A 144,179-nucleotide genomic window follows, 5' to 3' on the forward strand; every position below is an offset into this window, starting at 1 on the left:
AAACAGATCGTAAAGTGAAGCAAACACCATAGAGACCCGCAGAGGCACACACACTCCCTAACCTCATCAGCCACTACACTTTCACCCTTTACACCTCCGCACACACACAAAATGTTCTATTGATGCTCTGATGCCTGTGTAAATGATGATAGGCAGTATACTCCCACTCTGAACAATCCCTGCCATGTTGTTAATTTAGTGCAGAGCTAAAAGAAAATTAAAAATCAGGCTGCTGGGAAGCTTGATTTGCTGAGTAACACAAAATCATGGAATGGTTAAGGGTAATATGAATGTAGGGACTTAGAGTTTGAATTGAAAGACGTCATTGAATAGCTTGTTGAGAGGGCCTAAAAGGAATATATAGTAATTAGTTAAAAAGAAGTTGGCTAACAATATGTAACACAGAAATGTGAAACATTTTAACAGGACAAAAGTTGCATGGTCAACAGGAAGACAATCTGCTGTTGTGTTGCGTTATGTCCGTAACTCTAACTAAAACAGTGCGCCCCTTAATGGACAAATTAGGGATAGATCCCAATTTTGTTGAACCATTGCACTCAGTGTCTTCTATGTAGTTTTCACACTTTGCAGATTCATTCCGCGTGCCAGATTGGACCATCTGGCAGCCCGGTTTTGGCCTGCGGGCCGTATGTGAAGAGAATGAATTGAAGAGAAATCAATAGTATCAATATTAATGCACTACATGCCAAGTTTTTATTTACCACATATGTCTGAAACCAAATTTTATCCCAGAGAGCTCTACAATAACAACATATCCTTAGATTCTCAGTTTCACAAGCAAAGGCAGCCTCTTCCAGGATCCAATCATGGAACATAACCTTCAAGTCAACCAAATCATGTGTCGTTCATTCATGAAGGATAATATTTTTTTTTTCCGACAGCTGGTGAAATAACTTGAGGAGAGGACACGGGTGGAGGCAGTGGGCACTGGCAAAACCAAGCATGTGTATGCTGCCTTCAAATGGGACTCACGATTACAACACGGGAAGCCATGCACACAAAATGCTTGTAAGTCGTGAGAAAACCCCTGCTTGGCCACTGCCGGTATCTAGAAGCCACAGGGGATAACAGTTTAGCAAGCTAACGAGCAGGTTAACTCAAAGGCATAATTAAAAGATGAGGCGGTTATGTATATCATATCACTGACCTTGGAAATATGTTAAAATTACAAATTCTCGAACATTCCTGACTGAGCAGTTTATTGGTTGACTGGTCCTGAGGGAAGTTGATAGAGGGATGAGAGGAGTGGTGGGGAAGGGTTAAGATGGGTCGATATGGAAGATGGAGTATGTCTGTGAAGGTTCTCAGTCATCCAGGTCATGGTATATCCAAAAAACTTTTAGGAAAGGCAACTGGACTTGGAGAGTCTCTTGGAGACATTTCGCCACTCATCTTTGTAGCTTATTCAGTTCTAAGGGACTGGTGGGAAGCTGAGGTTTAAATAGGAAACTCTGTGAGTGTAGCCCATTAGAAGTTTTTTGGGAGAAACCCTGGGAGTAATACTCGTGGTAGCACCCCCCAAGAGTCTTACTCCCAGGGTTGCCTGGTACTCCCAGGTATCTGAGGAGGCTTATCCTCCTTGTACCCCTGATTCCTGTTCTGAAATAGGGAAGAAAAAGTGAAAAAAGGGACAGATGATAAGGGTAGGGTTGAGTTCTGAAATGAATAGAGAGAGAGGTTAGACAAACCTTCATAGGTAAAGGCGTTGGTCTTGTTTCTGCTTGTGAGTGATATTTTAAGCAGCACTGTAAATTGCTTTGCTCTGAAGTGCAGGTGAGCAACTGTTCATGGCAACTTGAAGGAAGTACAAAAAACTACCAGGATTGGACATTCAATTCAAAATTTTGGTATTTTAATGTTCTGGTAGAGTTCATACCAGCAGTTTTTGTGCACTCAAGGTTTAACTTAGAGCCACTTTTTGTAGTTTATCCCAACTGATAGTGAAACACTTAATATAGTTCTGAGAGGCAAGCCCAGATGATATATCAGGACTTGAGTTTTCTGTTCGGAATTACAATTTTTAGAAACAGAAAAGCAATATGAAGTAAGTAAAAACACACAGGATGAGCCAATGAGCCAGTCGGTTAGAGGAAAAACAATGCACTATGATATACACCAATCCAGCATAACATTATGACCACCTTCCTAATATTGTGTAGGTCTCCACAATAGTTGTGACTCATCAGAGAATGGACATGGGCCTTCTGAGGGTGTCCTGTGGTGTCTGGTAACAGAATGTTGTTAGTGGGGGCCTTTGGGTCCTGTGGGTTGAGGGGAGGGGCCTCTGTGGATCAAGCTTGCTCCACAGGGGGATCCTGGACTGATCTAGGTGGGTGGTACATGTCTAAGTAACATCCACACAAAAACCAGGTCCAAAAGTTTCCCAGCAGAACATTACATTGTCACAAGATGGTGAATGTTATTCACCTCGTCTGTCAGTAGTTTTAATGTTGTGGCTGTAAGGTGTATGATTTTGTTTGTGCACCACAAACCTTAGGGACGAAAACATAATTTGCAACAGCCAAATCTTGTGAATCATTTATAACATTTTGTTTTCAACTTATGCGACAAAAGCATTACTCTAAAGCCAAACGCAGTAAACTTTGAACACAATTACTTGTTTGTAAAGTAAAAAAAAACAGCCCTGAGGTTTCCGGAGTAAATTTAACTAGTCACATTAAATGTCACCCCAAATTCTTCAAACCGACAATTATTAATAGAATGAGACCTTAATGTTACATAACCTCATAATCAAACATTAAACATGTGATATAAATAATTTCGTCAACCTCCCATTATACCCTTTACCCCCGAGGAGCTGAAACAATACATTTATTGGCGAGAAACAGTTGGACCAGATTAACTTTAGCAAAGTTCTTGCCTTAAGTCAGAAGCCATAGCTCATGCTGGCCCTCCAGTGTGACATGCTGGGTAACATATTGTGGAAACAAAGACCAGTAATGGGATGGAGAGGCAATTTGCTTCTGTTTTCCATTTTTCTCTGTGACCTTTTCTCAGGTGTGTGCAATGTATCTGTGAGCCTCCTGCTGTTCTAAATAATGCCACGGAGGTATCACGGGCCTGCCACTGTACCTGCGCTCAGTCTTCACCAAATGTCAGCTAGTCATCAAGCACGGGGACCCAGATTGATGAATGAATTTAGGGTGATCCGGCAACAAAGACATTGCCATGTCACTGTAAAATATTGTGCCCATTATGTTTCATGAAAAACAAATACCCAGTGGTCTCGTGTATTCACCAGACTACAAACTGAATACCAGCAAATGTGAGACTAATCCTACTATTGAAATCGGCCATGGTGGACATAATGCAAATGCTGCTTTTTCAAAATAAGGATCTTCATTTTAAATTAGAATAAATGTCATGTATTGAAGAAGCAGCCCTGTGTCTGTTCATTTTTCTTTTGCTTTTTTTCCCCCAGTCAAGCCCTGATACCATCCTCAATGCGTGTGATGAGTCATCACAATGCTGATAAATCATAGTAAATGACACACGGCAGCATTCAAACAAAACGGCACAACAGCAAAAATGGAAACCTGCTCTCAAAAGAAGATCTGCCCTAGAATGAAGAGCGCTTCTTGAGACTGCTTGCAGATTACAGATTTAATTTCCCTGGCTCAGCCCCGAAATCCGTTCCTAGTGTTTTCCACCTTTAAGAATATTAGATGAGGACCTTCAGCGACCCACGCGTTATGAACCTAGCTCTCTTGTGAGACCACATCTGTGATTAAAAGGTTTCTTTGTCTGCTGACAAAACCTTTCTCTCTCGGCTGCTCTCCCATCGCACACGAGTGCAGGCGACAGACGACAACAGAGCTCCCTGACACAAGCTTCCTCCTAGGAAGCAATACTGATAGGCTACTGAAAAATTGAGTGCGGCGCCGAGGTTGATCCGGGCAGGAAAAATTAAAAGGGCCCACTCACATAGAAGCCCCGAGTGTTGTTTTATTCACTGATTGTTTTGAGCTCATGCTAGCTGAACCTAGCTGAAAATGTATGTGTACTCACAGAGGGGATTACTTTGTCTCATTCAGTATTCAGATGCGACTCGCCTCTTAACAGTAATGCGTGGGGAACGTCTCTCGATGCTTTAAAATTTACATGCATGTTTTGATCCATCATGAAATACCACCCTTCTTCCCATTTAGATCCTTGCAAGCAATGGCATCTTTAAAAACGGAATCTGCGTGAATCTGCTTTCTGTTTGTTCGCGTGACGTTTAGTGAATGAATCACGGTGAATTGTCCTCCCTGACGTCAGAATGGTTTCGCACTTCTGCACATTTTAAAGCTCGTTATTTCCTTACTCTTCAGGCATTTGAAAATGTCTCGGCATGTTCAATTAAAGACCAGGTCATTAAATATGCAGTCACCTTTGTACTGTTCCATAGTGAGCTGCTTTGGATTCACCCGGTGTTTCGGGGTAGATAAATTAAAGTGCTCTAATTGTCGGGGCACTGAAAGAATATTTATTACAACAGGTAAACAGAATTATTCAGCCTTCGGCTATTTGAGCCTATGCTTATAAAATGGAGGGTAATTAAATCAGTCAAATTAACAACAACAAAAATAGAATGAATATGAGACTACACTATGGATGTAACACCATGCTATAGGAGGTTGTGTTCAGTGCTCTTGTTATTCAAACGTGGGGTAAAAAAACATATGATAAAGGTAGAGCACACTGTGAAGCGTTCCATAGATCACCCCGTGTAGAAGGTGAGAAAATCACCATGACTGTAAAGAACATCCATCTAACATCCAGCTTTATTTATAGCTCTACAGCACAGGGAACACTGTGATATCGGCAATTTAATACAACTGCAAATGATAGTTTTAACATCAAGCAGTTGCAGTAGTGGAATGTGGCAAAGTGATTTCTCATAAAAAATGGGTTCGCTTCCGTGGCTCTGTGGTCCAGGGTGCTGCAGCTGGGTGCTAATGACAAACTCCTCCAGGTCAGAGAACGCTTTACTACAAGAGTGCTTTGTGCTAAATATTCTCTTTGAACCTCTTACTCATGAGAAAACTCTGTCTACTTCCAAGCACTGATTTAATGACTTCATATACCGGGCCAATCTCAAATTAAAATCCTTTAAATTCTAGGAACCCCCTCCCCCACTGACATGTGTATTCCTTTGTTGATGTGTAGGCATGAGGGTTAACTGACCCCGGGACTAAACTGACAAAAATCTTAATGAAAAACTTCCTTGAGATCTTGCAAAAGTTCTTCAATAATTCAATGCCTCTCTGTTATTTCCATGTCCCTTCCAGGGCTCTGTACTAAGGTACATTAAGTCCTGTGTAAGTAAAATTTTGAGGTGCTTGCAATTTACTTGCTGATTTATACTTACATCCTACTAACTCTTACAGATGAATATTGTGCTTTCTTTTCCAGTTATTTACTTTCATCTTGACTTGTTAGTTGCTGTAGCACAGACTGTATATAAATATGGACAATGCGTCCCCACTTCCTTGCGTTGACCAAACTGATGCTATTTTCCCGGCGATACGGGCAGCGCCATCTTGTGACTTTGGAGCCAGAGTCTGCGCAGTACGGTCCGACAGTGGAGCCACACGGTGCCGCGATATCGATGACCTGGCCACACTTCCACCAGACTCACTTTGCGTTTAATTAATACTGCGCGCTGCTCTACGTCCAACAGTTACAAGAACATGTTGGATTATACACTGCACTTATTTGTAAAAATTGTTTTGACAACTCTCACAGTCTCATGGGACCACTTTATGGTGCGTTTGACATGGCAACTGGTGGTCGTCATCATATCACATCCTGTTTCTATAGCATCAAATAACTAACTAAAACAAAACTTATCCAAAACACTGCCTCTTGAACATGCATCAACATTATATTAACTACCTAAAATGACAGAAACCATCCTTGAAAAAAAAATAATAATTTGACGTGTATTTTAGTGTTTTAGTTCAACCCAAGTCCCATCCACTAACATGGAGGAGGTGGACCTTATGAGCTATACTGCAGCCAGTCACCAGGGGGAGCTCTACTTGCTTTGGCTTCACTTGTGATGAGCAGCGTCCATCTTTATACAGTCTATGTGCTGTAGCTGTTCACAGGATTTTTCAAGTTATTAAAAGTTACATCTATTAACCTAGAATAGAGAAAATATAAAGCAGTTAATCAGCATCACCCTGAAAGTGTACAAACATCTGTGGGTGGCATGGTTCCAATTAGAATATTATTGGACGAGTGGAATAACTATTTCATATAGTCACTGTTTACGCCTCCTATAATTATTATATGCCTTAGGGCCATATCACCAGGCAGTCCCATAAATACATTTTATTATATTTAGTCAGTATGTCCTTAAAACTATATTTCTAGTGGATGTATATGTTTTCCACCCATCATTTATGGCTCTTCCTGGTGGGAGCCCCTGGAGAATCTGAACATGTTTGCAACAGCAGATGTTATATGGAAGATACACTCCACTGTGTGCCCACGCCTACAGTTTTACCAGGAGGCTTTGAGTTTTCTGGTATCAATGGAGTTTGGAGGAGTGGGGCAATTTCTCCACGGGACTACTAAGCGACAGTGTAGAAAACTAATGGTTGCCGTTTGAGTCCAGATCCTGAGGCGCTGAGGAAAAAATAACTCTTCCCCATTACCATCTGGGAAAATACACGGGCTTATACTTTTTATTTTTTAATACTTTCTCCTCTGCAGTTTTTTCGGATGTCCTTCAGGATGGGTGGACTTCACTGCTTCAGCTGTGATGACGTGAAATTTCTCGGACGTTTCCGCTTGTTTCAGAGTGTGTTTAATAATTGTACATTTTAATTATGTTGCTGCACGTAATGCTTCTGAATATCAATATGAATAGTTTGAATATTTAATATCTCAGCCTGGCTTCTGTGAATGCCTTCTGGCCATTCAGAATCTAATGAGGTGCTGCATCACGGACCGGGCAGATAATCAGCGGCACAAATTAACAAAGTTATTTGAATTAATCAGGTGACATATTCGTGTGAAAATTTAAACAACACTGAAGGGCATGCTACGTATGTTTCAATTCGATGTCAAGAGACAGTTAAAACGGCTTACCATTAATGAACTCATCAACCAAATATGCTCAACAATTTAGATAGCCTTGCTGAAACCCATCAATATCTCCTGACTTTGGTGACATTAATTCCATCATGTAGCCACTATTATATTTTCATAATTGGCCAAGTCTTGCACCAAGCTCGCGCAGGAAAACGTGCGCAGACATAGATAAAGTAAATTAAGACCTAATGAAGGTCATTAGTAATGATTAATGATCACAAACACAAGATTGAAGAGCAAATACAGCAGCTTAATGCGGGAGAACAAAGAAAATGTGCAGCGCTTAATATGTTAAGTACCCCTGAGATGAGAGCAATTTGTTAAAAGTAAGTTGTCCTTGCTACTAATTACTCAAATATTCTGTCTCAAAAGGTGAGGATGAGATTGTTCCACTCTACGCGTAATAAAGACAAATTTACTAAATAATGGAGTGGATATTGAGAAGGCTGTTTGTTAGCGTAGTCTCCAAACAAGGACAGTCAAAGTATAGTCTTCTGACCTGGATGCTGAGGAATCTGATAGATGGATGGATGGATGGATGGATGGATGGATAGATAGATAGATAGATAGATAGATAGATAGATAGATAGATAGATAGATAGATAGATAGATAGATAGATAGATAGTTCTTTGACAGGGCTCACAAGGAACAATCACACAATTCCCATCAAGACACATTCAACATTAAAACCCATTCAACATTAAAACGCCTTGTGTCTTTTGACCAAAGGAGGCTTCCTTTCCAACATGACGGAAATATTAATAGAGCCCAGAGTCCCCTGCTGCTTCCTCAGTCTTTATTCCACTGTTATTTTCGGTATGGATATTTCCTAAACTGAAACGCTTTTGATCACACATTGAGTAAAGAATGTCAACATGCATGTCCTTTGATTTAAATATAGCATTAATTATAGCTCTCTTTTTATACTTCATAATATATGTTGTATAAATATTTTATTCGAGACATGCTCAAACACAATATATCACACAAACCATCCAGTAAATCATCTGCTGTCTGAAATCTGGGTATGTTTTATTTTACAGGTTCAACTGAAAATGTAATTTGGTGCTGAATGTATCTTGAGAAGATTTTTGTTAGTAGTAAATAGGTCAAGTAAACATGCAAGAATGTCAGATTTGTCAGTTATTTTAAGCTGCCTGCTCTACACATCAGTGTAATTATCTGATTGTAAATATAAATTATAGAACACCAGGGGGTTCCCCAATAGCTTACCTGGTTGGGTGGGCACTGTGTGTGATCCAATCTCTCGGCTTATTGCTTTCTGTCTCTCTCTACTGCCACTTATCAGAAAAGCATAAATACCCCAAAATATTAACAAAATGAAATAAATTAGTTGATACAGTGTTTACTGCTGCAAAGTATAAAACTATCAAAAGTCACATGAAATGGGGCCATTATTGTAATTGCATGCATGTGATCAAGGGATCCTACATATGTACTGTATATATACATATATACAATGCTATGAACTGGGTAATGTGTTAGGAACGAAAGGATGCCACATTGTTTGATGGAGATTAAAATGATCAACCTACAATGTTGGGGGATGCACCTAATGAGACAACGGATAGTGTCCTGCACCATCTCCTCCCAGATCTGGACCAGGGCATCACTGAGCTCCTGGACAGTCTGAGGTGCAACCAGGTCCCAGGTGTTCTACTGTATACCCCAGGACCCTACATCAGGTGAGCATGGGGGCCAATCAGTGGTATCAAATCCTTCATCCTCCAAGAACTGGCTGCGTACTCGCCACATGAGGCTGGGAATTGTCATGCACCAATAGGAAATCCTTGACAGTCCAAAGATTTCCTCCTGACACCTAATGACAGTCAGGGTGCCGTTATCTAGACTGTAGAGGTCTGTGCGTCCCTCCATGGATATGCCTTCCCTGACCATCACTGACCCACCACCAAACCGGTCATGGTGAACGATGTTACAGCCAGCATAACGTTCTCCACGGCCTCTCCAGACCCTGTCACGTCTGTCACATGTGCTCAGGGTGAGCCTGCTCTCACCTGTGAAAAGCACAGGGTGCCAGTGGAGAACCTACCAATTCTGGTGTTCTTGGGCAAATGCCAAGCAAGCTCTACAGCACAGGGCCGACTAGAGCAGTGGTTCTCAACCTTTTTGGGTCCTGGACCCCCTGCATATTTTTGATCGACCCTAAGGACACCCCCACCCCACCCGATCTGGGGGGTGGGGTGCAATTTGATAGAAACAGCACAAACTGCATTTTAAATTGCATCATGGCATTTATTCACTCTTTGAGGCAAATATGAGCTTTCAGTTGTAACTTCCAGAACAAAAAGTCATACTTATGCAGTAGCTTCTTGGCATAATATAACACAACAGCATAGAAATATGTAACAAAACAGGATATTTATGCAGCATCTTCTGAACATTATGGAGCAAAACAGATGCAGTAGCGGCATATAGTGTTGTTAGACAGCGGTACTAACCGGACTGCATCTGCGGCTTTTTTTATCCACCATGGGTTTAGCTAGGATAGCTGCCGCTGGTGCAATTAGCACCTCAGCTTTTGTATATGGCTTTTTAGCTTTGGAGACATGTAGGTTTGCCAACTACCAGGGGACACCTCATTGGCAGGGCTGGCCGACCCGATTGCCTTCACCCTTTCTGGCGTGGTGAATTTTTTTAACCCTTATTTGTGTGTGTGAAACGATTTTTTAACTATTTGACTCGAACCTCATTTGAATTAGATGCATATTTTTGAATGATATGAACACATGGAAAACAAATTATTGTTCAACAATTTATTTTTAAAATAAAATAAAATAAGTATCTTTCTTGAACGGAAACCTGTCCTGCTTAACTTAAAACTGTATAAATTAATATAAAACAACAGAAGGCAGAACATTCCTCTTGTAGTAGTGCAATAAGAAAAGTGCAAACAGAAAGTGTGAGGAAACATTGTTGCTTTGTTGTCTTGCGGTATCTTCTTCGCAAGCAACTGTACCTCGACCAATGAGATGAGCGGGATACCCGCTGTCATTGGTCAAAGAGCAGGAGACGGCCTGGGAATAAATTCATTAATTAATTTATTATTAATTAATTAATAATAAATGACACCATGGTGTATTATTGGAAGCATATAGTACAAACTGGGTGCAGTACATCATGGGAGTAGTAGGAGCTGTGTATATGTTTGGTTCTGCAGTTCATTTTGAAATAGCTGGCAACATGACCAGTGCTTGGGCAACACCGAATCTGCAGTGATGTAATGGACTAGTTTTACAATTTTGTTGAGCTTACTGTAAACACTCATAGTTCGTAGATGTTCGTAGTGCTTTAAATAAAATGTTTATAATCTGATCAGGGGTTTTATATTATATCAGGGGTGAATAATTATTCACATTAGAGTCAGTTATCTTGTTATTTGGCAAATTTATAGTATGACATTCTAGTCTGGGAGCTAGACCAACTTATGGGAAATTTGGTCCGCAGTCTCTTCACTGGGAAGTGATTATGCTCGGGCAAAGATCTGCTGAGCCAATCAAATTGTTTGTTTACGTGGTGATAGACAGTGTAAGAGCAACTCATCTGTGTGCCATGGAGTAGTATTTGTTTACAACAAAATGGCTCTGATTGGTTGAACGACTAATCAGAGCCATGACCTCAGCAGAATGTGACATCATGAGGTCATTACCTCAGCACAATGTGACATCATGAGGTCACCAGTCTAGAATCGCCAATGAACCTAAGGTGCATGTTTTTGGACAGTGGGGGGTGTCGGAGCACCCAGAGAAAACCCAGGCAGGCACAAGAACCTGCATATTATTATAGTATAACAATACTATATGGGCCACTAATGGCCTTCCACTGGATTGGCTGAGGGCTACACCATTAGCATTAGCTTGGTGTCTTGAGGAGGCTGAGACCTCCACCTGCAGCTGCAGTGGGCTGATCATCTGGCTGTTGGGTTTGACAGGCCAGAGTCAGCGGAGGAGGTTGGACCTTCCAGCCCAACCTCCAAACTATTAGTGAGTGTTAGAAATGACTCCTATTTAAAAACTCCTACTGGTAACGTGATGATGTCATCATGACATCATCAAGAACAAGTGGCCAATGTTCTCACAAGTATGTTTGCATTAGTCAGTGGATAAACTCAGATCTATGTGATCTGTGACAACACTACATTTTTTTATTTTTGAGGTTCATTTTAAACCAGCCAAAGTTATATAATAATTACACAACTGACATTTTACACAGTATTTTTGATTCTTACGGTAATATGGGACAAAGTGCGTCCCGTTTCAGCTCAATACGGGACGCGTACTTTTGGCAACCCTAGCGACAAGCAAAGCTACCTGGTAAGAAGCTTGAAGGGAAGTTGCTGAAGTCTGACTTGCGGCACGCATGTGATTTTGCGCCCCCCTGAACTCGGACAATTTTCACGTGAAAAAGTTAGCAGTCTTGCCCACTGACGATTGATGCCTGATGCTGCTGCGTGTGTGCCAGTTTCATGGCATGGTTTGAAAGTACCTCTCCACATAAAAAACACAGAGGCTGCTGAGGGTCCGAATCAGTTGCTGTAAATTGCTGTCTGTTTTCTTTTTCTTTTTCGGTGACCCAGAGCTCCGTCCGAAACAAGCGGTCTTTTTTTTTTTTTTTATTTCAGCCATCTCTCCATGTTGTCAAGCTGAAACGTTGTCATCTTCTTCTTCTTCTTCTCCTTCTTTGTGTAATTGTGCTTATCTTCTTCGTTTGCTTGTAACATTAGCTTAATTTCAAGCGGTCACCTGAACCTTCCAATCTAATCACTTTTACCACATCGGCTTCCTGCAAATATTTCACAATAAAAGCAATATTAAGAAATGAATGGTGTATGCCCACTGAAACACTAGGGAACTCATAATTTGAAAAGGGTGCAGATCCTGTTAAGTTTGTATTAACAGCGTCATGCAGTAACTTTAACAGATGAATTAGAGAAAAAAAAGTCATGTTACCCGCTGTAGTTTAGGTAGATAAAGGTCTCAGTCATATTTGAATAAAATAATGCCATTTCTATAAATGTCATAGGATATTTTTGAAAGATATTTTATTTTCACGGACTCCTTGCAATTACATCACGGAACACTAGGGGTCCACAGACCCCCGGTTGAGAATCTGTGCACTAGAGGATGTCGAGCCCTCAGGACACCCCCATGAAGTGTGTTTCTGATTGTTTGGTGAGAGACATTCACACCAGTGGCCTGCTGGAGCTCATTTTGTAGGGCTCTGGCAGTTCTCATCCTGTTCCTCCTTGCATAAAGGAGCAGATACCGGTCCTGCTGATGGGTTGAGGACCTTCCATGGCACTGTTCATCTCTCTGGAATCTCCTCCATGCTCTTCAGACTGTGCTGGGAACCACAGCAAACCTTCTGACAATAGCATGTATGGATGTGCCATCCTGGAGGAGTTGAACTGCCGGTGCAACCTCTGTAGGGTTCAGCTATCACTGCATGCTGCCAGTAGTGACACTGACCGTAGCCACATGCTAAACTAGTGACAGTCAGAAAAGATGAGGAGGAAGAAAATGGCAGGGGCCTCCACCTTTAAAACCATTCCCATCTAATTGTTGCCCCTCTAGTACACCTGTTGTTAATGTCATTAACACTAAAGCAGCTGAAACTGATCATAGTTTTCTATTTATTCTAATGATATGATAGATAGATAGATAGATAGATAGATAGATAGATACTTTATTGATCCTGAAGGAAATTCAAGCATCCAGTAGCAGTAACATACATTGAACATACAATACAAAAACTATATAAAAAATAGAAAGTAACTAGAAATAAAATATTTTATACAACTATAAACTATGTTAAAAATATAAAGTGACCAATAGAGGTAGAAGTTTGTTTTGGTTTTTTTGGTTTTTTTATAAATATGAGAACTACAAATGAGGAGGACTGTGTGCAATTAAATTAGGCTGTAAACAGATGAATGAAATGAATAAATGAATGAAAGTCACAGTCACCACATGTAGCAGAGGTAGACAGACATGGCAATGTGTGTCCAGTAAGTAGCGCAAAAAGATTTGTCCATTGTCTATTGTGCCTCCTGCCATCACTGAGAGCTGTTGTACAGTCTGATGGCCAGGGGGACGAAAGAGTTCTTCAGTCTGTTGGTGGAGCAGGATTGAGACAGCAGCCTGCCACTGAACACACTCCTCTGCCTGATGAAGGTGTTGTGCAGAGGGTGGTGGGCATTGTCCAGTATGGACAGCAGTTTGTCCAGGGTCCTTCTCTCTGCCACTGTCACCAGAGAGTCCAGCTCTGGGCCCACCACTGAGCCAGCCCTCCTCACCAGTCTGTCCAGTCGAGCAGCGTCTCTCTTCTTGCTGCTTCCTCCCCAGCAAACCATAGCATAGAAGAGGACGCTGGCCACCACAGACTGGTAAAACATCCGCAGCAGTTTTTTGCAGATGTTGAAGGACCCCAGCCTTCTCAGGAAGTACAGACAGATATGTAGACTTATGAGTCAGTAAAATCAATGCAGACTGGCCTATACATCTTCAGTGCACTGTTGTTTTAAGAAATGTGCTTAAGTGTCATCGGTTGCAGCAGGAGCTGGTATAGGATGTGGACAAATGAACTCTGAGTTAGTATCTTAGTCCTGTTTAGAGCTAGGTTTGTCTCCTCTGATGGAGGAATAAATGTCTCTATAACACTTGAAGAAAGATTTTTACCTCAGGTCAGGGTCCTCATTAGGCACGTCTCCCAAGTGGATTCTGTTCTCGGGGTCTGCAGCCTGAACCAAGATGACACTTGGTGGCAGAGCCTCATGTGTGCTGTTGAATGAAGGTATATGATTAATCACTTGCAGTAGAGGCATCTATCTAGATACGGGAGCATACAATGTTTTTTCTTATAGATGTAATGAATGATGTTGCATTAGGATGTGGACTAAACACACGAATGCACACTGAGTTTGTATGTTCGTCCTGTTTAGGGCTCAGTTTGTCTCCTCAGGTGGAGCCATAAGTTTCTCTAGAAGAAAGATTTTTACCTCAGGTCAGGGTCCTCATTAGGCACATCTCCCAAGTGGATCCTGTTCTCTGGGTCTGCAGGCTGAACCAAGATGACACCTGCTGGCAGTGCCTCACTTATTCTTGAATGAAAATATATAGTTAATTACTTGCATAATTACTTGAAGGTTGAATTTTCACTTACTTGTCTTCAGTTTGTCTTCTGTTTCTGGCTGGTGGTGGCTTTAGGTTCATTGCTATAAAAAATAAAGCTCACATTGTTGAGTTTATGACCAAAAAGCAGAGAACCCAAACATGCAATCAGCCAAATGAGTCATATATCACCTGCTGGGCCCACTGAGGTCGGAGGTGTCGTTTAAGTAGCTTTGGGTTATGAAAGGATGGTTGAGGATACCACTGGGGGTGATCCTGTCCTGCTCATCCCACTGGAGCATCGCCTTCAGCAGCTCGACACACTCCCTCCTCTCATGGGCCTCTCTCGGGTTGTCTCTCTCCAGATGCACCTGCTTTAGGAAACATTTGGAGAACACAACTGTGGTCAAGTCCTTCCAAAAGCATGAACTATAGACACAATGAATGTCCGTCCCTTTTCAGCTTCATCAAACACTTACCGCTTTTGTTTCGTCCAGCGTGCTGAACTTATAACTTCTGTTGTTTAGTGAAGAATTAGAATTGGCCCGGCCTGGGCAGTACTCCTCAGGTGTCTAAATGAAGAGGAGAGTCAAAATATTTTAAATACTGAATTATACAACCTTTATCTCATTAGGTAAAGAAAGGTCAATGATAAAATAGCTGCCAAAAAAGTCACAGATTGTGTATTGTACCTTCAGCTGCCACTGATCATCTATTTTCTTATAAAACATAGGCGTTTTCCTCCCAGTTTTAAGTAGATGCTCCGGTGGTGGACCCAGGAGATCAGTGATGAATTTGAGCAGCACACATAGCACATCATCATGTTTGTCGTGAAGTTTTGTTCCGGTCAAAACATCTTGGAACTCTAAAGTTAATTCTATACAGAGAGTTAATTGCAATTGCTTAAAAGAATACACTTGAAATAAAACACTGATTTGACTGATCTTGGCTTGTCTCTTGATCAGTTTGTCGTTCTAGTTAGAAATAAATAGTAATGCTGTAGTTTTTTTGTGTACAATGCGATATGCAAAACTGTACATAGCAGAAAAGATCAGTTTCCAATCAAAAACAGATCCTGTTTACGCTAAATACGTGTGTTACAGCTACAGTACATTACTTACTACGTAGTATTCAGTGTACGCTGGAAAGAGTCTAACACCAAACATCATGACAGCCATTACACAGCCCAGTGACCAGATGTCAATGGCTTCTGAAAATGGCAGACCCAGTATGATTTCTGGTGCTCTGAGTGGGAAAAAAAACATGAAGTCAGTTACATTGTCACATTTGCATTACAGAACTCCTTCAGTACAAAATATGCAAGAAGCACTGAAGTGACAATCTCCTCCTTTCAGTCTGATCACTGTTACATGTATTTAGGAGTCTGGAGAGTCTTTCCTGGAATTGCTGTAAACAGCTAAACCAAAGTCTATGAGTTTAATCCTTAAGGGACGTTCCGTGTGATCCACCATCATGATGTTGTTTAACTTCAGGTCCCCGTGGATTACACCAACACTCTTCAAGGCGTCAAAAGCTACGGCCATCTGTAAGTAACAGCAGTCACATCAACATGGTTACTGATGCTTCATTTATAGGAACTGTTTGTTAAAGGAACCTTTTTCATATGAAAACACAAGCTAAAGTTACAATGGTGTTTACAGCAGCTAAACTGGGTATTATACTACCATTGAACAAAACAGGTGCAAAACAGAGTTTATCAAACCTGTTGAATGATGATCCGGATGTCCTCCAGTCGCATTGCCCGAGGAGACATGACATTTTTTTCAGTTTTGGTTAAAAGTTAAACAGTCAGACAGTAATAGGTAATAGATAACATACAACGTTCAGTGAAATCGATGAGACATAAGACATAAAAACTCACATCCTCAGTCAGACTGTTCCTATAGCTTAGAACATGAAAACTAAAGGTTTTATATTATAATTGGTTTAAATGATAAAAACTGAAAGTTAACTGACCCCAGATAATGCTTCAGTTTTTAAGTTTCAGTGACCTCAGCTCATGACCTGTACAGTGTCAGATGGAGGGCAAACAGGACTTTCTGGATATGTGATTTGTATTGAGATAAAGAAATTGTTGCCATATGGTATCACAATGCATTACAGGGTTATACAAGATAAATATAATGTCAGATTTTGAAAGCGGAGAAAAACTGGTTTTCCAAGCTTGCAGTTGTAGAGTTGTGTTTAATGGTTTGATAGGCATAAAACTTGCCATTTTGTGTCCTTTGAACTAAACTGAACAGTGAACTCCAAAAACGGATAAAAATAAATAAAACATTTAATAATTTTTCATTTAGATTCAATTATATATCTTGTGGAGTTTTTTTATTGCCTGTGCATCCTCTTCTACAAGTTATCTATGGGTTACATTCATGCACGTCCAGAGCCTCTTCATCTGTGGATCTATGGAAAGAAGATAAAGGTATCCATCCATTGTATCCATCTTTTATATTCACACCTACTCTTCTTGTGCGCCACAGACAATCACTAACACCACAAAGACACTTAGATCAGCCATGAGACATGTTGTTACGCAGTTGTTGGAAACCTTTTTTTAAGTTTCTGATGCCATTTGTGCTTTTGTGCGACATGATTTGAATGGCATGGAGTCATTTGCCAGCATTCAAACACTGAGCCGAAAACCTTTACTGACTGAACGGTGTTCCAGTCATAATTTAATGCGCTCATATCTGGAGCACAGTGAGGAGCCGAGATGAGACGGCGTGGGAGGTGTCTTTAATGCGTCTCTGATTCCTGCTCTCCTCTCCAGAATGTTTCACTCTCCCTTCTGTCACTCATAACCCATTCAAGCCAAGAGGCATGGTGCTTCTGATTGTAATATTTGCAGCATAAAAAAACTCTTTTACGATAGAATATACTAAAATGCCTTTTTTATGATCTCATATACTAAAATGCCTCTGTCATGTGCTTTTTGTTTTTTTGGTCTCGATGAACAAATTTAGTGTTGAACTCATTATTATGTCCTTCATTATTGAGAAATGGTAAATAAATGGAAAGTGGAGACAGCTCTAGCATGGGATTGCTGGCTGAGATTTCCTCCGATTTTGTAAGTATTACTTTCTTTTTAAATCCACTGCAGCTGGTAAGATAATCTCTGATTATTAACGGGCAATTCATAGCCTCCCTGATTGTGGCCATCTTTGTTACTCAAACAAATTTTCCAAACTGCCTTTTTTCACGCTGATTTCACACGGCGGCCTTATTAAATGGGCTTATAAAAGAATCACAAAAACAAAAGTAATTGGGTGATCTGCAGACGAGAGAATGTAAACCACAGTCCATGTGACCCTGAACATGTGTTGCTGTTTTTTCTTTTCCCCTTTGGTTTGTCTCCGCCTGTATTTCAGTTAACACTTAATGGTAACTACTTGGCCCATGTGGTAAGTTTAAAATGTCATGGTAAAGCCGCTTCCTATCTCTATCTGTAATACAGCACAGCACTCTAGTGGCCACCAGGGTAATAATTATGTGTGTGTGTGTGTGTGTGTGTGTGTGCGTGTGTGTGTGAGAGAGAGAGAGAGAGAGAGAGAGAGAGAGAGATTTAGTCCTCTCCTCACTTTGGGATGGACCTGTGTAAGGGTCAAGGCTTGGTTTTAGGGTTCAGGTTAGAATTCGGTTAGACAGAGGCATTACGTTGTCATGGCTAATGCATGATGTCAACAAGTGTTCTCACACAGAGTTATAGCGTGCAAGAGGGCCCGCACGATATGCACCGAGTCTGTATCTGAGAGACTTCATGAGAAGAAGACAAAAAAACACATGAAAGTGAAAATGAAATGCACTATGGTGTTTGTCACCATAAAAATGCATTTTCATGTGGGACGGCATTCTGACACAGTGAGCCTGCGTGTGAGACGGACGGAGACAGACTAAACGCTTGACTAGTCACACAGAGAGAGGGATGGGATGTGTTTGTAGAAGACTGAAAACCTTTAAACGCCGTCAACTCTTTGAGAAATGTGTCACAGACAGTCACATTTTCCTTTTCTCGAAGCTCAACTTTCAGGCGGCAGCTTGTGTCTGCAGCATTTTTTATTGGCCAAAGAGTGATCTGTCTTTCAGGACAGCTTAAAGGTGTATCTAGTTCCTGAATTTGACATGTAAAACAGATCCAAATTACAGCTAAAATACTGTTTACACAGCCTGCAACTGTGCCATAAAAAAACAAATAAGAGATCCTATTTGCACTGCATGAACATTTGCTGCAACTACAAGGCTTCCATTGCTATCATGACTGGTGATTTGAAAAAGGTCGAAGCAGCGAGGAGAATAATGGGAGAAAAAAATAGAAAAAACTATGATTTGAAACAAACATGAATTACATTAGAATGAATTAAACTATTCTTCATTTTCCTGGAAGCAGCAAGCACCCTTGAACCCCCGCAACAGCCACTGCAGCCATTAGTGTGAGTAATTTATTATGCAAAGCAAGGCCTCGGTAATTCACAGTGAAATATTACATGGGCCGAGTAATCTGAGGCTAGAACTCATTTCAAAGGATCTGTAGTGTTTTCTGTCATAAAAAATACAAACATATAAACCGCGTGCTGTACTTCTGAGTTCTCTGTGCAACGGCTAGCATTTGAAAATCTGAAGATGTTCAGCCAGTGACACAATATGCAAGTGACCCTGAGTACTTATTTAAACCCATTAATGGCTGAGGAAACTTGGCTCAGTCAAAGGCAAAATGGACAAAGCTAAAAGCAACACTGGAAAAATCCGAAAAAGGGCGACCTGAATCTTTAGCTTTGTAGCTGGTGCAAATGTTTTCTTTGTATTTCTTACCAGAGTTGAGTTTTTTTGTCATTCTGAATACAGATATGTCTACCTGCCAGCAGACTGAATACCATCTCTCAGGTATGGCGCTCTTGTTGCTAGTCCATGAGTATATTCCTCTGCCTCACTCTTTTCACTTTTAGAAATCATTCGAAACACAGCCACAAAGCACATGACCTTTAATTAAACAGAAGAACATGGAAGGATTTCTCGCAGAGGTGTTGTCTCACTGTATAAAGTATTATAAACAAAAATATAGCATCTGTGAGCGTCCAAGAAGGTTTTTCCAAGATATCAGAAAGCTGACTCACTGGATGAAAATGAGGCTATCTTTCTGTAATCAGTCTGAACCTTTATACTCGTTTATACTTAACTGCAGCATTAAAGTAGCACTATCAGTTTCGAACTAAAACATTTGGCTGCTGTGGAGATGCAGCAGGTGATTTCTAACTCATACAAATTCAAAAGACAAACCCAACCGATTCCATATAGAGATATCGTATATTGATATTTGCATTACAATTTTGTTTAGATCAGAATGATCAGTCAAGGGCACAGATGGTCAGCCAGGGAGTAGAGGGAGCGGGCCAACCAATTTCATACCCGCTGCTGGCTACTCAGAGTGCATAACAATTCCGCTGAGCCGGTCCTATTTGACATTGTGAATGTGTCATGTTTGTAGGGATGGCTCCTTTCGAATCAGCCTGATGCAGCACTCGCAGACTTCAGTGGAGCCTCACGACCACCTGAAGAAAAAAAAAAAAAAAAAAAAGTCATGCAAGCACTTTTGCTCGCAGTGAAATTTCTTCAACAGCCTGCCTCTCCTGTAGCTGTAAAAGCAAATGTGACTGAAGCGGTTAAGCAATCTGTAGCCAAAAATGGAAAGGGCCAACTAGAGTGTCCTTGCATGTCTTATATAGTATTGGAATCTGATTTGAATGTCATGGAAAAATATTTGCAGCTTATTTCCATGCAATAAACCTCACCAGAGAGAAGAGGTGCTGCTGTATATTCTATTGTCCACCTCTATCTATTCTTTTTGACACGCATAGTGCCGTGGGCATTTACTTTACAACCTCAAAGCAAACAGATGGTTTGTTCAGTATAGAGTGAAAAGTAACACTTCTTAACAAAACCTACTGTATCATAAATAAATTAATGGAATTAAAAAAACAAAAAAACAGGACTTTATTTTTTCCTTTAAAGCTCCATTGACAGCTAATTAAAAAACACACTGCCTGTGTGGTTTCTTGCTTTGGAAGAGCTGTTTATGGCACCTAATATTGATTGAAATGCACCAGGCCAGAGGACCAGATTAATTTAGACTCAAGTAAAGTCACTCTTGAAGATTTGCTTAAATCTTCTTCACTTCATCACAGTCATTTCTGGGAAATTACTATGCAGGCTAAGATGGCTGTAATCATACATTGGGAACGAGTGATTGTAACACCAAGGATAAAGAAAGATTAAAGGACAATATTTTTATAACTTGCAGGGCTACTGAGTATCACTTGTATATTTTATCACAATTTAATTGACTCTTGAAACTGAATAAAAATAGGCCATTTTCATTCAGCATTTTAAAACTTTTTTTTCATTTATTTTTATTTTTTTTCTCCTGAAACATAGCCACGCAGAAAATTTGGATTAAAGCTTTTGTATGGACTTTATAAATTATTTGAATTGTTGTCCCATTTTACGTTGACAACCTGGAAATATTCACAGTTATTTTATTTTATTTTATTTTATTCAGTTAGACGCAAACCAGGAAGTTGAGCGACTCGTCAATGTACGTCATCACGCGGCGCGCGCGTCCTCGAAACGTTTGTTTCGGTTTGTTTTCATGGTGGAGCGTGGATGACAGAAGGCGGTTGGATTTTCTGAAATTGTTCGGATATTGTGCAGAATAAAGTTTAAACTTTGGAGAGACGAAGGCACAGGGTGAGGACTTTTCAACACATACGCAGAAAAAAAAAGATGCTATTTCAAATGTTGAGTTTGCCACCGGAGCTCGCAGTAGCCGAGTAGCTAGCGTTAGCTTCTACACATAGCATCAGATCTGCAGAGCTTCTCTTTCACATCTCTGCTGGAAAGTAAGGAAAATAATAGGTCTGAAAATCTCTCTGTGGGTGGTGGGATATGGATTTTATCGAGGACACGGTTCTCACACGGTGCAACAGTGTGCGAGTGAGTCAGGAGCTTCATAAATAGCTTGTAGCCTTACATTTGCAGATGGTTTTGAATTGTTAAAGTGATCTCTCATATGTGTTGTTTTGTTCCACCAGCAATCCAAAACAAACACAAACATATTCAGTTGAAATTACTTTTGACCAGCTGGGATGAGTCTAATCTCATCAAAAGGAGGTAACACAGAGCAGACCTTACATTTTTAGCAAGAAGGGAAACTGAACTTGTAGTGTCAGATGTTTGGAGAGCATCTGTACAAAATATATGTACTGAAAATGAAACATTTTCTCATGTGATGGTATGTGTAATATATTATATATCTTACATAATATCTCAGATTTACCACAGTTGATAGAAAGCTCACGTTTTTAAATTGTTACTAAATCATTAGATCCTGCCGTGAGTATAAGCCTCATTTATCGTCATATTTCAACACTGAGACAACAAATGTGTCTGTAATGTGTACTCATTAATAGTCTGCGTGTACAATTATAAATGTTTTTTTTTCTTCTTCCCAGGACTGAGAAAATGTCTGAGGCCGTCATCAAATCGAGACAAGCGCGGAAAGAAGTTAATGGAATCTCGACAGAAGTTGTGTGTACAGAGTTCAGTAATTACATATTCATAGTTCTCACTCAGTACGGCAAAGTCGGGACATTGATATCTGTCACACCTGACTCCAGATCTAATGACATCAGCACCCCGACGTTCTCCACTAAAGTACTGCTGGGCAAAGACGAGGTACGCTGGATGATTTTGTTCGGATAAATATTGTGTCAGTGTGACACATACTTATTCACAGGACGTCAGACGGGCTTGTTGGAACGCAGGATAACTCATTTCATGCTGTGAAATGGCAGATGAGATTGGTTCTGAACTGCTCTGGCGGATTGTGGAGAAATTAGATGTATGCAGTCGTAGAGTTCAGTGGTCTGATCAAATTTACACAAGGAAACCTGTCTCATTTCTGCATGAGCATGTCATTTCCTAACAGGCATACAGTGCAGGGGAAGTATCATCAACAGAGGGATGGATTAATACAAAGTGTGCTTTGACAAGTTGACAAAACTTAGTTGTTATTTTAAACAACACTACCTGTACTCCCATGTAAAGTGAACAATTGCTTCAAAAGGAATGAGGTAGTAGAGAGGCATCATTACACAGACTTCTGTTATTGTCTTGTTTATTCAATTACACAGCAGCCAAATAACCTTCTCCGAAAAAAATCAGTGATTTAATTAAAATTAAATCAAGTCATATTGTAAGATGTGCAAATGCTGCTTTCTTTAATGGAACTTCAGAAATTAATTAGTTTTGTCTTGATTTGTGGGGAATGAGGGAGCTGAACCAATAATACGGCCTAGCACAAAAGTCAGATTAATTTGTCTACTGTTTTTCTGGCTATGATTTGAAGATAAGTCTTACTAAAACCTTGTGTGAAATTGATCAAAGGTGCTTTAACCTGAAGCAGATTTGTAAATGGTGATACCTGTTGTGTTTGAAACATAAAATTAAAAAATATGTAACGAGATTCAGTTGTCATCTGATGTAGACATGTTACATGCAGCATTTATTGTAAATTAATACCTGATTTGTGTTTCTGTTTTCAGCCACTGACACATGTCTGTGCCAAAAACCTGGCAATGTTCGTGTCTCAAGAAGCTGGCAACAGGCCCATCTTACTGGGGCTTGCGCTAAAGGATTCTTCGTTAGACTCAATAAAACAAATCAAAGAGATCATCAAAACTTGTCAAGTCTGGTAGGAGGTCAGGAAAACGAACATGAAACCCTCAGTGACGCATTTTTTCCTCTGCATTTTTATACTGAAAGTCTTTCCTAAAAAATAATTCAAGACAGAAATGCATAAATTCATTTCTTATTAGTTCCGACAGTTCAAATGTCTTCTGGAAAACCAAATTCAGTGTATCTGTCTGTCAAGGATTTTTTTGCATGCCTCTGTGCTCCCAACCACTGAAGAGTGTGTGCTAAATTACAATATGCTAAATGATGGCCTCCAGTTCCTGTTGCATCGCTATATGTATTGACCTTCCTTTCTTTCTTCTGTTCATTATTTTTATATTTTAGAATTCAAATATTCAAGCCTATTTTGTGAGAATGTAGAAATAAAATTCATAACAGCACTTTGAACAGTTCACGTCTGAAACTTTTTTCCTTCGTAGCACACTCGTCTCACCTGCAGTGATGTATGGTTTGAGTTTAGGATACATTTTTCAAGTATCTCAAATATTCCCACTATACTCTGCTGAGATGCTTAGACCTTTGCTTTATTCATCATTTATATCTCTACACAAGCAATAATACAGTGCAGCAGTCCTTTCAACACATTTTAACTCTGATGAGTTTTTATTCAGGTCTTATATCACCTTGTCTACATATTCACTTTTTAAAGCTTACACTGGATTTTATAGATTGTTTCCTCACAGACAGGCGTTGTAGAGTCATATGGCCTGAGGGACAAACGACCTCCTCAACCTGTCAGTGTAGCAGGAGAGAGAGAGCAGCCTGCCACTGAACGAGCTTCTCTGCCTAACTATCGTGTCGTGTAGAGGGTGGTGGACATTGTTCATGATGGACAGGATTTTGTTCAAGGTCCTTGCCTCTGCCACTGATGTCATCGACTCCAGCTCTGCCGCTACCACAGAGCCCGCCCTCTGTATCAGCTTGTCCAGCTGCAAGGTGTCCTTCTTCTTAGTGCTGCCTCCCCAGCACACCACAGTGTAGAAGAGGGCACTGGGCAATGATAGTGTGATAGAACATGTCCAGCAGCTTCCGGCAGATGTTAAACAACCTTAGCCTCCTGAGGAAATAGAGATGGCTCTGGCCTTTATTGTATACGGAGTCTATGTTAGCCGACCAGTCCAGTAGACCCAGATACTTATAGGTCTGAACCACCTGTACACACTCCCCGTTGATGGTTACAGGCTGCAGGTGGGGCCTGGTCCTCCAGAAATCCACTACCATCTCCTTGGTTTTAGCTGTATTGATCCGAAGGTGGTTCGCTCCACACAATGAGACGAAGTTGTTCACCACATTCTTGTACTCCTGTTCTTGTCCATCCCTGAACAGGACAGGGGGGAGCACAGTCCCCTGTGGTGCTCCAGTGCTACTCCAATAGTTTCGGACGTGCAGTTCCCCAGCCTGACATACTGGGGTCTCAAAGTGAGATAGTCCGCTATCCAGGAAGTGAGTTGTGAGTCCACTCTTATCCCTATTAGCTTTTCTCTCAGAGAAATGGTGTTGAATACACTGGAGAAGTCAAAAAACCTGATCCTCACAGCAGCATTCCACCTATCCCAAGTATAAGAGAGTCTGATGGAACAGGTAGAGGATGGCGTCCTCCACCCCCACCCTTTTCTCATTTGTTCGTGTGACATCAAGCTACTGGAGTGTGTTAGGTGTCAGGGCTGCTTCATTGCCACTATCAATTAATGTGAATATTTTCTTCAGTAATCAGTGATTTAGTTTATAAAATGTAAAAAAAAAAAAAAATGGTGAGGAATGTCACAGGTAATGCCTTTAGATGTCATCCACGACGATCCATCTAAAGGCATTACCTGTGACATTCCTCACCATTTATTTTTTCTTTAATATATTAATAGCAGAGGTAGTTGCAAAGTTGGAAATTTTATTTAAAAGAGTAATTAATAAGAAGAAAATCAGATTCTTTTGTGACAACTAATTCAGCTCAAACAGTTATGCCGTTTAATGAAAATGTACCTGTATATTCTCATTACTTATTAAAGCTTATTAGTAATTTCGTTTTCGTTTCCTGTTGCTTGCTTTTGCAATAAACACTTTTAAGTTTAAAGAATGATGCTGTGAGGCTGCACGACTAAGTATTTATTTACTGTTTTATTTTTCCTTGTCTTGTGCACTGTCCTTAACAATATGCTTCTGTAACATTATACATTTCCCCATTGTGAGAAAACTTGAAGGTTTATCTTATCTTACCTGGCGCCATAACAAACGATTGAATATTGTCTTATCTTCACGAAGCAACGTGATGACGGCATACGTTGAGCCAAGGCCACGTGACTCCTCCACCTGTAACCAACCTGTTTATCTCCGCTGGTCGTCCGCGTCGCCGCTCAAGGATACATTCAAGTCTCCACTGTTTACACTGAAAGCTCGACTTTTTATTTGTTTCCCAAAGCAAACGCTACAGGCTACAGTCGTTTTACGGCTCACTGTAACAGTTTTTGCTTAACTTTTTGCTCGTTTGGGCTGAGTAGACTTCGACCTCGCTTCGCTGAGGCACCTGCCTCAAACAAGGAAGTCTCGCCTGTTGAATGCGTCGCTGATGACTTCAACGGACCGTTTGTAAACTGCACGGCCACCACAACAACCGTTGGCTGTTGTAAAAAGCGATTTTATTCTCCATGTTGTTCCCTTAACGCTGACTTGTGAGACAAAACTGGACTATTTGAGGACAGTGTCGTTTAAACTGGATAAAACTGCTTCCTCTGGACAAGGTGAGCTGTTTGTTGACAGTAGCCTAAAGAGGTTGCACAACGGTAATCCACTTTGTGCGTTTTCGTTTTAATATATCCGCATTTAAAGAAATTCTTGTGCCAGAGTAATTTTAGTAAAACTATATTTTACCTTGTTTCCAGGAGGAAGTCATTAAAACATTTGTGACAATTCAGGGAAACTCTCAGGGAATGTGGGGCTTCTACATTTTAACCTGTACGCCTTACACTGACTCTTCTGTCTTTTCTGTCTGTTTCAGATGAACGCTTCTTTCGAAGACATGGGCCAATCAGCCGAAAATAGTTCTATTGTTCACCTGGATGCGCCGATACTCCCAAACAAGTCAGACATCTCCAACATGACCATTATTCGGACAAGCAACGGGTCCCTCGAGGATGAGATGTTTTTAAACACGGTGACTGCTCAGGCCCTGTCAGGCATCTTTGTCTGGTCCGCTTTGCTCATAACATGCCACCAGGTGAGTCTGTGCTACTTCCCAAAAGGCTGATATGTGAGTGTGTTTGAAATCGGATGAGTGAAGAACCAAAATCACTGCGTCAAGTAGCACGAGGGTGTAACCCAGCACTCTCAAAGCACTCTCAGTGATGTAAATGTGTTATCATAGATGTCGGGGACAGAGCGATTGCACCTCCCTTGCCAGGGGACAGAAACCCATTCTTAAAGTCATAAAGGCTTATTACCTTACAGCTCAGCACAGTGAATTCAGTGCCTCACAATGCCCTTTTTTTCACACTTTCTTATCTAGTTTAAAAGTATTACTTTATTTTCCAGGCAGGTATTAATGTCCCTTCCTTGTAGGCACTTCCCCATTGCACTGTTGGAGTGTTTTGCTTTCTTTGACAGTGACTATTAGATTAAAATCATCTAAATTTCTCCAGCTGATTGCAGGACAGTGAATACACAGCAAGCCCTCTCAGTATGGGGGAAGCACTTGGCCAGGAAGTATAATGTATCATCACATACCACCTTCACCCTGTAACCATTTCATCGCTGCGGCAAATTAGCATTTCCTGTCGTGCGGGGGAGTCACCCGCTGTGCGGAGATGATAGCTTATCAGCATGGTTTTATCATTTGCAGAGAATGCAGAAGGGCGCTGTGTGCTATCAGCAGGGAGATCAATTGATATTGAGATGTTGTCCTGCGCACTGTGGCTTAATGTGGCTGGCAGAGTCCTCCAATTTAGTTTATGATTGTATTACCAAATATTGAAAATGCATCCATTCGACATCTGTGGGCTGCTTTCCATACCCCTTCATCGTATTTACAGTACCTGATAAAAGTTTGGACACACCTTCTCATTCAAAGTTTTTCCTTTATTTTTATCATTTTGTACATCAAAATGATCAAAACTGTGAAGGAACACATATGGAATTATCTAGTAAAGTGTTAACCAGACCATGTTTTATATTTTAGATTCCTCAAAGTAGCCACTGTTTGCTTTAATGACAGCTTTGCACACCCTTCACACCCTTGCTTCATGAGGTAGTAACCTGGAATGGTTTTCCATTAGTAGGTGTGCCTTGTCGCGAGTGAATTTGTGGGATTACTTGACCTCCGAACGTGTTCGACAGCATCGGTTGTGTTGTGCAGAGGTAGGGTTGGTAAACGGTTCTTGGTTTCATAGAAACAACAGACCATCAGTAAATTTCAAGAACTTTGATTGTATCCTTAAGTACGTTTGTGAAAACCAACCAGTGCCATGATGAAATGCCAAGATTGTGCAAAGCTGTTATCAAAGCAAAAGGTTAATATTTTGAAGAATCTAATATATAAAACATATTCTGATGTGGCTAACACTTTATTGTTTACCACATAATTCCATATGTGTTCCTTCATTGTTTTGATGTAAATAATAAAGACAAACAATTGAATAAAAAACACATAGAATTGATCTGTTAGTACATGGTGTAATTAATTAAAGAGTTGGCCTAAGAAACGTATTGACATACTGCTACTTACGAACATGTTGCATCCAGTAATCCAAAACCAACCCCTGTTTGGGGATTTGTGACTCAATATCCAGCAAATTGGTTTCTTTTTAATATACTTTGGCCAAACACTTGTCAGCAAGACATTTTAATTGAACAAATAAATAGCAAGTGCTCCGCAGGGAGAGCGGAGCACGTTTGCAACAGGCATCTTTTGTGCCACGCAGGGGGAATGAAATGGTCTGCAGGACTAGTGTTGCAATGCTGGTGGTGTTTCGTCTGACTCGGCTCTGGAGGATTGCTATAGACTCTTAAACTCACATTGTGAATACTAAGCAAAGATAGACAATGACCTCAGATCCTCTTTGCTGTAATGCTGCCAGTGCTTTGCAAGCTAGCAATTGGTGGAGTGTGGCTCAATTTTGTGGGCTTATTGGTCCCTTTGCAGCTTGAAGCATTAGGGATTAAGAGCAACAGACTGGTCTTATTGCCGACTCTATTGTGTTTTGCACACGATACTTTCCAATTGACTTCTGTTTTTGGCTATTAATGTTTTAAAAAGTGTGGTACCCTTCCCTTACGTCTGCTGTCACAGTAGAAATAATTCATTATTCAGCTATGATTTACTGTCAGGTCATCGTTATCGATCGTTGTCTTTACGAGTCAGTCCTTTATGCTACATTCTGCTTCACTTCTCATGTAGAAAAGACCAAATGCATCACACCACGCCCTCACAGTAATCACACTTAAATGTGCAGCTTAGCTTGTCATGGACATTTAATCAGGTTGCACGTGTCAAGTATGGAGTCTGGATTTGGTTGTAGTGAAACAGGATTTGCAGGACGTTATGGGTAATTTTATGAGGGGAAAATGGGGAGTATGTGGCTGTAGCTTAAAGTTTTACATTTAAAAATGAAAAGGGGGTAAGGATATGCTGTAAAAATTACCTGCTCAATGTACTGCTTATCAGCTGGTTAATTTTGTTCAGCTTTCTTTAACATTACAAACTTCAATTGCATTTAGTTGATTGCTGGATTGGTTCGTAAAGTGTAGTTTATAGATAAAGCGTCATAATTATTACCTTGTACATTTGAGTTGGGAATGATTACTTGGATTACACAGTTATTTGATTAATGTGTCGTAAGCATCTTAGTGGGCTGAGAAGGTTTTGGTTGGCTAGTATTTATTTTTTATTATCATTTTATGAAGAATGAGTCATCGGGTGTTACTAGAAAAGGATTGGCATTATCTGCTAATTGTTGAAGAGATCCTATGAATATTGTTATCCAAGTAAGACTTTACTTATCTGAGTAACAAACGGCTCCTCCATATTTCCCAACAGCTTTGTTGTAGGCCTGTTAACTTTGGTTGCATTAGTCATTGTGGTAACATTATATTCCCTGAGAAGCCCTGAATGAACCTGTTCAATAGAACTTACAAACAAATCTCCATTTACTGATATATAGATGAGATATGCTTTGTGTCATTTTATTGGTAGAATAGAAAATGAAAATGAGTCATTTTCTCAGCCTAATTACCAGTATTGTAGCTTTTAGTGTTAATTGATAACGGTTTGAATGTGACATACTGGTGTAAACAGATGTTAGTGCAGTCTTGTTTCAAAACTAAAGGTCACTGAAAAGAAGGATAACTAGATTGTCTGGTATGTTTGGCGTATAAATGTTGTCAGGTGCGCTACATTTCCTTTTCTATGTGGTATGGTTGTATATGTGTGCCTCTGTGTGTTCAAACTAAAGGGTAAGACCTTTTATCAGTGCAATGAAGTTTACTCACTGCCCTTATAGTGTGCCTCTGTATGTCAAGTCAGAGCTGTTACAATACAGGGTGTGGTCAGTAAGTTAGAAGCAGGAATGTTCTGGGAGGCCAAATAGTGGGAGCTGGGTAATCTCTCTTTATTCTAGACAGCCTCACCACTGCATTTCATAGTGTCACAGTGGCAGGCAGAACAGTGATTGCAGGATAAAATGTTACCATAAGTATATATATATATATATATATATATATATATATATATATATATATATTTATATATATGTATTGCTTACAGTAGTATTAGCAATGACCACAGTCCAGTTGTTTCCTCAAAGGGAGGCGATGTAGAGTCATATGGCCTGAGGGACAAACGACCTCCTCAACCTGTCAGTGTAGCCGGACAGAGAGAGCAGCCTGTCACTGAACTAGCTTCTCTGCCTGAATATGGTGTCATGTAGAGAGTGGTGGACATTGTTCATGATGGACCAGATTTTTTTTCAAGGTCCTTGCCTCTGCCACCAATGTCAGGGACTCCAGCTCTGACCTGCCTGCTGTATCAGCTTGTCCAGCTGCTAGGTGCCCTTCTCCTTAGTGCTGCCTCCCCAACACACCACAGCGTAGAAGGTGGTGAAAGTTGGTGGACAGCCATTTTCAGGTCTCTCCAGAGATGCTCAGTTGGGTTTGTCAATTTGGTATGTCAGGGCTCAGGCTGGGCCATTCAAGAACAGTCATGGAGTTGTTCTGAAGCCACTCCTTCGTTCTTTTAGCTGTGTGCTTAGGGTCATTGTCTCGTTAGGAGGTGAGCCTTCGGCCCAGTCTGAGGTCCTCAGCACACTAAAAAGGTTTTCGTCCAGGATATTTCACACATTCATCTTTCCTTCAATTGCAACCAGTCATCCTGTCCATGCAGCTGAAAAACGCCCCCACAGCATGATGCTGCCACCACCATGCTTCACTATCAGGATATTGGGCAGGTGATGAGCAGTCCCTGGTTTTCTCCTCACATACCGCTTAGAATTAAGGCCAAAAAGTTCATCTTGATCATCAGACCAGAGAATCTTATTTCTCGTAGTCTGGGAGTTTTTTTGGCAAACTCTATGCGGGCATTTATGTGTCTTGCACTGAGGAGAGGCTTCCGTCGGGCCACTCTGCCATAAAGCCCCAATTGGTGGAGGGCTGCAGTGATGGTTGACTTTCTAGAACTTTCTCCCATCTCCCTACTGCATCGCTGGAGCTCATCCACGATAATCTTTTAGTTCTTCTTTACCTCTCTCACCAAGGCTCTTCTCCCCCAATTGCTCAGCTTGGCTGGACAGCCAGCGCTAGGAAGAGTACTGGTCGTCCCAAACGTCTTCCAGTTAAGGATTATGGACGCCACTGTGCTCTTAGGAACCTTAAGTGCAGCAGAAATTCCTTTGTAACCTTGGCCAGATCTGTGCCTTGCCACAGTTCTGTCTCTGAGCTCCTCGGACAGTTCCTTCAACCTCATGATTCTCATTGCTCTGACATACACTGTGAGCTGTAAGGTCTAATATAGACAGGTGTGTGCCTTTCCTAGTCAAGTCCAGTCAATTTAATTAAACACAGCTGGACTCCAACGAAGGTGTAGAACCATCTTAAGGAGGATCAGAAGAAATGGACAGCACCTGACTTAAATATACCAGTGCCACAGCAAAGGGTCTGAATACTTAAGGTCATGTGATATTTGTGTACATTGATGATGAAACTTAAACAAGATATATATATATACCTTATAAATTTCATATTACTGGTATTTTTCCTAACTTTACCAACTTTTTTTGATGTTAGAAGTTTTTTCTTTTTTCAATAATCAATACTTCAGAGAAGATCTGAAAAGCAATTAATTAAAATTCAAATGTATTCTGGTTCTGTCTTTGCAGCATTTTATGTTTAGTTTTATATCAGTGTAGGCTGAGAATCTTTTGTTTTGGACTGTTAAAACATGTCCGTTTTTAAGATGTCACTGTGGGTGGTTTTAAATTGTTAATGACTAATGAAAGTAATCATTAAGGTACAGCCTTACTGAAGTCATATTACATCTTTCTGTTCTGTCTGTTACACAGTAAAAGCATTCTTCTTTTTTCTCTGGCAGTAATACGCAACAGTACATCATTTTAATCGCATATCATAAGCAGAAATGAGGTTTAAAGGTTATTTAATTTATAACCATATGCTTCTGTATCATTGCGGATTTATTTTTCTTCTTGGTTGCTAATGGTTCTCATTTTCTTTCCTCATGTTTTTGTCATAGATCTACACGCACCTTCGGTCCTACAGTATCCCCAACGAGCAGCGCTACATCATCCGCATCCTGTTCATTGTCCCAGTTTATGCCTTCGATTCTTGGCTAAGCCTCCTTTTAATCAGCAACGACCAGTACTATGTGTATTTTGATTCAGTGCGAGACTGCTATGAAGGTAAGTTTCACAAGGCCCCTCTCACAAGCCCTCATAGTGGTCCTTGGACAGCTGAGACTGTTTCCCCCCTCCCCCATTTTTTAGATTATTGCAAGCAACGGAAAGACAAGAAAGTGACCAAACTGGTTTTTTCACACCAGTCATTGTTCTCGCGTAGGTAGACCTCATTCTAGGAGCATCCATTTTTCATGCACGTGTTTACAGCAGTTTGCTTTGAGGAAAGAAAAAACTTGTTAAATGTAGTTTTGTACAGCACTTTTCAATATTTAAATGCAATGTAAACCTTGTTGTCTAGATTGTGGTTTAATTGCCTTTGCACAGTGTAAGATTTAAGACCAAAGCACTTCACCAGTGGCAAAGGTGAATCATATGCAAAATGGATTACAAGTCATTTGAGAAAAGAGGAAATAGAAAATACATTATTCAGGAGATTAGTTTCCAGTTTGCGGGCCAATTTAGTGGCTGATTGATAGTGCAGTGCATCAGAAAGCAGGGAGACTGGAATACCACCACCAGCGGCTACGGCTAAAACATAATGAACCTTCTCTTGACTGGACACCATATGCATTAGCTTCATTTAATCCCTCCTTAAATAGCAACAAGGGATTAGGCAGGGATTTCCAAGACACAGAACCCTCGGAAGCGCCTTAATATAAGGACTGAAACAGTTAATGGTCCAAAATGTAGGGCTAATTATTTTTTGCGGAGGAGTTCTTAAGTAGTTTGACCTTATTGTTGAAGTTATAAATTATTCTACAGTTAAACTCATGCAGTAAAACATATCTTGTTTTTTGTTTTCCAGCCTTCGTCATTTACAATTTCCTGAGCCTGTCCTTTGAGTATCTGGGAGGAGAGAGTGCAATCATGTCAGAGATTCGTGGGAAGCCCATACAGTGAGTGCTCTCGGTCCAACATGCATCTGCATTATACACGTGCAAGATTTTCATTGCAAATGAATATACTGACTCGGATGGACTAACTATATTCTATTTATGATCATAAAAGGTGCAAAGTACATTTTGCAGCCTTGACTTAGCATTCAGTTTGAACGTAACAGTGAAAGTGCAGCCAATAAACAATTGTGTTGTTCATAGGTTACAGTTTACTTTATCTCTGAGCTTTTGACCAGTGTTTATAGGGTTTGTTTAATGGCTTACTGACACATCAAGGGCTCTTTGCCAGGTTCTTAAGACATCAGGCTGTAATGTTGAGCCCTGATAAATGATGGCGTTGTTTGACACGCGCCTGTGGAGATGAGACATATTATTCTTCTTCGCTTTTACAGGTCCTTTAGGATGTCCGTAGACTTCCAGTATAATTGTTCTTGAGTCAGTAAGACTCAACACATTCTTTTTACTTTATCTCAAGAATTACACACAAAGCATAGTTTCTTCAAGTAAGAACTTAACTAACACTACCTATCTTTAATTTGAATATGATCTATGGTTTACAGTCTATTTATTTTCATGTTTAAAATATGATAGTGACACAATGAGCCTAATTAATGTTGAAGTTTAATATTAGATAAGTGTAATGTGTCGTGTTCTGATTAATAAACTGCATTAAATGTGAAGTGCTTTAAAATACTGCCGTCATAGCAGCAGTCATAGCAGAGCACAGTCAAGACTACCTCACTCATCACGCAAATCACAACCTGTTTCTTCCCTATTTGAATTTGTTTTGACTGGATCTCCGTCCTCTTATTTGCAAGTGATCAGGTTGCATTTGATCGACTGGACATACAGAGGTTAAAAAGTTAAAAGAAAATTAGAGTTGCAGACATGAGAAAATAGTCAGATATTGTTGGCTCAGTATCTTTGTATAGACTGTTAAAGGTTGAGATTCATGCCAGTTGTACCTTATTCTGTAATGTCTAACTGGAACTTTTGTCTGTAAAGCCCTTTAGAACAATCTCTCTGTATTATAAATTGCTATAAATAAACTTGCGCAGTAGCCTGATGGTTAGGAGCATGAAGAGTGCCTAAAGTGCTCTGAACAGCACCTCAGGGTGTCAGGCTGAAGGGTGCTCTGTAGCTGGGTCTCACTGATTGTGAGCTGTTGTCTAGGACAGGGAGGAGTTTAGTCCCAATCTTGCTCTCAGCTGCTGATTTCGTGTTCAGCCATACAGCAGAGCGCAGTCTTTCTCAACACTTGTATTTGTTCCATCTGCTTTTTCTGAACCATAAAATTTCCCCTGTCCACTTCCGCCACCACCATGCAATACGATGATAATACTAACAAATAACAATGATTTACCTGTATACACTGAAACAAGGGCCTCTTCTGGAAAAAACTCTTCTTGCTATTATTTATTACTTAAAATGTTATGTGATCATCGATGCATCAGCAATGAAAATACTAGTATTCTCAATGAGAAGTGTTCAAGTGTTCACGTTGTGCATCAGGAATGTGCTGTGCTTTTGAGATTTTAAGCCGTGAATGAATTATCCCATTTAATTTTTTGCTATAAATTATAAATTTTTGCTTAATTAACTACTCGCATAATAAATGGGTTGTCATAATATTCGCTGATTAATATTGACTGACTGTTTAGTTCATCAGCTATTTGATGTCTATCTAATGCAGTCTGATTTTTATTTATTTCATATGGTGTTTCCGTTGCTAAATATAACTTTATGATCCAGCAGAGATGTGACTCATCACTTCCTGTTGCCTTCACAGATCAAGCTGTCTGTATGGTACCTGCTGCCTCGGTGGAATGAGCTACTCCATCGGCTTTTTAAGATTCTGCAAACAGGTGAGCACCAGTCATCCTCTAATCTTTGCTCTCGAGTTGCTCATTCCGACCACTGAACTCCTTACAAGCATTTAAAATACATCAAATTGCCATTAAACATTCACACACAAAAACAAACTATACTTACTATCCTCTCCAGATTACTATTCTGCTTAAAAATTACAGCAGTTATAAAATGACAGCTGTTATAATTGGCTGTGTGCTTTTCAGGGGATAACATCCTTTGGGTTAAAAAAAAAAAAAAAAAAAGCAATTGAGGCCAGGTGAAAGCAGCTTGATAATAAACACAGAGAGATGATATGAGCTGTCAGCGCACAGCTCCCTCCCAGTGTCTTGGGACGCTGCACAAGCTTCCAGTCTAACACTGATGGATATTGGAAGTGAGAGTTATGGCTTCAAAACAAAATACATGGTGAAATGAACAATTTCTTCTTGCAAGAAGCAAGTGATAAACACTATGTGTTTTGACAGGAATCCTACGTGAAGTGTTTTAAAAGGAAAACCTTGCGAGTTTCCTCTGCTGGCATATCTGTAAGGAATAAATTAGGTGTTTCTGTGACAGAACGATTAAAGATAGAATTTATATGGATGCGCTTTTTTCTAATGTATTGGGTTTATGTATCAAAAGTTCTAATCGCAAAGCTTTCTGCTTTTAAAATCCTTATTAGCATTCATTGAAGGCAGCTTTTCAGGAGTCAATATATCAAACCCTTCAGGAATTATTAAATGCTGTTTTGCAGGTAGAGACTGAAATGAAGTGAGGGGCAACTGATTTCAAAATGATGATGAACTGCTGCAATACATGTTAATGTATTTTATCTGAATTACCAAAGCACTCCATATACAGTCCTGCTTAAAATTACCCCTCAGAATGTTCTACATTTCTGCATAAAAATGACTCAAAACATTTGCAGATTTTCACACAAGTCCTGGAAGCAAACAAATAGAGTCCAATCTAACAAATGGAATGGAAATAATTTACTTTGGTGTTTGTTTGTTCAAGAAAATGAACCATTTGTACATATCTGTGAGGTGCAAAAGTATGCGAACCATTGTGGTCAGTATCATGTGTAACCCCCTTGTGCAGCAATAACAGCAACCAAACATCTTCTGATCAGTCCTCTGGATCAGCTGGGAGGAATTTTAGTCTATTCCTCAGTAGAGAACCTCTTCAGTTCTGAGATGTTGTTGGGTTTCCTCATATGAACTGCTTGCTTCAGGTCCTTCCACAACATTTCTATTGGATTAAGGTCAAGACTTTGACATGGCCATTCCAGGATCGCTTTTCCTTCAAAGTCCGCCGTGAAAATGGCTTTCTAGGAAGATCTGCAACCAAATCGATAGCCTCTCCTCCTTCCACCATGGTGGGTTCCAAAAATAGCTATCAAAACATTAACGGGGACAATTTGCTTGTGCAGCTCGTAACAAATGAACATGAATCGCTAGCTTGGCTTAAAGGGAGCGTAGAAAACCCTGAGGGGTGTGTTCTTGTCAAGAGAAAAGTTCAGGTAAAGTCTAATTATTTAAATATCTTATTACAAAGTACTAAAACTGGAAGGGCACAAGATCTGATTTATTTATTAGTTGACGGGAAGGGGGATAAAAGCATTAAAATTCTTCGCACATTTCAGGGGAGCTTCAGTGTGTCATTAGAAGAGGGCTTAACAAATGAATCGCTGATACGAGAAAGCAGCCTTGAGTTATGGTGGTTCTTGAAGATAAAGTCAGAGGATAAGCTGCTTTTACATCATCAACAGTTTTTTGACATTTCAGTTTTAAGCAATTTATCATATTGCAGGATGCTTCAGGGAATCATTTTCTCAGAAAAGGGCACATGTAAATTCCTGTGGACCCTAAAGTGTAGCTGTCATGTTGCTGACACCTATATTGTTTCCAAATGAATAAACAATAATACAGCAATAGCAGCTACATTATTGGCATACATGGAGAATCAGACCGTGGATTATTTTAGATTATATTACTTATTATCACAGCAAGCTATATGAAAAGACAATGTAATGTTACAATGTCAGTAGGGTTTCTTTTGGTGATGACTTTATAGAGAATTCTAAGATAAATCTGCAGCTTCCCTCAACTCTATGGAGCTTTATTATTTACTTCTACTCTTTATTTTGGTGTCTTAAACTTTATAGCTTTGGTTCACCCCTGTTAAAAGCTCAAAGCTCACACTACAAGGTCAAAGCCAAACAGCAAGCGGACACAGTTAGAGATTAGCTGATTGGAATAACAGAGCACATATCAATTAAAGAGACAGTTATTTATCTTAGGGATTTGGCAGGAACTTAAAACTAAAAGACTGAATATTTAAATACCAACTTTATGTTGGTGTCTTTCTATTCCTGTTGGTTGGATGAGTAAATAAGCAACCAAAACATCAGTGGTATGTTCATGTTTTTCTTTTACAGCACCTCCCAAGTGGGTGAGAAAAATATTGCTGGTTTAAGGTGTTGGCCAATTGCAAGAGCTCCTCTTGAGCGTTTCGAAATCAGGAAGAAGGGACAGTAGCGGTGAGAATAGACAGGGAGTTGGCATGAAAAATATACTTGATGTTGAGCAAAAATGCAAGAGTGAGGTGACAGGACTTGTGGTCTGATACAAAGATATGACAATTAAATTGCTGAGGACATTAGTTTCTGACATTTATAATACATTAAGTAGAGCGATGTTGCAGTTTTGACCAGCTTCAGGTATCTCTTTCATTCATAACAGAAAGAAAATGTTTCAGGTCATTTCAAGCTGTGATTTTCTGTAAAACATTCTTTAATAATTGTCGGAAAGCTATAAAATTAGAAAAGTCAAATGACAGATTTCAGTACTTTTAAAGTTGATCTTAAATTCACAAAAAGCAAAACCCTGGATTTGCAACAGACTCAAGCCGTTGACATAGCATGTAGGTTGACTCATCCTCTTATCTTTTGTTTGTGTCATGCGGTGTACTCTGACACATATTGTTAAAGTTTATTGCTAAGAGTCTATGTTGTACGGATGCAGTTACTGACTCTAAATTAATCAGAGGCGGAAACCACATTGACTTTTAATCCACTGCCTCTACAAATGTGCATTGTGTTGAATAGCAGGAAGTACGATGCCAGATTAGCTCTCTGAGGGTATTCAGAGTGACTGAGCTGGCACCAGAACAGGCATGGGGCAAGTCAAGACTGTCGGAACTAAAAGCTTCAAAGCAAATCGGTCAAACCATTATCGATGCCTTTTTTTTTTTGCCAAGCCCACCACCAAATCAGGTCTTTCTAAAAAGCTGCCCTCTGGCTAATTGAGTTTAACACTTCTGCTCTGTTGCTTTCAAGTGCGGCAGTCTGTCAGATTGGTTAGTTCAGGCTTCAGTACACACCACAGAGGACACCTGCGCTCCAGTCTTCCAGTACCACCCAATCCCCACCCACATCAACATTAAGACATCAGTATCACGTCATTACTTGAATTGTTTAAGGGATACATTGCCTGCCATTTGAAGCGAGGCATTTCAAGGCTTTTCATTTCAACAGTAAATACGCTTTTTGCTTTTCTTGCTGACCTAGATTAGCTTGAAGACTGAAAAGTTGCACAGAAATTTAAAAAATCAGTTTGCTGCTCCATGAGGGCTTTGTCCTGGACAACTGCTTGCCTCTGAGCAATTGCTGGGCAGCCTGAGAGGTTCCAGGAAGTCACTGCTCAGTGCCAAGAAACAGTCCAACAGATAACCCCTCATAAAATGGCGAATTGTCTTTTAACCTGTTTATTAGTGAGCTTTAGTCAGACTGGAAGATGGGTTTTGTTATTTTTAGACTGGCCATGTTGTCAAACCATTGAATTGGATAACAACTTTGTGTGTGTGTGTGTGTGTGTGTGTGTGTGTGTGTGTGTATATATATATATATATATATATATATATATATATATATATATATATATATATATATATATATATATATAGTGTTACACTCTTTAACAGCTCTAATGATCAAGGTGAGAAATCATCACTGGTTATATTAAAGATATTGCGACACCTTGTTGTGTGATCTTTCCATCTAATTACATGCACAAATGGATTCTGACATCCTTCGTAGTGTCCTCGCTTGTTGTCTCCCTCTGAATTGTGATGTTTTCTCCAGGCGACTCTCCAGTTCTGCGTTGTCAAACCCATCATGGCAGTCATCACCATCATCCTGCAGGCCTTTGGCAAATATCATGACGGAGATTTCAAGTGAGCAGCGCGCCTCTCTTTGCATTTCATTCGTTACATATCAGTGCCACGAGGCTTGTGTGCTGTTTATGTGCGCATGGAAACAATTTGGAGACGGAGATAATTATATCACCTCTTCACAGTCGGCATGATGAAAATGTTCGGATTTATTTCAAGCGGCAAGTGAAGGGTTCAAACCTTGCAAGTTCTCTATTGCATATTGTCCCAGTTGTGTCACTGCCATAGCTATTATATCCACGTCTTGGGTACTGTTTATATTGCAACTAGTAATTCAAAAGTTTTTTCAGGGCGGACTAAAAAAATGTGTTGGAATTTTTCCCCAAATGTAGTAAGCGTTTAAAAATGAAGCCTCTTAATTCTTATTATGTTACACTTGGTGAAGATCATTATTGTAAGTGCTGTGAATGTGGAGTGCTACGAAGGCTGAGGATAAATTGCAGACTGACAAATTTTAATTTAGGTGTATTTCTGTGCTTCGGATGAGCCTGCAAGGGTCTCAACAGAGTAAGGAGAGGGTTGTTCAATAAAGCTGACTTTAGTGTGTACTCAAAAGCTGTAAAAATCTGCCTGACTTATTTTCAGGTGCTCTTCTCTGCATCTCCGTTTAGTTTGTCTTTCTGAAGATTCATCTGCGACGACATTTGTTTCAGCACCGTTCAGAAGAGTTCAACGAGGTCCTTGTGCTGTGCAGACGTTTCCGTTCAGCTTTGTATCGTCACCCTCTTATTGTCGCGCTAAAGGATAGACTTAATTCGATTCTTCCTCTTATTTCTCCATATGCTTCAAGAGGAAAATTAGCAGGCAGAAATAACTGTCATTTTTCATGTCTTTATTTAAGCTCTGCAGCGAGACCGTGATGAGATTGTTTACTTATACGCTTTCAGCCAACCATGTACTCCATACGGCACCAGAGTAATTAGTGTAGTCACAGCTGAGTCCTCAGAGAGGCTCTGTGGAATGCAAAAGGGGATAAAGGCAGGCTGACAATCAAATATAGATATCTGTGGATGCATCCTGGAAATAAGAAGGCCGTGCACAAACAAGCTTGAACTTCTTGTTCGAAGAAGGTGGTTCACGCAATAAGGCAGAAGTATCATCATATTTAAGCGTCTTCCTTGGAGTCAAAACGAGAATAAGTAATCAAAAACCTTTACACGGATATGTGGATGACATAAGTTTGTGAATCTTTATTTCTTTGCAGTGTGAATGGAGGATACCTGTATATCACAATCATCTACAACTTCTCAGTCAGCCTGGCCCTCTACGCTCTCTTCCTCTTCTACTTCGCAACAAGTGACCTGCTCAGGCCATATGAACCGGTGCTCAAGTTCCTCACAATCAAGTCTGTCATCTTCCTATCTTTCTGGCAAGGTAAGTTCATCCCTCTTCTTTTTTTTTCTCCACTCTGGCGTTGTGAGAGTGTGAACTGACGTGGCTTCTTTTGTAGGAATGGTCCTCGCAATCTTGGAGCGCTGCGGCGTCATTCCCAACGCTCTCCACATCGGCGGAGAGGAGGTCGGCGCCGGCACCGTGGCGGCGGGCTGGCAGAACTTTATCATCTGCATTGAAATGTTCTTTGCTGCCATTGCCCTCCGATACGCCTTCCCCTGCACCGTCTACCAGGAGAAGAAAAATGAAGTGCCAGGTGAGCGCAGAGAGCACTGACGAGCGGCTGAACTGATCGTTAACTTTTGTCCTCGCCTTGGAAATATGTTGACCTGCTCCGAGGCTAATTGCCCTTCTCCCCTGTAGAATAAGCACTGACACAGGCTTGAAAGTGTCAGACAAGCAGTAATTGCACTGCCCTGTAGCTTTCGAGCAACCATTTGGACAAGTTCAGTTTTTCCATTCAGCCCTTTTATTGAAATGCAGTGCAGTTTTGGTGTAAGCAAACATCGAGAGACCATTTGGAACTAAAGAGAAAATTTAGTGATGTAACGAGAGCTTGTGAGACTTAAGTATTTTGCCAGTCACTTCAGATGAGAAGTAAAATCACGGAGTGGAGTCTTGGATGGAGGTAATAGATGTGGACAGGACCCTAGCTGGAGTCTAGACGCTGGTGATGGTGGTTCAGATTGCTGATGGAGACTTGGGTTGAGACCTCCTGTACAATCAGGACGAGGAGGATGACAGACACTCTGAAAGGCTGAGCGAGAGAAGTTCAATAAATTTGTGAGTGATTGCCTTGGAGAACTCTAGCAAACACATGATTGGATGAGAGTAGTGACACCGAAACTGAGAATGAATTCATTTTGGCAGCGTGGGAAAGTGGAAGTGATGAGGAGCATGGAGCTGCAGAAGTAGCCTGAATTGATTGTGGAGGAGCAGCAACAGAATCTGTGAACGGACTTGACTTATTGAACTGTTGCTGAGGTTTCATTCAGGATGCAGCTGTTGCCGTCAGCCTTAGGGCATATGTTATATAGAAGTGCTGGAAATGTTGATGAATACAATGAATTGAACCAGGATATGAGCTTTCATTTTTACAGTCAAGACAAAATCAAAGATTTTAGTCACACCTCTATCAGCTTATATGAAAATAAATCCATTACTCATCTTTTGTTCCAAAGTGAACATCCGATCCTAAATTTCCTCAGTCACCTGGTTTCCTCTTATAACTGAACTTTTGGCTAGTACATTAACGTTCCCCCAGGTGTTGATATGTGTCGCAGCAGAGGTTGCTGCACCTTTGGTTTAATGTTCCTCTGCTGCAGCCCTGTGGAGCAGGCACGCTGTGAGGAGGAACTCACTAGACCATGCCTAACTGCCCTGCACCCTCCCCAACCCCACCTTGGCCTTCTCTCTGCCGTCTCCATAAGCCGATCCAGACACCACCGCCAGTGACCCTGAAAAAGGAGGCTGTGGACGTCTGCCGGCTCTCTCTATCTCTCTCTACGTTTTTTTTTTTTTTTTTTTTTTCCCCTCGCTTTGCTTGCTTCAGACATAAGTTTATTTCTGGAGCACATTCAACCTTGCTCACAGCTGGGTTCTCAGGGAACATCAGCGGAAAGAGGACCATAATTCTCTTCAGTAGAAGCAGTGTTGTGTTATGTTGCTTTGGACAGACAGTATCACTGCATGTAGTTGACTAAATCCTTGATGGGAAGAAACGATGCTAATCGTTTAACAGGCTGAAAACACTATCAACATTTGTTTCTCACAGCTTTTTCAAATAAACGTGCTTTGGATTTGATCTTTGTTGGAAAATATGAAGATGAGATCGACGTCTACTGGAAGTCGTAATGGACAATCTGATATTTTATAGAATGATAAAATAATGATAGATTAAATGATCTAATGTCCATTTAAAGTAGTCAAAGGATTAAAATGTTTAATAATAATAATAAGTATTTGCATGAGTTCCATTATCCATTTTAATGCACCTGGAAGGGAAATATTTCTAATTTCCCTTCATAGTAGTATTAACTATGACCATACTTCAGATTCTGCTTGCTTTCCACTGCGTTACTGGTGATCACTTCCTGATTTCAAAAACTGTGGTTCGAGCCAGGTGCTAAAAGGAATAATTCTCTAGTCTTCACATTAACTTCCCTTTTTTGTACTGAGGTATTTAAAGCTGCAACAAGGCAGTCTCTCGCGTTACTGTCTGACCTACAAAGTGCTTTTGTTTCCTTGTTGTTTCTGCAGAGACCATCCCCCCAATGCACAGCATCTCCAGCGGTCTGAAGGAAACCATAAACCCGGGGGACATGGTGCAGGATGCCATCCACAACTTCTCCCCAGCTTATCAGCAGTACACACAGCAGTCCACACAGGAGGTGTCCCAGCCCACCACGAACGGGAAAGTGGCCACGGTCAACATGAGCTCCCGCAAGTCTGACAAAATCATGCTGATTGCATCAGATGATGATTACTAGGCTTGTTTCCAGCAGGATCCAGGTGTTTGTGGCCTTGCCACCCTATCTCTGACCCCCTGGGGAAGCATCTTTACTGCATTACAGAGCTGGATTCATTTTATTATCCCAGTATTTAAGATGAACTGCCCGCTTGTGTCTTGTTCTATTGATAAATTAAGCTCTAAGAGGAAGATGAAATTTCAAATTGATAGCTCAGTAGTCAGAGAACTGATCAGTCCTCCATCTTGGCAGTAATAATTTCATGAATATTACATTTCACATTCGCTGGATCACAGAAGTCTGGAGTTTCTCTAAATCAAGCTGCTGGAATGTTCAGCTGTGGTCCTGATGCTGATTCCGTCTTTATGTCACTGCTCGCTCTCTCTGAAGTGCATTCCCTTTGATTCATGCCACTTTCAAAGAGGAGATGATTAATGTGTGACTCCAGGTAGGAAGCAGGGAAGCCAGCGACGGCTACGAACGGCACTTCATGGACCGTTTCTCGCATCTTCTTGTTTGAAGTATTTGCTGATCATTCCCCTGCATAGCTTCCTGACGGATGGAAGGAATCTGCTCGAAGACGCATTCGTTTTGGAGCAAGAATTTCAAACTGCAGACTGCGCTTCACAATCCTTCTTATCTGCAGTAGCGTGAACTCTCCTACAAAGTCAGACTTCTGTGGCTCTCATTCATTTTCCCAACATGCTAACGATTGTCAAGCAGTGCAATGAAACAGATTCTGACCATTCATGTTTTTTGTTGTTTTTTTGTTTTATTTAAAGCTTCTGCACATTGAAAATGTTTTTTCTTTTTTTTGCAGAGCTTTTTGTGATTGACTTGTCACATCGCTATTAATATTATAAGTCCCGTGTGACAGGGATTATGAAATATGTACAAAATTTAGCTAGTGTAAATTGTGGTGTATAATATGTTGTACTTGTGTAAAGATTTGGATTGTTAATTGGGAAGACCTTGATGTATTTATTGTGTTGCTCAGGCCTAGTTAGACCAAACCAAATATGTGAGACACTTTTGTCAGTTTCTCCTCTTTTGTTTTTCTTTAGAGATGTTGTACGAAGGACAACTTAAATTTTTTTATATTTGAAGTGCTAGTTTGTTTAATTTTTATGCCCTCTGGTGCCAATGATAGCTGTCTTTCTGGGAAAGCAGAAATTATTTTACGGTTGGGTACAAAATTATTCAAAAAGGTTGCGTGTCTTCGTCTTGTTTGGCAATAACTCCAAATAAAATAACTGTTTTGCTTCGGTCACTCGCATGGTGAAGTTTTTACTGAGGGGGAAAAAAAAATTATTTAAAGCTACTAAAACACAGTAGAACTATTTCTAGGAAAAATTTACCAAAAAATCAGAGCAGAAACAAATAAAGATTTTATTTGTACATGAGGGTAGTTCATTGAGAAAACATGTAAATAAATGAATGTAAAACAAAAAAATAATTTAGGTTGTTTTTCTTTTAATAAAATTACACAAATCAATGAAATAAATATATAAATGAGTAATGAAAACTCGTGAAGGGTACATAGAGTTTATGCTGCCTTTTTACTGTCATTAAGCGTCAACATGTTAACATGAAACTAGAACAAAGATCCATTTACCTCAAACATAGAAATTTACCATAGAAATTGCTGCTGTTGAACATTCAATGCATTTCATCCATTAATTCACCCACAACCATGTAATCCATACACTATATTTACATGCTCCATTCCTTCGACAATGCTAAAACGGACTTTCTACAAAGTTCACACTACGTTAGCTTGTAGGACTGGCAGAGCTTGTGTGTGTGGAAGCTTATTCAATTCAAAGACATGTTTTCAGGAAGAAACGTTTAAATTAATAACCTTGAATATCTAGTCAAGATACACAAACAAAAAAAGCTTGTTCTATAAATACAATTGCATTGTTATGGTTCATATGAAAATGTAAAATAACCACTTCTGTCTTAAGAGTTCCATTACAGCTCCTGTGTATAAGAAGCTTCATTTACTGGATAAGAAAAAAAAACTGTCCAGACCAAGTGTGGTAAGCATCCAGGTATGTTTATGCCATTTATGGATCCTAAAGTAGTTTTCAGCAAATTTATTTTGGCAAAAGAAAAAAAAAAAGTGGCTCATAGAAGAAAAATAAATGTAAATAATGTTTTTTTTTTGGAAGCTTAAGAGGGACATGTGTTCAGGAGCATGAATGGACCTCTGCCGTGTCACGCTTAACAACAGAGCGCTTAATTCACCCAGAGAAAGGTTTGTCTTGGATTTGGCACAGACAGAGATATACACTTTAACATTTAGAAAGGTGTTTTCTACCCCAGAGGCGCGCCAGTGAAGGACGGTCGCCTCAGACTCGACTGCAGCAGTAAGTGCTAAAATTCAACAGGGCCTCATTTAAAGTCACCAATGCTTTTAAACCTCACCACGAGAGGTCGCTGTAATGCTTTGCAGAAAAAATGTCTGACAATGCTGAAAATTTGAACTTCATGTAAACACACAGCTTGTACTCGTTCGTTTCAGGCTGCAGACACCTTAGCCAGGAGAGAGTCATGGGAGAACAGTCTTTAACAGCTTTGGAATTATTTTCAGGTAAGGCTTTTTAACAGTTACAATAACCATCAGTTTAAATATATACCAGGTACACCTTAAAGTCTGCAACAACTGACAAGGTTCACATGCAGGTTAAAACATTTTATTTATTTGTTTTTAATATTAAAAGCAACTTTTCTTTCTTAAATATCAAGGCTTCAACTGAAAGGGCCCGAAATATCCAGCTGCAAAGTGCACATGTGGTTAATATTTAGCACTGTTGAATCATTACATTTTTCTAGCAGTAACTTTTAGCTTTTAGTTCCAATTACTTTGCAGCCTCTCGTGTGATTACATTTTAATCCGTTATCATTTCACGGCTTGCTTCAGTACTGTGACAGGCGGCGTAAAAGTAGTAAAACACGACTAGGTGTCAGGCGCACGTCCCCGGTAGCTTTTCGCCGTGGCAGGGGACCGGCTGCGACCTGTGTGTAACCCCAGTCGCCGTCTGTCCCAGTAGCTTGTCAGACAAACATAGGAAATGTGCTGAGAAGAACTATTCAGGAGTTATAAATACTCACAGAGAAGACTTAAGTTGCGAGAATAGTTGTCTCATTGTAAATGTGAATACGACTTCAGATAAAAGGCCAGCATCACTATAATTAGACTTTGAAGACTGATTACATAGTCACACCACTCCCAGGATAGTAAAAGACATAAATATAGAAAAATATGTTATATATATATATATATATATATTTATATATTTATATATTGTATATGCATATAAAACTAAGTAACAGAAAAGGAACATAGGATGTATCGACATAGAAACCAAGTGAAAATACAAAATCAGAGTAAGAACACAGCAATGCCCCTGCTTCAAAATCACAGCAGGTAGTACAGCAGCAAAGTTCCCCGTACTGTTCTTTGCAGCTATGGAACAGGGGAAGAACAGTCATGTCCTCTTAGCCAAGAGAAAATCCTGACATGAACAATCTCTATTCACTCCAAATTAGGAATGGATCCTCGGTAAGAACGGCTTGGATTTCAAGTGAATCTCAGATTTAAATATTAACAAAACGTACAACAAGAGCAAAGGTGTTTACTGCGTTCAGTTGTCATGACACCTCTGTTTCTAGAGATGGGCGTCAGGAGTTCTCTTGCAGAAGAGTGTGTCAAAAGCAAGGTGAATAGCTACTGTTTCAGAGTTACCAACACCGGCAGCAGCGCGTCTCGTGACCCAGCAGTAGGAATGATTTCTGTTTGGACGGAGCTCTCAATGTAAAGCGACGACGGAAGCGGTGGGAGCTTCGTCGTCTCTAATCTGTAATATACAGGAAGTAAGGTGAATTGCATCATACTTAATCAGGAGCGCTCTCATTACCACTATATCCAATATGGATTACCTACCAAAGAGTGGCATAGACAGGAGAGAGGCGAAAACATCAAGCAGTAAGTGCTGCAGTACACATATCAGAGAGCATCCTCTGTTACATTAGGCCTGACCTTGCAGTAAGTGGTCACACCACATTCAATCATCGCGCACTGAAGCCCCAGTTACTACTGAACTTGAGGAACAAGCACGAATAGCTTCCCCGGGAAATGTTTGATTTTATACTGTCTCTTCGCAGTTTCTTTATAAGTGCTATGCGATGAAAATAAATCCCGTCGTCTTATTCTCAGCATTTAAATTCTGTTAAACAAATAAAACATGTACGCAGAAATAATGACTAACTGACTTCTCAGGTCAAAAGGGATCACCAGAATCACATGCTTCTTTAAACAGCCTCCAATGTCTTCAGCAACCTGGCAAACGCTTCTCGGCCGACTTCTCAGCTACAAAAAGAGTAGGACGGCGACTTTAGGATGCATCCGATGTGCCGACGTGGACGCGTTATAGATTTGAGCTTTATCTTTGTGTAGTTGCCAACAGGAGTAGAGAAAGGCACACGTGGCCGTCTTAAATAATATTTAACAATCCAGCAAAGGCTTGCATGCAAACTCTGCCCTCAAATATTACTTTAAAACTACCAAATTCGACCACCATCAGCAGCTATATGAAAGCCTTTACTGGAGCGTACTACCTGCTATTCCCTGGCATTGCTTCCTAAATACTACTAAATAAGTTATTTGGCACGGCAGAGCAGTTCAGCTCTACTCGTGATCCACGCTGGTCAGCTATCTAACAGCAAACACGCTGCGGGGAGCCACGTGTTGCCAAGTTTTCACTTTAACCAAACAGTAAAACTGGCGATTTTACTGCTTCGCACCTCCTAAAAGAGAAGCCGAACATATCAGTGAAAACATCTGGTGTTGTGTTTGGCCGGCTCTCAAAGACATCTGGCTGGAAAGCGCTGCCGAGTGCTGCTGTGGAAAGGTGTCCACCTAACATCGACGCACCGATGCGTTCGACTGCATGTCAGATGTCTTGTCGATCATCCGTGGATCTGCGTAAGGCAATCGCTGCAAACTCATTTTGCACCGAGACACAGAAAAATAGGATTTGGCTTTACAAATAGCTGTACTGTCACACAATATGTTTAAATCGCTCATATTCTCAACTTTATAGCGTCAAGTATCAGATTTGTCCTAGACCATGCTGCCTTGTGAAGCTATGTCGGATACTTTACACTGGAGTAAAAGCAAATCTCTGCTATTAGTCGTAGAGGTAGGGTCACAGAGGCCCTATACCCTGCCGGTGCTGGGGATCAGGGAGCGGGGTTTGCACAGTGCACAGACAATCTAGATTGTGTAAGAGCGACAGAAGGAGGGAGACAGAGTTGTGAATGCAGCACATCATCACATAGAGCATGCCACCCCATTCCATCCCTCAGTCTAACTACTGAGCGTCCCCTCAGTACTGGATGAGTGGGTTCAGGCCGAGTCAGAACCAGGAAGGACCAGGCAGGAGAAGGAGAGCCCAGTCCTGTCAACACTAGGAAGTAGCTGAGAACGGGGTAGGGCTGGAGTTGTTGTGGTTGGCGGACTTGACGATGGTGATGACACTGGTGGTGGCCACCTTGCCCGGCGAGAGGGGCCCTCGGGTCACAGTCCGAGCAAAACACTGCAGGGTCTCATACTTTGCCCGCAGGGCCTCCAGCTCCAACCTCATGCTGGCGTTTTCGCGGGCCAGCTTGTCCACCTCCTGCTGCAGCTCCGTCTTTTGTCTCTCCAGCTCCTCCTTCTGGGTGACGCGTTTGATGCGGCAGCTGGCGGCGTAGCCACGGTTCTTCAGGGTCCGCCGCCTCTGCTTCAGCCTCACGACGTCCTCCTTCGTCAGCCCGCGCAGGTGCTGGTTGAGCTCCCGCACGGACATGGCCACCAGCTCGTCGTCGCTGAGCGCCGGGGCATTCTCGCCCGCCTCCTTCTTGACCTGCGGGACGTGAGCAGCGGACGAAAAAAAACATGAGAAACGGAAAGCGTGCGTTCGTGAACGAGTCCAATGCATGTCGGACTTCTCACACCTACCTTTAAAGCTTTGCTCGTCTTAAAATGAGTCGTCATTCCCTGCAGGCACACAACAGACCAGAATCTCACAGAAGGCACACTGAGAAGTGAAAAGAAAGATGTCAGTTACTATCCATGGCTGAACACAGATTTACTGAAGTACTGTGTCTTAAACTAAAGCTTGTTGGAGTTTTCTTGGTGACATTTCACCACTTATTCAAGTGGCTTGTTCAGTTCAGAACTGCTGCTTAGGTGAGTGCTAAAACATCTTCAAAAAAAACTCAAACAGGCCCAGTTGTTGTTTATTGGCTGTAGCATGACCTAGATGAATGAGAATCACAGACTCAAGTCCTTCATTTCTACACAACTACACTTGATATAAAACATTTCTACTAGAATTACTTGGCGGCCATTTACTTACACAGCTAGTTACTGCAATATATATATATAGATATGGTGATAAGAGAAAACAACAATCCTCCATCACTCTCTTCTCCAGACATCACAACAACATTCCAGGGTTGCGTCACATGTAATTACCTATTACTAGTGTTTGCCTCATCGTGCCTAGACACCAGCAGAGGGCAGCACGACACTACTAATGACCAGCACTTTAGCGCGTCTGTGTTTACCTATTAGAGGAGGGAGGGCCCTGACAATGTAGTTCACTAGACCAAGCAAAATTAGAAACAGGCAACCTCTCTCCTGCTCTGCACAGAACTTTGCCTCTAAGCTCACGGCCTGAGCGAATTCAGAAAAGCCTCCCTGTACTCATTACACTGAGCCACATGCTTTCCAGACGGCTGCCACGGCCAAAAAAAGCGAGAGCGCTGAGCTGTGATCCTGTGAGAGGCACACAACCTCCCCCGCCCCCCTCCCCCGCCCCCCACCACCATCCTACTAAGGCTCCATTTCAGGACCTGCAGACCAGCTTGACTACAAGTGCACTGTTCCATGCTCCACAGCTACCATGGAAACGCCCTGCAAATGGGCGTGGGAGTGTGAGTCACATGGTCACCAAAATAGGGTAAACAAGTCTCATTCATGACCGCAATACGGCCCATACATAGTACAAATAACAAGCATTGGCTTGTGCTAATAAATCCAAAACATCCTGTACGGGATTCAGTTTTTCTTTCCCTTTGTTTCATCACCTGCTTTGATCGGGTCTTAGGGCATCAGATCATCTAATCTGATGTCTCCGGGTCCACAGGGATACAGTCGGCCTCATCATCACACATTAAAACAGATCACCGCATCAGTATAACATTTACAGTTATGCTGAACTTTACAGGGCAGTAGGTGCGCATGTGGAAAATTCCTGGAGATAGAGTGTCACAGAGAAATAGTTTCCTTTATAGTCACCGATGTATTTTTGCTAGGAGACAATGCCGCCTATCGATTCGGGGGCTGTGTCTCTCTCTCCCTCTCTCTCTTGGCTGGATCCTCTTACACTGGGCTTTCCTGAGCAGCTCTATGCCCTTATTTAACTCTGGCGGGTATATTTAGCCCACAGTGCTGACACAAATTTCTGCCAACTAAACAATTTAAGTGAGCGTGCGATAAGTGATACCTCAGTAAGAGGGCACATATTCCCCGCAGCCCTGTTAGCTGCAGCTTTCACAGGAGGAAAACACACCGGGTGTGGCCGTTCACTTTCTGATGTTTATCCTGTTTTCACATCTTTGCTGTAAATGCTGCCGGTTGCAGGACTTTGCTGACTGACTGACTGAAAAGCAATAGCGAAAATGAAAAACAACTCTGCCCTTAAAATACCTTCAGGTTTGGAAAATAAACTGATGCGAAATAGCGAGCAAACAGCTTAACCCGGAGCCACATAAACCCTCTGTTGAGAGTTAGAGAACATCTGTTGAGCTCCCCGGTGCTCTTTGTTCATTTGCAGAAGAGAATTGCATAATTGAGATATGAGCGGCACTAAGTAAAGATGAGGGACTAAAATAAAACATTCCTCGACAGCAAGTTGGCCCAAACAGCTTAATTTATTTGGTATTGCGTCAGAGGGGGGTCCCTGGGTATATTCCTTGCAAAGATCACGGAAAAATGGTGCGGGGGGCCTCCCTCTCTTCACACAAGAGGCCTCCAACCTGAACCAAGAGGCCAGATTGTTTCCCTGAAATTCTTTAGGCATGTGCTTATGTTTTCGGAAGTTGCGCAGGGGCATGGTTTTATTGATCAAAAGCAAACGAAAGCAATTACATGACACCTCCCTTTGTGATTGTGGCACCCAGACGAGACAGACAACCCTCCCAATATAGCCCAGAAAGCGGCTTATATTGGGGTTTTTTTTCATAACGGCGAGAAAAGGAGTCTGGGAAGAAAAAACAAAAAAAAAAATGCCTCAAAGAGAAGCCACAGATGGCGGGCGAAGAACAAAAAACCGCATTCCTGAGTGAACACACATGTGCTAACCCTCACATGCACAAAGGCAGATCTTCACTCGGAGAGGGAACGGGGCCGTCTGAATATGTCCCGCGATGCACTCAGCTTTTTTTTTTTTCTTTTTGAGGGGGGAAAAGTGTGTGTGGGGGGGTGTGGAGTTCAGACAATCCCACTTGTAAAACAATGGCTGCAAAATTCGCGAAATGTCTGGAATTCACAAGTGTCTCGCATCTATCACTTGCCCGAACAAATCAAAAGACAGCCTGCGTGCACATGTGTGGGAGCCAGGAGTCCACCGTGTTTCTTTTGGGGGGGGAGAAGTGGTGCACCTTTTATCGGCACGTTTCTTAGCTCTGCTGCTGTTTAGATGCAACAGACAATAAACAAAGAATATTGTCACTAATGTATAAGGAAATGCTGCCTCCTTTCATTGAGGCACAAATGAACCTTGGCCTAAGAAGCTTCCAATACTGCACCTTCCTTTTTTGAGGCAAAACCAGTTTAAGAGACCTATTCACCTCATGTTGACTGATGCCTAAGGGTAATGTTTGCTAAGTCGAAGATCTGCTCAAGTTCATGGCTGCTCTTCAGTTACAGCAGGTAACCATGGGGCCCAGCGTTCTCCTAAAATAAACAGCATATCAAAGAGCGCTCATGCTCCAGTGATAAATGCAGAGCTGGCTTGCCTGGACTTTTTGCTTTTCCTCCTCTTTTCACCAGAAAGCAGACTTCTCGCTGCCCCTGACAGTCTACTACACCCCTCCGAGAAAGCTTTTCTTGCACTTTTTTTTCTCCCCCCCTTCTTTCTTTCTTTCTTTCTCCCAGGCGAGGCGGAGAGACTTCAGCGCTCTGCTCTTTCTCCAGCGCAGCACATTTGGTGGGATATTATGTGAGGGAAACGGAGAGCATAGCTGAGCGGTGAGTCACGCTGTTTACTGGTAAAAGCGACGACCAGCGGCAGGGAATCACACCCTCCTGATCTGACGTTTCCTGGAAAATCCCGTTGTTTCATGGTGAGGAAGGAAAAGTACAGAGGACCTTGGAAATGGCTGGCATGACCAGCGGAACGTTTGTGCGGAAAGGGAGGAGAACTCACATATCTGAGAAAAGATATTCCCCTAGCCTGTGGGATTTGTAGAAATGTCAAGAATGCAAAAAATAAAAGAACATACCGGCCCCATGTTTATATTCTAACCAGTAATAAGTGGATAGTATGAGAACTGTTAACAATATGTTCCCACAAAACTTGTGACAGCAAAGCATGTGTTTTGAATTTTTTGGGGTTATGAAGTGTTCATATTGCTGCCAACAAGCAATTTCAGTTGAATCAGCAAGTTGCCCTCATCCCCATTAACAGGGAATTCCCAATAAGACTGTCTCACAAGACATACAGATGACTAAAAGTGACACTTTCCCCACCTCTGACCATAATAAGGTGTGAGGTTTTAAATCGAGACCTTCTCACAAGAAAAGCAGAATGCAAGTCACCGTGGGTGGCAGAGCGACCCCTCTCCAGGAGTCACCATAAGCAGATGCAAGGCAGACCTGTTCGCAGAACCTGTTTACGCTCTGTTCGGCACGTTCAGCCGAGTATAAAATCACTGGCCTCCAGAGTCAATAATCAAAATGACATATTTTTTCCAGAAAGACGAGCAAAACACATCACGGCCAGCGTGCTCCCTGTGAGTCACCACATCGCAAAACCACAGGCAGTTCACTTTCACAATACACCGCCACAAAATGTTTCGCCCTCCACGCAACACCGCTTTTCCTCCATCACCACTGTCCAGCAAAATAAAAAAAAGGAGAACCAGCGTGACAATTCAACTGCATCGCCGTGCCTTCGGGGGGAATTTCTCCTTGCTGGTGAAATGAGTCAGCTGCTGCAACTTCTCCATCCAAAAAAGACATCATCACTTTGGTGATTGAAGCACATGTTAACCTCATGACAGAGGAGTGCGCCTGCTCCCACTGCCTCAGTGTTTGCACCCACCAGGAACAAGAGTGAATCAGAAAAAAAAGCTTCCTGGACACATATCTGTGACCATCTAAGTGGAACGAGTTACTCAAAGGGCGAATATTTTCCATTTATTAATCACAGAGGCATTCAAGAGGTCACAAGTTATCCAGGATAGGACAAACAAGGACAAACTGAGAATCCAAGACTGTGAAGCAGTGATGATTATGAGGCATTATTATTATTATCATCACTGTCAAAAAATGTAAATAGATCAAACTTTCCGGATCATGTTTTCTTTATCTTTACCAAGATGAGAGTTTTTTCCACAAATTATGGTAAACAGAATGATAAGATAAAGATATATTCTTCCCCCCAGTGCGATTTATCCCATGGGGAAGTATGCGCTCCTCCCGCTGTTTAGAGGATTGCAGCCCTGGTGGTCCGACTTCACATCGTGCCCTTTGTCCCACATGTCTAAAATGCAGACCACGTGTTGATTTCAATGTCAAAAGCAGAGCTGGTATTTAGCAGTGTCGGCGTCCGAATGAAACGCCGCGTTGAACTGTGTAGGAATTAAAAGGGGATGCGAGCATGTTTCACGCGAAAATTGTCTCTAATAGGTCAGCCGAGGAGTTTATTTCACTTCCATTTTCCCCCCAAAAGATTATCGAAGCGACAGAAAGTTGGCTATAAATAAACAAGGGGGAAAAAAATAATAGCAATTAAAAAAACCAACAAGGCTGGTGAGTCCGTGAATATGGTCCATAGAAATAAAATTAAATATATATGTATATATATATATGTACATATATAAAACTAAACATGACATGATAATATTAACGTGTATTTTGCTTTAAATAAATATATAATATTTTTCATTAAGTTTATCGAATACGCCCTATGTTTCGCTCATCAGTGCGCTCATTATAGACTTTGTTAAATTTATTTCGATTTTTTGAATTAATATTCTGCAGTCTTTGAAATAATTAAGAAACGCAGAGAGGTTTTAAATAAATATTTAAATTGATTAATTTCACGAACAAAAAGCAAAGCAACAGCTAAAAACTAATTCAACGAAAAATTACAATAATAATTCTTTCGCGCGACACTGAGACACTTTATTTGGAGCGAGGGGGTGCATTATTGCGTTATGTTTCTCTAACACTACTACACGTGTCCGCACGACTCAAACAATCTAGAAAGTCAACTTTCATAACCGGGATCAAACCTCCAACGCGGCGAGCGTGCGTGGCCGATGCAAGGCAGCCCCGCGTGCGACGATATGTCACCGCGAGAACTTGAGCGATTTACAGAGGAATGTCAAAACATCTTCCCGAACGACAGCAAAAAAATAATAATAATAATAACAATAGATAAACTCACCTCTGTGGACGCGGGTACCTGTGAAGCGGAATGCGTAGAAGTAGCGGGGTAGGTTCCCGATAGAGGCGACGAAGAAGAAAGTTTACGCAGTTGGTATAAAGCGTCCAGCGGGGCCGCGGCGTATCCTCGTACTAAATTAACTACAAAACAACAACAATGTACCAACATTCCACGCTCTGCTTCCGCAAGCACTCACGTCACCGATTCCTCGTGACCGCCCCCTCCATTCATGAAAATAACTTTCTGCTGACGTCAGTCTGGGAAGGGGGGTCTAGGGGGGAGGCCATAAATAGAAGATAGATAACTGCTGGGGACTGCTTTTGCTTACTTTACAAAACGAATCAAAGCCCGTTCACGTTGCCAGCATTACCGAACACAAACTTTGAGTTACTAAATCCTAAACTCTCATCCCACGACTACACTCTGATCTTCCCTCTCTCTCTCACTACAAGTTTTTTCTCACAAATGTGCAGGAACTGAGGGAAAACAGCGACCTCCTCCCTCCGTCTGCCTCTGGGAGCAGCAGCGGCAGCATTCCATTCCTGAGGAAAGTATGCGGTGTAGTAGCCCAGCAGTCACAGGATTTCTCTTATTTTAACTGCGCTGCCGCCAGTAACGTCACAGGTTATTCTGGGTAATTAAGCACCCAGTGTAAATATGTTAAGTCTGTAGCCTTTTAAAGGCCTCCACTTGTATGGACTTCCCTGGGCTTCAGTTAACGGGTATAAGGAGACCTCCAGGTTGTCTCAGTCTGTGGGGCCTGTTAAAAACAGGCGCCGTGTGTTTGCACTATAAACACTGAGGGCTGCACAGTTCAAACAAAGCAAGGAAAGTGGGGGAAAATGCACTTTCATATCTTTTTCTGCTGACTGGAACAGTATTTTATTGCTTATGAACAATAATACTTTCAATCCTTGACATAGGCTTAGACGCAGACAGACTTTCTTGTCACTCAGGTATACAACAAGTGCACACAGAACAGAATTTTGTTGCATTGGCTCAGCACTGTATTAAAATATACGCCGATCAGACATAACATTATGACCACTGACAGGAGAAGTAAATAACATTGACCATCTTGTGACAATTCAGTGTTCTGCTGGGAAATGTTTGGACCTGGCATTCATATGGATGTTATTTAGACATGTACCACCCACCTAGACCAGACCAGGCACCCCCGACCCATAGCAATGACACTCCTTGATGGCAGCAGCCATCCCCAGCAGGATGCAGCCTGACACAGGCACACACACAAAAACGCTTTAGGAACAACTCAAAAAACATGAAGCACAGCACAAGGTGTTGACCTGGCCTCCAAAGTCACTAGATCCCAAACTGGTCAAGCATCTGTCAGATGATCCACAGAGGCCCCTCCCCTCAACCCATAGGATCCAAAGGTCCCCACTAACAACATTCTGTTGCCAGACACCACAGGACACCCTCAGAAGACCCATGTCCATTCTCTGATGAGTCACAACTGTTTTGGAGGCACACGGGAGACCTACACAATATTAGGAAGGTGGTCATAATGTTATGCCTGATCTGTGTACAGCAGTAGACTAATAATGTATAAAAGTGGATGGTGATTGCAAATCCTCATTCAGTTATTTTAGCAGCGTGCAGAGTACAGTATAACGTACAGTGCCGATTTTGTGGCGATATATCACATCAAACGTTAGATCAAGAACGTTAGCATCCTCAGGTAAACATCTGGAAGCAGCACCACTGATGGAATGAAGATGTAGAATCTGGTATTCATTATGAAAGTCCATTTTCAAGCTCAGCAGTTGGTATTTATTTATTTGAGTCCCCTGATTTGTGCTCACGGAACAAATACCACCTGTTCTGTGGACCAACCTGCCAAGCATCTTGAATAACTGCAAACGTGACAGAAGCTGAACTGCACTGGTAGGTCCGACTGGATTTCCCTGCCATTTAGATTATTTATTTATTTATTTTTTCAAAAACATGTATCACCGGCTATTTGAGGCCAAAAGCAGCTCTGTTATTGAATCATTTTTGTTCCATGATGGCTTCACAGGGCTATATTTAGCTACTGAAAAGAGGAAACAAAGCACACGCAAAGTGTCAGACGCATGACGTGACTTCAACTTTCAGACAAACAAAGTAGTTTGTCGAATTAGTAAACGCATGATGAATGTTGGGCTGGATTTTGCTTGGGCATCTCTCTTTTGTGCATATTCTCTACTTTTGCTGTCGAACAAAAACGGTCAAATCTGATTATTCTGAGTCACAAGAGGAATACTCCAGCTCACAGATGCCTTTTTACACACGAATCTGACTAACTCCGTCATATCTTTCACCCGGGCTTTGTGGCAGTAGAGCAAAGACTGACGCAGATTTATGGTTACTGTAATTATCTCTGTGTAATGACTCATCAGCTCACCCTCTTCCCCTGAATCGCATGTGGAATCAATTGTGCGCCAGAGAAGGTGGGCCTGATTCTTTCATCTGCGCTGGAGCATGTTGTGTAGAGTGAAAAAAAGCAAATAAACCACATGCTCTGTGTTCTGCTTAGACTGTAGCACCATTACACCGGCCACAAGTTAGGACACATCATTTCCTCTGGGTAGCTTTTTTTGCAATGAGTTCGCATTGGGTTTTGCAACAGTGTTGCCAGAAAGTGCAATTCTCAGAAACTTTCTTTTTTTCTTTGTTTTTAGATTACAGATGAGATTACATTATATTAGAGACGAGATTGGATTAGATTACACTAGATTAGATAACAGTAATGGCATGAAATGAAATGAAGCTGATTAATAAATAATGGCTGGTTTGCAATAAATTAAATCAGGCAAAAAGATCACATTAGATTCCTTTGCATTTCCTTACATAAGATTACATTAAATTAGAGTAGATTATCTGATGATGAGATTAAATGACAGGACGTACAGAACAAATGTAATGAGAACGGATTTGATTAAATGAGATACGATTTGGTAAGAGATACGGCTGGAGAGTAGACGGCAAGGGATTAGATTACATTAAAGTGGAAGAAAAATGAGACTGAGATGACCCTGGATTACATTAGATTAGAATAAAGATGAAAATATAGATGGCAGATGCGATAAGGTTGCATTACATAAGATAAGAGATGAGAGGGAGTGTGACTGGTTTATACTGAAGATGGCATTCGAGTGAAAAAGGTTTATGAGATGAGAACAAGATTACGTTACACAAAAGAGAGAGATTAGATCAAATGTGTGATACATTAAGATGACAATGAGACTGAGATTACGCTGAGGTATCAGATTATTATGGCGTAAGATTAGACTGGACTTCAAAGTAAAATGGGATTACAAGTGATTTTAACCTGATTCATGTTAAATTAAAGATGGAATGCATCAATTTTACAAAAAGAGATGGTACAACTGGTACAATAGATTAGAACAGAGATGGGTTAGGGTGAAAACTAGACTAGATTGCTTGAAAGCGGCGATCAGATTGTATGGTATGGTATTATGTTAGACTACACACACATTTAGAATAAAGGACATGAGCTCAGACTATATTACATTAAATTAAAGATGAGGTAAAACGGGGCCGCATGAAATACATGGCATTACATTAAACCAAAGAAGAGAGGAGATCAGATTACATGAGTCATCATGGATGCAGATCCATATGGCAACGGACCAGGTGAGGAAACAACATTAAATGTCTGATGCCATAAAATGAGATCAGAATAAAGGAGATGACTGTATGGTAGATGAGAGATCGGACGAAGCATATGTTATATAAAATTAGAGATGTGCGTTGAGGTGGTGAGGTGAGATAGGACACAGAAACTGTAGAATGGGAGAAAACAAATAAAATACAAACAAGGCTGCAGTACATGTGATATGTGGTCTGTTTCCTGCAGCATCTGCCACCGGTCACAGACAACAAGAGAAAAAGTCTCTGCAGGACCACCACTGATACTCTGCATCCGTCTGACATCCAGCTGCTCAGTCAATGCCATACCACCCAATTACCGTCCATCTGGCAGCAGCGTATGGAGATGACCTGAAATACACCCGTTGTGTCCGACAGAACACAAACAGCCGGCCATGAGAAGCGGACTTGTCAGGGTTCTTGTTAGACCAACGAGCTGTGGGGTCTGAGTTCTTGCAGGCAGTTTTGGATTACAGGAAGTAACATTGAGTCACTAATCTTGCTTCTTTCTGACTCAGACTGTTGAACTCAGAAATCTGATCTGGTACAAAGAGGCCCCCTGTTGTAAAGGGATCTTTTCTTTCCTTCCAAATGCTTCATATTATTAGCGAGCCAAAGGCTGATATTTACCATACAGGATTTCCATAGTATTGCGAATCAGCTAAATAACTCTCCCTGGGTACAAATATTACATTCTAAACCACGTTGTCTCCCACTGGATGTTTCCACGCTGTTCAGGAAAAGCTTGAAGAAAATACCCAGCACATTAGACAGCTGCGTCTGGCACAGTCTGAGGCGTACGTAATTTCAAAAGTTAAGGAATTGTTTTTGCAGAGTTGTAGACTTCCCAAATGACACAAGATTTAATTCGGAGCAGTTACTGAACATTCCACTGACTTCACCGAAATGTGTTTCGTATGAAAACACTTTACGTAACCAGCTGGCAGCTCGGAGTTGCGTGGGGATGAACGTGGTGGAGTTACAGTAGTGGTGGTGGCAACAGCAGCAGCAGCAGCTGGAGCAAACCGGAGCGGAGAGTTCGGATACTGATAGCCGCCGGAGTTTGGAAAGATTGTCCTATAGCTCCATCACACTGGAAAGTCTCTAATCACCAAAACAAAGCCTTTGACCTTTGGAGACAACAAATAAAACCAGTTTCACTTTTATGGAACACTTCTGTAAAACATGGACGTAGACGGTAATCTGAGTAATGCTCAGGGAATGAGCAAGTCCCTGCTGCTGACCAAGGGCGGGACTAAATAAGGACATTAATAAGGGTGGTGAAGCTTTGATGTTCCGATTTTGTTTTCCTCGGGCCATGGAAAGTTGGGAATAAACGAAACTATTTGTCAAGATTGAAAAAACGATAGAAATTGCCTTTGCTTTAACATTTTAGGCCCACCATCATACATCGATCATGCATATCATTATGACCACCTTCCTAATATTGTGTCTTGTGCCTCCAAAACAGTTGTGACTCATCAGAGAATGGACATGGGTCCTATGAGGGTGGTGTCTGGCTTTGGGTCCTGTGGGTTGAGGGGAGGTGCCTCTGTGGATCATCCCACAGATACTTGATCAGTTTGGGATCTAGTGAATTTGGAGGCCAGGTCAACACCTTGTGCTGTGCTTCATGTTTTTTGAGTTGTGTCCTAAAGCGTTTTTGTGTGTGTGTCTGTGTCAGGCTGCATCCTGCTGGGGATGGCTGCTGCCATCAAGGAGTGTCATTGCTTTGGGGTGGGGGTGCCTGGTCTGGTCTAGGTGGGTGGTACATGTCTAAGTAACATCCACATGAATGCCAGGTTCTAAAGTTTCCCAGCAGAACATTGAATTGTCACAAGATGGTCAATGTTATTTACTTCTCCTGTCAGTGGTCATGATGTTATGTCTGATCGGTGTATTTGATTTTAAAAAAACTGCTTGTTCCCTTTTACATTCGGTCGGATGGATCTGTGGATGCTGTGTTGTTGACTGGCAGAAATCTGCTCTTGCTGAAACGTGTTCTTCTTATCCTGACAGACTATTTTCTTTGGGTTTGTTAGGGGTTTACTCATGTTTATTTAATCTGCAAAAAGATACAATTCTTGTGGCCAGGATTTGGTGACACAGACAGTAGGAAATGTAAATAATTTAGTAGAATGGAGGCTGCTGCCACCTTGTGTTAAGTGACAGGAATTTTGTGTTATTCGCAATAGAGGTGTCAGAGATGCTCCACACATTTTTTCTGTTTTCGTTCTTAAGAGGGTTTGATCAGGTAGCTTACTGGCATTATTCATATAGTAATATGGAGCACAAACACTTGAGTTGAAGACTGGATAACATTTGTCGGGCAGAATCGAAAAACAACATCGTGATCGTGATATGACAAAATATCTGCAGACACTGACACTGCTCGCAAGAACTAACTCAGCGTCATTAAGCATTTGTCAGCAACTGTGCTTAAAAGGGATTCCTTGCGTTGAAGCGTTCGATGCAAAGTGATGACATCTGCTGGTCAGCTCTTATTCTTGCATTGGTCCACACATGAATTTAAGGAGAGAGCTCATGATGAAGCTGTGATGCAGAGGAAAACCAGCAGGAAAGCAAGGGAGTGATTACTTGTGTGTTGAAGGGAAATTTCAGCTTTGAAAGTAGTGCATTTAATAATGTACCTGTAAGCCTAATTTCCAAGAACTATTTGTACCAACAACAATAAATTAGATTCTATACTATTAGTTATGATGTAATAATGTCTAAAGTGAAGCCTCCCTCTAATTTGACACTGACCTTTCCAGGTAGTGATCAGAAGTTGCACTATGCTATTAAGTCTAACTTGACACCAGAAGCCACACACATACACGCTGCCTGCAGTGCCTATGGCAGATAATTACCCCCCAATCTACTGTATTAAGTTAACTGCCTGCCTCGACCATAACGTGACATTGCGTATGATCCCCCTCTGCTGGTCACTCCGCGCAGTTGCAATTGAAACGATACTTCCGGTAAACGATTCCAAATCAAAACATTTTACCGTTCTCAAACCTGTTGTCGGTTATAACTAACTCCACAAACCCAAGCCAGATAACGAATAGCACACGATTTTAGCGAAACTAGCTAATAAGTGTAAGGTTTTTATACTGTGTTTACTGATTTATTAACAGTACTCCGTGGCGCTTGATGGCGGTGTGCACGATTACGTTTCCTATTGAGCAACTTCAACTCACAGACGAAGAAGAAGAAGAAGCCGCTATGGCCCCGTTCGTTTGATGTCGTTGATGCTCTGTATGTTATTAGTCTCTGCATCGTCCTGGCTTAAAACGGTCAGTTTTATGAAACATGTTTTATAAGTTAACCACTCTGAATTTAATTTGAATGAAATATGTCGCCCGTTTGGTGCCAATGCTAACGCTTGACACATATAAGCTAGCTACGGTTGCTAATGTCTTTTAGCTTTAGCTCTTTAGTTTGTTGTTAGCTTAGCACTTTTTGTCATGTGTGTTGAAGAAATTAACCAACAATGTAATTAAAGGCAGCCCGACTCTCTCTCTCTCTCTATTATTTCTGCGACTTTTGGGTTGTAATACTAATATTATTTTCTTTGCCAATTGAGTAATTGTTTAGATTTATGATAGATAGCTAACAGATGTTAGCTCAGGTGAATAGCTTTGTATTCATTAATGGTTTTGTCATACACAGGCTACTAAACTCTAGGTAATGTCACCGGCTCAACCTGCTGTGACTTTTTGACCATAAAGATGAATCGTCCAAAGCCTACAACTCTCAGGCGCCCCAGTGCTGCAAAGCCATCAGGTACGACTAGTTACACAGCCATACCCAGTGCCACCTTAGTGCTATGTGTTTATAAGAAATGTGACTGAAACATTTGCCTTACCCAGGCCATCCTCCCCCAGGAGATTTTATTGCTCTTGGCTCTAAGAGCCAGGGAGGAGAGCCCAAAGCCCCAGCTGTCCTCCTGAAGCCAGCATCCACAGGCTTACCTGCAGACCGGAAGAGGGAGACAGCCTCCGCTCTGCCTTCCTCATCCAGTCTTTCCAACCTCGCCAAACGGCCCAAACTATCCACCACTCCTCCGGTTAGTGCACTGGGACGACTTGCCGATGTTGCAGCTGTGGACAAGAGGGCTATATCACCCTCAATAAAAGAACCATCAGTGGTACCTATTGAAGGTAAATCAGTGGTGTCTAGTTCTGACATAGAAGTGCAAACCCTCAGTTTATGATTGATTAGGGAATTGAAATAATTCTCCCTTTTTGGTTGGCAGTGTCTCCGGCAGTGCTGCTGGATGAGATCGAAACTGCAGAGTCAGAAGGAAATGATGATCGCATTGAGGGATTGCTGTGTGGAGCAGCGAAACAGCTTAAGATGAACAGAGCCAAACCTGATAGCACACTGTACCTCAGCCTCATGTTTCTGGCCAAAATCAAGCCCAATGTTTTTGCAACTCAAGGAATTATTGAGGTGAGAGTCAGGATGCAGTCATAAAGGACTACAGATGGAAATTAGCTTCTGCTGAATCTGATGCACCCATCTTTTCTTTTTCTTTAAATGGATTAATGTAAGCACATGCTGTCCTTAAACTAAATAAATAAGTAAAGGATCCAGTCAAAGTGTAATTTTGGTGTAGAACTAAGTATTGATAGATTATTAGTAGTGCAGTTATACTATATATACTAATTTTGACATTAAATACACTGCAGTTATATGGTGTTAATGTTGCAAAGTGACTGTATTAGGAACTTTGATATGTTTTCTTCGAGTGAACTCCACAAATGTTGGAATCTCTTGATTTTGGATCACTTTCTATATGTCTCACTCTTGTCACCAGGCTTTGTGCAGCCTCTTGCGGCGGGATGCCTCCATCAACTTTAAAGCCAAAGGCAACAGCCTGGTTTCTGTGCTGGCTTGCAATCTGCTCATGGCAGCATTTGAGGAGGACGATACCTGGCCAGAGATCTTTGTCAAAGTGAGAATGTCCAGAAATTTCAAGAAAATTTTATATACGTTCTTTTCAGCAAGACTTTGTTATAATTTGCCAATGTAAAATGTATTTTCAGGTGTACATTGAGGACTCGCTGGGGGAAAGAATTTGGGTGGACAGTTCTCACTGTAAGAATTTTGTTGACAACCTCCAAACTGCATTTGGTACAAAGATGCCCCCAAAGAGTATGCTTCTGCAGGCTGATACGGGTCGCACTGGTGGAGATCTCAGTGCAGGTACACTATGTTTAAAAGGCACATTGTCTTTATCTGTTTTATAGTAGATATTACTGATGTCGGAAACAAGTTCTAAATTGCTGCATGCTGCTTTTGGGTTTTTAAGGTAGCAGCCCTCATCCCTCAACTCCAGATGAGGACGATAGCCAGACTGAATTGCTGATAGCTGAAGAGAAACTCAGCCCTGAGGATGAAGGACAAGTTATGCCCAGGTATGAAAACCTCACGTAAATGTGACAACAGCTAGAATGTACAGGTCATTTTAGATACCGTTCAGATGTTGCTAAAAAGAGTTCAATGGCTGTGTTTCTTCTCCCCTGACATTCATGTACAGTGTGTACAGTTCCTTTTCTATTTAAAACAGTCCCTGTTTACTTATTATTTCTATATTTCATCTATTTTATATCATTCTTATTTGTTACCTAGACTTACGATTATGTTTATTGCACCGAACACCCAGATAAATTCCTTGTATGCATGAGCGTAAGTGACAATAAATCCAATTCTGATCTGTAGGTATGATGATCTGGCAGAGAGCGTTGAGGACTATGTGCTCGAGGTCCTCAAGGATCAGTTGAACCGCAGGCAGCCCATGGACAACGTGTCCCGAAACCTGCTGCGTCTGCTCACAGCCACGTGTGGCTACAAAGAGGCACGACTCATGGCTGTGCAGAGGCTGGAGATGTGGCTCCAAAATCCAAAGGTGAGAAGTGAAACACTGAAACCTGCAATACATAGTGTTGGAGATCCACCTTTACCGGTATTTGCCTCATACTGCGCTCATGAAGTGATAATTGTAAAAGAGTTACCACTTCATGACAACGTAATGTTGACCTCTCTTTAACTGCGGTGGTAGGTGCAAGTAAGCTGGTTGTTAATGTGGGTCATTCGGCACAGAAGTGTTGCAGATGCAGTGTCAGTTGAGAATTTAAACATTCTGGCTGTCTGGAAGAGATGCAATTGCAGCTTAACTATTCTGTAAAAAAAACATAATGACCCTTTGGGAGGGTATTTAATGTCAGTAGCACATGCAAGTTAAGTCGTAGCAGCAAGTACTACTGATTCCACTGTCTCTAACTGAGAAGTAACAGTCTTTGGGAATATTTGGGTCTGGATATGTCCACTGGAGGTTGCACAACTTCAGATTTTTTAAAGTTGACTGCTGAGTGACAAAAGTCAAAATACACACAGCAGAAAGTAATTCTTTGCAACAGTGAAATCTGTATTCCTGACCTGAATACATATGCCGAGAGCAGACAGCACATGCACTACATACTGTGGACTGCAAATATGTATAGCCTGTATAAAAACAGGCTGCAACTCAGCACTATCAATAGCAACCAATAGTACTCCTCCATGACAATGAAAAACAAAACAATGTAATTCACCAGCAAATTGATGATTTGCATCTGTCTTCTCTCTGTTACCGCAGGGCTTTTGTTGAAGTTGTTAACTGTCACGTGATTGGTGACTAGTCGAAATGATGCTTAAAGCGTCATGGCACAGCAGTGATGTCGATAAACTGACTAGTCGACTAGTCTGTGCGACCCCTACTGTCTCCTCTAGCTCAGTTTGTGGAGTTAACCACAGAATTGAGTTCCCCTGGTTCTTTGTGGGGAGCTCACTTTCTGAACGCGTAAGAAACAGCCTGATTTAGTTTATGAAGCAAATTGAAGGCAATACATGGTCATTCATTGTGACAGTATCAGACTGTGTTTTTTCTCTTTATCATTGGTGCAATACTTATATCTCATGAAATATGTTGGTGAATCCCTTCCTAATTTCACAGTGTCTTGCTGACCGTATTTCATTTGTCTGTGAACTGAAATAAAAGACTAATATTTAATAGTCTGTCACAGTATCTTTGTAAATAAAAGTTTAAATGGGACCTGTAATAGCAAAACAAATCCAAAAAGCACTATTAAGACAATACTTTTGCATCAATTGCACAATGAATTCTCTTGTCTAATGGGTCACTGTTTATTTATTATACCTCTCTTTGTTATCGTTTGTGTACAGCTGACTCGTCCGGCTCAGGACCTCCTCATGTCCTTGTGCATGAACTCCAACACCCATGGAGCAGATGACATGGAGGTGGTCTCCAACCTAATCAAGATACGACTCAAACCGAAAGTCCTTCTCAACCACTACATGCTGTGTGTCAGGTCTGTGGAGGCGTATCTTTTGTCCGTGCCTTCGTTTTGTTGTCGTAGCCATGCTAACTAGTGCTTTGGATTCTCCAGGGAGCTGCTGAATGCTCACAAAGACAACCTGGGCACGATGGTGAAGCTGGTGATCTTTAATGAGTTGTCTAACGCCAGAAATCCCAACAACATGCAAGTGCTCCATACGGTGCTGCAGCACAGTCCAGAGCAGGCTCCAAAGGTGAAACCAGACAAAACAAAACTTGCATTTTTTTTTTTTTTTTTTTTTACCCATCTTTAAATTCACTTGTTTTTTTAATAATCCCATTGTTTCTTTGCGTCTGTAGTTCTTGGCGATGGTGTTCCAAGACTTGCTAACCAATAAGGACGATTACCTCCGTGCCTCCCGAGCTTTGCTGAGGGAGATCATCAAGCAGACCAAGCATGAGATCAACTTCCAGTCCTTTTGCTTTGGTTTGATGCAAGAGAGAAAAGAGGCCAGCTATGTGGACATGGAGTTCAAAGTAAGCTCTCCACTCATACCTCCTTTCAGGTCTTTTCTTCATGTATTTAATCTGAACCATTTATTGTCCTCTCTGCTACAGGAGCGCTTTGTCATCCAGGTGACAGATTTACTGACCGTCTCCATGATGTTGGGAATCACGGCTCAGGTTAAGGAAGCTGGCATTGCGTGGGACAAAGGAGAGAAGAAGAGTGGGTGCCTTGTATTTGTTGTAATGGTGAATTTGTGGTAACTTGTTTTGCCTTGAATTGAACATGTCTCTGGTTTGCTTCAGATCTGGAGGTCCTGAGGTCGTTTCAGAATCAGATCGCCTCCATCCAAAGGGACGCTGTGTGGTGGCTTCACTCTGTGGTTCCTACCATCAGCAAAGTCGGCGCTAAAGACTACGTTCACTGGTCGGTACCTGCGTTTATCTGATGTGTTTGTTATCCAAACCGCTAGTCATAGTTTCCGCTTCTTTACTTATGATTTATCTCCTGCATATCTACAGCCTTCACAAGGTGCTTTTCACGGAGCAGCCTGAGACGTATTACAAGTGGGACAACTGGCCCCCTGAGAGTGACAGAAAGTGAGCCTTCCCTCCAGCCTTCTCAAACTTTTAGATCTTTTTTCCTTCTCTCACTTTATGGGACCAATTTTTTTCTTCCCCCAGTTTTTTCCTTCGTCTTTGCTCGGAGGTGCCTTTGTTGGAGGACACGCTGATGCGCATTCTCGTGATCGGGCTATCACGTGACTTGCCTCTGGGCCCGGCAGACGCCATGGAGCTTGCGGATCACCTGGTTAAGAGAGCCGCTGGAGTTCAGTCCGATGGTGTGTGTGTGTGTGAGGATCCATCAAGACTATAAATGTTTGGGATCACCGTTAAAGATGTGGACAGAATGTTTGGACATTTGTTAAACACTTGTGCCTCAATTTAATGAGCTGCCTTAAGCCTTTCAAGAGGCCCCGTCTTTTCATGTTAACTAAATAATGTTTGGAAAGTATGAACAAAGGAAATATGCTATTCATTGTTATAGTTTTCTTGGCCACAGCGCTGCTTGACTGTTTCTTGTTAAACAGATCTGGAGGTCCTGAGAGTGGAAAGGATCCAGCTCATCGATGCGGTGCTGAATCTGTGCACGTACCACCACCCAGAGAACATTCAGCTGCCAGCGGGGTAAGTCAGCTGTCTTTAATGGCTTTTAACAAACGCATACAGGACATCGAGTTTATGGCCTGAAATAACAAACCACTCCTAATGTTTAAGGTACCAACCGCCTAATTTGGCAATATCCACTCTGTACTGGAAGGCATGGCTCTTGTTGCTTGTGGTGGCTGCATTTAATCCTCAGAAGATAGGTATAAGAATCACACACACAAATATGCACACAGTCAGTTAATACATGTGTTTGAAGCCGTATTTCTTTTTTTATAAATACACAAACATTATTCTTTTAGGCTTGGCAGCCTGGGATGGATATCCTACACTGAAAATGCTCATGGAGATGGTTATGACAAAGTAAGTAAAGGTTGTCAAACTATTGCAGTATAATCTATGATATGCCTCACAGCTAACATACTTGTTTTTCTGTTTTCATAGCAACTATACATACCCTCCTTGCACCATTGCGGATGAGGACACAAAGACAGAGATGATCAACAGGGAGCTGCAGATCTCCCAGAGAGAGAAACAAGAGATCCTGGCCTTTGAGAGTCACCTGGCAGCAGCGTCCACCAAACAGACAATCACAGAGAGCAACAGTTTGCTGTTGTCTCAGCTCACCAGCCTGGATCCTCAGTAAGAAACTGAAAAATGGAAATCCATTCTACTGTAATATTGAGTCATTTTCAGTAGTGCAGCGAGTAAGATAAGATAATGCTTTTATTTATGGCACAATGGCACAATAAATACCAAAAATATAACACAATAGTAGTTATACGTATGTGGTCTACTGGGAGCAGGCTTGGTTGTACTGTGTCACAGTAGCAGGAAGGAAGTACCTGCGGTAACACTCCTTCACACAGCGCGGCCGAAGTAGTTGGCTGCTGAAGGCGCTGCCCAGTTCTGTTATTGCGCCATGAAGGGGATCGGATTGATTTTTCCATCAGCCACCACCTCCACAGGCTCAAGAGGGCAGCCCGGAAACATGATTCATGTTATTTATGATACCATTTTTGTACAATTTTAGAGTTGGAAAAAAGTAAAAGAAGCGCCGTGCAAATTTCTTGCACCCCAAGAGATTTGAACTCAGATAATTTTTACTCAGGTCTCAGAGGTTAATTATTAGAGCCATGGCTGTGTCTGGCTGTCAGTCATTATTAGAACAGGCCAGGTGTTGAAAATCCCAAACCTTTTTCAAGCTTTGCCCATACATTAAGTGTTGATTGAAAGCTCTGAGCAGCTGCTTAGCAGAAATGACTGATGCCCACAAAGCAGGGGAAGGGGATAGGGTTTTGTCATTTACTCAAAGTAACCAAGAAATGCAGAGAGAGAAATGCAGTAGGATGGCAAATCAAGAGGTCCAAGTGCCTTTTTGAATTACACATGGTGTCCTCTAAATACATGTTTTATCAGCTGAAAAAAGTGGGAAGTGGAGATTTCAGGCTCATGAGAAGAGGGGTCAGATCCCCATTTTGGTATTCTCAGAAGTGCCACAGTTCATAGACAGTCCCATATTTGCAGAAAACTCCTGCGATAAAAGTGGTGTTGTTTGTGTCTAGGGGTCCTCCTCGTCGACCTCCTCCTCAGGTCCAGGAGCAGGTTAAGACTCTCAACCAGTCTCTGCGCCTTGGTCACCTCCTCTGCCGCAGCCGCAACCCCGACTTTCTTCTCAACATCATTCAGAGACAGGTAATGACCACGTGCGCAGCTTCTTCAAACTCAACACCCCTTCTGCTCACAGTGAAACCGTGCTTCTAAAGTCTTACTTTTTAGCCCTCGTTTATTGAATGTGGCTGCACTTATTTTGTCCCTGGTTCACTTACTTGATTAATTAGTTTTGTCTGTCTTTATTCATCACTGAACTATGACTCATTCAAAGAAAATGAAGACCATGTGTAAAGATGTCTGCCTGCGCTCAAAGCTTGTGTCAGTCTTTTTCTCTAAGTCTCTCTAAACTGACAGTTACATCGTCTTTGTAATAGTGATTATGCCTAAACAAAGACTTTCTGCTTTCATGCTAAAATGGAGCCCAGAAATTGTGCTATCAATGTCAAACATTGTCCAAGAACGCTTAGATTGAGCCTAAAATTCTATGTGGAAAGTCCAAATATGGCATTTGCTTTTAGTATCAGTGAGGGTGCTTTAACTCTAATACATTTTCAATCCTTGACAGGCTTCCTCACAGTCCATGCCATGGTTGGCTGACCTGGTCCAGTCCAGTGAAGGGTCTTTGGATGTGCTTCCAGTGCAGTGCCTGTGTGAATTCCTTCTGCATGACGCTGCAGATGACAGCTTGCCAATAGAGGATGACGAGGAAGGAGAGAGCAAAGAGCAGAGGGCCAAGAAGAGACAAGTATTTTGAAATTTATTTTATTTTTTTTTTACCTAGAGAGCATTGTCTGAAATCCATATACACTGTACACATTTAGATACAAAATCAGACTTGCATAGTCTGGACATAGACTGATTTATTATTTGTTTTTCCTGTTAGAGACAACAAAAGCAAAGGCAGCTACTTGGACGCCTTCAGGATCTTTTATTAGGTCCTAAGGCTGATGAACAGACAACATGCGAAGTGCTGGATTACTTCCTGCGTCGGCTCAGCTCTTCTCAGGTGGCATCAAGAGTTCTAGCTATGAAGGTACTGTACTGAAAGCAGAACAAATCTTCAGTAGTTTGTTAAATGGATGAAAAAAAAAAAAGATTTTATATAGAATGCATATTTGTGCGCAGGGTTTGTCATTGGTGCTGAGTGAAGGAGGTGGAGAGGAGCGAGATCAGCCCATGGAAGAGGACTCTGCAGATGCTGAACTCCTGCCGGGGTACCAGTGGCTGCTACAAGACCTCCCAAAGCTCCCCTTGTTTGACAGTGTCAGGGGCATGACGTCCACTGCCCTGCAGCAGGTCAGTGTCTCAGCCGCAAAATCACTGGAAACAAGCTTTTTATACAAGCAGGAGTTTGAAGGTTGTGTCTGTCTCTTGTCCCCCGAAGGCCATTCACATGGAGACAGATCCACAGACAATCAGTGCCTATCTCATCTACCTATCCCAGCATGCACCAGTGGAGGAGCAGGCTTCTCATAATGACCTGGCCCTGGTAATCACGGCGAGTTATTTTAATTTCAGCATTACATGCTTTTCTTTATCATGTTTTACTTTTGTAAAGATGTGCTTAAAATGTACCCTTCTCTCTCTCTCTCCCTGTCTTTGCAGGACATTGCCCGGCTGATCGTTGAGCGTTCCACCATCATGAACAACCTCTTTTCCAAACACTCCACCAGGCCGGAGTCCGACGCTGTGCTCTCAGCTTTCCTCACCATCTTCTCTACCTACATCAGGAGGATGAGGAAGACCAAGGAGGGCGAGGATCTTTACAGCTGGGTGAGCACTGGCGCTAGCTGTGTTACATTTACAGGATAGGAAAACTTTCCTGGATGTCTGAGAACCTTCACAGACATCCAGGAAACTAATAATGAAAGGATTACTTTGTGTACATGACAAACTTTCTCTTTCCATTGTTTATTTTTCCAGTCAGAATCTCAGGACCAGGTGTTTCTGCGCTGGACTACAGGAGAGACGGCTACGATGCACATTCTTGTAGTACATGCTATGGTTATCTTGCTGACTCTGGGGCCACCCAAAGGTAGTCCTGCTGCTCTGATAGAAGTTGCATTGTTAGAAGGGGCTATAAGAGTGTGTTAACTATTCTGCATTTTTACAGGAGAGAGTGATTTCTACGCTCTTTTGGACATTTGGTTTCCCGACAAGAAACCTCTTCCCACTGCCTTCCTGGTTGACACCTCAGAGGAGGCTCTCCTGCTGCCCGACTGGTTGAAACTTAGGATGATCCGATCTGAGGTCTCTCGATTGGTTGATGCAGGTACAGCTTTAAAAAAAAAAAAAAAATGCGTGCCGCGCAGCAAGTAAATATTGTTTTCATTTTTAACTGACCAATACACATGTTCCCCTCAGCTCTACAAGACCTGGAGCCTCAGCAGCTGCTGTTGTTTGTTCAGTCCTTTGGTATTCCAGTCTCCAGCATGAGTAAACTTCTGCAGTACCTTGATCAGGCTGTCTCTCATGATCCACAGTCGCTGGAGCAAAACATTATGGACAAGCGTAAGATTTTCCACAGCAGTACAGTACAGTAAAACATTTATTTTAATTTCACTTAGCTCTCTGTAATTCATTTTACTCTTGACTTCAACAGACTACATGGCTCACTTGGTTGAGGTGCAGCATGAGCGAGGTGCCACAGGGGGGCATACTTTCCATTCTCTATTGAGTTCTTCTCTTCCCCCAAACAGAGGTCAGTGGGGTTTGAATTCTAGCAAATTAGGTTTCTGTATATGTTAACAATATTAAGATTAGTCTGAACTTGTAGATGACGCATACACAAGGAATGTGTGCATGTTATCTCAATTATTTAATGTCCTTATTACATTCTTCTTGGTAGATTCACCAGAAACAAGTAAGGCTAAAGTTACTGTGGAAACGGCCCATAGCTCTCTGAAGATGAGAGCAGCCAGCCAGCTTCCTGCAGTCGGGCCTGAGGATGATCTCACCGGCATGTTGCTCCAGGTAAGCTTTATTAACTGTTTATTTTGGATAACATTGCTTTAAGGTACAAAATTAAGGTACAAAAAGTCGAAAGCACTTGTTTATTTTTCCTTAATGTGCACAGATCTTCCCCTTAAAAGTGGACCCTCGCTGGCATGGTCCCCCTCCCAGTCAGCTCTCTCTAGCCCTGCAGCAGGCCTTGGCTAAAGAGCTGATGCGAGCCAAGCAGGGGCAGATCCAGCAGGGCGGTTTGGCATTTCGTCTGCTGCAGGCCATCGCAGCCCTGCTCACCTCTGCTCATGCAGCGCCCATTGTTATGTCGATGCATCACAGCCATGCACTCTCATGTCCTCTTATGCGCCAACTTCATCTCTACCAGGTACAGCATGTTAAACATCAGTGCATAGTTCTCTGTGCTGCTTTTTAAAGCATTTAATTATAATCTTTCTGTCTTTTTCTCCCCGTTCATGTCTGTTCTTTCCAGCGTCTCGTGTCCCAGGACATTGCTTTCTCCTCTCTGTTCCTCAAAGTCATTGTTGAGATGTTAATCTGGTTAGACAACCCTACTGTGGATCCAGGACCATTGAAGACGCTGCTTAAATCCTTTGCTGGTCAGAACTCTCACAAACACAGGCACAGTGATGGTGAGCACTCCCAACTATTCATCTTCTTGGATGCTGGTTAATTCATTTAATACAAGAGCAATAACCGTTTCCGCTCTCCAGTGCGTACAGGTTTCATTCACCTGGCCGAGGCTTTGGCTTATCGCACAGACACTGAAGTGCCACTGAGAGCCGTCATGGGGATGCTGAGAGCTGGAGAGAGATGTAATGCAGAAGCTGAGCTCATTGGCAAAGGTATTAAAGGAGTCAGTGGGTGGATGGGAATGTGCATTAAACGTGGTTGATCTGGTGTTCCAAAGATTGGTCACGGGGGTCCGCCACATGACTGCCTTTTGACATATTTTGCATAAATGGCCATATAATTATGAAGGCCCTACAGTGCATCCAGAACCCCTCCTAGGGCCCCTCAGATTCTGCTAGTTTGGAGTGGGGGGATAGCACACATACATTACTCCTTGGGCCCCCCGGAACCTAAGATCCCCAGTGCCTCCAACTTAGATAGATTAACTGTGGGCGTTAGGGGTTGTTGAATGTTGTCGTACAGAAAATGTAATTTAATCAGTTTTCATATTTTTAATTAGTGTATTTCAGTCGTTTTGTGGATTTTGTTTTCAATCCGTTATATGAAAGGCCTTTAGTGCCATTTTTTTCACACACGTAATAAAGCAAAACGAGTGCTTTACAATAACCAGAAAAAAAGCTGTGTTAAAAAAACGACTTGAATTGGGAACAAATCTTGTGGTGAAAGTGCGGAAACTGGTGTCACATTTAAAATATGATTTACTTTCTTAAAGGTGCAGGTCCACATAAACAAATGTGAAAAACAACAACAGATAAATGTGCTACTTTTGAATCATTTTTCAGTGTTGCAAGGACTGATGGAGGTGAAGTCGCCGTATCTGGAGGAGCTGCTCTCTCTGCTGATGACTGTCGGTACACAGAATGGGACCGCCGGGCCTGTTGCCATGGTGATTTCCCTGCTCCTCCAGGAAAGCGAGGAGCGAGCTGTGAAAAAGGAAGTGGATTCTAACAAGTGAGCGCTGCAGTTCCATTTCCCTCTCAAGTCATGCAAGAAACATTTATATCGGGCGGGACTAAATGACAAACAAGGCGGCCCCGCGACTGAAATAGCCAAACGGCGCCCACTGTCTGTTGCCTTGCACTTGTAAACTCCTGCTGGATTCCCTTGAGGAAGGTTTAATTGGTTTTGCAGCTTTATGGTGGCTTTGTAAATCGTAGAAACTGTATTCACATCAACTTCCCAGTGAGGCAGCAATACATAATAAGAAGGTACTCACTGTCTCATGTCAGTTTATTATCGGAGGTGTACAAGTAGATGGTGGGATGGGACTTGTTTGTGTAGAATACTATGTCTACAAGCCTTGTTACTACCGAAACATTTTGTTTCATGTTGTTCTTGACGACCAAACTCGGCATTGAAGGCAACAAAGACAAGTTCCAGTTGGATAAACCCAACCCTCAGTCTGAGAAGCTTTGAAAGCTAGCAAGCAGTTACTATGTATACAAGGACTCTAATATTCCACTAATAATCCCAATCAAAATGCCTCATGTAATCACCTCAATCAGAACACACTGGCCCCGTCTGAGGGATTGATAGGGTGGTGTAAACCTCTGATAAGCCTTTCACTGGGAAAACATTAGTGCCTAAAAAGCATGTAGACATTTAATCTAATAGTTTCTCTCTGGGTAGAAAAGCGGGCAATTAGGCCATGCAAACACTCCTATCTTATCAATTACTTAGAAGGTTAAAGATATATTGTCAGTTTCCCTGTAATCAGTGTAGCATGTGAGGAAACCATTCTTGCCGTCTTTGAAGGGAACATCTGCACAGTAAAGGCTCATAGCATTGTTGTTTTTGAAGGGTCACTTGTCATCATCATAAAGTGCTGTCACAGCTGAAACACGCCTGTAGCTGTCTTTAGTTCCTCACAGGTCTCCGATTGGTTAAACCACTGCGGTTTGTCAGCAGCTCATTGCTTGAATCTTGCTGCTTTGTGATCCATCGTGCCTTATTTTCATGCCTAATCCTTCTTTTCGGCCTTTTTTCCCCAGTGGTTCTGAGGTGACAAAGTCAGGACTGAGCTCCGGGCTGCTGGTTGACTGGCTCGAGCATCTTGACCCTGAGGTCACTTCGGTGTGTCCAGACTTACAACAGAAGCTGCTGTTTGCCCTCAACAAGGTAAGATAAGCACAGTCCGCAGAGAGAGTTCTCCTCTTGTCTTATCACACTAGAGTAGGTGTTTGCTTGGCATTACTGATGCATCCTCTCTTACTGTTTATCTGTCTCAGGCACGAGGCACCCCGGCTTACAGACCTTATCTCTTGGCCTTGCTTACACATCAGTCAAACTGGTCCATGTTGCTGCAGTGTATCAGTGCTCTCCTCAGCAAGCGAAGAGACTACAAGTACGTCATTTTAATTTAGAACTTGTCTCTACCACCCACTGTCTCGATAGAATTTTCTTAGAGTGGACGAATACTACATTTCACTATACTTCGTTTAATGTTTTTCAGACTTGATCCATCATCAGCCCTGGACTTCCTATGGGCGTGCAGTCACATACCTCGTATTTGGCAAGGACGAGACCAGAAGATCCCTCAAGTAGGATCATAAGCCTGCTCACATTTCCTTCATTGATAATGGGAACAAAATTAGAGGGAGAGCGTTTTCCGTTTTGTTTTTTGCAGAAGAAAACTGAGAAGCTTGTGCTGCGACTCAGTTCGGAGGAGCTCATCAGCCTTGTGGACCTCATCTTGTCAGAGTCAGACCTCAACAGCCGCGACTCACCCCATGACGACAGAAGCAGCGTGGACCAGGCCTCCTGCTCCCTCATCCAGTCCAGACTGCCTCTCCTTCACTCTTACTGCAATGGAGATCTAGAGAACATCAAGAAAGTAGCAGATTATCTGATCAACTGCACAAAGAAATGGGAGGACAGGTAGGGTGGATGTTAGTTAATTATCTTAACATCTCTATTTTTCATTTTGTCCATCTATCCATAGTTTCATATGTCATGTAATATTTACCAAAGTGCATAGCCACCCTATTTGGAAACATTCTCCCTAATTAGCCCAAATTCTGAATGTCACCCCCTCCCGTTATTGTGTGATGATAAACTTGGGGTAAATCGCACAAGATTTTCCTTCTCGGTGCAGATGAACTTTTCAGACTTCCTCTGTCAGCCACAATGCTGTGGGCCAGGGAAAGCTCGATAATTAGGTCTATTGGTGTGAAATTAAAACCAGCAGAAGTCGTCTGTACTGTGATCTCTTTAAAAGCTCAGTGTATTATAATGAAGGCAAGAGGATTAAGGCTGAAGCTCTAAACTTGCCTGTGTTGTGAATTCCTGCTCTGACTTAGCTGTCAGAGATCAGGGTGCAACTCTTTGTGGAGGCAAACCCTCCTTTCATGAATATGTCTCTGGTTATTAAACCACTTTAATGAGGAAACTTTGGCCAAGGTCAAGCAAAATTAGCTTCAGAATTACCGTATTTTAAGAACAGCTAAGCTGTCTGGTAAAATAGTCGCCAGTGAAAATATGGCAGGATAAAAACATGTTGAAAGTAAAGGGTTTCTGCCTTGTGTTGAGTAAACACTTGATTGTATGTTAAGCATTCTTCTTGCGAGCGCTTGGTGTCAGATAAGCGGTGTTTATTCCAATTACACACATACTATTGAACGACGAGCAGGCTCTTACTCTTGGTCAAGGTCGATGTGATTTGATTAATGCATTGCTGTAATAAAGTGCAGCCAGTAGAGAGTGTAACCTTTGACAAGAGCCTTAGCCAGTAAGAGGATTTTATAAAACTGCAGTGACTTGAAGGCAAACACCTCTGAATTACATTATGCTAGGCGTGTCTCCAGTTTGTATTAAAGAATAATAATTATTGTTGAAACAACTGAGAACTGCTTTATCATCCTTCATAGCATTTCTAATCTCTGATCTCATATCACCTGTGTTTATAATCTGTTGAAAGAAACGGAGAAAGTGAAACAAAACTGAGTGGAACTGCTGTAAATTGTTAGCACAGCTACACAGTGAAGCTCATTTGACTGGAAAAGCGAGGACAAGCTCTCGATGGCAGCACAATACTGGTCTACCAGTCGCTGTCAATTAAATAGCCTCAAGCTACACTACTCAATAACATCAGGGATTACGGTCTTGATTGTTTTCTCACTAAGCTGGTGGCTTTAGGATGGACGGCTGAACTGTCCTAAGCCAATAATAAAGTTTATTTCCCCTGAAGTGAGTGACATACACTTTGGTAGCTTGTCCCCTAAACTATACAATACAGTACACTTAGCTTTTTGTTTCTTTTGGCTTTCAGTGCGATGAGTAAGGGCTGCCAGAACTTGCTGCTGCAGATCTACCTGCACTTCCCTGAGGTCATTCAGCACGTCACTCTGCCCGAAGGCACTTTGAGCAGTGGAGGGGCAGTAGACGGCAGCAGCTGCAAGGTAATATACCTGTCTCAGAGATCGTGTCGTTCTTTTAGCAACACATGTAAGTTTAATGTGAATATTTATGAGCTGCTTTCTTCATGTAATTATTTTATTTTTGTGAATATATATATATATATATATATACATAATAATCAATGTAGATGTCGTGCTTAGACCAGAGGCTGTACATCAGGCTAAATTTAGTTACTTCCTGCATCAGTGGTGGATTTTACTAAGTGAAAAACTGATTTTCTAAAGTGTAATAAATTAAGCACAAGCAGCAGTACGCGTTGACATATTACACCGTGTATCACAAAATAGGTCACATACCTACATACAGCGTTTCACATTCATGAATATACTTATAGGCTAAAAATTGGGCTGGTTTCCTAATCTGTCTTGTGTTCATTAAATTAGTTTTTTAGGTCTGCATCAACTCAAATGGTATTTTTGTGTGGAAACCTGTTGGAAATGCCATTTTTAAAACCCTTATTTCACCACAATGCTACAGGATAAACTGTTTAATTATTCTGATTATCAGCTGGACGTCCTGGTCCATCGTCTGGTCACACTGCTTGCTGAAATAGGAGACTCAAAGACCGTAGAGGGCCGTGTGTCGGATGCCAACCTCGCCTGTAGGAAGCTGGCTGTTTCACACCCCGTCCTTTTACTCAGGTGAATTTAGCACTTTGTAGATTATCTGCTGCAGTAGAACAAAAGACGAGTGCTCAAGCATTTGTCTCTTTTTGTCCCCAGGCACCTGCCCATGATTGCAGGTCTCCTACACGGTCGCATGCACCTGAACATACACGAGTTCCGGCAGCAAAACCACATGATGTTCTTCAGCAACGTGCTCGCCATCCTGGAGCTGCTGCAGCCGCTCGTTTTCCACAGCGACCACCAGAGGGCGCTTCAAGACTGCCTTCTGTCCTTCATGAAGGTCCTTCAGGTGGGCAGCTCATGTGCTCTCAAATGTTCGCTGGAGGATTTGGGGTCGAGATCAGACACGTTTTCAATGAGAGTTTTGCTTGTGTTCATATGTCTCCGTGCATCTGTCGTCCCGTAGAACTTTCAGCGGACTCGTTCTCCGTTGGTCTTCATTAACAAGTTTCTGCAGTTCACGCAGAAGTACATAACGCACGATGCAGCAGCCGCCATTCCTTATCTACAGAAGCACTCAAACATCTTACAGTAAGTGGAAACATTTGAATGCATTTCTGACGGTTGAACGCGTTAAAGGAGTCACTAATGGCAAAAATGACATTGCTCTAAAGTTTCTAAATGTTGTTGTTTTTCTTTTCAGGTGTATGTCTGCAGAAAATCCAGACTTGGTCCAGCTTAAATCTTTGCTAGCTGGGCTCACTTTGCCAGTGAAAAGGTCATCTTCAGAGGTTCCAGCAGAAGAGAGAGATGGTAAGTACAGTTGTAATTATCGGCTTCTGATCCTTTTAGAGCTTTTACACAGGCCTTGTGTATCAAAAATAAACCCAGTGCGACTTTGCGTCTGTGCACGGGGTCACATTTTCTTTTCTTTCGAATTACACGTTATAAAGAGACATTCGTATTTCTTTTTTCTCTTTACCAGATGACTTGTCCACTGGCTCCCTGCCCTTAGTCAACATATCTGCCTCATTTTCACTGAGCGCTGCAGACATGACGATGTACCTGAAAAAGATGTCGAGAGGAGAGGCAGTCGAAGGTAACTAACATACCTGTGCAGCAGATTCACTTGTATACCTCCTGAGCAATGCATTGTTTGCTTAACCTGTAATGAGTAACATGCTGATCTGTTATAGATGTGTTGGAAGTGTTGACAGAAGTGGATGAGAAGTCGAGGAGGAGCCCAGAGATCATACAGTACTTCACTGTGAGTCAGAAACAACAGGGATTTATAAAAAAAAAAATTTAAAAAAAAGGGTCAAGGATAGTGTCACAATTTAACACATTGGTTGTTGTTGTTGTAGAACGACCTGCAGAGACTCATGACTTCGTCTGAGGAGTTGTGTCGGAACATGGCCTTCAGTCTGGCCCTGCGCTGCATCCAGAATAATCCCTGGTAAGTCTGCATCATCAGGAGCTCGGAAAGCACGCTGGATACCTGAAAAGAAATATAGGTAGCTTTGTTAGCATTTACTTTTCATTGTGTAAGAGTTTTGTTTTGGTTTTTTGCGCCGCAGCCTGGCAACAGACTTCCTGCCAACTTTCATGTACTGCATGGGCAGCGGCAACTTCGACGTGGTGCAGACTGCTCTGAGGAACCTCCCAGAATACGTGCTTCTCTGCCAAGGTTAGAAACTATTTAAACGTGTATTTTTTTTTTTTTTTTATCAGCACATGGCCAATGAATAATTTTGGTCACATAATTAAAATACTCTGCGTTTTTCTCTCTCTCCAGAACACGCAGACATCTTGCTTCACAAGGCGTTTTTGGTGGGTATCTACGGACAGATTGACACCAGTTCAATGATTGCAGAATCCATGAAGGTCCTTCACATGGAAGCAACAACATAGCGACTCCACGTCTCATTGAAAATAGTTCACATTCCAGACCGCGATGGTTTTAGCTCAAACATTTCTCTCGTTGGATCATCACAGATTAACACAGTGGCTGGTGTAGCGTTCAGTGATGCAGTAACTTCTGGATAATTTAGTGACTTCAAAGAATGCATTAAAATCCCCCCTAAATGAGTTGGAAACGGAAATAAATTAAAACACACGAAATCTTACAGCACTGATTTTTTAATATATTGGTTACAATCAAGACAACATTATATATATTTAAAAAAAAGTTAAATATTACATAATAATTATACAAATAGTTTTAAAATTCTTCCTAAAGCTATTTTGGTTGTATTTAGAGGGAAGCTTTTGCATTTTTGGATTTACTAAATTATCAACAGATGCGTTATTCTCCAAGAGCTCCAAGAGAAAAATGTTTTTGACACAGTTTTTGGCTTCATATTTATAATAGCTTGAAGACTTCACGCAACATTTCTAGTTGTTTTTTCTTTAGTCTTTTTTTTTTTTCATCAAAGAGACAAAACCCTTTCCTTTATACTTCTGTGTTTTCTCCCCCCACAAATTGCAGAGAAAGAATCTATTTTCCTGACTGACGTAACTGTGTTAACAAAGCGCTTTGATTAATGAACTGGTCACTGGTCATTTGTCTGTGCATCGCCACACATTTTTCAAAGCCTTAAAACTACGAAGCCAAAAATACAAAACTTCAGACCGGCGTTCTAAATTCTTTAAATACCTGGAAACCATCCGTGAGCCACTTCAGTGCAAACTTAATAAAATAAGTTTTTGAATATGTTTTCTTATTTTTTTTCTTCAAATTGACCCTGACAGAAAATGAGCTTAGTAACATTTCATCAATATACTGTTATAGTCTTTAGGCTCAGTGCACAAGTTTTGCTGCAGTTTAATGTTGAAATTATAAAAAAAAATGAAATTTCACAAGAACCCATAATTACCTTTCAAAATAACCTTTTAGAAACCTCGAAAAAAGATTGAAGGAGGGGGAAATAAATGGTGAAAGGTTTCATTTCATTCCAATAATTCTTGGATCCTGATAAAACTGGAAACGGCTGTCACAGGTACGCTCGCTCTTCACTGGGGTGTAACAGACAAATTAAAGGCGTGATGCACATGCTGTGACGGAAACCATTTTGCCATGAAAGTGTGAGTTGTTTTGCCCGGTGCCAGTGACTTAATCTGAAAGGCTCTTGATGGAGTCAAAGGGATACGTTAAAGAACGTGTAGGCACGCTCGTAAACTAGGAAAGTGAACGTCCCCGTTGACGGCAAATTAACCGTGGCGATAATTGTTCAATCACACAGACCAAAGGGCTGTTTGAAGATGCGATGTGGGTAGGGCGTTTTAAAGCGCAGGCTGCTGCTGCTGGTGTTTTGTTACATAGGAGGACATGGTGATGAAGCCATGGCACGGCTAAGGATCCTCAGTGATGGGAAGGCATGTCCACACTGGTGGGTCAGTGGAATCTGTCATTCAGAAATAACAGACATTCAGTGAGATACATGGCCAGGACGTCTGAAAGCAGGCTACACTACATTAATGCATGGTTTTCTGTTAAAATAGAGTAGTGTAGAAGTCGGAGCACCTCAAAATTGTAGCCAAAACTGCCAACTTAAGGTGGATTTATTGAATAACACATGTAATAAAATCACGACAAACCAGTTTGGGGAATCAAAAGATAGTAGAATTCGCATTTTGAATACATTATGTGTTTGCAGAACCTTCCAGTTCCTATATAAACCCAACCATGTCCTACCCATCATGCACCACTCCCGCTCATCTCTCAATGCTTTTTCTGTTTGATGTGTTAATTGCACCTGTATGGTGTCCTATAACTACCCAAAAGCACTGTTTACGGTTATCAATCAGCTTACGACACAAGTCCCAGCAGCTTGGGCTCTTGGTCGGGCGCCAGCATCCTATTGGCCGGGCAGCGGTGAGGCGGAACAGAGATGAGTGACAGCTAACGAGGAAGTGGTGGGAGCGAGAGCGGGGGCCCGGCCTGTTGCTGAATAGTGTGATGGACCACTGACAAGTTAACAGCCCCGGCCTTTATTCATCATACCAGGCTGGATGCCCATAAACGCAGCTGCTACGGGCTAACCGCTTATTTGTCCGCGCTAAACGTTCTTGCTTCGTGGTAATAAACAATTTTTTTTAGAAAGTCTGAGCAGCCGTGGAACTCTTTCAAATTAAGAGTTACTATAAAAGGCCAATGTTCAGCCCCGTAATGAAACTTTACAAGAAAAAGCAGAGCTTAGCGTCTCATGGCGCATTTTAGATGTTTATGAAGTGTTTTGCAGTTCCATCAACGAAACTTCTAAATATATTTAATTCACAGAACAAAGTGGCATAACTTTTCTCTGTGTCAAATGTTATATAAAGTAGTTAAATATAGTTTCCACCTTGATTTGCTGAAACGGTAATATTCCGTATACTCATTTTGCCGTCAGTATGCTATTTTGGGCATTTTTCCTCTTTGTTTTTGACTTTGCTTGGAGCATTTTGCCCCTACGTTTCTACAAAATGTTAAATAAATGAGTAATGTTTCCTCCAGCATGGACCATGCAAGCGTCTGAAATGTCACTGGTCATGTGAAAGTGGCCAGTGAATGAGCAGCGAGCAGGAATGCGACTGGCGGAGGTTTCCTGGTGCCTCTCTCGGCTGCAGGAGGGGCCCCGATGTGCCGCTACCTGCCCGTGCACATCTGTCTGCTCTCCGTCTTCCTCTCAATGGCACCCTCGTCTTAGATCATCTCCTCTTACTCCACGCTTGAGTTGCACTTGGCTTCCATGGAAAAAATGTGGACCGTCTCTCGCCTCTCTTCTCCCTGGCACTTTGATGTCTCAAGTGTGATTGCTCTTGGATTGTGGCCGCTTTCCCTTGAAGGTTTTGACATGAAAAGCAGGCTGGGCTCTCAGGTTTATCCCATGGCCAGTGATCCAGGACTAAAACAATCAACCTGCTCACTGCGGGATACTATTACCAGGGAGAGTGAGGCACCAAGCATAGGGGCTTCCTCAGCCATGAAATACACTTCTTCTCTAAGTTACAAACATGTTTTAAGTGTGTTGATTGAATTATACCGATCCACGGTCGAATTAATAGATTTTAGCCTTAAGTTTGTGCAGGGAGTTGACACTAAAATACATATTCAAGCAGCCAGAGAAAACATTTCACGACGTGTTTGCACAGGGGTGGACAACTGAAACGATCCAACATTTGTAATGAATTAAAAAGAAATGAGGCCAGTGACTGCGGTTCAGATTGACCCAATCCGATAAGTATGATAATGTGACATGTCATTAACAGCAGAGGCATAAGTGACAACCCTTAAGCTTCACTTATACTTTCATTAAATATTGAGTCTGTGCTCATTGCTGTTCCAGTTTGCAAATTACACCAGATAGATATATTCCCGTGACAGTGGAGCTGGCGATAATCATCCATCTTCGCGTGACATTTGGCAGAACTCCTGTTTTATGAGCTTAAGCGCCATTGTAGTGGATGAGAAAGAATAATAATGTGCAGTGTTCATGATCTCCATTATATCAGATGGTATCTTATCGCACCAAGGGGCAGGGTGTGACAGTTAATCCACTTCAGCCGTGTCTATCAAGGAGGGGAAAAAAGTGGGTAAATGTCCCACATCATTTTCAATTTAAATTTCAGCTCATCGAAGTTTCCAGATGAGAAACATTTAAAAAATCGTCTGTTTTAATGTGGAAATTTAAAAGTATATTCATAATCTGGTAAAAAAAAAAAAAAATGGCTTTAATTAATATTTAAATAAGATCAATATATTAAGATGACAAAGGAGTTTCCCATAAAGGTGAACAGAGTAAATTTAGCAAGATATTCTCTTCGGGAGATGGAGACCAAAAATGGAGCTAAAAGAGAGTAACGTTGACCTTGGATTTGCCAGATGGCTAGACACCTGATTCAAAAATCATCAACAATGTTTGTCTGGGAAAGCTGGATTTATAAATAAGCGGCTTTTTTCTAACAACTTCTAAGAACAGGGTTGTTGTGATTTTCGTGATTTTTCCCCTTCCCCCGAAATGGCCCCAAAAACACAAGTTTAAAGATCCACTTCAGACATACTTTTAAGCGTACAAAATGTTCAGATCTGAGTAACAATTTGTGTCTGATATGTTTTTGTCCCAAATGAGGCTATCCCCACATAGGTTGCATCAAGGTGCTAGTTCACGCTTCTACCTGCACTTTTTAATCTCCCTTTAACAAGAACTGAAAATGAAATTGGCCCATTTCTGCTGATAAACGTGAAAGCGCCACTAAACTCTGCGCATGGTTTGTTCCACGTGTCGGCCATAAAACTTCCACGTTAAGTATCAAACTGAAGAATTTTAGTGGGATCCAAAAACACTCATTTGAGGGGGATTTGAGGTGTCTCTTTTTGCAAGTTTGCAATGAATGAGTACAAGCTCAAACAAGCCCCCTTCAAGGCAAAGACGTGTGAAGAGCATCCCTCCGGTGACTTGCTAAACCCACCGATAATACACATTCTGTCCTCGCAGCTGAAGCGCCGCTAATGATCCAGTGATTTTAGCTGCGGATCCTCGGCGTTGCCTTGTCATTCAGGGAGCTGAAATACCAATCCGTCCTGGCATTAGCCATTACTATTGTTGTCCTAATGCCTCCTTCAATTATCCACAAGCAGGTCTTTTGAGCAACCACTGTCAGAACCTCCCCCACTGGTTTTTCACCAATTTTGTCCCTGATTATCTGGATCAATGGGCATTAAAGGAGCCGGGCACAGACAAACACGGTAGTTTGAAAGTGAGGAAAGGGTGTCTACTTTCAGACAGACCAGAAATCCCAGAAAACTATCTGTGTGCCAGGGACAAACGAAGATGGCCATCCAGCCAGTCCCACCACACACACGTGTGTTTGTTTAGTCACAGCTCAAACCTGACACTTCTAATCTATTTTCTTTTCCCCCTGCACACCCAAGAAATTATTTCTTTCAGTCTGTGTGTCCTATTTCCTTCCACACAGACATATGTTAAACGTAACTAAACGTAGCACTAAAATATACATGTATATTTGTATTGGCTGTTTTTATAGGTGGCTCTGGATTAGAGATGCAAAAGCTAAAATGTTCTGGAAAACCGTGAGTCTTTGTTGAGTGTGTAGTGTCTTGACAACAAAACTTTACCCAAATATCACCTTTCAGTCGCAACTTAAGCCTTAAAGGAATACCAAATTGCCCAACTCTTAATCCCGACCTCGTTATTGCCCCCACTGAGGCATCGATTTAGTGTTTGAACAGGTGCAGATGAAAGGGCCACACAGGTGACGGCTGCGGTCCTAGCTGCGTGCACAGGGATGACCACCCTGTGACTCAGCTCGGCTCCTGACCAGCTGCCTCCTGCAGAGGTCCCGCCGCTGATCAAAGACGCCTCAAGCCGCCGGCTCGGTGGTGACAACGCCGACAGCTGAATGTTTCCACCGCCGTCTGAGCTGATGGGGAGTTACAGAGACGCGTTGTCGGGTGATGTGTAACTCTGGATTAATTGACACACCTGTGTTTAATTCACACAGACACTGGTGGTGATCATCTCATCAGAGATCCATCAACGCTAAGCTACAGCTGCCTTGCTCACAGGGAAAAAAAAAAGAGAGGTGTTGATAATCTTCCTGTCTTGGCTGTTAATGTGTTGATGTGTACGCTTTGATCGCAGATGAGAAAATCCTGTAAGTGTTGGTAACACGTTGACTACCGGCTACATATATTACAGCAGTGGTTATAATACACTGATCAGGCATAACATTATGACCACCTTCTGAGGGTGTCCTGTGGTGTCTGGCAACAAAATGTTGTTAGTGGGGGCCTTTGGGTCCTATTAGGACATCCCACAGACATTTGATCAGTTTGGGATCTAGTGAATTTGGAGGCCAGGTCAACACCTTGTGCTGTTTTCCATGTTTTTTGAGTTGTTCCTAAACTGTTTTTGTCCCTCTGGTTAGCAAATAGGTGCCAGATTTTGTACTAGAAATAAATTCATGGGGATTTTTTTTTTCTACTCTCTCAGATCATTGAAAAGTGTGTTTATTGTTAAAGGGAAATGTGCCAGTTCCCTATTAATCTGATGTTACAGGGTTGCTTTTCACACAGTATGAGCATCTACAACGACTATCTTAAGGAAAACACTTCATCTGTCCAATCATAACAAGACTATTAGAGTGATCTATGCACCAGCAGCCCTGAGAGACTGTACCATTGTATGTGGGCTGTTCTCAGGTAGGTAAATAGACACTATGCTAAAATACTCATAATAGAACAGTAGTGTTGACATGATGTTTTGCAGATGAAATATTCGTGATCACAATTTTAAGCATGCCAGCATGCTAAATTAGCCTAGCGGTTTCCTAGATTTCTTAACATTTTACTAAAGTCAAAGTAGCTACAGATGCAGTGGAATGTTATTCATTAGTATAGCGTTTGAGATTCATTGTCTTTACAGTGGTCAACATATTAACCTCTTCAAAACTATGCCATGATGCCAAGAATTCAACTCAGTCAGGATGAAATGTTGCAAACATCTGCAAACCCAAACATGACATGAACAGGTAACATATCTAAAACAACATAGGATTTACATGGTTTAATATTCAATGAATTGATTTGTAGCATCGTGTCGTGTAAAATGAGATTTTTACTCATTCAGTTGATTACTGTAAAGGTTGACATGATGCTCATCTGCCAACCATAATGTGGAAACTAAACTTTGCTTAGCAGCCCAAAATTAAATCAACAATCGAGCAAAGAGCGGGCTGTTAGCGGGGGATTAAAAGCAGCAAATAAACACGCGGGTTTGCCGGTCTGTGTGTTTATCCTGGATCGTGCCGCTCAGCCTCGGCTGCCTTTGTGTTTGCCTCCGTCCCGCTCACCTGTTTTGATTATGTCTCCTCTGCAGTCATTTGCATGTATTATGTTTGACAACCGTTAAACTGGTCAGGTAGGAGTTCAGTGTTCGTGATGTGTAAATAAACATAAGCAACTTGCAGAGCTCCCGTTAGCTTCGATCACTGGGAGATATTGAAGATGTTGCAACTTGTTCCAAGAAGGCAGAGAGAGGTGCTACAGGACATGTAGGATGTAGATGTAGCGGTTTGGGAAAGCAATGACAAATGCAGTAAATACCAAAACTATTAGTCTAGTGAGAGATGAATCATGAGGTGGATGTTCACCTCTACCCCATAAGCCGAGTAATGTTTGGATGTCTTGTGACTGGAAGAGGATTGGAGGAGAAAAAGCTACGGTGAGACCGCCTCCACTGCTCGAGACTTACCTTTATGCTTCAGACAACACCCCTCACCTGTGCTGAGCACCTCAGCAGCGTAGAGCAGCTCTGACAGCAAAGTGGATTCACCTGGTGGACCGTCAGATCTGTTTTATTGTCCTTTTTGTTTTGTTTTTTACCCTGGACGCTGGGATGCATTTCACCATTGTGCCATCCTCCCCTTAGACGTCAACCTGGTCCTTTTCAGTGGACTGACTCTAAACACTGGACTCTTAATAGCTCGGACATGTTTGGCCCGGGGCAGCTGGTATCCACCCTCCTTCCTGCTGTTTTCCATTCACCTGCAGCTCACTTCTTCCCCGCGTTCCCAACCAGACTGGGCTCTCAACCTCAGATCCTGATCCCGGGGCCCTTTATCAGCTACGAATCCCTGAGGAGTTACCTGCAGCCGGAGCCGTGCAAGGAAGCGTTGCTCCTGGCCACACAGACGGTCGGGATTGGGCCCCTCACGGACGGCATAGGTGAGTTCAAACCCTGACCGCCCGGCTTGATAGTGGGCTTCAGATAAGAGCGCAGCCAAACTGACTCTAACAGTGTGACCGCCGCCTCCAAGACAGTGTGCGAGCGCCATCTGATTGCACTGTAAATGTTTACAAAAGACTGACTAACAGCTCGTGACTAACAATCAATTATCAAAGCAGTGTTAAAGTGGGCCTAATGATTGCTGCGCTAATTATCCAATCTAGAGCCATTAGTTCCTTGTCACCCGTTGGCGATTGTGTAATTGGAGCCTGCGCTGTGCTTTCCAGATGAACAGAGGCCAGTGAAGCAGCGGCGCGCACGGGCCAACTACAGCAGCTGGCAGCTGGAGGAGCTGGAGAAGGCGTTCGAGACCACCCACTACCCGGACATCTTCATGAGGGAGGCCCTGGCCCTCAGACTGGATCTCATCGAGGCCAGAGTGCAGGTGACTGTCACACTGGACGCACACTCGGCCACTCATTCAGCCGATATTCACTTTTATGTTCAGTGTGCAGATACATCTCTTCAACCTGGCTGTATGTTTTCCATCACTACCGATGTGATGTGATGAGCAACACAGCTTTAAATTTGACATTTCTTGATTCAGTGCTTTTGACGCTTATGACCAAAAAAAAAGGTTGTCTAGGAAATAAGTGCTTCTGTCAGTAAATAGTAAATTACTTTATAGGATTTTGTTTTCAGTTATTTTAAATAGTCTTTACACAATACTCAACTTAAAATATGTTAAAATATAATTCATTTTAGAAAATTAATACATATGAGAATTCCATGTCATGAAAAAATGTATTTCTTACGAAGGGGTCTAAAGTTCAATCTGTGCAAAAAGGTCTCTGCATTCGAGATTTCAGCTGAAATCAATGTCTTCTGAGGTTGTAAGTGTATCTTTCAATGTTCAAATAGTCTTTTTAATGCAATTTATGTGTGATTATATTTTTGGATTGTCAGCATAGATAAGAGAAAGCACCCTGTAACACTTTCAAAATACATAACGGCATGTTATTTCAGATGCAACCAACATATCCCTTAGAGAAGAGCTGAAAAAGGTGGAACTAAAGTTTTTATTTAACTACTCTTCTTGAATATTTAGTACTTTCCACGTGTTTTTTTATTGTTTATATCTCTTATAATGTATTCATTTATACTTCTGTATTTATTATTAATTTATATTATATATTTGCTTAAATCCTTTAAGGTTTGGTTTCAAAACCGCCGCGCCAAGATGAGGCGGCAGCTGAAACTCCAGGGCCAGCTCGCGGGGCCTTACGTGAAAAGAGACGACGACGAAACGTCCGAGAGTGCGAGCAAGAGTTTTAAACAGACGGAGAGTTCTGACGGTGAGCACTGGGAGAGACATCAGGAAGGAGATAACTGTCCGTGGACAAAAGCTCAGAGCGCTGCGCTCTGCCTGCGTACGCAGCCCGTGACCCCGAGGTTAGGAAAGTGGGAGAGGCTGGAGGGCCCGAGCTCGGAGGAGCTCCGCTCCTGCAGCATCGCCAAGCTGCGGGCAAAAGCCAGAGAGCACGAGGCCGAGATCCACAGCACTGTAAGCATGTCAGGAGGCGACACCCAGTCACAAACACAGGAAACTGGTGTCGTGCACAATGACTGATCTGTTTCCTCCTTCCTTTTTATACACAAAGTATTAATAAAAACCTACGTAGACACTATTAATATGCAGGAACATTTTGGGATGAGGAGCTTTAGTATTTAGTTTTCATTCATTATATATTTGTATATATTCTGTAGGATTTTGTATTAAATGATAAATGAGGCATTGTGTTGTAGCATCATCATCAAATCGAATTCATTTTTAGGACGCATCCAACTAACGTTTCTGGACGAAGAAGATTAAATAAGATGAAAACTGTGGTTGTTAACATGTATCCTTATTTTCTCTAATTTGATGTAAAATCTCAGTGCTTCATCAGATCGGCTGACACCACACATTGCTCGTGTCTGTCTTTAATTTGAATATAGTGTTCAGCACACGTCAGCTGTGACTGAGAGTGAATGCTACAATGCTACTCTGTGCTGGTACTCGGGCCGATCACAGTGACAAATGGCAAGTACTGATATGCTTTCAGTGTATCAGGGCACAGTCGAAACAGGATACAGTCAAGTAAATTCTAAATGGGTTCAGCGATGACAAACTCCTCCGTGACCTCTTGGGTTACCTCCACAGACAGACAGGATGTCGACATGCAGCCACACGTCCTCACAGGAAAAAAATGGAAATAGCTGAAAACTGAAATCACGACGGCAGACTGTACAACGTGTAGATTATATAATAAGTGTGTGTTTCTTTTATAAACTGTGTAAATCCAAGAATGTACTGACGGATTCCGTAAATGGCTGCAAGTCTTAAAGAGACCAATCAACAAATGGAACATAATTTTGAGATATTTAAAGAGAGCGGCTGTGATAGCCTCTATTTAGATTTAGGTTTTTATCTTTTGCCCAGTATGGAACAGTTTAGTTCACTTTAAAATTAGTTTATTCTCATTTTATATCAAGACATTTATATTTTGTTGTTCTTTTTTAATTTATTTGTCTTTCCGCAAATTAATCTCAGTGATTTGAGAGGGAATTAGTAGTGTTTTCCATGTAAAATACATTTAAAAAAATATATGGATTACTTTATACTGTGTGCATCTTTAGATACTGCACACGATATTCTAAATTTCAATTTATATTGTTGTTTATATACCATCAAATACAAAACAAATGCTCTCCAGAGGCTTTAAAAAAAAAAAACGAGACCCTCAGAGCCAGTTCTAAGGGGATGCTGGAGAGGAAAGACTGCTTTTAACAAGGAAAACCTCGAGCAGAACGCAGCTCATATGAGGGGACCCATCTGCTTGAGGCCGCCCAGGTAAATTCATCTAGTATTTTATGATCAAAAGCACAGATGTGGACAGCTATAAAGCATGTGCATGCATGGATGTTCGCTTCCTTGATTCATGTTCAGACTCGGTGTAACGTGCATCCGTGCTTCTGCACAGACAAGACACCAGTAGTGTAGCGGATGGATGCATTACTCCTGAGTTTGACCACAGGCTGGGAGTGGTGAGACAGTCTGTCAGTGTAGTCTGACACTGCCACCTTCTGGGCGTGAACATGTCCTCAGAGAGGAAAGACATGATGGATGCATTATTTTTTTCCACTTTCTCGCAGTCATACGTTTCTTATACGCCTCCACAGCAGTTTTAGACTTTTAAAGTTTTTTTTTTTGTCTTTGCTTAAATTCCCAGAGTCTCTCTCTCGTGACCATTAATAAACAATTCATGTCTTACAGTATTCACGGCCTGTTTTAATGAATGAGGTCAGCGTGGGTCGCTCACATTTCAGAGACTCAATTTCAACTCTGGTCTCACACTAATTACGCTCCCAGTGTCACTGATGAGGTCTGTGGGTCAAATTTGATTTACTCTTCAAAATGGGTCAGGGAGACACTTTGAGTTGTTTTGTTTCCCGTTAAGGTGGAATGACTCTGCAGGCGTTCTCCCAAACTGTATAATTATTGGCAGTAGGTTCACTATTTAAAAGTTACTGTAAAAAAAAAAATCTAAATTTTGTGGGATGCCATGATAGGGGATAATTAGGTCAGAGTCCTTATATGAGGATGGTTGGCCTCAATTAGTCCCCAATTAGGCCCCACACAAAGAAAAGACCAGGCAAAAGGAAAAAAATAAATAAATGCATGTCACAGATTTTTTAATTCTCACATGTATGCTGAGTGAGATAGCAAATTTGGGCTTTTACACTTTTAGAAGTCCTGCAGCATATTCCCCAAAAGACAACTGTCACAAAGCACTGAAAGTGTGCATTATTAGTAACTACAACTTTTATGCAAATGATAGATGAGGCTAATTCATTTTAAAATGATCTGAAATAAATAAATCATTTGCCACAGTAAGTCATTATGTGATTAATTAAATCTATGTGCTTCACCTGTAAAATAAAAACATATTTGTTCCAGTGATGACAGGAATTGTTGTGAGGATGGATTAAGAATATAAAGCTACACACATATATATATTAATCTATGTACACACTACACGTTTTGCAGGACTCACCTTCTGAGAATAAAACTTGCGCGGACTCTGAGCAGCTACCTACTTTCCTGCATGAGTTTTATTCAGCTGTGATGAATGACGAATCAGCGGTCGCTGTTAATTAGTGTAATGAGCTGAGCAACACACACCAACACACACCACCACCACTAGCAGCAGCAGCAGCAGCAGCTCGTCCCGGACCCTCAGTCCGGTAGAAAGAAGGAAACAGGACGCAGCTGCAGCGGCTGAGCTCACGGTCAAACACCCCCCAACCCGGAGCGGTGACATTTTGTTTGCATCTTCCTGTCCTCCGGCTCCTCGGAACGCCGCGCACCTCTCCGCCTGTTGCGCACTTGCGCACCGAGCCGCGCCGGGAGCATGGCTGCCATCAAGGCTTTGGAGCTGTGGTGTAAAACGCAGTGCGAGGGCTACCGGGACGTGGCCGTCACCAACATGACGACCTCCTTCAGGAACGGACTGGCTTTCTGTGCGCTCATTCACAAGTACAGACCGGATTTGATGTGAGTATTTAACTTAAGCGGTTAAAATTCGGCTGATGGCAAAAGTGTGCCATGAGTCGCCTCCAAATACTTACAGACTGAAGTCATTTGTCATAGTTTTCTGAAACAATTTCTTTTGTCTGGCACTCTGGATTAACCTACATGTGCTTTTTCATCCATATGTATTGATGTTTATTGTCTTCATTTTAATACATTTTACTAGTTCTTCTGTTTCTTAATGTGTTTTTAAGAAAACACTCATGTACAATAAAGTTGATGCCTTCAAAATGTAACTTTCTTTTAGTTTTTACAGTTCAGATCTTCCTGCCCCTGTGTGTTTTTCCTCAATAAATCTAACTTATCTCTGTTCCCTGTGTTTCCCAGAGACTATGACTCACTCAGAAAGGAGGATGTGCTGGAGAACAACAGACTGGTAAGATGTCAAGTTGTTCAACCTTTGTCTCACCGGGAGGAAGAGACGTCACGCTCGAGCTGCAGCATCTGATGTGGCACAAAACAATCCCCCCCCTCCTCATTAACCCCTGATGCAGGGCTGCGCATGCGGCTGTTTGTTCTCGCCTTGGCATTTCAGCGGCAGCTGAAGTTAAACATCTATCTTAACAGCGCAGCACTTTGAGCCACTAATTCCAGACTCCTCTAACATAACATTTCCGAATCTTTACTCTGCCTCTGTCCACTTGAACTCATTTTATTTGGTTAACCTTTTGCGTGACATGACAGCCTGGGGACCTCTCTATTATTTAGTCTTCTGCCATCCTACCAGCTCCTCTCTGAGCGTGTCGTGGGGGAGAGCTGCAGCTCCGTGTGGCTTCCTTGTCGTCCTGGACGATCGCGGCGCTGTCAGCAGCAAACCTGAGCTCAGGGGAGAGGCTCTCCAGCCCATTCATTTTGAATGAGGCTGGCTGTCATGTGCCACTCGATCCTCATGATGACTGTTCACTTGAAGACGCTGCTCGTGTCGTGCTCCTTGAATGCTACACAGGCGGAATAGTGTTTGACAAGGCTGAAGTTTTGATCAGTTGTTGAAAATGCTCCCCGTGCTGAAATATGAGAACAGGGCAGTAATTCGCACCCTTCTATATTTTATGAGCGTTAGGGTTATGTTTCTCGCAGGTTTTTGTGTCACAAGTTACAAATTTGTCTGTGTTTGTAGTTTGTGGCTAAATGGATCCTCTGATTCTTTTTTTTATATTTCAGCCCACTCTGTATTCCGTGACGCTTTTCTTTAACTTTAATGAGCACGTTCGAGCTGATCCTAAACAATTCCATGACATCCTGCTCCCTCCGTCCTCTTTCTTCTTATCCCTGCAAGCTCACAGGAAGCGCGCTATTCATTATGCAGCCCTTTTCAGACCACTCTGGGCTCCGCTACTGAATACTGCTGGTCTATTTAAAGTAAATTGTATTGTCTGATTTTTTTTTTTTTTTTTTTTCGCATGCTGTAATTGTAGCTCTGTGAATGCCATGTGTTTTTGTGGCAAAAAAAAAAGCTTTTGTAGATCATATTTTCATTTTTAATGTTTTGCTCTCAAGGCTTTTCAAGTTGCAGAGGAGAAGTTGGGCATCCCAGCTTTGCTAGATGCAGAGGACATGGTGGCGTTAAGGGTCCCAGACAGGCTGAGCATTCTTACCTACGTCTCCCAGTACTACAACTACTTCAAAGGACGGCCTCCCAGTGAGAATATGTTTGCTTAAATAACTTGAGTAGTCCATCCTCGTATCTCTACGTTTAAGAGATATGAGGCACAAGCAGAAGAATATTGTTTCTCTTCTGTGCTGTTTCGTACCCCTGACGTTTTACTCGTCCTCAGTGGGAGGTGTAAAGAGGCCAGCAGAGGGCTCCAAGGAGGAGCCGTCCGAGAAGAAAAACCTCCCGGTGGTTGCCAAAAGCTTCGTGCCTAAAACCGCCATTGAGAATTGTTTACCTTCTACTACTCGCACAGCTCAGAGCTCGCCAAAGCTGGCCGGAGCGGGTGCCCAGGTCTGTCCAACACATCATCACCATCAGTACGTTGTAATTACGGCCGTGTTTAATGTCCGTTTTGGTCTTCTTCTACAGAAGACTGTTTTGGCAGAAAGCGCCAACAAAAACGGGACCCTCAACAGCAAATGTGTTGCGTGCAAGAGCCACGTTCACCTGGTTCAGAGGCACTTTGTGGAAGGCAGGCTCTACCACAGAAGCTGTTTCAAGTACGAGTTTAATCCATATTCATTCATGCTTCTCTTTTATATATTATTCCGTTTATTCATAATAATAAACTCCCCCCCCCTAGATGCAGCGAATGCTCCAGCGTGCTTCATGCAGGAGGCTACAAACCTGGGAAGAATCCAGAAGCTTTTATCTGTAAAGCCCACCAGAACGGTGTCAAAGCCTCCTCCACCGAGGCTGGGACCAAAATCGCACCCGCCACGTCGGCCGTACGGCAAAACGGTGCCAGCAAGACCCAGACCCAGCCCGCGCCTCACTCTTCCTCGGTGCTGTCGGCCCCGGTGGATGCAGCTCGTAAACCGGTCGCTCCTGCTCCGCCTTCCAAGTCCTGGACGACATCGGCCCAGAAGACGCAGGAGGCCAGGCAGAAGTTTTTCCAGGCTGCTCCGCAAGTTCCAGAAATGGGCAACAGGAAAACAACAGAGGCCGCGAGTGTTTTAGGAAGGGCAAAGGTCACACTGCCTCCTGACGACACGAGCAGAGCCGGGTTAATTCCTGCAAAGAAGCTAGCAGAGGAAAACTGCAACAATAACAACAAACGCCAGTTCACCATCCGATCGGCGGAGAGACGGTGAGCATCTTAAGGCACTGGAAAGCCAAGATATATATATATGTATATATATATATCTATCTCGGATTGGCTTGTACAGTTTTGTAAGGCTGATAGTGAGGACTCTCTTATCCCTGCAGGTTTGGTGACGAGCCAAGTTCAGCCGACGGTCCTTGTTTGAGAAGGGATAAACGGAGCCAAGGCCCAGCAGGAAACTTGGCAGGACAGCGCTCCACCAGCCCGACAAACAATAAGGAACCGCCATGTCTAAAGGCCATCAACGAAGACAGCGCAAGGCCAACAACTGTACACACAACTGCCAAAGGCAAGCTCCGCTAAATTCACTTCACTCTGCCTTGATCCATTATTTGACATCGAGCCAGCGCCCCCCCTCCACTGTGGCTGCCTGTCTCACACATTCATGGAAAACAAAGGCCTTTTGTCATTTTTTATTTTTTTTTGCCCCGTTTATACAACCCCTGCATCTAGCGTGCTGATAGCTGACATTTTAATTTCTGTCTCTGACTAATGAACATTCACAGTCGAACTGTCATTCTCTTGGAATGGATGCGCGCGTTCGGCTGTCAGAGGGTTTGTAGGCAGAAACACAATTAACTGCCGGGTTTATTGTGAATGCAGCTTATAGAGGGGTTTTATTTTTAGCACTGACGGGGAGTCTTCCTGACACGGGAATGAACTCTGTAGGTTGCTCACGTTTAACCGTATACCGAGCGCGCGCGGATTACAACGCAATTTGAGTCCCTAATGCAGATGTGGAGGTGGAGCTCAGTCACTTTAGTGCATTGTTGTGAGAGACTAGATAATGACACCTCTCACTGCTACTCATTATCGGCTGCTCAGGTGTGTGTGTGTGTGTGTATGAGACCCAGAAGAGTCAGGGGAGTCTTTTGTTTATTGTGTGCGTGATCTTAAACTGCTTGGAGCGCTTTAAATTAATGCTAAGGCAGATGCAACGGGCAAATTTCTCACTAGTTTTGAAACAAAGAAGGATTTTGGCAGTTACTCAAGATAGAGGTGTCAGTTCATACTTATTTTGAGCTAAAATTATCGGCAAATTTAAGGGAGTTAATTAACAGAAAGTGAATCTGCATCCATACGCATTTGCTAGTTCCACCTTCTCAAATTCAAGTTTTACTATAATTTTGATCCCAGTTAAACTAAATGAATCAAAATAATATTGAAAATAATTTGGCTCTAATTATATTTGTTTTACACTTGCGTTTAATTCAGTATTTCCTTTTTTATTTCTCTCTAGATCCGGTCTTCCCTGAGTGGCAACCCGAGCTCAAACCAGTGAGAACTGAGCCAGGACTGAAGTAAGTCTTGGTCAGCTGTTTTAACTATCACTAAATGACTAACTCGGCCGCTGGTGGATGCGTCGCACACATGTCTCCGACGCATTTTTCCTTCCGGCCCCTCTGACCTCTCAGCTTATTCACCCTCCAGAATGCCGCGTCGCCGAGCTTCGCCCATCTCTCTTCTTGTTGACTGGCTCAGAGTGCAGCCGCTAGCTTTGTCTCCCATCTTAACAAGTCCCAAGGAGTGCCAGGCCTGAACCTTTCCTACTCTAACGCTATATTTTCTCATTCCTAACCCCTGCTGATGATTCCTCTTCTGTTTTTAATATTACATTACATAAGGTGAGGACTCTTTTTTATGAATATGCCTTTACAATCCATCTGTGTCAGATACATGCTCAAGTTTTCTAGATCTTTAAAAGCTTATTTGATTGTTTCTTACCAACAGAAATCCTGAACCCGAAGCCTTTACTGAGGAACCTGGGTTCATGTCCGTCTCCATCAGCGCAGCAAGGCGTCCCTCGACTCCTGCAGTAAATTTGGTTAGTGCTGCTCTGACTGATCCTGAGCGCTTTAGGGAAGTCAGTCCCCAGAAACCTGTGCGTGGATCTGAAAACCTAGGTGAGATGCTTCTTTGCATTACAATAAGAGACATAATTTGCCAGTATGGTAAGATTTTATGAATGGAGTGTAGGATATTCAAGTGAACCACGATTTACACTTTTAGATCTAGTCTTGAAGGTACATCACATAGACTATATAAATATGGACAACTCTAACTAAAACAAAACTTATCCAAAGAATTTACACTTGAACATGCGTCAGTATTATATTAACTACCTTAAATGACAGAAACCATCCTTGAAAGAAATGTGTTTTAGTTTGGCCTATCCAATAATATGTATGGGGTGGAGCTTATGACCTATACTGCAGCCAGTCACCAGGGGGAGCTCTACTTGCTTTGGCTTCACTTTTGAGGAGCAGTTCTGCTGTCCATGTTTATACAGTCTATACGTCAGTGTAGCCAACAGCCATCTTTAAGTAGCTCCTTGTTGTGGAATCGAAGCATTTTTATGATTAGACATGTGTCAAATGTTGCAGATAAAAAAAAAAATGGAATTTTTGTCTTGCTTAATCAACTTCTACACAACTTTTTAAGCCGTTTAGCCACTCTCTAAAAGCCCATCTAGTTGTGGCCTTTTGTAGTCATTTGCCCCCCTAACAGAGTAGTGGAAAAGTTTAAAACTTGACCCAATAATATTGCTCCATGAGTAGTCAGAGGATTGCCTAAAGTTTAGGTGATCCTCTGACTTTTCATGTAGCAATATTGTAAATCCTTTAGGCCCTAAAGGATTTACAATATATGTGTCAGGTTTCATGGCGATCCATCCCACAGTTGCTGAAACATTTCACTCAAAGCCATGAATGTGAACGTCATAGTAGCTCTAGTGATAAAGGTAAATGGAAATGTTAGTAGGATTCATCATCCGGGGACGTTAAACCCAAAGTTTGGTCCTTCCAGAGTTGTTGAGCTGTTGGACTTTTATTTGCACGCTGTAGAAAATAACATTTACTGATTGAAGTTGGGTAACTGCAGCTCCAGAGCATGTAAAGCCTCCTGTTCGTCGCTCGCCTGTGAAATCCCCACCCAGGCCGCCGCCAGCTGTGGAATCTATTAGCTCTTCGGCGACGGCTCCAGCCAATCAGGGAAATCCGTCAGGTCGGTCATCAAAGCTACACACACGTACCTCAGCCTTTTAGTTGATTTCATAAAGTTTTATATTTTTTCTTTCCTGAAAATAAATCAGGTGAAAATCATATGTGACAATGCTTTTTTTTTTTTTTTTTGAAAAGCTGCCATGAAAGGAATATCTAATCCTATTTTATCTACCTCTTAGCTGCTAAAAAGGGAAAGTATTTGTCACCCACCGACGCCTCCAGGACTGAAATGAGGTCACCCGCTGTAAGTTCCCTCCATTAAGTCTCTTAAGAGATTAATTAACAGCTCTACAAATATGCGCTCATTACATCCCCACTGAAAGAAAAAAACCCTCCATGACCTTCTTCACATTAAAGTGGCCAATGTCAGAATATTCAAATTAAATTCGTCTTTACTTGACTGAAGTTCTGTGTTTTACAACAGGTGACGTCTCGTCATATTCCGGTGGAGCAGATTGAGAGGGAGTTGAATGACATTGAGACAAACTTGTCTCACTTGGAGAGGGAGGGCGTGGAGCTGGAGAAGAAGCTCCGCAGCTGTGAGGAAGGTACTTTTTCCCCTTTTCTCCCACATGACGCGTGTCCACTCAGCCACATTGGATGCATTAATGAAACCAGGCTTTGATTTTTGATTCAGTTTAACCCACTCAGACCAGTCTTTTTGGTATTCCGAGGCAAAAAAAAAAAGGTCCGTCAGTCAATTTTCCTCTCTTTCACTGAACAACCTCAATACACATTTTGATATTTTATTGCATGGAAAGCCAAATCCCTCTGCTGTGTCACCGAGGTTTGACCTGGTTGCTTCACACATTCGCTCACTGCGGGCCGGAGGTTTGCGTGCGCGGTGGAATTACCTGCCATTTCTATTAACTGTTTCTTCAGCCAAATGAGGTGAGAGGCGCAGGCAGCCCACAGGGGTGTTGCTTCTCCTTTGAGGCAGTAGGAGCAGGGGGCCTGATTGCTTTGCTCAAGGTCAGCGTGACTTGTGTATAGTAATGTATTCTGGTCGACTGCTTACTTTTTTTTCCCCCTCTACGCGCCACCCAGGAAGCCTCAGAATGCAATCTCTTGGCCAGAATTTGACATCAATTGCACACCACCTAGGAGATCATCTGCTTCTCAACTGGAATTTATGGAATAAAATCATGCAGGTGTTGTGGTGATGGCAGGATCTCTATATTGTAAATGCATTTCGATTGGTCACTAAATATTCAACCTGAAATCGGCTGATACACCTACTCAGGTGTTCCCGTGTGACTTGGATACACATTTTTAAGTGGGGCAAATGTTTCAAAATTTTATGGATTTATGTATGCACGAGTGCAAATAAAATAGAAGCTAATCCAAGCTGCATCAGTTCTCTCCCTGTCGCTTGCAGAACTTCCGTATCAACACGACTTTTCAAAACGTTTGAAAGATCGCAGTACTGGAGTCTTTACGTTGAGTGCAATGCTCCGGCTAACTTTTTTCATTAACCATTATCCACTTTTTGCAGGAAAAATCGAGAGAATTTCTCGGGTATAAAGGTGACGATTTTTAATTTAATGCTTAGTGTGACCAACTGTCTAAGACCCCAAATTGAGAGATTACCAAACTGATTATCAACACCGCTGCGGTTGATTTAATTTGTAATTTACTACTTCAAACAGTTGAAAAGAGTGCAAAATAAAACACTTGCCCGAGCGTTTAGTAAAATAAAGGAATGCGTTCTATTCTGGAGGGCATGAATAATGAGTATGCAGTAAATCAGGTTTATTGTGTATGTGACAGTTTGACAAAAATCTAAAGATTCAGATTCAGAATCGCCAACAGTCGGGCTCGCCTCCATTTCTAAGGTTATTGGCTGCAACAAATGAAGGTGTTGACATGGTCCCAGGATGTGAGTCACCCGCCATCTTAATGAACCTCCTTCCTCTCAACCGCCTTCACAGCATGGCAGCCAAATTATCTTAAAAAACCTAATTTGCACTTACGGTTGTGTAAATAATGAAAAATAAATGGGTGATTTGGTGAAAATAGAATGAGCTATAATTCTGGATGAGCAGGGTTTTTATTTTATTTTCATTTTATCCAATTCGTTACTTTTCTCTTGCATTGTATCACTTGACATTAGAGGTGCTCGCCAAGACTTTGCTCGAGTTTCAGTTATCCCTGCAAGATTTCATTTACTCACAAGTCAGAGTTGTGACCCGCTACTCGGCAAAACCCCCAGTGTACCCATTGATGATTCTGTACCAGTGTGTACACATGAGTGGTTATATGTTGCACCATGACGTTTATAGATGTATACGCCATGTTTTAATGAAGATGTAATGTGTGTTGCTCACTTATTTTCAGAGGGAGAGGGGGACATATTGATGGACCCACTGATGGTCGACTGGTTTAACCTCATTCGAAAAAAGCAGATGTACATTAGGAAGGAATCGGAGCTCATGTACATGTGAGTACTTCTGCTTGTTTTATAGCTTAAAAAGGACAAATGTACACATGATGTTAAATGTCATCCATTATTACATCTCTTTTCTTGTGTTTTACTTGAAAGTCAAATAATTGCACAGAATAACTCCATGCTTAAGTAAAGTCTTATTTCCATTGCTTCTGTCACATTTAATTCTACTTGGATTTAGCACTAGGAATGAATCAAACTTAACTTTCATACCACTTGTATTTGTTCAGGACTGTTTACAGCTTTGAAATGGATCTGGTGTAGGGGTTTTTTTTTTTTTTTTTTTTTTTTGGACTGTATTAATGAATGCGTGTCTCAGAGCCAGGATTCAGGAGCTGGAGCAGCAGCAGCCAGGTGTGGAGTGGGAACTTCGCAGGCTGATGGAGAAATCAGGTAAGAGGTCGCGGATTATATCCTCGCCCTTTTGACCTTTCCTTTCCCTTAAATGCACTATTGTCAAATCGGTGTGTCACAGATCACCTGAAGTCCAGAGAGGAGCAACAGCGGGAGAGGAGACTGATGAAGAGACTGATGGAGATTGTGGACGGCAGAAATGCGATTGTGCAGGGTCTGGATGAGGACAGGCTGAGGTAACTGTGAATTCATTTTTACGTCCCAACAATGCACATAATGTGGAATAAGACAAAATGTTTGAGTTTTGGTCAATTTCAGGGAAGTGGAAGAAGATCAGCAGTTGAATAAAATGATGCAAAATCTCGGTAAGTGCCGTCCCGAATGCTTTAGATTTGTCTTTCTAGCTTATAGTTTCTAATGGTGTTTTTATTTTTGTGGTGACTAGATGTGAAGAAAGCCAAAAGTAAGAGGAAAACCTCCATCTCAAAACTGTTCAGGCGAAGAAGCAAAAGGCGAGTCGAGTAATCTTCAGAGATTTAATTTTTTATATGTACTAAATTGTTATTTTTATCATATTAATATTCCTTTTTAAACATTTTAATGTTTTTATATTTAACTACTGTAGTAGATGCTGTCATGGGTGGGTATGTTGGGAAGCGTAAGGGATTACATCATGGGATTTATGTGCACTCTTTGTTTCAGAAAATTTCAATCGTGATGTTAAACTTATTTGTATTAGTAGTCACTTTCTGTTGTGGATTTATGTGTGAAATTTCTGTTCAGGTTCTATTTTTACTTTATTCTTTTCACAAGAGGATGTTTTGTTGACTTGTATATTATAAAATGCACTCGGGTCAAAAACAAAAATATTGGATGTAAGGTTGAAACACTATAATCCACTAGACGTCTAAATTCTAAAGGGCACACCGGCTATTCCACATGCAAATATGAACAGTCTGAATCCAGATTTAATTTATTTCAGTGTTTATTTAATAATGGATTTTAACAAATTTCCTGTTAGGATATTAGCAGGGAGCTCTGAATGGGGAGCCACACATGTTGAACCGTTGCAGACTGTGGTTCCTCTCTCCCTCTGTACTGTAGGTGGCAGCCTGGGTATGCTGTATCACAAGGCAAGAACTTGGAAATCCAATTTGCCACAGTGCAGACAGTTAATTTCTTTGCTAATTTTATAAATGCTGCAAAAATGTTCAGCTGTGCTGATGCAATAATGTTAACGTGAAAGAGGATTAGGTAGAGCAGTAGCTTATGGCCGGGAAAGGCTTATAAACTATAGGTTGTATTGAGCTCTTTATCTTCAAACCTGGTTTAATTAAACGTTACTCTTTACTAATATCTGCATCAGGATTGCTCCATACCTGAGCTATTAAAATGTTCAAACGGCGCGTGGAGTCGCTCGTCTGTGAAAATGGCATTTGCGGTGTTTGTAAGGAATGTACTGTAGTGCAGCGTCTTAGAGGTGTTATTGAATGGTATGCACTTGTTCTCTATTTATAGTATTTTAAAACTTGAAATCTGTTGTTGAATAAATCCTTTGAAGATTAGCGTGTGTGTGAGAGGTTGAATTATTTAACTAATAGCGGCTTCCTTTGGCACACATCTCTCTATTTAAACAGAACTTTTTTATCACTCCACAAGCTTCACTGTTGATTCAACGACTGCCAAGATCAGACGCTGCTTTCTGTAAGGAACCAACAACCTTGCAGCTCCTTTGCGGTAAAGCTATGCAGCCATCGGAGCTTTTAATAAAGCTTTTTTTAAAGACGGAATCGAGCTAATTCACCGGCGTCAATACATGGCAGCTACTTCTAAACTACATATCCCTCATTTTGAGATGCATGAAATCGTGATCATGAACTTGGAACACAATCTTTCTAGCTGAGCAGAGTTGGGGATGATATTGGTACAAAATGCCACGCGTTGATGTGGGTGACAGTCGAGACTGAATGTGTGATATTAGAGTTAATTAAAGCTTTGCGCCCCATCTACTGCAAATGCTTGCACTTCTGCAATTAAGAATCAAAGGCGAGGGCTTAGTGTCAGGGGGGTGTCTAATACATGGTTTTAACAGGAATGGGACCTGATTTGCCAAGCTCCTAGCGACAAGCATTAACAACAGCCTCAAATTAGAGGGACATTAATATTCATAAGTAAAACAATTCATCCTGTGAATGTGTGATGAAATGGAATCCTCTGAGGTGAGCTCTTGTGTCCAGGCTGCCATCGTTCATTAAAATATGCCATTACCCATGAAGTGCTTAATCTTTATGAAAGGGTGGTAAAAATCAGTTTGAACTGCTCTGACAGAAAGGTGGAAATTGTAATATTGTTCAGCACCTTACATTATGTTAATCTTGTACATTTTTCAAACCATAATGATGTCAAACATTATTAGGTTGCCTCAGTAGTTATATAGAGCTTCCTGAATGAAAATGTGCGGAGAATAGTCTTAATCACAATGCTATTAATAAGGTGCATTTTTTAAAAATTATTTTATATATATTTTTTTTTTTGTGATGATCTTGGTTGGCTGTTCTCTGCCTCTTGCAACACGATCTGAATTCTGTGTGTGTGTTTCGTCTTATTCCAGTCGCTGCCAGAGCCTCTGCCACTAGCCTGTAATTATGATCCTCGAGGTAATTTTATCAGGCTCATTAGCTCTGATGAGTAAACGAGAAGCGTGCCTCTAATTTATTGGCCATCCAGGCTGGAGACTTAATTCTCATCAGAGAGATCATAATATTTGTATAGAGTGAGAGACATACAGTATACATGTGCTCCGCTGCAAGGCTCCTATACCAACACCGAGGCCAAGACTTTTGTGACTTTAAATCCGTAATTACGCTGCAAAACAGAAGTCTGTTTAAATAAATGGACAAAAACTGAAATGATTCCTACAGATGTCGCAACAAAAACACGGTCTCTTTTTGATTCGGGGCGTGATTTCAAACGAAAGCCATTGTTTGCATCCGACTGCGAGTTTATCTTCCTGCGCAAAATTAGATTCTCACACCTCTGCAAACAAAATTGCATTGTTTTGTTCCCTGTTCAGTAGAGATTATCCATTTTCTGTGTCAGAGGAACGTGTTAAGGGAGCGCTGTAAATACGCTCACAATTTCCAGTGTGTAGAAATTTGCATTGAGGGGAAATTATGCATGCTGGCTAGTGGAAATGAAATGTATAAAGTGCATGACTGGTAGACTTGACAAGTGCAGCTTTCATCCATCTCAAATGAATAATTTTCACTTCCCTTAAACATCCTTAATCCAACCATGTTATCAGCGGGCATGCAGGATTCTGCCAGACTCTCTCCTTAACGGCACAGCAACTTTCAACTTGCCTAAGATTCTGCACTGCAGTTGCTTACCACATGGTCTTAGGGACTCACCCTTATCCCTTCCTGCTGGTTTTGTGGATCAGTAAAATTCCTTCAAAACACAATATATACACAACGCAAGTCTTAATAGATAGCAGAATGTCTCACTCTACCCTCCTCTGTGCTGCCTCAGAGGTCGACTTAATGCACTGTATTTTACCTCTGATTCACATTGGCAGAGAACTCTGCGGCTGGCGTCTTGGAGGAAAAAAAAAAAAAAACCTATTTGCTCCCTGGCCTCTTTGTCCTCTATTTCGAATTTCAGTGACAGACCCTTCCATGCTCGTATAATGTGGTTTGGAAATTCATATGGCCTTAAAAGGATAGAGAGGGATATTCGTGGTAAATTACTCATTTACAGCCTAGCATTCAGCATTGTTATTTTTAGGGATATTTGCTACTTTACTGCAGTACAGACATGTGATGAGGCTGTATTGTGGAAAATACCCCTCTCTACATGTACAATCCTTTTTTTTTTTTTTTAATTTCTGGGCTGTCCCGTGTTTTCCTAATACTCCTGACAATAAACAATGAATGTGTAATTGGTGTTTATGCTGCTAATCCGTGTGATAGCCCCCAATATGAAGGGTTACCTGGCTATTTTCAATATCCACTTCCTCAGAAGCCTCGGCGTGCGATAAGAATATTAACCTCATCAGTTTCAGGTAACTTTCAGCGCTTTAACATCTTGTCTTAAAGACCTACGTGTTAGCAGGAGTCTCAGCCTTGGCATTTAGTGACATTTTAAGCCTTTTAACAGAATCCAGACAGGGATTTGCCATTTCCACCAAAGGAAAATAATTTATATCCTCCTTTCTGAGAAACTGTGGGTAGAGGGATTAAATGCACCAGAGAGATTTGTATGTGGTGCAAGTAAAACAATATTGTGACTCAGTTAATACATTTCCCGACGTCTACTCTGGTGCGTCGAGGAAGTCGGGAGTTGTTACTCATCGGGCTGAAGTTGGCTTTGATGCTTTTCTTGTTTAATTTTCTCATTTCGGAGGTTTAAAGTGTACAGGTCAGAGTGATGACAGCGCTGTGCACCTGAACTCCTCTTATAACTGCGCTATGAGACAGTGTTAGAAGTGTCTGAGGCAGTGAAAAGCCGGACCAATTATTTTGCACTCCTCTCAGTCAAACTCTCTTAAATCCTCTGGAACAACCAAATGACTTTACCCCTCCTCGAATTATATTTAAAACATAATAATGTCATGTGCATAAAAAAAAATAAAGATTTCTGAATGACAGTTTGGAACACAAAAGGTCTTTTCTGTGTGTTGGATGGATGGGTGCTTGTGGACTGTGTGTTTGCCCGTGTGTGTGTGAGTGTGATGGCTGCTGTGTAGTGGAGACATGCAGGGCTCTGTTCTCTCTGTGGGCTGGCAGCTTTGATGCACTCCCTCTCTTATCTCATGCCTGGCAAGGTTAATGAAGTGGTGGCACTTTTGGAAGGAAGTAGAAATGGGATGAGTAGCAGAGACCAGAGGAAGCTTGGAGATGAAACGCCCTGCTCTTAGCGGCTGTAAGTGGCAATTTTGGCGAATTACATAGACAATAAGAAAGGGGCTTGTCGTCCTCTTAAACACAACAGTCATCTGAATCAGGAATGGTTGATTGCATCTCTTTCAGCCCGGTTCATACAAAATTACATTAGCATTTAGGCATCACTTGTAACTTGATCTGTCAAACATGTCCTTATAAGGCCGCGGTAGCGTTCATACGCCAACATTTAAATCAGTTTTTGTGCTTGAATTGCATTCTTGTGTAGCCTGATGCAAAAAAAAAAAAAAAAAGAATATCATAGCACCTTAAAACCTTGAAATCGACTTTGTGAAATGGTAAACAGAAGTTGTTTTGAGCGTCAAATCATTTAAATTAGGGGGGCTCATATGATTTCCAGCGGGGTGTAGTCGGTTTTAGTCCTTTGAAGGACTTCTGAAAACCCGCTGCGCCTTTGTCAGTGGCAACAAGTCCCGCTTAAGTGAAAGAGTTGGCTTATTTTATTTGTAAAGCATCATGGAAGTTGGCTCGTGGTTACAGCTTAAACAAAGGGCAGAAATGCCACCTTAATATAAATATAATGGCAGCTGATGCACTGCTAATGTTCTGTATTTCTTAGCTTTTTGGTTTTAATATTCCAATTCCCTGTGCATCTATGAGAGCTAATAGGTAAACAGTCCTGAATGGAAGAAATGAAGCAGGTCTACATGCCAAGGAATTAGCATATAGATGAGTTCATCTCATACAAATAGTGCTCTTTTGCCCAGAACTCCCTGTGCTGAGCAAAGATCATGTATGTAAAGTATGCATGCAGAAAATGTAAATTAATCCATTTCAATCATCATTCAATCTAATAAGATTTTTTTTTCTTCCCACCCCTTCTCTCATTTGTCCCTCGTTGCTCAACTGTCCAGAAATATTAAGAGGGCGGTCGCACTATTCCCTCGAAGCGGCTTAATTGTTTAACAGAATAAAAGGAAAGGGGGAAAACGACATACAGTACAAACAAAAAAAACACAAGTATAGCCGAAATAAAATTGAAGTCGATTACAATAAGCATTGGGAAATCAGTTTTACATGAATAAAAGCATCTAAGTGTTTTGCACATATTGCTCTCCTAGATTCCATAAAAGCAAAGCCATTGACCGTATGTTTTGTATTTGATCCTCATTATTGTAATTCCATAAACAAACACCGCCTCTGTGAAACATAACTATTTGTTACATAGCTCTTGTTAATATGCTAAAAGAAGCTTATGGAATTGGGTCAGCTAATTAAGCAATTAGCTTATTTCAGCTCTGTGGTCAGGCTCTCACTAATCTACGGCATTGTGAGCAAGAGATCTGCCAAAAAACCGAGAGGCTTGCGCGTCTGTGTCTCCCATCCCGTCTGACAAAGGATCATGTTTGAAGCCATCCTTCCCCTCAGCTGAAAGGCAGAGGACTTGTCTCTGCTCGCTAATGCTCACGTTTCTCATGCAAATCCTCGCAGTTCAATGGGTTGTTTATTGTCTAGTTAGGATATTGAGACATTTATGTAGTGTTGTTGAAGTGTTTGCTCTCTGCATTCGTAGCTGTGTTAACACACATGAAATCCCAGGCAGATTAGGGTTTGATAGCATTAAAAGCCACGATGAATGTTGGTGGCTTTTAGCAGAGCCCACCATGTGGCTTCGTACCAGGCGTTTGACGGGGACAGTTTGGCAGCGTGACAGTGGAGCGGTAAATACCTCATCATTTGAGAAATCTTCTTTTTGTGAGCCAGTGAGCTTAATATCTAGGAACTTCTATGTCCTGAAGATACTACTGTTACTGTATTATAAGCATAAAGGGGTCATTTCATGGATCCAATGTCACGTATTTGAACTTATGGCACTGGGTCAGCTGATGTTAAAATGGCCCAACTTTGCTATAGTTTTAGGGTGTAAAAAAATCCAAACAGCAGCTTTATTAAATGTGATATGATCTGATAGGCCTGCCAGGATACTAAGCTCTCAAGGGAGCAGTACCAGCCCTCTCCGTGCTAGAAGAACTTAGTGGCTGCTAAAACAAATAAGGCCCTCCCTGGAGCCTGTGTTTGACTTGTCCAACCTGGGAAACTGTTCATTGCATTAGTGCCAATACATCCTCCACTCTGGACCTTAATCTTTCTTTCACCACTTTTTTTTGGGGCATTTAGGGTAGGACCCAAAGGCCCCCACTAACAACATTCTGTTGCCAGACACCACAGGACACCCTCAGAAGGTCCATGTCCATTCTCTGATGAGTCAGAACTGTTTTGGAGGCACAAGGGAGACCTACACAATATTAGGAAGGTGGTCATAATGTTATGTCTGATCAGTGTATACAGTTGATAACACGAGCCTTCATATCTCACTGAATGTTAATCTCATCTTTATTTAGCACTGGTTTTGGCCTCCAGTATAAAAACATTAGAAATATCTGTGTCTTCCACCGCTTTACTTTGTACACACCGTGTGCAGTAGGAAAACATCTGCCTCCCTATCAAACCAATAAAGTTGTGGACCAAAAACAACAAACCCTAATCTATTTTCTGTGTTTATTTGTAAGAACCACCACTTTTATGTTATCTGCAGTCTTGTGATCAATGTAAGCGAGCAAATTTTTCAGGTTAGATAGCTGCATTCATAACGTCGAGTTACTGCATGAAGGCAATACTCTGCTCTTCATGATTGTCATCTGTTCTGCAGAATGAATGATCATTTTGTCATTTGCAGTAGTTAAAAGGTCGTCCTGCTCTAGGAGTGTAGTATATTTTTAAACTTCAGTGTGCTAATAGCATTTTGATGAGAGGAAACTGAGTGAGAAGTGTACCTAATTGAAGGAAAAGGCTTGAAATGCATTGTTAACGGGTCAGAGAGACACCACTTATGGTCATGATGATGATATGCAAGGTGTGGAAATGCATTTCCAATCTCCCTGGCTTGAGCCCATCACTTTCCATTCAGAAGTGTGTGCACTTGTTCATTAAGCTTATGCATATCATCAACTGGTGCACTCATTCTATCAGGCAGATATGGCAGGGATAAAACGATGTGAAGGATGGAAATTCAAACAACCATTCTCATTTGCAAAGGTCATTAAAGCCTGGCATACATTAGAAAATCTGCTAATTATGAAATGGCTTAACTCCACATTCAGTGGGATTATGTCTGCTCATTTAGAATATGTTGATCCCCTCCCTTACTCGCCACAAGACAGTTGATGTATGGGACTTGTGGCACAGAACTAATGTTCCCAGTGCTTGTCGGTCATCTTAACTGACTGTAAGAAGTCCATAAAAGTGGCCGTCTTGCACTGAATGTGTATCTGCATCAATACTACAAGACAGTTGCAAGTTTTAGAGCTGCTGGGAAGAACTGTTGCACTGATGATATTTGGCTCAGCCGCTTATCCTTTGTATTTCAGTACATGAGTGTTTTTCAAAAATAATCACAGTCAAACTTGCAAATCAATCTGCAAATTCATCAAGTACAGAGCTTTTCACTGGTCAGTCCAAATACAGATGAATAATAATTTCAATATAAAAAAAAAAACATACACTGGTTCTGCAAGGAATTCTAACATGATTTATAATAAATTCTAAATAAGTTCTTCACACCGCCACCATGGATAGTTGAACCACCAGGTTCTGTCACAGCTTTTTCCACAAGGTCATCAGACTCTTGAACTCTTAACGGACAACTCCACTATCTCAGTATGCACTACTGAATCACTGTTTACCTAACACACTTGAGCATTCTGACCTCTGTAGTGCAGTGTATATTTCATACCTGGAATAAACTTTTTTTTTTTTTTTTTTTTTTTTTTTTAACTATTTCTCTTTAACTATTGCTCTTTAAGTGTGCCATCTATAAACAACTGTCCTGGCACTTCACAATTTGCCGACTATTTGCTCTACTGCTAAACACTAGGGGTTGTACCGACTAATCGACTTCACTGCTGTGCCATGACGCTTTAAGCATTATGTCGAGTCACTGATCACATGACAATTACAACATGGCCGCTTCGGGGAAGTCAGGTGAGAGGCCCGTGGGTCGTTGCAGCAAACTCGCAACGGTTCATCAAGTGTGTGGAAATACTTCACCGAAGGCGAAGCCCATTCTAACATGCAGAAAATGTAAGTCAGTCCTGAAATACAACAAAATTACTACTGCAATGCACATTTATCTTAAAAGGCATCCGCTAATGCTAGCAGAGGGACGCTAAAACAATCCTCTCGATAGCAGTTTTTATCGCGGCTGCACTATCCTATTACACCACGCTGTGAAGTTCTATTACTATTATATTCTATAAGTTCTATACATCTGCTGCCCATAGTATTGATAAGCGCATGTGTTTGTGTTCTGTTGTGTTCTATTAGTTGACATTGTTGCTGTGGTTGTAGAGTGCGTTTTCTTTGTCCTCGATGTCAGTGAATGCACCACCTTGCGAGAGACGGGAGTTATGGCAGAGCTGAGAGTTTGTCGAGCGAGAGTCGCATATTAAAGTTTCAGAGTGACAGTTGTTGTGTTGGCGAGTTCCTCGGCCGACAGCAGTTCGTGTTCAAGCTTAAATAAACTTGCAGAAAAGCCCCCGTAGCTTCCTTTGTGTGAGACTCTACAATATGTATTCAGTTCAAGAATTTCGATTTAATTGTTGCAAAGCATCACTTTCTACTGTTTTTGTAACGTCATCAGAGACTAGTCGACTTAGACTGGACGACTTAGACTCGACTTTAACCACATAGCTAATAGTCGACTTTAAAAATCTAAAGTTGCTCAGACCAATATATTTGCACTATCTGCTGAATTTGTTCATTTGGTTTTTATGCAATACCAGAGCCCGTCTACGGAGAGCCTTGCCACTCTCTATTAAGTCCCATTGTAACGAATTTTGTTTGCAGTTCCACCAGATTTCCATTGGGGGCGATCGCCGTGAGTGCAACATGAATGGGACGCTATGGAGCTAAACGGCTAAATGTGTCTCTTTCACCCGATTGTCGTTGAGAAATCTCAGATTTGATTGTAGGTTTTGCAAGTTCAACATGGGTTATAGGTCAAAGTTGAATGAACGAGAACTTATGTCCTTTCGTTTTCTTACAGGTTGAGTTGTTGTTGCCCATAACACGCTAGCATTGTGCTAATGAACGCTGATTGGTCAGTGAAGGACTGATTACGACCAGAGATACCGCTTGACGGCATCGTGGCATCCGAAGCGGGACCAGAATGTTAAGGCGGACTTTTTCGCCCAAGTTTGTTTTTTTTCGGCCCGGTCTTTTAAAACAACAAAACAAAAACTCTTCTAGCACGTGTATTTACCTGTGTCAGCTGTGTTGTCCATGCCTCGAGAGAAAAGAAAGTGCAGAGCGCGAAAGCACCAAAGCAGTGACTGAAGCATTGCCGTAAAGCAGTATCTCTGGTCGTACGATGTGTATGACGTCATTGACATTTTAAAATACTTTTTCAAGCAAATAAGTGACTCTAAAAAATCTAACACCCAGCAGTGTGTAATTTTGCATCTCCTTTCAAATACAATATTCAAATTACTGCACAAAAAATTATATCCTGAGAAAAGTGGATTTTGAGGGGTATCGCTCCATAGACCTCCATTCATTCTGCACTCGTCCTGAGAGCGCCCTCATATGGAACCAGAGTGGAACTGCAACCAGTTCAGAAGCCGGAAGTTCACTGAGAGTGGCAGTTCTCCCCTTATTAGACATTCTCTGGCAATACTCTGTATGTTTCACTGTGCACCCCCTTCTATACATTGTTAGCCTACTGTTGTATTTTCATTCTAATGCTGTGCTGAGCCAATGCAATGAATTTTTCTTCTGTGTACACTTGCTGTAGCCTATATCTTATTGACAGTAAAGTCTGTCTAAGTCAAAGCCTGTAGAGTTTGCTCTGAAACTTAATTAAAACTGCAATGTATAAGATCATTACTGAATTTATTGGCGGATATAGAATACAATACAGTGTTAAATATCAGCATTAGTAATACAGTATTGTACTGGACAGTTTAGCATGGAACCCTACTGAATTCACTGTTAGTGGTAGTCTTTGTAATGATCTTAACTGGAGGATTATTGCATAAATGCTTTTTAAAAGCTGTCAAGTCAACTTTTGGATGACAGAGTTTGGAGAGTTTTACAATAAATGAATCCGCTTGTATCAGTTTATCTCTTGTTATACGTGTTCAAATCAGCAAAGTATTTGTCTCAGCCTAATGTGAAAGTCCGTGGTACTGTATACTTGTTACCATGTTGAGAACCGTCAGGGTCAAATTGCTTTATAGGTCAGTGAAGGAAAACTTTGGTTAAACTTCTGGTCAAATTAGTACATGCACAAACAATTCTGTGTGCGATTAAACTACCTGTAACAGGATATATTTAGTAAACTTTTATCATCCTACGTATTATTTGATTGGATAATGAACAAAATGCTTTTTTATTGCACTTATGAAAGAAAACATTTCGGGAGGATCCAATTAAGTGGTGAACAGTTTTCATGCTTCATCTCTCTTCTTTTCTTGTGACAGATTTTTCCTCAGAGTTGATTCAAAGTCTGCACTATTGACAGTGTAATTCACAGTTAACCTAATGACTTACCTTCTATGATGCTTGTTACAGTGCTGTAATTGACCGAACATCTTCCCAGAGAATTTACTTTAGAAGATTGAACCCTGTGCATGGATTGGATGCACGCGGACTGGACCTTCCAAAATAGCCTCCACATTGTAGACCTTGTTGGATCAAATCACTCTGAATTTGGCCTGTTTAATAATCCAATTGCCAATTAAGACAGGCGGCAGTGCTTAGATCTATAAAAGGTTAATAAGCCTCAGCTGCAGTGTGTTTCTCTTGGGTAAATGTCACTTAGACATAGGCCACCGTGGGTCAAGATCTCCCTCCAGATCTAAATTTAATCACATAGCATTGCCTGGCCCCGTCCTCACCCTCATTAGTCTTTGGCTTGTGCAGGAGTATGATCTGCCCTGTTTTAGCCCTGGCACTCTCCTTCCAGCCTCTCTACTCTGACCCGAACGTGCCAGCAGCATCCACGCAGACACAAAGCTCGAACAACTCAGTAGATCTATGGTAGATTTGCATGACTTGTGCGTCTGCAGGAGTGTCTCGCACCGGGGGGATGCTATGAAATTCGCCCGTACCATCATATGGTGCGATCTGTTGGCTGAGCTGTCACCTGATGCGGGCCTGTGCCACCTGTCGGCCTGCCCCAGATAATGGCAGAATGACCGGAGTGATTCAAGCAGCCGTCTCATCTTAATTATCTCCTCAGAGTTTAATTAACTAGCTCATCTATTGGCCAAAAAAAAAAAAAAAAAAAAAACAGGAGAGAAAAAAAAAAGCAGGCCTTGAATTACTTCAAATCACAGCCACCGAGACAGAACGGATCATCATAAGATTATTGTTTTTTTTCTTTAAAGCTGTTCGAATGCACGAGGTGCATCATGACGAATAAATCCTGAGAGGCTGCGTATGATTAGAATGGATGCATTTCCATATTGTTTGTGGGAGTACCGGAGGGGAAGCGCTGTCACACGCTCCGTATGAGTGTCATGAATGTGTCCCTTATTTTACTACTGTATGCTGAAAAGATGTCATGGTATAAGGAGCCCATACGGAACAAAATGCAAAATCATTTAGTTCTGAATGTTAATACGAATTACGCACAAAATGGGTAATAATTCTTCTGCCCTACAGAAATGATTAACATAATTCTGATAAATAGGCAGATGGCAGAATGTGTGAATTGAGGTAGATTTATCTTAATTAATATCTTGAACCTACTTGGAGAAAGGTAAATGGCTCCACCGGGGCCAGAGATGTTCCTCTGTCTTGTGTGTGTATCTTTCTCATGGCCTGACATGTAGTAGTGGCCTGAGGATATTAAGTTGCTCTCCAGGTATGCATCAAACCCAGGCAGCCTGCTGATAATGAACATATACCCAGGCAAGCAAGCAAAGACACACACATGCACGCACACACCCAGACTGATATACATTTCATCCCATCATACTTAAAAAAAAAAAAATCTATATTTTAATAGTTTTTTTTTTTTTTTCTTCTCTCAGCTGCAATGGGCTATACGTTGCTAACATTCGTCATAATTTTCCTGCAAATACCGCGCCCTCACATTTCTTGCTTTATCGCCGGTGTCAAATAAAGTGTGAATTTCTTTTACTCATCACAAATTAAGGCAATTAAAATGTTAATTATTACAAGTAGAAAAGGGACAAAGGAATTCAAATAAATTGATGTATTGACGTTTTTTAATTAATTCATTCGGGTTCCTACTGTGTTGGATAATTATGCTTAAGTGTTTAATTACATATTTTGATGGGATCCTCAATTACTAGGGCTTAATAAAATATCATTAGCCTGTCTCCCAGGTTCTAAGCTGTGGAGACATACAGTATTAGTTGATGTATTTAAATAAAATATTAGATTACAGGCTGGTTGGGATGTGTGGCAGGTCTCCAGCCCTCAATCTCTACTAAATCTCTGTTAACCTGGAAGCCACTCTTCACATCAAAGTTTGACACAGCGGCAAACAAACAATGTTAAATTTACATATTAATTAGTAGCGGGCTATCAGCACGGGTGATGAATTCAAATGTGTGGCCCTTTGCTGTGGCCCTTTGCGGTGATCCACAGCCACAGTGCCGCCTTGCGGGAGGCTCAGTACTCAACGCAGCAGAACAATGAGAAATTACCTAGACCTAAAGGCCAACGAAACCCTCCCCATCACAGACATGATGGGTTTTATTACTTGGCGAGCGTAAGTATTCAATATCCTTTCACTGACTGTGTGTCTTACAAATCAATTTGCAGTGTCACAACATCAACTGCAAAATATGCAAAGCACAGATAAGTACCTAGTTGTCACCCATCCAGTGTTGCTCAGTCAACCTCCTCTGTCAGAATGCGCATGAGGAACGATAGCTGCCATCTGGTTGCTGTATGAAATTATCTTGTTTAAATCCTCTAAAGGTTATTTCAGTTATGCAAGTGATCCGTCAGTTTTGCACCCCTGTGTTACAATGTGAACACATTTCCGCTCTGTATTCTGCAGGCTCTGCCGCTTCAATGTGTTTTTTTTTTTTTTTTTCTCCAATGTGTTTTACATCGTCTTAGGAACAAGGATCTTTGGCTATGGCTCAGAGGCAAGATCCTATAATTAGAACACAGTTCAGTTGGTTAGCAGGTAATTTACCTTTAGGGTAGAAGTCTAATTATTGTCTTTGAAAAGCTAATTTAGCGTCAAACACTTCAGGTGTCTTTTCCCCTCTCTTCAGCAAAGGGAAAGGTATCCTGGAGCACTGAGGGGTCTGAGCCATCTCTTATGCCTGATGTTATTACCGCTTAATGTTTACATGGCTTATTCCTGGAAGAAATTAGTTGCTCCTAAAGCAGCGCGAAGCAGCTCCCCCCTTTTGTTTCTGTCTTTCAGCAGGTGTGTGGGCTTTTCACGAGAGGAAGGCACCACTCCTTGACCCCGCTGATAAACGCTCTTAGCAGGCAGGCCCGATTTCTGGCAGATGGTGTTTGTGAGTGACACCGGTTCCCAGCAGAAGCAGGCCCAGGGAAACGATCACAGTTGAGTCTCTGTAGAGCAAAGCAGCCTGGTTACCTGACGGCATATGCTCTGCTGTGGCCTACACCTGCTGAAGGATGGCGTTTACACCACAGTCCCTGGACTCCACCTCAGAGAAGGCTGTTAATCACAGCTCACCACTCAGTCAGGGATGTTTAAAACCAGAAAAGAAGTGGGAGGGCCGGGGGGGAGGGGAGCGTTAAGATTTAGTTTTATTTGAAATCATGTTTTCTGTACACATTCAGAATGCTCTGAAAGCTCCTAATCAACGAGAGAATAAATAGATCCATGAAGTACGCTGCATGTTTTAATGTTTCGTCACACCCAATGGAAATATGAATTTTGGCTAGTTTTGTTGTATGTTTGCACAAAATAACAAAACTAAGCATACTCAGTAAGGTTAAATGTAAGAAAACCAACTAAATTTGGCATATTTAAAAAGTGTCTTTATGAGTTTAATTGACTGTGCCAGCTAAACATGCACTTTCAGCTGTATTTTGATTACAAAAACAGCATCATAAATTGATTCATTCCACACTAACTGCGAAAATGATGCTAGACTACATACTTTATATAGGCAAGTAAGAACATTTACTATGGAACTGAGGGAGTGGATTAGTTTTTAGCGATTTCCCTCGCCTCCTTTGAGCTCTTTCTAATTTATCATGACAAAAAAAAAGATTTTATCTATACACATTTCCCATTAGGTCCATCAGAAACGAATCTTTTGACTTCCATGTAATGGAAATTTCAATTTCAGACAGTAATTGGCCCATAGCGTTCCAATTATACTCCTGCTTTGTGTTAGTTATATGTTTACGTTATTTCTGATAGGTGATAAATGCATCCAATTTAATGTGTGTGGATATTTACATTTTACATATGAAGCTGCGGCCACTGTTTTCCTCTGGCTCCGAGACTGTTTACTCCACACTGTGGTTTATTCCAGCCACACCAGCAGGGACTGAAGGACAACAGTGTCCGCAGCCACAGGGATCAGTAACAGGTCTGCTGCTGAAATATGTGCAAAGTGTCAATAGTCTGGGGCCCCTCTGTCCAACTGGAAGCCATTGAGCTGCTAAAATAGAACTGGTGATTAGGACGCAGTCACCCCAGTCAGTGCCAATTCAGATGTCTTAGCAACCCTGGGCACGGCAGTTTGATCTGCCTTGCTGTCATTGATTCACAAGGCTTCCAGCTGGAGCAAAGATCCTCATTGAAGCGTGAGATAGAAACCTCTCCATCTTGGCACATCTTGGCTGGCTCAATCCCCTGCAGGCCATTAGGGATAGAATATGTTGTTTTCTATTTTTTTTTCCCTTCCCCTCCCGAAGAAAAATACAGTCTGTCTTCATGCTATAACAGCCATTACTTAATTGTGCCGGATTTTCCGAGCAGAGTGTTGCTTTAATTAAGCAGCTAATTGCAATGTAGCTCTTGATTAGCTTTGGGGGATGGGAATGTTCAGACAGCCTGATATGTTGTGCACACTTCAGAATCATTTACAGAAATTGAAGCTAATTTCGCTCTCTGTCTATTGCTGCATTAATTTAATTTGGGTTGCTTTTAGCTCATTAACACTTCTAATTAATACGTTGACATCACTATTAAGATGTCTCTTTGAAACTGGTGTCTCCTGATAATCAGGATGGAGGAGGCTGACGGATGGAGTGAGAAGCTGACTGGGGAAAAGGCGGAAAACTCTGTCAGACTGAAAGGGGAGGACGAAGACACCGTCCTCATTTCCAAACCCCTAATGCTGTATCATAGTGGACACTAATAGGAGACCGTGGCAGGTGACTAAATTGGAAATGAAAGGAATGCTGATTGTTTTAAAATCTGATTGGGGTTACTTTGTGTGCGCGGATGCGTGTGTGCGCGATGCTCTGGGGAGTTGGGGGGTGGAGGTGCGTCGGGGCCAGATGCCATACACAGCTGAAGATCACGCCTGAGTAGCTGTGTGTTTGGGTTTGTCATTTTAATGAGCAGAATTTAGTGACTATGGGCTGGTAACGCCGCGTGAGAAGCCCCATTGCATTACCATCACTTTAACCAACATCCACTGACTAGTGCACATCATGAGGTGAGATTTTCTTCTTGTGTAAAATTGGAATTAAATTCATCTGTGAATTTTTGCATGGCCAGTATTTTGTGAAATATCGCGCAGTATTCACTCATTAAACTGTGGGGCTGTCGATATAAAATTACAGCTGAATTATTGGGACCTGCAAAAGGTTCAATCAGCAGTGTTTTTTCTCCCCGCATGACAACCACACACTCATTCATGTGCCCTAAGCAACATAACGCCTCCCTGATTGACTTCCTCTCACGTTGTCTCCTATTAGGTTCCATAAGTTGAGAAATAAGCATTGATTGGGAAAGGATTCAGTTATTTGGCGTGACAATCAATAGGGGGCCTTGTTTTCCCGTGAAGTGCTTTCTTTTGCCGAGTCTTCCTGAGGACAGGCCACACTGTAGGAAAGCCTTCTGTTTAGCACTTCATTAAAACTGCCTCTAATAGGAGCCACCGGGGAGATGCTCCCTGCATCGTGTGTAAAAGCGATCAACATCTGCATCAATTAACCCCTTCATCCCCACGGGGCCCATTAGGAAGAGAAACACCCTTTAAAGCTGCATATGGTTTTAGCTCACAATGGAGAGTGAGCAAATATAATTGCTTGTTTGCTTTAAGATTTTTTGTTTTGTTTTGTTTGCGTATTTCAAGAATACATCTGTGCAAAAAAAAAAAAAAAAAAAAAAAAAATTAGACAAAGGATTCATGCAGATTTGGAGCAGTCACGGCTCGCTGTTTCTGAAATGGAAAGATTTTCTTTAAAACAGAAAAATGGATGCAAGCTGAAAACAGAAACCATTTAAAGGCAGATATTTTTTTCCTATTTAAAGCGTATCATTTTAATTATTTATCCTTTCAGTTAACAACTTATAGTTAAACTATTTTTTTTTTTCTTATAACAAGTCACAATCAACTTATGGCTGCACTCTGTGATCAACAGATTCAATTAGAGAGCAGCACCAACAGTGTGGACACCTGAAGTCACTATCTGATAAAAGATGTTGGTCATAAAATAAATTCTGTTAACATTTACGTTATGCTAGGTGACACACAGTAGAAAGGTTTGCATAATATAGAAAAAAGAAAAAAAGCAATCTTTTACTCTGGTTTGCGCTGCAGCAACTCCAAATTTGTATTTTGTGCCTTGATATTTTATGCAACAAATATTAAGTGGGCTATTTTTTTTATTATTATTTACAAGAAAGTGTTGTTATAGCAGAAATTTTTCTGCAAGAACATTTGCCAAATGCACACCACTTGTTTAATTTCATGCACAACATAATATACAGTTTAAAGTAGGAGGGTTTTTTATGCTAGAGTAAGTAACAGCAGACTGGAGTCAGCCTCATCTGTGGGACTGTTTTTATAGGATTTTTATATTTTTTAAGCTGTGATTTTCATCTTTAATATAACAGAATGTTTTTCTTGTCACCTGTCCACATCTGAGTTTTTATCCCTCAGTAAGCAACGGCAGCCGAGCCTGGATATGTTTAACAAACCCCAAACCAAATCAAGAGTAATAAAATCACTCATTTTGGTTAATGAGTATATTAACAGCAGAGGTAGTGTTTAAGCACAAACAAGAACAACAACAATAATTGCAACTCTCTAGTGCCCGGCTGATGTAAGCTTTAATAATTAACAAGTCTTTGTCTTATCCCCTAGAGGCTGTATTCCTATTATCCAACTAAGTTACAAACAAGTAATTACGCTGTCACTGAATGGTCACAACTGTTTACCTCAGCATATCCCCCGGTCCGCATTTAATACCTGCTCTCAATCTACACATAGCCAGCTTACCTGACAGATGCCTCAGTTAAAGGCGAGGCATGGCATTTCAACTTATTTATTTCACTTTTTCCTCCTCTCATTAGAGGATTAGTCCTCTTACCTCCTGTGTTTACATATTAGTGCTAATCCAATTGAGTCAACAAGGGCACTTAGTGCAGGCTATGAACTGAGTCTGAGGGACTTAAAATGGGAGGGGAGGGGATATTAATTTACTTCTTCAGATTTTAGGCTTCCAGGGAAAATAGTTTTGAACATCTGCTATGACAAATGAAGCATTGCGAGAGAGCATGCTGTCAGTGAGCGACTCAGCTGCTTGCTGTTGGAGCTGCCGGAGTTCGGGGTCGGCCTGTAGAGGGAGCCCCTGGTTACGTCTGTGCACCACGCCGCTGCAACTGTACTTATGTGAGTGGCGCGGTGTGGATTTTTTTTTGTGGATTTTCAAACAGCCTTTGGGGAAACATGGAGCAGAATGACCGTATCTGATCTCCTCCCTTTTTTTTTTTTTTGGCTTTTCAACAAAGCGTCGAGAGGTGAAGCGCTGCGGCCCAAAGTTCAAATATTTTAAAAGTGTAAAACAAGAATAGGAAATGTGTTCGGTTGAGTTTAGCCTGGGATTTGACGTAAGAGCAACAATTTCTGGCTAATGAGGATTCGGATCCCTCTGCCCGCCCCCTTGCCTCTCCCTCTCTCCCCCCTCCCCACCATCATCTCCATAACATCAGTCATGATCTTTGACCTGAGGGCCATACCCCGTGTCAGCTGAAACTAATTAGCCTTTGATCGCTGGTGACTGCACACAACACGAGTCGCGCCCCAGAGCCGGTTCCTACCACGAGATCTGGTTTGCCGCTCTGACACAAGCGCACACAAAATAACTCGGCCGCGGACACGTTTTAACTGCAAGCCGAGGAGAACCGCGAAAAAGAGACTTTAAGCCCGACCGTCGTTCAGGCGTCATGTATCTGACATCGGTCACATTAGTTCTTGTCGAACACGGCGCTAGGTGCTAATATAGAGGAATGGCCACATGCGTTGGACTCTATTAAAATGTCTTCCTCGACACTGGCTCATTATAGAGGCTGTATTTGTATAGTTGAACCATTTATCTTCGCCTAATTAGTTATAGATCAATAACGCAATTGATTTTGCAGTATGCTCAGAGATTCAGTGGAGGAGTTAAAGCATGGCAAGCGCAATACGGCCCGACCATACAGACAGAAACATGACTCTTCAGATTTCCCTGTAGACTTTGCACGGTCAGTCATTATGTGTGTCAAAAGTGTCATATATGTGTGAGGAAACGGAATCATTTACAAATGGAAACGGCGAAACGACACATGGAGTGTAGTGTTTGTCAGCGTTATGCAAGGTGACAAGATTACTGTAGATTTGACATTTGTGGAAGATGCAGGATGTTTTGTCAAAGTTTTTTCCTGGATTTTAAATTTTTTTTTTTATCATTAATCATTAGCCTGTCCTTCTTCCTCCAGCGCTCAGAGATGATGGCGGCTAATTAAGTAGTGGCTGGTGTCAAGTGTGCTAAGAGACCATGTTTGGCAGGCCGCTGCTCTTTCAAGCCACTGACTTAAAAGGCATTTGTTCTCAGAGTCTTCCTCCCCCTTCATCTTTTGTCACCCGTTTCTTTGAAATGTAGCAGTCCTCGGGCCCCCCCCACTGCCCAAAAAATAAAATAAATAAAAATTCTCCCGCCGCGAAATAAAGAGCGGGCAAATTATACAACACGAACAGTTCAAACGCGCAGGCATGCAAAATGGTTTTGGCTTTGCTCGCGGTAAGCCGGCGGAAGGCAAAATTTGGCAGAGCGAGTTGAGGCGCTTCGAGTGTGGAGGGAAAGGAGTCAGAACGCGGTGTCACAACAAAATGAATAAGCATTTTTTTTGTTAAAGAAGTTCAGCTGCTAATGTTTGTGTTTTATTTTGGCATTACTCAAATGACTACAAATCGTAACAGCTTTTTTCCTTTTTTTTCTTCTTCTTTCTTTTTCAGAAATGTGCAGCAACACTGAGTGAAAGGGTCTTTGTGTGTGGTAGAACCAAGATGGTAAAGTAACACCCATTAAAACCTAATTTGCACCTTTAGGCAGTTCATTAATATAGTGAATGGTAGAATCACACCAATATAGTGTGTCCTCACCTTAGGGCACCTTCTCTATTCATCAAAACACACACACACACATATATTTCTCGTTTTCGCTAACATTAGTCACCATTGCTGAGCTAAGGAGCAGCACTTGTGAGACAATGGACACATATGCGTGTAATGTCCTGCAGTTGTTTTCAGCCACCCTGAAAGGCCCACTTGACGCCATTATTCATAATTTAGATGCTAAGCAAAGGCTCGGTGTGATCCGTGCTTTAAACAACGACAGGAATTCCTACATTTCACTGCCCGCCGAGATGATCGAAGTATTTATTGTGTGGTCTCACCGTTATTGTCATTTTATCTACATGCTGCAGGCATATCATCATTTTATAAATGGTTTACGTGATCATTTGACTTAAATATCTATTTGAGGGAGGTTATCGCTTGAGTAATTGCCAGAGGCATCTGCGATCCAATCAATCGGCGTGACTAAACTTCATTCACTTCAGTGTTCTTAAAACGCGACGCTTTCTCCCCAGTGGAGGCCACACATAAACAAATATGCCTTCTACACACACACACACCACACACCCTGGGGCTAGGCCACAAAGGCTGCAGTTCAGCCCGCCACCAGCAGATGACCAATTCCCTGTCTTTTCCCCAGTGGACTGTTCTGTCTGGGTTCTCCATGAATTTCCCTTTCTTTTCATCACTCTCTGATGTCCAGCTGCTCCTGTCAACACCTTCTTACAGCAAGCAATTCATTGCAACATACTGGCAGCTGAGACCCCTGTGATGAACTTCAATCTGCCGTTTGCAGTGGGGGCTTCACCCTGCGTCGGGCTAATCAAGGGAAACACCCCCTTCCAAAAGGGAGGGCGTCTACAGACAGATTGAGCCCAAGTTACCCCGTAATTACCCTGCCACTGCCCCTCTGCTGCAAGCTGCTGCATCTGAACCCAGTCAGTAGAGGAACAGACACTTTGGTTATTACTTTGCAATCTGTTTAACAGTGAACAACAGCCACCTATGCGCTTCCATTGCGCTCTTAAACCGCAACTTTTTCTTCTTCTTTTTTTTTTTTTTTCCCTGAAAACATTTTTTAAGGGGTCAGAGCGCTAGGCATTTTGTTATGCTTCCTACGGTAACACAGTGCAAATGTCTCTTGCCTCGGGTTTCGATTATTTCCAACTTGGTACAGTCCCCGGGGGGAGGTTCTCGGGGCTTTCTGAATTTTATTAAAGCCTCTACAGCTGATTACTTGGAGTGAGGTGCACAGGTTGGCGCATTTTAGGAGTGGAGTGGAGGCCTGACGGGGTCATGTTTAACATGTCCACAGGCAATCAATTCACCTTAACCCCTCCTGGTACTCCAGCCCTCTCCACCTAAGCTGTCCTTAATAACCAGGCAATGGCGAATTACTGATAAGGCACTGGGGTCTCTGACCTATATATCCCTCCCTGTATGTATTGGAAAAAATCTACCCTGAAAGAAATGTACATTTCTGATGCCTAGAAGTGGCAGAATTAGACAATAATGTGTAGAATTGCTGTGAAATTCACTTTATTCTTCAGTTGCCTGTACTTGGTGAATTGTTTGGTTTTAACTGGGTGAAGAATTTAGTTCAGCAAATAAAGGGTTGAGAGATAAGAGATCAGTAAAATCCTATGCTGAATGAAACGCGAATATATTAATAAATCCTCAGTGGCCAGAGTGCGTGAAATGCCAAAAACCTTTATTTTCCTTATTTTACTTCATATTAAATGTCCTATAAATAAATAATGTCAGGAAGATGGCAATTAGAAAAAAATAAATAAAAAAACTTGTGTTTTGCTGTGCATTCGTTAATTTACTAACTAGCAGAGGGTTAATAAGGCTAAGTTTGAGTTTTATTTAAAATAACACAGATTTATTGTAATGCTCGGAGTTTGGTGTGGCTCGTTTTGCTCTGGAAAAATTTTCTATAGCTCAGTGGTTACACTGCATTTCTCTTACATGTCAGTGACCTCTGTGTAAGTTTTTACTTAACAAGCATGCAAAGGGTTCTACATTTGCCCTCATATGACAGTGACTAATTGCCCTGAGGATGCGAGCTGCTTGTTAGGCTAAGGGAGGATTTTCTTGCTCTTCAGCTGGCTAAATTCATTATTTCTCCTTTTCAATTCATCCTACCTCGTATAAAGGTTAGAACCCAGATATGGAGATTTTCTTTCTCTAATTGTATGTTGCTAATTTTCCTTGTGGACTTGTTCCCGGTTGTGTTTTTTTTTTTTCAGCAGAGAGCAGCTCAGTGTGAGGGAGCAATTTGACAAAGCGTTCATTTGTACGGTTTATATGAGAGAAGGCTCTCAGTTTATTAAAGCACTCTTGCTAGTGTGCAAAATTTTCAAAATAAAGACCTATCGCTTTTATTTGTATTGCATCGGCATGCCTTTGCAGAGTCAGCTTACTTGTAAAAGTACGCTTGGTTTACTTCCTCATAAAAGTGAGCGTGTCAGGACTACTTTTCTCTTGCTTTTCTTTCCGTTTTGTTGCCAGCTGTCGCGCGCCGTCCCACCTCTCCGGTCAGATGCTTGTCTTTTTTTGTTCTTTCGCTGAGGTACCTGTGCAGCTGTCAGGGTCGCGCCTGTTTAGACAATTAAGAATATTAGACGGAGGAGGTTAGTGGATCGCTGGGAACATCAATCTGGCTGGACGTTGTGCTCCCACATTACCGCCCCGCTGTTTTGGTATTTATGCCCACTGTTTACACAGAGCACACAGAGGGGGTCCTCCAATCAATGCCATTATCTTTGCTAATACTGCTGGTGCAGGTCTGCCGGACCCGCATCCCTTAATGATAAAAATTAAGGTGTGCAGCATCACAGATACTTTGCACATGTACAGCAGTTAGCATTAATCTATGGCACCTCCTTCCTTGGTGTTGTGTTATATAAGAGTTCCTGCATTTCTTCTTCTTCTTCCGCCACTCTCCGCATATACAAAGTCTCACCGCCTTCCCTCGTGTTCAGCACCATTTCGCCCCACCTTCCCCCAACCTTTGCCGCCCCTTGCCTGTCCCTGGACAGGTTTCAGCATATAAATTTGAAAATGATTTGTCCTGCCCTCTTAATAATAGATGAGAGAGCAGAGTCAGGGTCCCTTCAATAAACTCCATCCTCGCTTTAATTAGTGAACAAAAACGCCAGGCCTGCTGAGGACTCTGGCTTTGGCTCCGTGTTAGTAATTAAAACTGAAACCACCAAAAGGAGAGGAGAGGAGAAGGCTCTATTTTTAACGGGCAGGCTGTTTGGTGCCGAGTGCCCGTATAAGGTTCTGCAATAAAGAGTGATAATGAAGGTGTGAGACCTCTGGGGGCTGACTGGGCGCTCGCTACAATGGCTGCTCTCACACCAGACTGAAATACAGGGAGCAATTAGAGGAGGCAGTGCATAGACTGGCCACCAGAGATTAGTTAACACCTCAGGAGCTCCGCTTCAGGACAGGCACATGCTTGTTTTCTTTCTCTCCCTTTCGCTTTCAAGATAACGCACTGAGGCCTTAATGATGAGATTTATTTTATTCAATTGTCACATCAGACAGATAGCGTTTCAAGTGGTCTTGTTGCAGGTTGTGTTAGCATAGATGGGGGTCATTGATCCTTTTTATTTTTTTTTCTTCCCAAAGATTTGTAGTTTTCCTTTTAAATTATTCACACGCGCATAAAATCTCGGTCTGTCACAAGCTTTTCCCTCCACATATGGATTTAAACGCTGTGACAAGCGCTGCGACAAGCGCTGCCCAAGTTGGAGGAGACCTTAAGCCCAAGAACCAATCAAGAGGACATTGTTAATGGAGGCCACATATAAGCCGTTAAGCCAGTATATGCATAATGTTATTTAATTGGAGTCATAAAAAGCCAATTAACCCCCTCCCCCCTTCTCTCTCTCTTTCCCACTCTCTCTTCTCTGTCAAATCATTACGAAGGTGTGAGCATGTGTGACAGAAATGTGCATGGGACGCTGCTGCATGCATCTGTATTTCTGCACAATAACTGTCAGGCTAATATTTCAGAGGCTCCAAAGTCACTCCCGCAACATTCAGTTTTGTATAGCGCTCTATAAATAATCAAGATTCAGAATGGACTTTTGTCCTATTGAAATATCTGAGACCACAAAGGTGAGGGGATTCCATGTGATCACTTTTTTTTTTCCTTTTGCCTTCTCATTCTCTGGATGTACGGATTTTGACAATATATTTGCTCCCAGGAAAACAGCAACAGTGGCTCGCAATATTGGATCTGTCAGGCTCAGGCCATTTAAATTTCAATGCCAGTAAAGTGGGGGGAAGCAGACACTGTTAAATATGATGCTTGAATGAAAATCTAAACCCTCCAATACCTCTAAGCAATGTAACTCAATGAGATGAATTAACTGTAAATGCCTCATTCTCTGTGTGAGTGTCTTCCAATTTAAAATCTCATTATTCATATAAGATCCTGAACAAGGTGACTCTTAGGATAGATCGAATAAGTGAAGATAATCTTACCGGACAGTTTTATGCAAATAGGGAATGTATTGAATCAACTATGAGGAGAATGGGGAATCAAATAAGCTAATAAAGTAGAGTAAGGATGGAAAAACACCATGAATAATGTTTCCTCCCTATCTGGGCTCAGTGCTTATACCGCTGCCTGTGAAGTTACAAAGTGTATTAATTCAAAGGATGCTGTCATTTAACGTGCATTCTCTTTAGCATTTACCAAGTAGTGTTAACAGTCGGCTTCAATTAGCTTTTCAGTGAAAATCAGTGAGCTCCTTAGTCTGTTTACACAATGTTTAAGCTGTCATGGAAACAATATCTTAAAATGCATTCCCAAAATTACAGGCAGTCCTTTTTTTTAGTTGTCATTTACGCCTCGCGTGCCAATAATAACAGCTACTATTACTGCTCCGTACCAGGTTTACCCAAACAGACTTGAGTCAGAGTAGCCGCTAATAACTGTTTGTTGGAGAGGTCCATCAGACAAGGATTGATTACAAGCCATCCCATCCAGGTCTGCCCAAGTTCATCCATAATTCATAGTATAAATAATGTAGCATTCATTACACAGAAAATATGAACTTTTGTTATGGTTTGTGTAGCACACATTCTGCTTATAAAGCTAACATACTCGCCGCTTTAATTTGTTCCTCACCCCAAGGGTGAAACCAAATGACAAATGCAATGATATAATTATATAATAGCCTCACAGACAAGGCTTGTAGATAAAGGAGCCCTGACAAGGCCATGCGTGCTATTAAGAGGGGGGGATGCATTGTATTTATTAACCTGCAGGATTAACCTTGCCCAGCAACTATTCATAGAAGTCAGATTTGTTTACTTGCTTACATTTGGTCACACACACATAATCTGGAAGAATTGCTCAGTGTTATTAGGGCTGTAGCTTTGCGTGCATTCCTCTATGATTTTTTTTCCAATAATGGTGTTTATAGGAAGAATCTGGCTACACTTACTTTCAAAGCTGAAGCAATTTACCACTCAAAGAAGTCTCGAGAGAGTTTTTTTCTTTTTGTGGATTTGCAAGATTTATAGCAAAGACAGCTGTGTGTCAACGGCTCTGAGGCTACTGTAGGCCCACCCATCACTCCACATTAGGGCTCCTTTGAACATAAGTATATTTCACTCCGAGTTGGTGACATGCCGTGTGAATCTGTGCATGTGAAATTATACACGTTCGAGCAAACAGTGGTTGGAGGAAGATAAGGGTGCAGGAGGAAGCAGGGAATTATAAAGGAGATCACAGAAATTATGTGGAATGTATTTTATGGGCTAAAACTAATTTCCTAGACAAAAAAATGCACGATTTGCTCAGGCTTTTTCAGCCAGCACGAGCACTTTGTCTGATGAATAAGTTCTCTCTCCTTGTGTTTGTGGACATGACGCGTTGTTCCCGAACCCACAATGCCTCATCTATGGCTTTTCAGACCGGAAATATTCATTTATTCAACCCCACAAGTAAATAATTTCACTCTTGCTCAGAGGATTGTGACTAACTTTGGGAAATGGCTTGTGAAAGGGAGCGAGAAGAAAGAGTGTAGATCTCAAACAGTGTGCTTGGCAGAACACGTGTTAAAAAAACATGTAATAGATTGAGCAAGGCTGTAAATCTGTCAAAATAAAGGGGAACCTATGGTGAGAACGAGAAACCTCTCTTTCCCTCTTCACTCATCTGTGTCTACAACAGTGACCAGGTCCATCTGGATCGAAGCAGATTTTTTATCCGTTAACCCACCACAAAGCATCACTTCCTACAGAATATTTATTTGCCACAAAAGTTACCCGGGCGTAAATCTATCCAAATGCTTCCGCTGTTTCTAAGTATAAACTTCTAGGTGTCATGCTTTAAACTAAAAACGTACGCACTTTAAATCAAGCATATTTTCTCTCTCTCCACAGAAGCACCGGCTTCCTGGCTGGCCATCCTGTTTGATTTGATGGGTTATTAAACACTTCTGTCAATAAAAAGCGTGGTGAATGCTAATTTCTGAAGCCTCCATCGATAAATGACCATGAAACCAGCGCAAATTAACCTCTAAATGTCATGGGAAAAGCTTGTGCCACAGTCATTACTGTATGCGCTTCAGGTGGGAGAGGCTTGGTGACAGACTATATGGGACATATACATAACACAGACAATAAAGTATGTGGTTGTAAATGCCACTGGGCGTTTAGACACATTGAATTATTTGCATAATTAAGATAGCTGCTTTATCAAAAGACAGTAAAGAGTTCGGATGAGGAAGAGACGCTGGTACAGATCTCGACAATTCAAACAAGATCCATGATAGCATGATGGTCCCTTTGTCACAAAAGACATAGTCAACAAATGATCTCATTGACAAGTAGGCCTTTTAACTTCAGAGGCCTTCCGAAGTCTGAAACTCTTAGGTCTAATGAAGTTGTTCTGTACATTGTTGCAAGTGTTGCTGGACTTTTAACCATTTTGAGTTTTGACTCTTTAAAGAAATACCAATATCTTATTTGTTGGTGCCACAGAGCATCATTGTTCTTTGCAAACTGTGGAAAATACAACAGAGAGCTACAGAGAGTTACTGCAATGGATGACCAATCGCCAGCTTCCTGGCAAAAATTAAATATTAAGCCAGGAACAAAGTGCCAAAACCTGCAGTTGCCCAAATGGCCATTTGAGGCTAGCATTAAAAGCTGATCCGTCCCCATAGACCTCCATGTAAAAATGCCCAACTTTATAACCTGGTACAAAAAACTTTGTTTCTTTTGTCTGTATCGCCAATTTCCCCACTCCTGACTACTGTGTGAGTTTGGATTTTCACATAACTCACAGTTTTAAGGCTTAATGTTGTGCATGATTTGGGTGACGGGTGGCTGCCCCCCCATTTATTATTTACCTGGAAGTAAAGCTTTGGAGCCAGGCGCAGGCAAGATGGCGACAGTCAGAGCCACCCAACTTGAGCCTCAAAATAATGAGGCATCCCACATTATTTTGCTGTAATTACCCTCTAACTCACTAAATCCATGGCTGAAAATTATCCTCAACTCATGTTTGAGTATTTTTTTGCTAAAGTGCGTATTTGTTACTTGTCTTTTTATGTTTTAAAAAAGGAATACGTGACTTTCACGCCCCCCAAAATAATTTTTTTTTCTTGTTTTTGTAAAGTGACAATACGTAAAGTTGCCATCTCATTTATCAACTAAACGTATGATTTAAAGGAAACGTGATCATATCTTAGAGGTATGGGAGAATTTAACAACAAATATCAATGTGTTGGAAGGATGCAGTCTTGACCAGCAGTGGATGTCCCGTATCTCAGAAGCAAACAGTTCTTTTTTTTTTTTTGAAAATTTTTGATTCTTGCAAAATTTTCCTTATGCACTGACTATACTGACTGTCACACGTCTAAAGGGTTGTATGGATAAGTAAAATATGCTACCATCCATGCGACCACACAGGCGGTTAGTATGAAAAACATTTCTTAATTGTACATTTTTCATTTTCAGTCATACAAAATGATTAATTCATAGTCTCTTAAGTTCTGCTTTTAATATGGCTTTGTATTCATGGAACACAAATTTGCGGCCGCAGAAAATTATGTATGCTTTCAGACAATATTCAGTAAAATAAAATCCATTAGGACGGGGGGAAAAATGCAAAAACTGTGGTTTTAATGCAACAAACCATTTGCCATTGACCTCACCTGTTATTTTTATGGTAAGTAGGGTGTGTGTTAGTCTAATAATAACTTCTAACAGAAACCAATCAGATTAGGATCAGACCGCAGCATGAAAAACATTGACACTGTGACCCGCTATCCATTACACATACTACTTTTTGACATGCAGCTCTACAGTGGGGCTTTTACATTTTGCATTTGTGATGTTTCAGCTGTTCCCCGTGTCAGGCCTGACCACACGACTGTGATGACAGTGAGAAAAACAGCCCTGATGTACGATCCTGTTTTTTTTATTTTTTTTTTCACGACAGGTCAGTGCCACAGCTCATTCAATTGCAGATGATACGCCAAGTCCTACAACACAGGCCGACAAAGAGGAAAATACAGCTGGATAAGTCCTTGTGAGCGCTGCAAGTGTCTGCAGTTGCTGTCCTTTTCACTGCCAATATCAACAGAAATGTCAACAGTGAGCGTCTGTCAGCACCTTGTGTCAGATAATCACAGCAAGTGGGTCTTGTTGTAGCTGAGTTCATAATGCTCACCTAAATCCCTCACTGGGCATCAAGTGGGGCAGTAATATTCTCCGATAAGCCGATACAGAGTCCCCCCCCCCCCCCCCCCCCGTAACACGATTATCAGTTACAACTCACTCCAGAACAAACATTATAGTTGAGGAGTTGATCATCAAAGGCTCACGTATACTTACCGCAGCTCACGCTTCAGATACGGAACACGCCGCCGAGCTTAAGCCCGTAAAAATATATTCGGTTGTTTATTATGCCTTGACATTTGAAAAACAACCAGGTGTGTCTTCTTTTGAATGTTAACGTCTATGATTCGGGAATAAGAATCGTCGGTTTCTCTGTGATGTGCTCTTTAGAGTCATATCTGAGCGGGGAAGTAACCACTTATTTGCAGAGCGCATGAGGGTCTGCAGCAATATTACATTTCTTTGCATAAATTGCTCGCAGGAATTTATTCAATAGATCTAAAGTTTGTTTCCTGTCTACTTCTACTCGCTACTCTGGACTGATGATACAGCTGCAGCACAGCCAGACGTTACTAATTTGGTCAATACTGAGGAAAAATCTGCTAAAATCTGGTGCGACCGTTGATGATTGCTGTCATTTTGTGTCCTTAAACTAACCACTCTTGCAGGGAAACAGTGTGTATGCAAATAAGGTTCAAATACTTTTTTTTTAATCAAGGTTCCAGCATTATTGTACATGTAGATGTTTTCCTTCCAAACAACCCATTCCAATTTATGCTGACATTTGGGATCAAGGTACGAAATGAAAAGCTTATTTTCCAAGTGTCGTCTGTGATATTCATACTCACTGGGTTGTGCTTTTGTTTCATTGTTTTCACTCAGTTCTGCAGACCCTCCTGCGTTTGTGTTGAGGCTGTGGAGACCACCTCAGTGGTGACATGTATGTGGATTGTTCAATAATTTGTTTGTTTTAGGAGCTGCGGGGCATCATTCCATGTGCTTGCATGTTTGACTTAACTAGCTGAGGAGATGGTGCATTAGTAAATGTCCTGCATCATAAAAATGGTCTGGAATCTATACAATAAAGTGTGTCTGTAGAGGAAAAAAGACTAATTCAAGAGAGCATGCATAAAACATTTTAAATAAGCCATTCAGGTATCTTCATAGTTTTCCAATCCTACCTGAATGCATAATTCTCCAACCTGCTTATCATTGCTCTTATATTCAGTCAATATACCGACTGACTCACCAGTTTTTTTTTTTTTTATTCATTATCAGTCTTCCATGTAACTTGCATCACCTATACCTTGTACTTCTCTTTGTGCTTGTCCATGTTTATAGGCTGCATGTATGCTTTGGTATGATCCCGTTCCTCTTACTGCCCTCTTCTCCTCCTCTCTTCTCACTCTTTTTCTGTCTCTAGCAGATGGGTCCCCCCAAATGAGCTGGGTTCTGCTCAAGGTTTCTTCCTGTTTAAAGGGAGTTTTGCTTTGCCACCTTTGCCTTGGTGCTTGCTCTGGACGTTTCAGGCTCTGGGGTGTTGTAAAGCATCTTGGGTGGCAGCTGTGGCTGGGTAGGCAGGGCAGGATGTCCACAAACCGGAGGGTTAGCAGTTTGATCCTTGGAACATGTGAACAAGTGTCCTTGAGCAAGGTACTCAACCCCCAGTGCTTGGCACTGGTGTATGAATGTATGAGTGAATGGGCAGATGTGGCTGTAAAGCACTTTGAGTAACAATAGGTATTGATATTTCTATATATTTTTTTAAATAAAGCAAAATTTAACTGAATTCAGTTCAAAGCTGCTGAGTGGCAGGACCACTTTGGTGACCTTTCATAAATTAAACCAACCAATCACTCATTATAGTGCTTTTAATTGCTATGTCTAATGGTATTCAAGTTTGAAATTTCAGTCAGTTGTGCTAGAAAAACAAGCAATATATTTGCTTTACAATACACAGTTAAACCAAAATTAAGAAGCTATACCTAGCTAGAAAGAAGTGTGACAGTTTGGAAACAAAAGGTCAGTTAGGTTTGGTTAAGTAGCACTTCTTGGAGAGTATATTACAAAAACACCTATATTACACAATATTTCAATAAAAAGCTACATTTGTGACAATTCCCAACAAAATCTGAGAAAATATATATATATTTCCTTGTGGTTGAATCGTGCAGTGTGGGCTTTGTAGTACAGTATGGATGTGGATGTAAGAGTAAGTATTGCATGCTTATTGACTGCCACAGCCAGAGAGAGTCGTCTGCTAAAGACAGGCTGATACTCGGCAAATCGTCGCGCTAAAACGCCCTTGTTAACATTTTAAACCTACAGAATCATAAAAGGTGATGCCGGGGAATTTTGGACTCCCATTCCCTCTAAATCACACACACTTGATTTGCAATTCCAAATCTAGAACATAAATAGGGCTTCACAGCAACAGCGTGAATCCAACTCAAAAAAAAACCTTGAATAGATTTTGAATTTTAAAAGCTAGATCAAATGAAAATCGCACAAAGGCACCAGCAAGTGGAATTGAAAGTGTGATACAGATGAGGGGGGTGTTGAAGGGGTACGGATGAAAACAGGATTAGACTCCACAGGCCTGGTTCCCACAGATTGCCTGAAATGGGGAACAGATTTAAAGCAGGTACTGTGTGTTGACAGGTTTGGGTGTATTTTTTATTTATTTTTTTTTTACACAGGCATTTCCCTCTTTCCTTTTTTTTTTTCCAGCATGTCTTACACATTTAACTAGACCCATGTCAAAACCTGTTTACATGTCGTGAAAAGAAGCGGAACATGTTCAAATCGGGTAAGCTATTGAAGAAAAAACTTGGATGATTTGACAGTTTGAGTCTCTTTACTGTTACCCCACTTTGAGGAGGCTGAAACAAATGATACGCGTGTCTACGGTTTCGCTGCAGCTCAGCTATTAAACCACGTTGTAATTGACGCTGATTAAAATAAGGCTGTTTCCTCGTGGCGCCTGCGTGGAAACGCCGCTCTTGTCTACGCGCGCACACTGGAGCGTGCGGCGGTTCAGAGGCCATGTTGTTGTACCTCGATTCTCCTCCGCAAATCAAACACGAGCCGCGTGCTTAAGCGTTTTCCCCGTATGTCAGCAACTTTTGGAGATTAAACTGTTTCATGTTTAATGGGATAAGGAGGAACATGAGCTTCCATCCAATCCTGGCCCGATTGAGTGTTTTTAATGCAATTTGTCAACTCCCTCTGCTAGTGGGATTTGTTCCATACTGTTAGATGTGAAGTCAATTACATAGTATCTCTGAAGAGTATTTTGCTTGAGAGATTGCTCATCTGGCAATATTAAAGCTACTTAGTATATGTTTGGCTGGAATGAGCGACGGCAGCTAACAGTTATTTCTTTTTTTTTTTAAATGCTGCTTCCTCTTTTTAAACACCGCATTTGGAAATACTTGCTTCACCTCTTGTTGTATTAGTCCGCGTTAATATAGAAATATATGTGACGGCAGTAGTATGGATTGCTCCCCTCGAAACGGAGAGCAAATAAAACATTCACTTAACTCTATATGTGATTCTGAAACGTCCAATATGATTAATTACAGACTCCGAGCATTACAAATGACTCACCGGTTAATGTTAACAAATATTCTCCCTTAAGGGCCTCTGCTAATAATTTCATATTCTCTCCAAATATTATTCTATCCACCTGCTGCGTGTGATCCTATTTTCCCTTTTTTTTCCCCCCTTCCTCTCTCCCTCCCTCCCACCCTCCCTCTCTCTCTCACTCTTTCGTTTTGTGATCATACATAATTTAGTCCCTGGCCACATCTAATAAATGATGTTGACATATGCTCTTGCGGAGAGCACTGCCTGCAAGTGTTGGTTGATAAGCTTCTTTGCATTCTCACTGGATCCAATTTTGCCCTATCAGTACATGAGTGTGTGGCACTGCTTCACATGGTCCACCAGGCCTGGAGATGTCCCGAGGCTTCCGATTAGTGAAAACTGTTTGCGGCGGGAAGGGTGGGGGGTGGGGCGCTAAAGAGATTTGTGTAAAATTCAGATTTGTCACCAATAGTATTTTTTTTTTTTTTTTTTGAAGGTCCCATTTTTCGATTCTTGCCTACTTGTGCACAAAAAAAAAAAAAAAACAGTTTTCATTATGTTTTACTGACTAAACACAACTAGACTAATGTTAGCTTCGGTTGTGCTCTTTTGTATGCAGTCCCCATAAAAACTATTGTTTTCCCGGCGTGTGTGTAGAAGGAAGGGCTGTTGGGTGGGTGGGTGGGTGGAGGTCATGAGCCACATTCACACCCACAATACTGTGAGCATGCGGCGTGTAAACTGCGCCCACAGAGCCACCAGAATGTGGAGATGGATTAAAAATTGAAATTGCTCTAAGCGCTTATATCCAAATATTTGTCCATTCTCAGCCTGAAATGAATTCCCGCAGTTCCAACCCAACGCCACTCCTTCCCGCCTCCTCCTCTTCTTCTTCTTCTTCTTCCTCTTCTTCTTCCTCCTCCCGGCCCCCCGAGCACCACGGCAAAGAATCAATTCGATCAATTACCCTCCACCAATTGTTTGTTGTGTTTTTTTTTTTTTTCTGCTGACCACACCTCAAGGATTAATATTTGATTAGCCTTTAGGAGGGGTGGAAAGTACTTATTAACCTTATTTGTCAATCTGTCAGTGCCACTGTGCGGATTGCGCCTCGAGGCGGGGAGCGCGGGGCTGGAGGGGGGGAGGGGGATGACTTCAGGGAATATATCGCGTCTTCCAATGGCTGCCCTCCTCTGGATGTTTCATCATAATTATCCGTTTTAGGCTGCGGCCACAAGCATGACATTCATTTCTGCATTTTAAATACGCCTGCTAATTGATAATACGCTACGTTCGTCCCTGAATAATGTAATGGCACTGATGTTTAGCTGCGGTCTCCTTCCACAATTCGCCAAATTACGCCAACTTCTTCTCAGACCGAAGACGCGTTTGTGGTTATTTTATGCGTTATGATTGTTTGTAAACAAAAGAAATGGGGTGCGTCGCCATTCGGGTCATTTTCATTACGGCCCACGAAGACGAAGCATTCACTCATTTTGAAATTGACAAGTAAACTTCCACACTGTAAGCACTTCTTTTTTTTTTTTCTTTTTTTTTTTTCATTACTAATTTTAATTAAGTCTTCTGCACAACACTGAAATTGACTTTATGTATAATTGTTCATTATACGTCTTGTTTTCTACAATGGGGAAATTAAGGGGCCTCAAATGGATGAATCTGAGACATGATTAGTCTCGTTCATCCCAAACGTGTAATTTTTTTAATGCCTGGCGTGAGCTTTGCTGCAAAGTGAAATTGATACCCGGTATATGAAAACATTTAATGAATTGCCAATTCTGTTGTCAAAATCAAGCTAACAGATATTCTTTGGGGAAATTTAAAGGATGGGGGATGCACGTTTGAACATTTGAGCTTTGCAGCGAGACATCCATATCTGTTTTCCCTTTTATGTTTTATTATTCTCGGCGATAAATGGGCTGTTTTCCCGAATTCGGGAGGATAAAGGCTGCTCAGATGTGTGCAAAAGCCAGACACCTTATTTAATAACCAGTGGCTTTATCTGTCTTTTGTTTATCGAGTGCAACTCTTGCATCACGGCTAGCGCGCAAGGGCCTGACTGTCTCTGCCTTTAAAGGGTTTGGGTCTGCTTGTGTCTAAATGATAACACCTCTCCACGCTCACCGGAGGCCTCCCAGATCCGTCTCCTCAACCTCTGTGTTATCTGTGATCATACGCCCCCGCGCTATCGAGCTCAGTCAAAGACCATCCCATGGTTTGCAGTGTTAATTACAGATCCTTTGATGTGATAGAACACAGCCCTGTAGAGATTGATTACTCTTTGAGCTAAGTTGTCTCCCAATTACTTAGACAATTAGCCAACTAATTAAAATACTTACCCTGTGCATTGAAAAAGGAAGAGGAGTACTGCTGCGAGGATCTCCCTTGATATATGAGCTGCCAGGGATTCTCAGAGTGTCTCAGCTGAGGAGAAGAAGGCCTGGTGTGTTCACTGCAGCACAGGAAAAAGGCCCAGAATGAGTCGCTGTGATAATAATGTGGATAGAGCATTTGGAGACGTTTATCATTTCTTGTTGATTGAGGATAAGGATGTTAGATCAGGGGGATGAATCGATGTTTGACGATCCATCATTCCAGAAACGTTTATTTTTTTTTCACAAATGCCAACGTCTCAATGACAAGCTCAAATATTGAACATTTCCGAATAGTTTTTTTTTTTTTGGTTCTGTTGATCATCTGACTTTTTATCCGTGCAGATTTAGGATGGAGAGAAATGTACGGAAGTAATATTCGGCTTTTGGAGTTTTCTCCTGACAAATAATTAGTCGGTTGGCTTGAAGGCGCTGGAGCGTGTCTGAATATTTACATTCAAATCATTTGTCATTAGTGTGAAAATGTCAGTTTGGGACTCTGGAGGGTCCATTGAGGAATTTGGTCCTCTGATAAAAAAAAAAAAAAAAGAGAGAAAAATAATTTATGAAATTCTCAAGAGGCTTAAAAATAATTCTACTATTTGATAGCAAACAGTCACTGTTCCCTCACCGTTATCAAAATATTGAATATGGTGCTCATTCACTTGCAAGAAGCAGCAGCAGCAGCGTTTCTGTCCCCACTGTGCAAAGTAACTGCAGTTTGTGTGTCTGTGCACTGCGCATTGTTTCTTGCAGACTGTATCAAAAAGTCTATTTGCGTCTCTGATGCTGAATGACAAACCAGTCTGTCTCACTGACCTCTGGTGCACTTCAGACATGCAGTAATGACAGGGGACTTTCAGGGGAATCTCTGAACATTGATTGCTTTTATGTGCTAGGTGTGTCGGGGATGAAGACAGTAAATGGAGGAGAAATGTGGCATGCAACAAACCATGCACTTTATAATTACATACGCACCTCACTCGTTAGTAGAGATGGGATTTACGGCTCTTTGAAGGGAGCCGGATCTTGTGGATAGGTTCCTTTCAAAGAGCCGTTCAAAAAACTCTCATTTTGATTTTGATGATGCCCGCCTTGGGGTAACTCATTTTATCTGGGAAATAATCACTGGGAGGAATGATAGGTTAAGATTTGACATCCCATCAATATATATTCTACTGGTGGGATATCTGAGTTTGAATTATTGATTCTAGGTAGATACTTTATTTATCACATGGGAAATTCGGTAAAAACCTTCCCCTTCTTGAAACTGATGCGTACTGGGCCTCTCCTGTAAAGGCACTGTGGAAAACTCAGATGACATCATATCACTGTAAATCAAATAGGCACCAATGGAAAGGAAGAGCTAGTGTGGGCATCTATAAAAAAGGACGGCTCGCAATTGTGACATGGTTCCCATCATTCGTCACAACTCTAGTCATTAGGTTACCAGGGCACCCTGTGTTCACAGCTCTATCTATAATACTACCTTTTATATTGGGATCATCACATTGTGGTTCCTAAGATTAATTGCAGTTTTGACTGGAGAGTGGAAATTTGAGCAGAGACAGAATTCAGAATTCAGAGTCAGAAGTCTTTGACTGCCAGAGACATGTGCCAAGGTGATTTTTTATCACCAACTCCAATTTTTTTTATAACAATCTTACTCCAAAACTACACACACACGGGTTTTTTCTGGACTAGACACTACTAGCATGGCAACATTCTTTGCCAGTGCCTTGTAAAACAAAATGGTTATGGTTTAGTTAAGTTACAGGCCTGTGACTTTAAAGAACTACCAACAAGGAAGGCCGACTGTGCCGCCCTTTCATCGCCAAAACGTTGTACTTGAACACACCTCAAAGACTGCAGCCAATGGTCAGCTTGCATGTCTATGTGAAAGGAAATGAATCTTCATGCCAGCAGTATTCAATAGTTAAAACAGCCACTAGCTCTGAGGTTAGCTAGCTAGGAAGTGCTACAAACCATTGTACAGAACTGAATCATGCTGATCAGTTGGTTTACAGTTCATTCTAGATTGTCATGTTGAAAATATTTCTGTGTTTGAATGTTCAGATTACCCCACACTGAGTTCTTGTCAGAATATGAGTCTGATAACACGCCGTTCGGCTTTCACTGTGGGGCATAATTCAATACAGAGAAAGAAAAAAAAAAACCTGCAAGCAACTGGATAGTCTTAAACCATTCAGAGCTATTTTGTTGGAAACAAATTCATCACCACAAAAAGCCTACCCAAATGATTTGATTGGCCTGGCAGAACTTTGCCGGGGCCTAATCAGTTACCAACAGAGCAACTCCAGATCAACAGTACCCTCACAAAAATAATGTCGGTGTTGGAAATTCAGACTGGCTTCCAGGCATGTTCAGATTAGATGAAGATGTAAAACAAGAAAAGCCTGTGTTCCCTTTGAACTTTGTTGTTTTGTCACTTTTTTTTCTTTCTCCTGGTGCCTTGGTTTGCTCAGCCGAACAGTTGATCAGAGAGATCTCTGTCTCTGACATGTTCCGCCTCCAATTGAACATTATGAATTGGCTGAAAAGTTGGCAACAGGGGGCGACTATAGTGCCAGCATTGAGGGACATACCAGAAAAACCAGGGCCACTCACGCTCAGTGATGGAGAGAGTCAGGTTGGTGTGTCATGGTCTTTAGAGAAAGATTGTCAGCAGCCTTCAACGGTGTTTCCTCCTTAGCTCCCGTCAAACAAGAACTGCAATCAACATCTTTGCGGATGCACTTGATTTTCAGGGAAGACTGCCCGGTGTCATGTTCATACAGTAGGTGTGAAAGGTTGAAGATTATATTTAATCTCCATCTCTTAATTAAAAAAATAAATATGCTCTGAGACTAAACTGGAAGTTGAAAATAAAAGTAAGCAGTTATACATAACATAAATGTGTTAAATTTATTTATGTTAGTGTCCTGTGTCCGACCGAGGCTTGCGATGCTTATTGTCACGTCCCTTTAACCCCGGCCGGGCATCTCCATTATTGCCTCTCCATTCTAATGTTAATGCTGTGTTATCTGTGCAAGGGACGAATACAATGCAGGGGACAATGGGGGCGTAGCAATGCATTCAATTTATGCATCCGTAATTGCTTTTGATGATGTTGATAATTATGTTGTACTCCGGAGAGTTTTCGCACTCGGAGCCTTTGTATTTCTGGATCAACTGAAATAATGTAAATAATGTTTAGACAGTATTCTTGAGCGAAAAGGCTGCGAGTTCTGGGCAAAGGCAACTGAATATAAACGTACCTGCAATTACTAATTACACATGGCTAGGGAATGCAAATGCATTTCACCCCTCAGATTCATGTTATGACTCTTTGGATGGGACCTGACCCTGTAATAATACTATATTCCAAATATAAAAATATATATATGAAAACACCTTTATTCCATATATGTATTTCTATATTTTTATTTGATCCAAGAAATTGATTTCTTCTTCTCTTCCCCCGTTAGTGTTTTCTTCTCCCTGCTCCAGGTTTCAAACTTACAGAGTGTGTCTGATTGAAGTTGTTAGGGCAGGTTGGATCGAAAGACCCCCGTGATTAGGAGGTCAGCAAGTCTGAGAGATCAAACTCTCCTTCTACATCCTCTAATCACGGACTATATAAAACAATCTTAGCACCATTTAACCTGTGCAGGGGCCCCGATATGGCTTGGCATGCTCTGTCTCTCTTAATCAATCAGCTTCATGCCTTCATGAGATCCGCGATGCAAATGTGTGCTAACGCTGAAGGTCCCATTACTATAGATTAATTTATTTTTTTTAATCCTTCGGGGTCTCAGTTGCCAAATTCCCCTGACATACATGTAGCTTAAGTATGTGACTAATATAATAAACAGCAAAGGAGAAAAGCTCTCAGTTAAAGAGTCCACAAGTCACTCCAGTTACATTTGGAAAACATGACCAAATATTTAAATATCGCACTGAGCTGACTTGTAGATACAACTGTGTGTCTGAGGATTTATAATCAAATAAGCCTTACTCGGTTTCACCGTATAACGTCTTCCACGAAAATCATCCCTCAGTCTGTCTCACTCTGTCAAAACTGTCATTTCTTCCCCAGTTTATTCTCACTGGAGGGGCAGTATGATGGTTCTGACAACACAATTTAGGGAGCAGAACAAACTCAGCTGTTTTGTTTTCCGGTGACAGCTGTGTGCTCTCCCTAATACAAATGTAATGGGTGAGGGTGTTGAAATTCAGTATCTATCACCTCAATGCTGTCAGACCAGACGAAAATGCTTTGCTAGAGGCATATCATCTTTGTCAATATGACGCAAATGTAAGATTATTAAAAGAAAAGTACATCACTGTGCTCGATATTGATTTCAGACTGTATTTATAGTGGTTATAGATAGATAAAATTAGCTCCACATATATATATATATTTGACACATTCACAAGGAGCCATTATTCTGGAGATTAACATAATAATGGTAACAGTACAGTACAATGTTTTACATTTTACTTTTACAAGATTACCTTTTGGTAATAATACTTTAACATGCAGTCAATTATTGTGAACAAAACTTTGGCATCCAGATGTTATGGAGTGGCCTAACATTAACAATTATACATTTTTTAAAATAGGAGTCATGCTTCTGGCCATCAGATTAACTCCAGAGCACAGCTTCTTTTAGCTCTGGTTTTGGTCTGCACCAGCTCCTGACAATATCTAGCTAAATTCTCCATTATGTTCACCAGCCGGTCAATAATGGTGTCTAGCCCAGACACACCTAAACCACAGAAGGATAACTGTGTTGTCCCCTAACCTCGCCTTTCTCTCAGCCAAACACTTACACTTGAATGCCACGCAAAAACTGCAGGCAACTTTCAGCTAGGATGTACTTTCTGTGCTTTTGTGAGAGGAAAATGGCCTTCCTTACCAGCAGGTGGCAGTAATCTGTATTCATCATTCAAAGAGAGAAAGCAGATGGGCTGGGAGTTCCCCGTACCAACCATAGACTGTATATAAATATGGACTATGCATCCCCACTTCCTTACATTGGCCAAATGGAAGCTATTTTCCCGGGGATACGGGCGGTGCCATTTTGCGAGCTTGGAGCCAGAGTTTGCGCAGTACGGTACCAAGAGTACCTACATGGGGCCACGATATCGACGACCGTCCACACTTCCGCCAGACTCACTTAAGTTTTTGTTTAATTAATACTGTGCTCTGCTCTACCTCCACCAGTTACAAAGACATGTTGGATTATACACTGTACTTGTTTATTTTTTTCCCACCTCTCACTGCCCTCCGGGACAGCGTCACGGAGCAGTTGGCATGGCAACTTGTAGTCATCATGATGTCATATCCTGTTTCCACAGTCTAACAACTAACTAAAATGAAACTTATCTGAAAAATGGACACTTGAGTATGCATCAGCATTATATTAATTGCCTAAAATGACAAAAACCATTGTTGAAAAAAAATATAATTATTTGACGTGTATTTTAGTGTTTAGCCCAAGTCATATCCACTAATACGGAGGAGGTGGAGCTTATGAGCTATACTGCAGCCAGCCACCAGGTGGAGCTCTACTTGTTTTGGCTTCACTTTGGAGGAACTGTTCTGTCATCCATCTTTATATACAGTCTACGGTAGCAATTGTCTACAGATCTATCCTCCTCTGAATTGTGCTGATCACTTGACCTTCAGTAACTTCATTCCAGAGTGCTATGTTGTGAATTAGATGATGCTCTCCGCTGCGAATTCAATATGTTCAATTGACCAAAAAGCTGCCGACAAGTGTCCAGCTAGTTGCAATAGAGCGGGACAGACCCAAAATCTAGTGGCCTGACATTGGATAACGATTGAATGTCGGCTTAATGAGTAAGGGCCCTAAAATGTTAGTTGTCTGCTGCTAAAACATCTGACTTGAAACTTGCTATGGAGCTCTGTATAGCCAAAAAGAGCTGCAGATTCAGGTGACCATCCTGACAGTCTCTAAGAGCGACCTCCTCCCCATTTTTTTATACTGTCATTTTATGAATTATTATCATAAAAATAAATATTATAGCTCTAACATTACATTACACTACATTTGTACAAGTAATGTTACAGGCAGGAATTGCTCCTTGTACTTAAATGATTTGAACACTTTGTCCGCCATTGTTTGTTATATTTGGTGTAAAAAGAGGATGGTTGTCATGTTTACAGTGGTAAATGTGCCTCTTGACCTCAGAGGATGTTTAATATTTTAACACTTCTTCGTACCATTACACTCAGTAGGCAGTTTTCTTGGTGTGACAACTCACCTTTTGTTTTCCACCCCCAAATGTTCATGTAATGATGCTACTGAGGGTCAGTTTCATGGTGAAAAACAACACACGTTCCGGCGTGCACTTGCAATCCCTAGGCCGCTTCACTGAGGTCGACCATGTAATGTCCCTCCCTGCTGCTGCATGCAGTCTGGGAGCTGCATCGAATGGCCGCTCCATCTTCTGAGGCTGGCTGGGCTGCTTATGAGAGGAACATAAACTACTGCGCAATATCCCATTGTCTCTGGCCACTTAGTTCCTCTCATTGTTGGAGGTTATTTTGCCCTTATGAGGGGCAGAAGGTTTTCAGTGTCAGTAGCGGGTGATTAATGACTCGCTGTGGCTCCCTCCTGCTGAAAAGTGCATACTCAGTCTAGACTAAGATTTCCCCAACCCACCACCTCCTTACCAAGGAGACATCCACACACTGGTTGAGGAATTTTAAATCCCGCTGAGACCTTAGTCCCCATGAACTTATTTAACACGTTTGTTCCTCTGACTAAAAAAAGAAAGAGAAAAAAAACGTAATTGATTTTTAAGTGGAAAGTCACATTTATGTCACTCCATCCCCTCATGATTAATCAAGTCTAATTAGAGATGTAATGCGTTTGGAATCAGGAGGTATTTAATGAATTTTTTTTTTTTTTGTGGCATGTGCTGTAGTTCTTAAGATTGCATGACAATAAAGATATCAAGTGGCAGTAGTGGTGAGGCGCTGTGCTTGGTGTCAGGAATATATACAAACATGATTTATAGTGTGTAGAAAATGAGACAGCGCCGCCTTCTAGTTGGCACCTTTGACAATCCCTCAAATCTCTTTGTATTTTGAGCAAAGACCAAAGGAAAACACTCCTGAATAATGAAAGCAGCATCCCTCTTACATGAGGCACATTACAAAACAGGGACAAAATAATGAATACATTTGGTGGTAGGGGTGTTTCACACAGACGCCGTGCCTTCCTACTATGGAAACCATGCTGGAAGCCACCTTTGTTTCCTGACCTTTACCATCAAACACTATTCTTGTTTCCAAATCCCTCCGAGTGCAAGAAACAACCAGACTCTGCTGGGGCCTATATGACTCAAATTATATCATTTGTCCAATTTGCTATTGTTTCATCCATGTCAGGATAATTTGCTTTGGGTTTCTCTGTAATGTCTTGGGTTTTGTCTGCCACCCCATGAGACCTGCTATACAGTGTGTGCCCTAGATAGACTGTTTATCAAGAGCCCGGCGTTCTGTCAAGTTGACTTTCCAACCATGATGCACAGATAAAATGTACAGCTTCATTTCACTGGTAATCTCGGGAGGAATAAGCCCATGACCGCAGCAGGAGCCTGTTTACCTGGGGTATTAATTGGGTCAGAGTTAAAAGCGTGGCGGAGGCAGCCTCACCGAGGATAAAGACGAGGCAGCCATCATTACTCAACACCTACTGTATAATGACAGCTTCATCTCTCCCTGAGTAGCCATCCCACTCCTAATTAATCTCATCATCTCTGCTAACAGTTGGACAGTCGGCAGCCAAACAGATTTAACATATGTTATCATCACTACCTCCACTACTGAAATCATTTCTCTTGTAAAGTGAAAGCTAGATCTATCATTAGAATATTTGAAGCAGCCAAGTCAGCCTTGTCAGAATCCAGAGTTTGATCCGTTTCATTTCATTTCTGCGAAAACCTCAAGATGATTTTTTATTTTTACTCTACAAATATTCTCATAAATCTCTGTTCACAATCAACCTGTATGAACCTTAATTGTTTTTCTTTTTTTTTCTTTTGCGCTAAATTGATTCATCACCTGATACAGCATTTTATAATTTTGCCCCACAAAGAAGCTTGAAGCCTCACAATCAGTGTCAGATTTTGACAACCGGTGGCAGCGCGCTCATTAATCAACTTGTGAACTCGGTCATTTTCTGCCTCCTGGGTTCACCGAGCACAGACAGCAGTTAAGAGGGAGAGCGAGCGACCGCCGAATGCAGTGGACTCCCTGACAGCTCCGTCTGGCTCCTCCAAATCGTACAGACGGCCTTTGCTGTGACGACTGCCGCCGAATCACAAGAACGCGGAGGAATCAGTTGTCTTTGCTGTTAATAACACTGAGGGGTTGAAGTCTTGTGCCCCATCCTTTGCAGGCAGGGTGTCATGCTTCTCCAATTAATTGCTCGCTTGCCAAATGTATCTCTGCACATTATCTTGTTATATCTTTTGATTGCATGTGCTTAATCCTTATCATAATTGGAGTTGCACACTGCCACTGGGCCAGTCATGTCTCATACCAAATTAGGCTTAAAATTGTTTACTGAAGTTTGGATGCTGCTCACTTTAGGTAGGAATTTGATATCATAGAAACCAATTATGC

General features: G+C 41.6%; 6 protein-coding genes and 1 long non-coding RNA gene across 10 annotated transcripts; 6 read left to right on the forward strand and 1 right to left on the reverse strand.

Moving 5' to 3' along the window:
- Positions 1–20,863: 20,863 nt before the first annotated feature.
- On the forward strand, positions 20,864–23,430 carry psmg3 (proteasome (prosome, macropain) assembly chaperone 3). Its single transcript, XM_084570399.1, has 3 exons — positions 20,864–21,036; positions 21,801–22,023; positions 22,893–23,430. Exons 2-3 carry the CDS (start codon positions 21,811–21,813, stop codon positions 23,043–23,045), a joined length of 366 nt encoding a protein of 121 aa, XP_084426525.1. The 5' UTR covers positions 20,864–21,036; positions 21,801–21,810; the 3' UTR covers positions 23,046–23,430.
- A 1,914-nt stretch (positions 23,431–25,344) lies between these two features.
- On the forward strand, positions 25,345–48,210 carry tmem184a (transmembrane protein 184a). Of its 2 annotated transcripts, none has more exons than XM_084570264.1 (9): positions 25,345–25,817; positions 26,033–26,251; positions 31,769–31,934; positions 32,737–32,827; positions 34,617–34,692; positions 38,823–38,914; positions 40,116–40,285; positions 40,362–40,559; positions 42,563–48,210. In XM_084570264.1, exons 2-9 carry the CDS (start codon positions 26,033–26,035, stop codon positions 42,790–42,792), a joined length of 1,242 nt encoding a protein of 413 aa, XP_084426390.1. In that variant the 5' UTR covers positions 25,345–25,817; the 3' UTR covers positions 42,793–48,210. The 2 variants fall into 2 exon arrangements, with proteins under 2 accessions (XP_084426390.1, XP_084426389.1); XM_084570263.1 differs by having other exon boundaries at positions 25,345–25,775; positions 42,563–48,209.
- Positions 44,137–48,877, reverse strand: mafk (v-maf avian musculoaponeurotic fibrosarcoma oncogene homolog K). Its single transcript, XM_084570265.1, has 2 exons — positions 48,779–48,877; positions 44,137–48,683 (listed from the first exon to the last, which is right to left on the reverse strand). The coding sequence occupies exons 1-2, from the start codon at positions 48,812–48,814 to the stop codon at positions 48,246–48,248; spliced, it is 474 nt and encodes a 157-aa protein (XP_084426391.1). The 5' UTR covers positions 48,815–48,877; the 3' UTR covers positions 44,137–48,245.
- Positions 48,878–61,367: 12,490 nt separating this feature from the next.
- ints1 (integrator complex subunit 1) lies at positions 61,368–81,604 on the forward strand. 3 transcript variants are annotated; one of them, XM_084571500.1, is made up of 48 exons: positions 61,368–61,474; positions 61,851–61,964; positions 62,051–62,341; positions 62,437–62,633; positions 63,001–63,138; positions 63,230–63,389; positions 63,496–63,601; positions 63,906–64,092; positions 65,409–65,554; positions 65,633–65,774; positions 65,881–66,057; positions 66,139–66,247; positions 66,331–66,451; positions 66,547–66,624; positions 66,709–66,866; positions 67,116–67,212; positions 67,303–67,394; positions 67,494–67,554; positions 67,636–67,833; positions 68,757–68,886; positions 69,371–69,550; positions 69,689–69,838; positions 69,931–70,101; positions 70,190–70,303; positions 70,411–70,578; positions 70,729–70,840; positions 70,919–71,077; positions 71,170–71,316; positions 71,408–71,506; positions 71,654–71,778; positions 71,882–72,136; positions 72,242–72,401; positions 72,483–72,614; positions 73,245–73,413; positions 74,454–74,580; positions 74,691–74,806; positions 74,915–75,002; positions 75,089–75,339; positions 76,730–76,859; positions 77,386–77,519; positions 77,601–77,793; positions 77,911–78,035; positions 78,148–78,257; positions 78,430–78,543; positions 78,641–78,711; positions 78,809–78,900; positions 79,022–79,131; positions 79,240–81,604. In XM_084571500.1, exons 2-48 carry the CDS (start codon positions 61,910–61,912, stop codon positions 79,353–79,355), a joined length of 6,561 nt encoding a protein of 2,186 aa, XP_084427626.1. In that variant the 5' UTR covers positions 61,368–61,474; positions 61,851–61,909; the 3' UTR covers positions 79,356–81,604. The 3 variants fall into 3 exon arrangements, with proteins under 3 accessions (XP_084427626.1, XP_084427627.1, XP_084427628.1); XM_084571501.1 differs by having other exon boundaries at positions 70,190–70,294; XM_084571502.1 differs by having other exon boundaries at positions 62,066–62,341.
- A 5,332-nt stretch (positions 81,605–86,936) lies between these two features.
- Positions 86,937–88,891, forward strand: LOC311506131 (visual system homeobox 2; the record flags this gene model as incomplete). Its single annotated transcript, XM_084570013.1, has 3 exons — positions 86,937–87,171; positions 87,460–87,617; positions 88,386–88,891. The coding sequence occupies 3 exons, from the start codon at positions 86,937–86,939 to the stop codon at positions 88,800–88,802; spliced, it is 810 nt and encodes a 269-aa protein (XP_084426139.1). The 3' UTR covers positions 88,803–88,891.
- Positions 88,892–91,329: 2,438 nt separating this feature from the next.
- micall2a (mical-like 2a) lies at positions 91,330–101,938 on the forward strand. Its single transcript, XM_084571151.1, has 18 exons — positions 91,330–91,769; positions 92,133–92,181; positions 93,303–93,444; positions 93,581–93,750; positions 93,829–93,959; positions 94,043–94,549; positions 94,669–94,853; positions 95,805–95,865; positions 96,296–96,468; positions 97,445–97,567; positions 97,746–97,810; positions 97,991–98,114; positions 99,904–100,006; positions 100,332–100,405; positions 100,488–100,602; positions 100,685–100,731; positions 100,812–100,878; positions 101,471–101,938. The coding sequence occupies exons 1-18, from the start codon at positions 91,627–91,629 to the stop codon at positions 101,607–101,609; spliced, it is 2,418 nt and encodes an 805-aa protein (XP_084427277.1). The 5' UTR covers positions 91,330–91,626; the 3' UTR covers positions 101,610–101,938.
- A 14,698-nt stretch (positions 101,939–116,636) lies between these two features.
- On the forward strand, positions 116,637–127,462 carry LOC311506093. Its single transcript, XR_014699677.1, has 3 exons — positions 116,637–116,682; positions 120,759–120,812; positions 127,293–127,462. It is a non-coding gene; the product is annotated as an uncharacterized lncRNA (long non-coding RNA).
- Positions 127,463–144,179: the final 16,717 nt, after the last annotated feature.

Source organism: Chelon labrosus (assembly GCF_963514085.1).
Source record: "Chelon labrosus genome assembly, chromosome: 21".
Classification (NCBI taxonomy): Eukaryota; Metazoa; Chordata; class Actinopteri; order Mugiliformes; family Mugilidae; genus Chelon; species Chelon labrosus.

Bases quoted from the DNA above. Each gene is read 5' to 3' on its own strand.
- psmg3 (XM_084570399.1), top strand. From the start codon at position 21,811: ATGTCTGAGGCCGTCATCAAATCGAGACAAGCGCGGAAAGAAGTTAAT. The intron at 22,024-22,892 runs GTACGCTGGATG...TTCTGTTTTCAG, and splicing joins TACTGCTGGGCAAAGACGAG to CCACTGACACATGTCTGTGC.
- tmem184a (XM_084570264.1), top strand. From the start codon at position 26,033: ATGAACGCTTCTTTCGAAGACATGGGCCAATCAGCCGAAAATAGTTCT. The intron at 26,252-31,768 runs GTGAGTCTGTGC...TTTTTGTCATAG, and splicing joins TGCTCATAACATGCCACCAG to ATCTACACGCACCTTCGGTC. The intron at 40,286-40,361 runs GTAAGTTCATCC...CTTCTTTTGTAG, and splicing joins CTTCCTATCTTTCTGGCAAG to GAATGGTCCTCGCAATCTTG.
- mafk (XM_084570265.1), bottom strand. From the start codon at position 48,814: ATGACGACTCATTTTAAGACGAGCAAAGCTTTAAAG. The intron at 48,684-48,778 runs GTAGGTGTGAGA...CACGTCCCGCAG, and splicing joins AGACGAGCAAAGCTTTAAAG to GTCAAGAAGGAGGCGGGCGA.
- ints1 (XM_084571500.1), top strand. From the start codon at position 61,910: ATGAATCGTCCAAAGCCTACAACTCTCAGGCGCCCCAGTGCTGCAAAG. The intron at 70,841-70,918 runs GTAGTCCTGCTG...GCATTTTTACAG, and splicing joins GACTCTGGGGCCACCCAAAG to GAGAGAGTGATTTCTACGCT. The intron at 78,901-79,021 runs GTAAGTCTGCAT...TTTGCGCCGCAG, and splicing joins TGCATCCAGAATAATCCCTG to CCTGGCAACAGACTTCCTGC.
- micall2a (XM_084571151.1), top strand. From the start codon at position 91,627: ATGGCTGCCATCAAGGCTTTGGAGCTGTGGTGTAAAACGCAGTGCGAG. The intron at 97,568-97,745 runs GTCGGTCATCAA...TCTACCTCTTAG, and splicing joins CAATCAGGGAAATCCGTCAG to CTGCTAAAAAGGGAAAGTAT. The intron at 100,007-100,331 runs GTGAGTACTTCT...TGCGTGTCTCAG, and splicing joins GAATCGGAGCTCATGTACAT to AGCCAGGATTCAGGAGCTGG.